The 121,896-nt window shown below is 42.4% G+C and overlaps 2 protein-coding genes and 1 long non-coding RNA gene across 3 annotated transcripts; 1 reads left to right on the forward strand and 2 right to left on the reverse strand.

The window, feature by feature from the left end:
- The first annotated feature begins 23,108 nt into the window (after positions 1-23,108).
- LOC122473322 lies at positions 23,109-28,091 on the forward strand. The gene is made up of 3 exons (XR_006294647.1): positions 23,109-23,382; positions 23,807-23,956; positions 27,084-28,091. It is a non-coding gene; the product is annotated as an uncharacterized LOC122473322 (long non-coding RNA).
- Positions 28,092-48,284: 20,193 nt separating this feature from the next.
- Positions 48,285-91,241, reverse strand: RPAP3 (RNA polymerase II associated protein 3). The gene is made up of 17 exons (XM_043563719.1): positions 91,129-91,241; positions 88,310-88,493; positions 87,163-87,303; positions 83,138-83,260; positions 82,195-82,322; positions 72,809-72,930; positions 72,023-72,093; positions 70,765-70,890; positions 69,461-69,588; positions 65,452-65,573; positions 63,969-64,039; positions 63,750-63,851; positions 57,221-57,441; positions 55,775-55,961; positions 54,853-54,950; positions 54,033-54,133; positions 48,285-51,444 (listed from the first exon to the last, which is right to left on the reverse strand). Exons 2-17 carry the CDS (start codon positions 88,460-88,462, stop codon positions 51,359-51,361), a joined length of 1,980 nt encoding a protein of 659 aa, XP_043419654.1. The 5' UTR covers positions 88,463-88,493; positions 91,129-91,241; the 3' UTR covers positions 48,285-51,358.
- Positions 91,242-102,377: 11,136 nt separating this feature from the next.
- Positions 102,378-120,432, reverse strand: ENDOU (endonuclease, poly(U) specific). The gene is made up of 10 exons (XM_043563720.1): positions 118,982-120,432; positions 113,638-113,760; positions 111,262-111,330; positions 110,584-110,718; positions 109,938-110,109; positions 109,339-109,538; positions 106,252-106,365; positions 105,538-105,644; positions 104,655-104,797; positions 102,378-103,508 (listed from the first exon to the last, which is right to left on the reverse strand). The coding sequence occupies exons 1-10, from the start codon at positions 119,034-119,036 to the stop codon at positions 103,388-103,390; spliced, it is 1,239 nt and encodes a 412-aa protein (XP_043419655.1). The 5' UTR covers positions 119,037-120,432; the 3' UTR covers positions 102,378-103,387.
- Positions 120,433-121,896: the final 1,464 nt, after the last annotated feature.

Below are 121,896 nucleotides of genomic sequence, written 5' to 3' on the forward strand. Positions count from 1 at the left end.
GTTCAGTTTCAATCTCTTGCAATTAAAGAGAGGCACTCAGGCCTGTAAATCAAAAGAAGGTTTAATTTTAATCAGCATAAGGGTGGATGAGGCATATTTAAAAGATTTGAACTTCAGAATGGAAACAAAGGGCCCTCTGGCACGCAGCTAACCAGAGAGATCACGTAATCTCGATAGCCTTGTCAGCCCAATAATGCAAGCGAGTTAGGATTTATTTTTGTTTATAGTAGAGCCAATTTTATTTTTATTGATAATAAGAAGGACCACATAGTGAACGTTATCACATGCTTTGGTATATTGTATAAATTATTTAATCCCCGTGACAACTCCGTGTATTAGTTTCCTAGGGCTGTCGTAACAAAGTATCACAGACTAGGGGGTACTTAATAGAGATTTATTTTCCCACGGTTCTGGAAGCTGGAAGTCTGGAATCAAGGTGTCCACAGGGGTGGTTCCTTCTGAGGGCTGTGAGGGGAGGCGCTGCTCCAGGCCTCTCTCCTCGGCTGTAAATGGTCATTTTCTCTCCATTTCTTCACATCATCTTCCCTCTCTATGTGTCTGGGTCCAAATTCCTTCTTCTTCCAGTCCTATTGGCCTAGGGCCCACCCTAATGAGCTCATTTGAACTTGATCGTCGCTTTAAAGCCTGTCTCCAAATATGGTCACCTTCTGGAGACCCTGTCTCCAAATACAGTGCTGGAAGTTAGGACCTCAATATATGAATTTAGGAGTTCAAGAATTTGCGAGTTCAAGCCCCAAGTTAGGACCTCAATATATGAATTTAGGAGGAGGACACGATTCAGCCAACAACAGATCTCTATTCCCCATTTTACAGCTGAGAAGATAGGCTCAGAAAGATTCCTATTTGTTCAAAGGGTCCAGCTAGTGGTAGCAGAATGGAGACAAACTCACATTTGAATTCTAAAGCCTAGCTGTTAACTATGTCACTACACTACTGCCCTTAACAAGAGTCATATGGGGGGCGCCTGGGTGGCTCAGTCGGTTAAGCGTCCGACTTCAGCTCGGGTCATGATCTCACAATTTGCGAGTTCAAGCCCCATGTCGAGGTCCGTGCTGACAGCTCGGAACCTGGAGCCTGCTTCGATCTCTGTTTCCTTCTCTCTCTGTCCCTTCCCCGCTCATACGCTGTCTCTCTCTCTCAAATATAAATAAATATTAACAAAATTTAAAAAAAAATAGTAGTCAGATGGATCTTTTTCTCATCTGTGTCCCCCACCCAATTTCGGGCTCCCATACCTCCAGGGGCTCGATTACCTTACACCAACTGCACCTCCCACACTAGCCTCCAGTTGTCCCCATTCTTACCTCCTCCAGGTCCTGTTGAGTGCTCTAGCCGGGACTTCCCCCCAAGACGGTCCCCGAGTGGCTCCCCTCCTTCCCAGCCTCCACCACCTCTGCTTCCATCCCACCATCTCCACCTTCCAAGTACTATCAAGTGAGACACCCCCAGCTTTCTTTGAATCATATTTACACCTTATCTCATGAAGACTCCCTGGGCCTTCTAAGGCCCCATAAATTCAACCAAGGTAATGAAGTCAGGAGAGCGTTTAAGAGGTGCTTACTGCACACACGTGCCCGTCTCCTAACGTGTCTGTGTCACAAGCCTTTCCCGACTCTCACCCCCTTCCCCGGCGGACGGGCTTACCCATCCCTTACGCCCCATGGGGCCAGAAAACCTTTTATCAGACACCAGCAATGCCTTATCGTGACTATTTTCATATCTGCCTTTCCACCAGACTGTGAGATAGAAAGTGTGTCTATTTATCTCTGAATCCTCAGGGCTTAGCATTTTGCCTGGTGTTTGGTGACTAAATGAATGAACGAAGTCTCTACCTTATATACATCAATGTACTTCTTCGCCCAGCCAAATGATGCATAAAATTATAATACTAGATATGGTGAGATTTTCTTCTTTGGGTTTAAGCATTTGTATCTTGTTCAAGGAGGAACACTTTTCGGTGGTCTAAGCCTCGGTGTGAGTGATTTCCTTATGGGAAGGTGTCTGGGGTTATTGGGAGAAATGATGGCTTGAGGCGCCTAATAAGAGGCTGAAGAAAGGAGAAGCTACAGGAGGATAATCAGAAGACTAGAGAAGCTTTTCCTCTTTAACAGCTTTTCTGAGGAGCAGCTCTGGTTGCCGTAGCAACAGCAGCACTTTGTGGTACTTCCTCCCGGCTTCCTACCTGCCAGTGAGGAGGAACTGAAAGCCACAACCTGTTAACCCAGCAGGACATTCTCCTGGCATCTCTCGAGAGGGGAGCTGGGGGGAAGGGGAGAGAGCAGCCTGCGCTAAACCGGCAAGGGTGGTGAAGGAAAGCAGCTAAGGGGAGCAGGACCACAGTGCTGCCAGGAGGTGAAGGCTAATGCGTGGGCACCAGTGACACGGGGGTAGGACGTAAGCTGCCACGGTCGCCAAATAATCGCAGCTGGGGCAACAGTTCTCGGGGCTGATTACCCAGGGATCCTCTGACTTAATTGATTTTACACGACCTCCTGACTGCAAAATTGGGAGCCTCAAACAATAAAGGCAATTTTCAAAGGACAGCTGCTTGCTCAAATGGACACCCCACCCAGAATTGTTTGCTGGAGCTTCTAATGACTTATTCTTCTCAACGCGGCCAGAAAATGTTTTTCTAAACACCAAATGGGGAAAATGCCAGATCTATGAATAGAAGATTGTGCATGAGGGTGTTGCTACCGTGTGTAATTAGTAGTCTTCCTAATCAAATCAGCAGCTTTATTGTAAGATTCGCCCATTTCTCCAGCAGAAATATGATTTGAAAATGCTAACAAAACGTGTTTCCAGGTTCGTCCTTTTGCTCATTCTAAGTTTCGAGCATAACTCAAATCAGCAGTAGTTTTTGCTTTGTTTTGTTTTGTTTTGCAAGGTATGAGGAGAGGGGAGAATTAGAGGTAATCATAAATTACATTTGATACATTTATTAATCAGTTTAATTCATTTATTGCTGTGTAACCAACAACCCAAAATGAAGACATAAGGAAATTGTGAATTCAGAAAAAAAAAAAAATCTGAAGCTCATCAAAGTTTTCCTTTAGAGAGAATTTTCTTTTCTCTCAACACCGCAGGGAAAACTTATCCAAACAATTCCTAGAGTTGATCACGGTTCATTGAGGAACAAAACGGCAGAAACATATAATTTCATGGCAACTCCCACCAAATGCAGCCTCTCATTACCAGCAACAAGCCAAATAATTTACTTAGCAACCCTTCTGCTGGCATTTAGCCTTTGTCTTTCTTACATCTGGTGCTCCAAGTATGATGCACTTAATAAACATGTTGATTGGGGCGCCTGGGTGGCGCAGTCGGTTAAGCATCCGACTTCAGCCAGGTCACGATCTCGTGGTCCGTGAGTTCGAGCCCCCGTCAGGCTCTGGGCTGATGGCTCAGAGCCTGGAGCCTGTTTCCGATTCTGTGTCTCCCTCTCTCTCTGCCCCTCCCCCGTTCATGCTCTGTCTCTCTCTGTCCCAAAAATAAATAAAAAAAGTTGAAAAAAAAATTTTTTTTAAATAAAAAAAAAAACATGTTGATAAGCCGATAATTTATTTCTGGCACTCGTTTTGCTTCTTTTTACACCAAACTTCATTCACGGGGTGGAAACATCTTGATTGTCTCATTGTTCAGTGACCTTTCTTACTACGTTGATATGAGATTGTACAAAGCAGGCGAATGAGCCCAGTCTTAGAAATCAAGCCTTGCCTCAGCCGTAGGTTGACATTTTGTCCCACAGCCCGAGGTAAAGTGGCAAGCCAAGGTGCAGTGCGGGGGAAGCTCCACCTCAGAGCATTCCCAGAAGGCATCTCAGAGTCAAAACAACATCAGGAATTGATGCATTCCGTGACCTCTAGATGACAATGCACAGTTTTATTTTATGGCTACATGTTAAGCAGGAAAATCAAATAGAGCTAATGTGATTTGGTTTATGCAATTTTGATGTAAAAAACAGGCAGATGGAGATACCAGACAGTTACAGAGCAACGAAAGACTGTTTGATATGTCTTCTAAGACAGAGATTCATTCTGCAAAATCTAAATGGCTCTTCTTTGCATGAGGATGTCACCTATGCATCCATGTGGCCGCCATTGACTCTAGGAGGGGATAGAAAGCAGCAGCGGTTACCCTTCAGAGGACAGGAGCTCAGATCCTCAAGGGGAAGGCAGGTAGATAGATTCGGAAGTATCCTATGACAGAGAAACACCTAGACCAGGAATAAGAAGCAGCCTGAATCGACTCCTGGGTCTGCCACCAACAATCACGTAATCTAAATCTCTGAGCCTCTGTATCAATTAGCTATTGCCACATAGCAAACCACCCCAGAACGTAATGGCTAAAACCAACAACCCCTTATGATTTCTCACAGGTCTATGACTAGGTGGTTCTGCTGATCTGGGAGAGGCTCAAGGGAGCTCAACTGGGGTCCCTGGACAGATGGAGGGGGCTGGCGGTTCTAGGATGGCTTCAGCTGGGACAAATTGGTTCTGCTTCATGAAGTTTATCTCAGTTTCCATCAAGCTAGCCCAGGACTGTTCTTACAGTGGTAGGGGGATGAGGGAGAAACAGGGGAAGAGAGGAGAGAAGAAGGAGAGAGGAGAGGAGAGAAGGGAAGGGAAAAGAGAAAGAGTGAGGAAGAGGGGGAAAGAGAGTGCATAAGAGAGAGACAGAGAGAGAAAAAGAGACAAAGAGACAGAGAGAGAACATGGTCTCTTGAGACGTAGGCTTGGAACTGGCTCTCCCCACCCTGTGGTTCTCTGGGTATCTTGGGGGAAAAGTGAAAGTTCCCTAAGCAAAGAGTTGACACATTTTTTTGTTGTTGTTCACTTTCACCAAATGGCCACACGTTGGAGTTCAGATGTGTCTCAGGGGATGTACGGCATGTAGGATCTGATTTCAACTAAACTACCTTTCACAAAATGGAGAGAATTAAAGATAAATCCCCCCAAAAATAAGAAGAAGCAAAAAAAGAGAGAAAGAAAAGAAAAGAAAAGAAAAGAAAAGAAAAGAAAAGAAAAGAAAAGAAAAGAAAAGAAAAGAAAAGAAAATGGCATAGCATGTATGGCTCTGAATCTTAGAACATGCCAGCTTTTTTATCAGCCACATTATGAGGTAAAGCAAGGTTCTGATCTATCTGACCAAAAGCCAACCCCCAAATTTAAACTCAGTAGAAAGCCTACTTAAAATATGGATTTACCTCCCGTCTCACTTGTTATGAACCTTGCCTTGAGTTTGTGTTGTGCCTGTTATTATTAGCTAATGGGAGCATGAAGTCATCAGGATCGGCAAGGCATTTTTAAAAGGAAGCAGCTAGAGCATTCATCATCATAATTGAGTGATACTGTTCTAGTAATGAATAAAATAAGAAAAAAGTCACTTATTGTTATCTTTATGTCATCCTTTTCAATTGCTCTTTTATGCATACCTTGTAATATAGGAACATATTGATATAGTGGCATGGGTATATAATTTATAAATAAATCCATACGGATTGGGAGAGCATGCTGATACACTTTTTTGTTAATGAGGAAGGTCATTAAAACAGTCGGGATATTGCTGCTTTAATTGAAAAATTAACTGGTTGGATGGAATTATTAAAGTTAGAATCACTACATTTGGAACACATTCACATAACAATTATTGTCATTGTAAAATAGTTGATGGAAGACTAGTCTGGCCTGGCATCGACCCAGCGTGGGTGATGGCCACTGCTTTCCTTGCGTCCACGTTGGCCACTCAGCTACTCCCGGCCAGGGGGGCTGCTGTAAACATTGGGGTGCATGTGCCCCTTCAAATCAGTATTTTTGTATCTTTGGGGTAAATACCTAGTCGTGTAATCCTTATCAAAATACCAGCAGCATTTTCCACAGAGCTAAAACAAACAACCCTAAAATTTGTATGGAACCACAAAAGACCCCAAATACCCAAAAGAATCTTGAAAAGAAAAGCAAAGCTGAGGCATCACAATTCCAGACCTCAAGGTATATTACAAAGCTGTAGTCATTAAGACAGAATGGCACTGGCACAAAAACAGACACATAAATCAATGGAACAGAATAGAAAACCCAAAAGTGGACCTACAGCTCTATGGTCAACTAATCTTCAACAGAGCAGGAAAAAATATCCAAAAAAGATAGTCTCTTAATTAAATGGTTCTGGGAAAACTAGACAGCAATATGAAGAAGAATGAAACTGGACCACTTTCTTACATGGTATACAAAAATTCAAACTCCACGGAAGACCTAAATGTGAGAAAGGAAACCACCAAAAGCCTAGAGGAGAACACAGACAGCACCGTCTTTGACCTTGGCAACATCAACTTCTTACTAGACATGTCACTGAAGGCAAGGGAAACAAAAGCAAAAATGAACTATTGGGAGTTCATCAAGATAAAAAGTTCTGCCCAGTGAAGGAAACAATCAACAAAACTAAAAGGCGGACTACAGAATGGGAGAAGATATTGGCAAATGGCATACCTGATAAAGGATTAGTATCCAAAACCTATAAGAAACTCATCAAACTCAACACCCAAAAAACAAATAATCTAGGTAAGAAATGGGAAGTAGACATGAATAGACACGTTTCCAAAGAAGACATCCAGACGGCTCACAGACACACGAGAAGATGCTCAACAAAACCACAATGAGATACCACCTCACACCTGTCAGAATGACTACAACTAACAACACAGGAAACAACCAATGTTGGCAAGGGCGTGGAGAAGAGGAAACCCTCTTGCGCTGTTGGTGGGAATACAAACTGTTGCAGCCACTGTGGAAAACAGTATGGAGGTTCCTCAAAAAGTTAACAATAAACTACTCTATGACCCAGCAATTGCACTACTAGGTATTTACCCAAAGGATATAAGAAAGAAGAACTCTTAAAAACAATGAGTAGAATAGTGGTTACCGGGAACTGGAGGTAAGGGAATAGGAGAGATGCTGTTTAATGGCACAAACTTGCAACTAATAGATAAATAAGCCCTGGAGATTTAATGCACACTGTGGTAATTATAGACAACAGTACCGCGTTATGAACATCAAACTCGCTAAGAGACCAGATCTTAATTTTTCCCACCACAAAAAAAGAAATGATAACTATGTGATATGATAGAAGTGCGAACAGTCACTACAATGGTAAACATGACTTAAATGAGTATCAATAACTTTGAATCCACATGGAACACATTCACCCTGAGCCAAAGCAAGCTATTGTCTTATAGTCGCATATTGAGGAAAGGTTAGTAAAATCTTGAAGGATGCACAATGGCCATGAATGGACAAGCCAAGGTGAAGCTCATTTGCTCCTCATACAAAATGTTGGCCTGGAAACCCAGAACTACGGGATAGAGAGAAGATAGCTGTAACAATGAGGTGAAATGCCTCCAGTCCATTAAATGGTTGTCATTTAAAAAATGTGGTCCCATGTTCTTTGACTCTAACCAGATAGGACTGTGTCTATTGCTATGAATGTTTGTGCCCCTAAAACTCATATGTTGAATCCTTACCCCCAAAGGGGGTAAGCATTAGGAGATGGGGTCTTCGGGGTGATTAAGTCATTAACCAACCAGGAACCCCTCTTTCTTCCCTTTTTTAAAAATTAGCAAAGCAGCCAATATCTACCAAAGAACACAATGTCTTTTTAAGCGTCAGAGTCTGGAGCACCTCAGGGTGGAAGCCATGTGTGATGTGCGTTGAAGCCTCGGTCTAATACAGAATCAGCCATAGAGTACACACTCCATAAATGGCTGTTGAATTATGAATGACATAAGGGCTAATATGTAGAATTTTTTAAGTTTGTTAATTTCAGACACTAACTTCCTTTACTCTTGTATTTAAAAAAGGAAAGTAAACAAAGAATTAGCAGCAGCATTTTTCAGATGTGCAGTTCCTGGTGACTGACTCTGACATTTTTCAGTCTGAGCTTCTAATAACCAGCCCTGCCTGGCTTCTACAGAATAATGGCTGTTCTATTCTTAATAATGAGCCTACAGCTCTGCAAAACTCTGAATCACTACAGGAACACAAATTATCTCCAGTAGAATCTTAGAGCCGCACGTTGCATTGTACCCAGCATATACTGGCAGTGATTGTAACGCCTCACTGGAAATATCGAACCAAAGACTGAATGATGATTATAGGTGGGTAGAAGGGACTCTTAAAATTATAAGGGGAAGGGAAAGGCAGGCTGTATGGTGTTGTGATCTGCAAACAGCATATGCCATGGTTATGATGTATAATTTTTAAAAATTGGCAATAGAATACAGCAAGGTTTATATCAATAGGACACTGGTTAAATATATTCTGTTCTACTTACTGGAAAACTGCACAAGGAAGAAGATAGGGTTGTATATACTGACATGGAAAGAAGCCCATGATCTATTTTCTTGAAATATATTATGAAATCGATCATGATGACTTTTTAAAAAATTTGTTATGAAAAAGCAAATAACAGGGGTGCCTGGGTGGCTCAGTTAAGCGTCCGACTCTTGATTTTGGCTCGGGGTTTGTGAGATCGAGCCCCTGTGCTGACAGTGCAGAGCCTATTTGGGATTCTCGGTCTCTCCCTACCTCTCTCTCTCTGCCCCTCCTCCACTTGCACGCTCTCTCAAAATAAATAAATAAACATTAAAAAAAGAAAACAACAACAACAGAAGATTAGGTATATATAAACAATTTAATTTTAATTTAAAAAGTAAATTTTGTGTGTTTTGGGGAACAGAGAAGAGTTTTAAATGTGCATAGAAAAATCTGGATGGCTATAGACCAAGCTATTGGTGATGAGTTCTGGGAAGTGAGACCAGAAGGGACCAGGAAGAGGTGGGCTTTCATTCTTAGATACTTAATACGTATTCAGATTGTTTGAAATTTTTACAACTATGTACCATTATAAAAATATATATAACCAGTCACCCACGTGTGGGTAACTTACCACTCATGCGTGGCAACTTTCCATTAATCAGTATGCGAAGATCCTGTTTCTTACACAGGCGAGCTCACCACATTTGGAACAGAAACAATAGCCCTGTCAGAGTCAGGAGACCATATCTATTCTGCCTCTGCCCCAACCAGCTGTGTGTCCTTAGACAAGTCACTTCACCTTTTCGACCTCTATCAAGAGGATGGAACCATATTTCTTCACTTCTCCCTAAGCTCAAAATTCTTAAAGAGGAAAGAAACTTTACATAAGGGCCCACTTCAAAACTCGATTCAGCGGCAACTACCTAAATATAGTTTCTTCGCGAATCAAGTAGTTCAAAACTTTGAAGAAAAAGGATGTGGTGGCAAGTTTAAAAAAAAAAAAAAATCTGTTGGACTTTTACCCCGAGTGCTGATTCTCCAATAAATAACCATACTCATTTGCCCATAAGACAACTCTTCCCCATTCTCTGATGCTGTGCATGGTCGCCCCAAAGTTACCAAGAGCTGCAAATTGCTTTTTCCCACAGCCTCCTGCCCCATGAATATTTATAACTTCTATCTTCTTTTGGAGAAAAAAATATATGGAGTTATAAAAGAGTTTGCTATGGGGATATCTAACCAAGCCATTAAGCCAAACAAACTTCATGCCAAAGAGTTACAAAGAAAGACAAAATGATTTATTTTGAGCCTAACTAAACATTCGCATATTAGAGTGGATAATATATCAATACCATGAGATTTCATGTAAACCCAAGAAACCAGGAAATTGGTTATATTTCAGCAATGTTTTAATAATAAATACATTTTGGTACCAGCCAGTCTAACAGATTGTGTTTATCAGTCAGACAGAGCGTAACTAATAATAGGCCTAAATAAATGTCTTTTTAAATGATTTGACAACTGCATGAAGAAATATGGCCTGGAGCGTAAATACATTAAATTGTCAACAGTAATGTTAACACAGGATTGCCATGAGTATCCATAAAGGCGGTGGGTACAGTTCATCACAGAATGTTTGTGGATATTGGGACAGCTGGGCTGGGCTTGCACACAGCTGTGCCCAGCCAAGACCACCTTGCTTGAGGGGAGCCCAGTTTTGATGGCCCCACTAGCAAAGTCTAGTCAAGAGTTGTGTTCCACAATCCCTGGCAGTTCTGAGCTCCGAAGTAAGAGAAGACGGGTTTAACTTTTTTTTTTTTAATGTTTATTTATTTTTGAGAGACAGAGAGAGAAATAGAGCATGAACAGGGGAGGAGCAGAGAGAGGAAGACAGAATCCGAAGCAGGCTCCAGTCTCCTAGCTGTCAGCACAGAGCCCAACGTGGGGCTTGAACTCACACACCACGAGATCATGGCCCAGGCCAAAGTCAGACGCTAACCAACTGAGCCAACCAGGTGCCCCGAGAAGACTGGCTTAAATCCACCTCCACCTCTTAGCCACATAACCTTCCTGAGAGCGGGGATAATTCATACATAAAAACAAAGGAAGGCGGTCACCCACCATGAAAGAATACAGGTAAAATGGCTGATCACTGGTGCCCTGGTGGCTCAATAAATACTACTTTCCTTCCATCCAAGCAAAGATTCTCTTTCTAAAACCACTAGACCCCAGAGTGAACTCAGGACCTACTTTATACTCTTGGTCTGATGATTTTGCTGAGCCCAAATTGACCACTATGTGTCAAGTAAGCTGCGTAAGCCTCCAATCTATTTTCTCATCTGTAAGATTGGAGCAACGTCTCTTGGCCAGCCTGCTGCGTAGGGATGCCATGAAGCCATGAGACCGTTCTATTTCTATAAGCAATGGAGTGTTCGTGCAAGTGTAAGCGGTAACATCCTCATCACCATCCCTTTAGATGAAATTGCAGGTACCGCTTAAAACTCTCAGGTGAGAAAGAACGTTATAGAATGTGTAACCTCTCCCCTGGATTTTGCCATTGGAACAGAACACCTCCGGGCAGCCCCTCAACAGCGGGACTTTCTGGGGATAATGGCCAGTGACAGAACTTTGGGCCAGCAGGCAAAGAAGATATTCAGGAGAGATGACGGTCCCCAGAGCACACATCCCGCATTCAAAGGAGCACCAGGAAGAGATATAAAATGTAGGCAATAAACAACTTGAGAATATAGCCCAATGGCAAGGGCCTGGTACAGCAGGCCCTTTAAGACTTTCATCCTCCTTCTGTGAGAAGCCGCACTTCCCAGGGCCTCCGGGGGGGCCTCGGGGGCCAGGAAGCTCACTCTTTGACACCTCAGAGCTTATTGCTGGCATTTTGTTCCAATCTGACTGTTTTTATTTAATGTCCAGCCCAAGACTGACAACATGATACACTTTTGTTTTTGTTTCCAGAAAGCCAACAAATATAAGGCTTTGCACAAGGGGGGGAAAAAAAGGAGCCTAATGTGGCTATTATTCCTCATTAAAACTTAAAGTGTCAAGCTCTAAACCCCAAGGAAGTTGCTGAGAGGCACTAGCTGGGAGACATTTATTGACTAGAGAGAGGCAGTGATAGATAGAAAGAGAAAGGTAATAGGATTGTGTCTTCCCAATCTCTCTCCGATGTGTTCCAGGTCTTGCCATGGGAAGCCTGGCCCCGAGCAGGAGTTCCTGTCGCATACCGCAAGCCACATTCGTCACCCTGTAGCCCCAGCTGCCGCTTCCACGACCAGGGTTTAGGCTTCATATCAAGAGGGGTGACATGGGGGTCCTCTCCCCACACGGGCAGCTGGGCCCCGGGCTCAAGGCTTTGTGAAATGTTCCTGACTCACCACTCATAAAAACAAAAACCCATTCTCTCATCTAATCCTCACTGCAGCCCAGTGGGGAGGTACTCTTCTTATCTTCATTTTATACGTGAGGAAATTAAGGTTTCGAGAGAGTAAGTAATTTGAAAGAGATTAAAACTCTCTTAAATGAGGACTCAGGATGCAACTGAGATGCCTCCTCTCCGAGAGGGTAGCAGTCGATATGGCAAATGCCACCTTTTAAAAATACAGGGGCGCCTGGGTGGCTCGGTCGGTTAAGCGTCAGACTTCAGCTCAGGTCATGATCTCGCGGTCTGTGAGTTCGAGCCCCGCGTCGGGCTCTGGGCTGATGGCTCAGAGCCTGGAGCCTGCTTCCGATTCTGTGTCCCTCTCTCTCTGCCCTTCCCCCGTTCATGCTCTGTCTCTCTCTGTCTCAAAAATAAATAAACGTTAAAAAATTAAAAAAAAAAAATACATAGCTTCCTACGTTTTCTAGTGACTCATGAGTAACATGGGGAGGGTAGAAACATGGAGAAAAATACATGAGGCAGCAGGTGTGAGGGGGCACAGTGGGCCACAGTAAGCACTAAGTCATGGTAGGTGTCCCCCTTAAAACTCACAGCATCCCAAACTGGAGCAGCCACTCTGGAAAACAGTATGGAGGGTCCTCAAAAAAATTAAAAATAGAACTACCCTACAACCTAGCAATTGCACTTCTAGGTATTTATCCAAGGGATACAAGTGTGCTGTTTTGGAGGGACACATGCGGTCCCCCATGTTTATAGCACATTATCAACTATAGCCAAAGTATGGAAAGACCCCAACTGTCCATCGATGGATGAATGGATAAAGAAGATGTGGTATACACACACACACACAGTGAAGTATTACTCGGCAATCAAAAAGAATGAAATCTTGGGGCGCCTGGGTGGCGCAGTCGGTTAAGCGTCCGACTTCAGCCAGGTCACGATCTCGCGGTCCATGAGTTCGAGCCCCGCGTCAGGCTCTGGGCTGATGGCTCAGAGCCTGGAGCCTGCTTCCAATTCTGTGTCTCCCTCTCTCTCTGCCCCTCCCCCGTTCATGCTCTGTCTCTCTCTGTCCCAAAAATAAAAAATAAACGTTGAAAAAAAAAATTAAAAAAAAAAAAAAAAGAATGAAATCTTGCCATTTGCAACTACATGGATGGAACCGGAGGGTATTATGCTAAGTGAAATTGGTGAGTCAGAGAAAGCCAAATATCCTATGAATTCACTCATCTAAAAGACTTTAAGACACAGAACAGATGAACACAAGGGAAGGGAAGCAAAAAATAATATAAAAACAGGGAGGGGGACAAAACAGAAGAGACTCTTAAATACGGAGAACAAACAGTATTACCGAAGGGGTTGTGGGAGGGGGATGGGCTAAATGGGTCAATCTTTGTTGCACTATATGCCAACTCGGATGTAAATTTTAAAAAATAATAAAATAAGATAAAATAATTAAAAACATAAAAAAAAAAAACCAACTCACCATCCCTGTGAGAAATCTGCCCATACTTACCCATGACGAGACTGAGGCTTCACCATGGATAGATGGGCCCACAGCCATGCTGGTAGGAAATGGAGTTGCTGGGAGGGGAACCCAGCTCCCACCCAGTCTGGAACCCTTCCCCTCCACCCCAGCTGCCCCCCAAATTCTTCCTGGACTCCTGGGGGGTACCCCGAGCTGCACCACGTGCTTATTTTATCCAGTGCACACAACAGCCTGGTGAAGATGGTACGTTATCGTGCATTTAAAATTACCTAGTATGGGGCACCTGGGTGGCTCAGTGGGTTAAGCATCTGACTCTTGATTTTGGTTCAGGTGAGTTCGAACTCCTCGCCCCCCACCCCACACCCCACACCCCACACTGTCAGCACAGAGCCTGCTTGGGATTCTCTCCCTTGCTCTTTGCCCCTCCCTCACCAAAATAAATAAATAAGCTTTTAAAAAAATGAAAAAATAAAGCCCCCTAGCATGAGAGCTTTGAAACTTCCAAATGAAAGGCACGTATCTTTCCTTTTCAATCCTCGTGTTGTTACCAAGATTCGCGCATTCCGAGAACAGTCGGGCAGGGAACACATCACCCATCTTTATGATATTTCAGGTCTGAAACTGAAAGACTTAAATTAGAAAAGGAAAAAAAAATTCAAATAAAATGTGGAGAAGATTAAAGTTCTCTGATTTTTTTTTTTTTTTTTAAAGAGAAAACCTTATTTCTCATTTGATTCAGCCAGCCCAGGTAACGAGCAATGCCTCAGGTCACCTTCTAACATCACTGCAACATAATAACACTGCAGACAGTCTCTTGAGACCATAACTTCATTCATTAGAAGCTGGCGCTGAGGTTATTTGAAATAACATTTTAATTTCTTCATCCCACCGTGATAGAATTATGCTTTGCATCTGAAGATCCTTCATGACATTATGTTCTCAGAATTAGCTGTGACTCAGGAGTGAGTCTGCCCCAGAGCTGCTCCATTTACTTGATAAGATAAAGTGAAAATCACCTGCCTAATAATGCATGTCTGAATTTTATTGTTTGCTAAAACTTTGAGATTAACATCTTTTGAACCAAAGGAAAAGATGCAAAACCTCACTTTGGAGGAGTAGAGGATATCCAGAAGAATTCTAAGGGCAAGGTTCTGAACTTTGCCTTTAATCCTTATAATCTAACTTGCCTTTAATCCTTATAATCGCCTTCTAAAACCTACCCTTCTGAAAAGGAAGAGGGTTGTGACTTGGGGGTTGGGGGCGTGAAAGAGTCTGGGTGGCTGGCAGGGTCCTGCATCAGGCAGGGGTGGTACTCTCCAACAAGTCATTAAGCGGCCCGTCTGTTTTCTGTGTTTGTGTTGTATTTAACAACTTTTAAAAGTTTGTTTGTTTTAAAGAGTTCCACTATGGAGAAGGCAAGACACTAAGCTCCATGGGTTTAAGATCCCTCGTTTCTGTTTTGCTCACTGCGGAATCTTTAGGACCTATAAAAGTACGTGGCCTTCAGTAGGGACCTGATCAGTATTTGTTGAAGATTACACAAGTGAAAAGGACATTTGTTCATCCATTCCCTCACTGAGATAGCATATTTGATCAAATGAGATGCCAACTAGGGTTTAGCCTCATTCAGTAGGTCTGGATTGGAAACTAGGAATCAGAATTATTTTTAACTTTTTATTATGGATATTTTCAAGCATATAGAAAAATAGAGTATAATCACTCCCATATAGCTATTATTTAGACTCAGAGTTGTTCACATTGTTATATTTGACTCATCAATTTTTACTAAAGGATTTTAAATAAATGATAAGAACATTTTTCTTGTCAAAGTCAACACCATTATATAGCTTTTAAAAACCATGATAATTCTTTATTATCATCTAATATCTAATCCCTATTCAAATTTTATTAATTGCTCCAAAAATGTATGTTACACCCAGCTTAGAACTACAAAGATCCAATCTATGCTATATTTGGTTTTTATATCCCTTACGTCGTTTGTAACTGAAAACAATGCTCCCCTTGCCCCTTTCTTTGGCATGACATTAACTTGGTAGAGAGACCAGGCCAGATGTCCCTCAGAATGGCCCAATTTCTGGATCTGTAGTGTCATGTAACTTATTCCTCTCATGCATGCATTCCCTGTAAACTAGAGTTTGGATCTGGAGGCTGGATAACATTCAGGTTAAACATTTTAGGCGAGATATCATTATTTATGCTGTTTGATATTGCAACACATCACGAAGTGTATCATATCTAATTGAACCATTATTCGTAAGCCAGAGATAGCTTCATCCCTCCATTGTGAAGTTCCATTTTCTTTTTAAACCATCAGATCATCTGTAGAGTAATACTTCAGCTTCACTAAAGTATCCAATTCTCCATCAATATATTGCCTAATGACTTGATCACTCACTGATGATTGTTACCCTAATCAATTCCTTCATTAGGGGTTGAAAACATGTGATTTTTTTTTCTGTTTCTATCATTCATTCTATATTTATTAGCTGGCTATCTTTATGAGAGAGAGAGAGAGAGAGAAGAGAAAGAGATTTATTTCATCACCTGCTCCTCCTGGAAACGCAAGGTAAATAACTATTTATCTTGAATTATCACTTTTCAGAGTAAGGAGTAGGTAACAAATGGTGTTTTGTTTGTTTCATTCTGTCTTCGATTTTCTCTTTTCTGAGTATCATTTTATAGACTTACAGATTCATATGGTCAGCATGTTTCATTCCATTGCAGTCACTCTTTTTGAAGCTCAAATTATTCCATTTTTGTCCTGTAAGCCCCCTCTTCAAATTGGCTCCTTTTCTAGCAAGCAAGGTATTCCAGGCTCCCTTGCTCACCCAGGCCCAGAATCAACCATTTCTCTAAAGAGTCCTGGTTCCTTTCAGTGGGAATGGATAGTTAGAAACCAAAATCTGGGTGTTAGGGGTACCCACTGCCATTGGATCATCAATGCTTTCAGGCCCTTCTATTGATAAAGGCAGGGGGAAATATACATATGTATATTTTTAAATCATATGTTCATATGGAAATTTCCAATTCAAAGTTAACAATACAGAGCTTTTACTTTAAGCAGATAGGAGATGGAAGATTAGTCACGTACAGGTGGATTGGGCAAATAAATGACTCTATTAAGGAAAATGGCAACCAAAGTTTCTCAGTGTCAGAGAAGGGAGTAACAAACAATAGAAAGGGAGAAAAGTAGAATGAATCCTGTGATATTAACTAGAAACTGGAGCTATCAAGCTGACCTCAGTTTTTAAAATATATTCATAGACATAGAAATAAATATAGATGTAAATTTATACATACAAACATATATATGTATGTATATATATATATATATATTCATTTGTCCACTGATTTGTCCTGAGAGCAGACACCCCAATAATAACAAGTACAGCTAGCACATAAATCTTAGTTTGTAAATCTCCAACATTCTCCAGTAAAATGAACCAGGTATCCCTGGAGAAGTGGCTGATTCCAGGGCTGGGCAGGAAAAATCCAACATCAGAATACCATGTGCCAAAAAGCAAAGAAGTACTCCAAGAATAATGAAACCATCTCAAAAGGACCCAGAAGCCATCTTAAAGAGGCTCCTACTCATCGAATTTGGCACAGTTTGAGCCTCAAAATAATGATAGTAACAAATAATAATCCATGAATAAAATAGGAAACCATGATACAAATTAATCAATCAAAAGTTTGTTGAGGAACAGGATATTTACACACTTTCAAAGTCCCTGCCTACCCACTACACATTAATCACAAAGGGAAAAAGAGTAACGATAGTGGATCCCCTCAATCAAATGATCCAAGTTGACATCATCAGTCATGAGACAGCTCAAATTTATGTAACAAGAACACACATCATTTTTGTGATGAATGCACACCCTTGAACCTAATCATGAGGAAACATCAGACAACCCAAATCAAGGGATATTCTTCGACATAATGAGTATGCAATATTCAAAATCTTCAGAGGGTCTTGAAGTAAAGACTGAGGAACTGTTCCAGACTTTAAGAGACTAACGAACCTGACACTAAACATAGCATGTGATTCTCAGCAGGGATTCTTTGTTCTAAAGGACACTCAGAGACTGAATGGGGTCTAGGGATCCACACGTACATGTTTCTGTTTTAATGTCCTGATTTAATGATTGTACTATATTTCAGGGAAATGCACACTAAATTTTGGAGGGTGAAGGAAGCACTATTTCAGCAATGTACTCTAAATGATTATGAAAAAAACTTATTTGCACCAGACTTGCAACTTTACTTTAACTTTGAGATTATTTTTGAAATAAAGAAGACTTTTCAAAAGTTTTAGATAGGTTACCATTGTTATTAGTTTTCTGATTTAAACTTCCAATGGTTTGTGGAAAAAAAATTAAGAAAAAAACCACGTAGGGGCGCCTGGGTGGCTCAGTCGGTTAAGAATCCGACTTTGGCTCAAGTCATGATCTTGTGGTTTGTGGGTTCGAGCCCCACGTCGGGCTCTGTGCTGACAGCTCAGAGCCTGGAGCCTGCTTCCGATTCTGTGTCTCCCTCTCTCTCTGCCCCTCCCCTGCTCATGCTCTGTCTCAAAAATAAATAAAACATTTTAAAAAAAGAAAAAAATACATAAATTCTTATATCCTCCCTTCTTGAGCAAAAGTAGCATGGCACACAACGGGTCCTCATTCTGCTTTTTGTTTTTGACACTGAAAGTATTCTGGGTGGCACTTCACATCAGTAACATGAAGATCTTCCTCATTCCTTTCATGGCTGCATAGTGCTCCACTGAGTAGCCATATTATGACCTATCCTCCAGCCCTCTATTGATGCTCATTTGAGTTATCTCCAATACTTTTAACTTATAGGAAGGAAGGAAGGAAGGAAGGAAGGAAGAGAAAGAAAGAAAGAAAGAAAGAAAGAAAGAAAGAAAGAAAGAAAGAGAGAAAGAAAGAAAGAAAGAAAGAAAGAAAGAAAGAAAGAAAGAAAGAAAGAAAGAAAGAAAATCATGATGAATACCTTTTGCACATGTGTTATTTTGTACTTACGCAGGCATATGTTTAGGATACATTTTTAGGAGTGAAATTTCTGGACCAAAGAATAAATTCTTCTTTAATTTATTATTCTATAATGTATTGTCATCTTCCTCTGCTAAGTACCAGATTGCATTCCCACCACCAACACATGAAAGGATCTGTTTCCCCCGTAAGTCTCACAAGCAAAATGGGTCTTATAGATTTTTACCAATCTGACAAATAATTTGCATTTATCTTATGGTGAGGGTGGTTGAAAGTCTTTTCATATGTTTAAACATCACAGAAATTTGGTTAAACTCCACAGGTGAATCTGATGGGCGCCAGGTTTGGAAACCACTTTCTTGTCCTTTTGTGATTTGGGTAGCTGAGAAGAAGCACTGAATTAGTAAATCTCTTCATGTTTATTGACTTTCACTGGAGTTTAGACAGACACGGGAAGATAAGTTTTATCTACTCAAATATCGTAGCCTCTATGAAAACTTCCCCAACTTCACTGAGCTGGTCTTAGCACTGTTTCCCCTGGCGTTTTATATACACCTCTATTAGCACTTATCTTACCAAATTAAACCTGTATGTTTAAATGACTTCCTGCTGGGCTTTTGAGCCTCGGAAGGTAAAACACTATACCTTATTCATCTTTAGATCCTTAGGATCAAATCTACTTTCTGGCACCTGGTAGACACTCAATAAGTGTGGTTTTGAATAAATAAATAAGCAACCAATAACACTAGTGTTAAATTCATAATCATATCTAGCACATAGTTTCTCAGTAAAAACACACAACAGAAAGGAAATGAGTTTTCTTTCTTGGACACCTTGAACTTTGAAGGACTGTTTGTTTCAAGCTTCTGATCTCTGCCTAGCTTCACTAAGAAAACAAGTCAGTCTCCAAAGTTCCTGCTTCCTTTCCTTTGCCAACACGCAGGTGTAGGAGCCCAACTCCTTTCACAGTGACATCTTCTGGTGCTGCCCAGAGGGAATGCTCCACAACCTGAACCCCTGCCTTAGCAGCAATATCTGTCACATTTCCAGAACATTTGGCATGAGTACAGTTGTCATGGGATGCCCTTCTGATGCCTTTCCTCCCTCTCTCCATGCTCCAAGGAGTTGCACTTCTGGCAACTCATTTCATCTGTGAAACTTCACTACACTAAGGTTAGAGCCCAATCATTTGAATCCAGAAGATGACAAGCATAATGTTCTGCCTTGACTACTGTGGTTCCATTTTTCTACCTAAGGGGGGGAAAGTCTTAAACATAAAACAACTGCTACTAATGATATACCTTAGGAGATGGAACTCTCTTTCTAGCAGTCTTATTCCTAGTTAATGCTCATATTTATTCTGAGAAATATTTTAAATCTCTTTTAGAAGACAGCCATGTTCCTATTGCAAAGCATTACTATAACATTGCATGCGAAAAATGCCAGGACCCACGGCCGCGCACAACGTTGTAATCAGAGAATAGGCACATTTAATCACCTCATTTGTAAGTTAATTTAAAAACATACGAAGATTGAAGCTCTGGTCTTTAGGAAAGCTGTTCTGTGTAATCATAATTGCATTTGTTACTTCAATACTCTTTTTCTTTCCTAGCCCCCAAATATATCTGTACACTTCTATTAGAATGGCAAATCAGTTCTAAACCACCCATTGATATTTATTTATTTTCTTAATTTTAGTTCAAAACCAAAGATGTTAGCTGGGATTCCGTGTTGGCCATGAAGAATGTTGGACCATATCATTTGAAGGATGAAAGAAAGTGAAATGTGAAGAGGTGAAGAGAAAGGAACACCCCAGGAGGGTGTTTCTGGCTCCAGCCTGGCTCAGAGATCCTGGGGAAGAAGGCTTTCCCTCTGCTAGTTCCCTGGTCAGGCGACTTTAAAGGCCACCTCCATCCAGGACAGGTGGAAGAAATGGAAATAGTTAAGCCAACTAACTGAAATGTATACATCAAATAACATTAAGTTAATAATGTGTACCCACAACTATCTAATAAAAGAAAACAGGCAGGGTAGAAATTTTATTTTATTTTTTTGGATTTTTTTTTCTGTGATGTTGTATAAATACATTAAAAAAAAATAAGAGTGTGCACAAACTAGAATGACTGGACCAAACTGTTTTCTGCCTGAGACCTGGGAGGGAGGGGAGAGGAGTCGAGGGGTCGTCCTGGAGCCCTCCCTCTCTTTAGTCCCCATGATGTGACAACCTGGTCCTATCCCTGTACCTCTGGCACGGCTCTCATTTCCATCCTCCCCACCTCGGCCTCATCACCTCACACTTACATCATGCCAGCAGCCTCACGATCAGCCTCGTTGCAGCCACACCTGAAGTCCATCCGCAGGCAGGTGGACTCTCCACAATTCAAAGCTGAGCCCAGCTCCTCTTCCTGATGCTCCTTCGTGCATGAAAGGCCCTTTTCTGGCTGGCCTTTCCTATCTCCTCCGGTCTCATCATTTCTCACGTCCTGCACCACCACCTTCAACATGCACCCTTAGCTCTAGTCCTACTTAAGAACATGCAGTTCTCCCCCAAGTAACATGCTACTTGAGTTTTTGAGTTGTGGCCTTTTTGCTGGTTTGCTGATGGCTTGTCTCCCTTCACTAGAGTATCGGGTAACGAGGGGGAAAAACTTGTCTATCTTATGTATGCATTCCCAGCATTTGGAAGGATTCCAGGCACCTTAAAGGCACTTTTATAAAGATTTGTTGGCTAGATGAATACCCCAGTGCCTTTGCACACGCTGCATCTACTATTTAAACTGTCCCTTCCCCCTGCCCTTCTGACTTAAATCTTATTTCTCTCTAAAACTCAGCTTAAATATCAATTCTTCTGGAAAGCCATCCATTGCTATAATTTCCCTTCCCTCTCTGACCACACACATGGACAGACACACATACACACACACACACACACACACACACACACAGTTGGCTTTATTTCTCTTCTGAGCTCCCATTACACATTCATCCTCAGTGTTTAAGTCCCAAAAACAGTTGGCTGTTTGCCAAAGACAAATACTCCCTTTCCCCTTCCATCATGTAGAATTGTTTCCAGAAAGTGGCTGTCCAGCCATGGCATTATGTGGAGGCAATGTGACTAAGGTCTGACAAATGGCCTGTGGTCACCACTTTCAAGCCTAGCCCAAAAATATCTTCCTGTGCAACACTCCAGTTTGCTCTTCCTTCCATCTGTTGACTGGATGCTGAGGACCCAGAAGAGAAACTCCAAGGCCATCGAGACTGTTGGAGCCATATGATGACTGCTTTTCAACCACTTGCATGACTCCGTAATACAAGAGGGAAATAAACACCTACCGAGCTGAGTCATGGGCTGGGGGGTGTTTGTTACAGCAGCTAGCCCATCATAACCTTCCCAGCATGCCAGTACCATAGTGCAGAGTCCTGTTGTTGCCCATGTGTCTGTCTCCTTCTCTGTAGTCTACACACTTTGTGCCACATTACCATGTTACCAGGGTCTAGTTCAGGGTCTGGCACCTGCATGAGGTTAATACTTCTGGCAGCTAGTTCACGACTCTAGAAAGAAACCAAACTGCGCCAACCCTTGGTTTTCTCCCTAACAAACTTCCCATGAATCCCTCTGCCTTGTCCACTATAGAGAATTTCTCATATATATGTTTTGCCTTAAGCAGTACTTGGCCCCTCCTCTCTGCTAAGACACCTCACCCATCTAGAAGACCTCTGACCTCTGGGCTTTGTTACCAAAGTGTTCAGCTCTTGCCTCTACCCAAAGAGTTCAGCGAGGAGAATTTCTTTTGAAAAAGCGATCTATGCCTGTGATTAATTCCACCCTTCTGGGAATGTTCATTTGTTTTGTTTTTGTTTTAAATAGAACTTTTTTTCCTTTTAAAAAATGAAATAAAATGTGCCTAATTTCTCTTCTCCTTTCCAATCCAAGCTGATCATTACCGCTTCTGACTTTGGTGAACTCATTCTTGTGAATCTTACATTTAATTGAGGTCCTAAAACACCACGGTGGGAGTTAATTCCATTTCTAACACGAAACATAAAATCTAAATGGATTCCAGAGTGTGAAACAGACTTTTCTGTTCCAAGCTCATGTATGGACTTACCACATCAAGTAAATCACTTAGAGTAGGTGGGAGCATCATTTCAAATCATCGTTAATAACGACAAAAGGTACCATCTCGAGGCTCTATGCAGCAGACACCATAGTAGATGCTTAAAATGCCATCCTTGGGGCGCCTGGGTGGCGCAGTCGGTTAAGCGTCCGACTTCAGCCAGGTCACGATCTCGTGGTCCGGGAGTTCGAGCCCCGCGTCAGGCTCTGGGCTGATGGCTCAGAGCCTGGAGCCTGTTTCCGATTCTGTGTCTCCCTCTCTCTCTGCCCCTCCCCCGTTCACGCTCTGTCTCTCTCTGTCCCAAAAATAAATAAATGTTGAAAAAAAAATTTTTTTAAAAATAAAATGCCATCCTTACCACAACAACAGGAAGTAAGAATTACTCCCTTTTGTAGGGTCACCATAGAATCTGCTCAGGACGCTTGAGATGTTGAATGGAGACGCTATGCATAAGTGTGCCAGGACACAAAGCATAAGCCAAGATTGGCCCTGGCAAAGTGGGGCATATGGCACCCTCCTCGTGTTTCAGCTAAAGAAACCCTGCCCCGGAGTACCAAGTGCCTTACCAGGTCCCACAGCTTACGAGGTGACAGGACGCAAAGGCAGGTCTGTGTGACTCCAAAATCCATGCTCTTTCTAGTGCCTTTGTCTTAAGTACCGGGCACAGTGGGAGGAGGTGGGAGGGCAGAGGGTAGAAGCGGAGGGCGTGAGGGTGTGACTGATCTGGTTACATCCACCTGCTTAACCAGGTCAGCCTCACTTCCACAGGCTGCCACCTTCACTGCTTATCCTGCAACTCCCCAAACTCCAGACCACACAGAGCCCATGATGGGACACAGTCAGCCTGTGCTCTCTAATGATGGACCTTTCATGTAAGCTTTCGGGGGGGAAAGAAAGAGAAAATAAGAAAAGAGCAAACTGAAAGACGCTTGGGGATAACAAGGGAGTCTAAAGAGAGTCACCAGAGAAACCAGACTAATGAACGCAGGAGGCTTCCCAGAGGACCCTGGGTTTTGCTGTCCAGGAGCCACAAGTAAGAAAGGGGGGAAATACATACTTTTAGCAGAAAGCATGATGTATTTTTCAACCTGTGAGACGATTTCATAACCCAACCAACGGTTTCAAGGAATTATTCACCACTGCATATGCAGATGAATTTACATAATAAGGCTTCTCCATAGGCAAGTATTTACCATAAGATACGAAAATACATCTGACTTCCACAGGCTATGTTGTCTGAAAGCAGTTGTTTTTTTAAAGAAATGTTTGACTCATGCATTTTCACTAACATGCCTTGATTGCATCTAAAGAAATATGAAATGAAATGACAAGTACTTCAACTGAAAAAAAAAAAAAAAACAAGCAAAAAAGCAGTCACTCCCAAGGGGCATCTTATATGTCAGCTCAGACTATGCAGCTTGTGATTGATGTAAATGTGTTCTTCACCCCATAAACAGATATTCACTTCACTCGACTCCATGGCCCAGCACCTCCATTCCGTGAGAGACATGATTATTTCAGCAATGAAACCTACCAAATGTTAAAAATGACTCACAAGGCAGCGAGCGGCACGGAGATTGGATTGTGAGAGCTTCGGGATGGAAAAGGTCGGTAAAGAAAACACTAGAAAGATTGGGAGAAAGGAGAGCGGCTGCAGAAACCTGCAGGTGGAGTCCGGGTGGGCTCAGGGCTTCGGAAAAGGGACTGGGGAGGAAGTGGTTTTCTGTTTGTCTGCCGGCTGCAGGTTCTGACGGTTAGGCACCTGCTTATCTGTCCCCTTCTCCAGTAAGTCTCTGAGGTCCCTGAAAAGCCAACACTGAGAGTGAAGAGGCAGCTACACAAATACTCCCAGTTTTTAAACAAGCTCAAAACTATTTAAAATCTGATGCTTCTGTTGCCACTACTCCCTAGCTTTTATTTCTACCTTTTCGTGTGGTTACATCTTCATGTTTTCTTCTTTTGAAAGGTATCCGAGCCTCTCTCGAAACTGCTCTGATGAGCTCTGTTTGATGCATTTCTCTTCTCCCTCTGTGCTCAGGGAGGTAGAGCACCAGGCAAGGCTGGCTCGCCATTCGCTAATGCTGTGACCCAGATTGCGTCTGTTTGGTTTAATAAACAGGGAGAGCTTTAGCCTCGGGGTGGTGATACATCTAAGGCTACATCGAACCCCCAGTTTGTTTATGAGGGATGTTTTTGCCTGCGGTAAAATGTAGGCATCAGCTTTTGATTTCTTTGGAGTTTATTGAATGGACCAAGATTCAGGAAAATTTTTTAGACTCTTCAAAAATATTCACAAAGGTGTTATCTCTGTCTCTTAACATACTTAGGAAGAGGTGTAAATTGCTTCCCCTTTTAAACTTGCCAACTTCTGTCCCCTTCTGATGACTAACTGGAAGGAAAAGACAGTGCCCAGCAGCACTTAGTGCAGAGAGAGCACTCAGCAAGCCTTCCTGATTTAGCCTGATAATGTTGCAGCATATTTACGCACCTGCAGTAGTAACTAAGTATTATTTATTGAGCACTTACAACGTACCACGCTCAGAGCTGAGCACTTCACATTCATTAACTCATTTAAACTTCATAAGTACACTATGAGATAGATATCACTATCTATGATGGATATCCAAGAACACACATCTATTAAGTAGAATGAAAACTTGCATCTGCCCTACTCCACACAGACCAGAGTTATTCTAGGAGTGCATAAGACTATAGATTCTCGATCACTTTAACTATTGGAATGATGGGGTTCCAGACATGCTACCCTAAAATGTGGCACCTTGGCATATCCAACATTTTAAGCTGAAGGAGTTTGAGCAGGAAGGCCACCATGATCTTCCTTCCATCCTTCTGGAAACAGGTCATAAAACCCTCTTGTGGGAGGTGCCCTCCCCTGTCACTGGAGGCAAGGAGCACCCTTATCTCTGAAGAAGGGACCTGGAGAGAAATCCTAACAAGCAAGCCTCCCTAGGTTTTCCCAGCTTCCTACACTTACCTCCTACACCTCACTCTAACATAGTCCTCCATGGCTGTTCACTCTTCATCACATCTAATGTAAAAATACTCAGATCTAGCCGATTCTTTGGGCCTTCCTCTCCTTACGAAGTCTCCCATGTCACGTGAGAGTTATCTTCAATAAATTTGTATGATTTTCCCCTTGTCAGTTCAAGTTTTGGACCCAGCCAGGGACCCTAAGAAGGCGGAGAAAAACTTCCCCCCTGCTGCAGGGATCAGCACAGCACCGTGAAGCAAAGCACTCTCTATCTTTCAGACAAAGAAACCGAAGCTCCAAGAGTTTAAATGACTTGCCCTAAGTAAGGGGGCCAGACATAAGGGGAGAAAAACACGGGATACCTAGTTCAATTTATTCCAGGTAATAACAAATAATGTTTTAGTATAAGTATGTCCCCAACATTATTCATTATCTGAAATTCACATTTTTAAAATATTGTTTTAATGTGTATTTATTTTTGAGAGAGAGATAGAGACAGAGACAGAATGTGAGAAGGGGAAGAGCAGAGAGAGAGGGAGACACAGAATCCAAAGCAGCTCCAGGCTCTGAGCTGAGAGCAGAGCCCGACATGGGGCTCGAACCCACAAGCCATGAGATCATGACCTGAGCCGAAGTCAGACGCTTAACTGACTGAGCCACTCAGGTGCCCCTGAAATTCACATTTAATGGAGTGTCCTGTATTTTTGTGGCAATCTTAGCCTACAGATGTGGTACTGATGTGAGGCAGTGTTGGACCATAAGAGCCCCTAAGCCCAGGGCTCTTTCCATCACCCTGAGGAAAAGGGCTTAAAATCCCTACCAGATTTGCAAATCATCCTAGCAAACTGCCTCTATCAGCTACTCAAACAGCCATGTAAACTACTATCTGTCACGATAGCTAAATTGACCTTGTATTAGGTATGAACCTCAGCCTATATACCCTGGTGTCAAAAATTATAACTTTATTTTTTATAACTCAACTTAGTTTCTATTTTATTTATTTTTTATTTTGTTTAATGTTTATTTATTTTTGGGAGAGAGAGACAGAGAGTGAGCAGGGGAGGGGCAGAGAGAGTGAGACACAGACTCTGAAGCAGGCCCCAGGCTCTGAGCCATCAGCACAGAGCCTGACCGGGGCTCAAACCCACGAACCATGAGATCCTGACCTGAGCTGAATTTGGATGCTCAACCGGCTAAGCCACCCAGGCGCCCCACTTGGTTTCTGTTTTAAATCCTCCTTCTCCTGGGAAAGTGGAAGCACTCCTTCTTGATGCTTTCCCTGGGGTGTGCCGCTGTGAGATAATAGAAAATAGAAAATATTGGCCTCTGCCCCTGTTCTTGGCACAGAGCTCCTAAAACCCTCGTGGATACCTGAGTGATAAAAGCACTTTTGTTCTAATCGTTGGTCTCTGACCCCAGTTCCTAACACAGATGTCCTAAATTCCATGAAATTTTCTGAGTAATAGTGTCTTTTGTTCTAAACAGGTGACTTTTTTTTTCTTTTTTTTTTTTTTTAATTAATTTTTTTTTCAACGTTTTATTTATTTTTGGGACAGAGAGAGACAGAGCATGAACGGGGGAGGGGCAGAGAGAGAGGGAGACACAGAATCGGAAACAGGCTCCAGGCTCTGAGCCATCAGCCCAGAGCCTGACGCGGGGCTCGAACTCACGGACCGCGAGATCGTGACCTGGCTGAAGTCGGACGCTTAACCGACTGCGCCACCCAGGTGCCCCATAAACAGGTGACTTTTGGTGGACTCCTCGATGGCTCCTGGATGGGTCCAGTCCCCAGAAAGACCAAGCCATGATGAGAAGCTCGGAATTTTCAGCCCTCTCCCACCACCACCGCCCCCCCCCCATTTTCCAGAAAGGGGAGAGGGGCTGGATATGCAGTTAATAATTGATCGTGCCTACGCCCCAAGGTATGGAGTTAGGAGAGCTTCTAGGTGGGTGGACACATCCACGTCACATACTAGGAGGGTGACACAGCCCAATCCACAGGAACAGAAGTTTCTACGCTCAGGATTCTGCCAGACCTCACCCTAGGTGCCTCTTCATCTGGCTGTTCATCTGTGTCCTTTAGCACATCCATTATTATATAGTAAACAGGTAAACATAAGTGTTTTCTGGAGTGCTGTGAGCTGTTCTAGGAAACAATCAAATCCAAGGCGGAGGACGTCATGGGAACCTCTGATGTGTCCAAGTCAGACAGAAGGTGTGGGTCACCCGGAGACCTACTACGTGCAGTGCTGTCTGAAGTAGGGGCAGTCTCAGGCAACTGAGCCCTCAGCCCGTGAGATAGGGTGCTACCTGGAGGTAGATGGTGTCGGAGAATTGCTTGGTGCAGAAACCTGGCCGCACCTGGTGTCAGAAGTACTGTGAGTGTGACAGTCGCGTGAGAGAGGAGGAGACACGCGGGAGGACAAGTGCAGGCTTCCTGCTCGGCCACAGCTCTGGAATCTCACAGTGCCAGGCTGCCGTGGGACAGGGTTTCCTCTGGTTGTGACCGAGTTGTCTGCTCGCAACGGGGCGCTGCCTACAAGACCCTTCGAGTCCCGTGGCCCTGGTGCTGCAGTGACATGGGGCGCAGGCCTTTGGGACCAACTAATTGCCTAAATGTGGAAGAGTCAGAAGTGAATTCCAGGAGAAAAAACACACATATATCCATTAGCATCTTACAATATTCCCCCACCTTACATTACAACATAATGTCCGAGCTATGCTTTTGCAAATAAACTATTTACACGTTATGAATTCCTCATTCGATACACTGCTGTCTACAACTCTGTCATTAAAATTAATATAATCGGCTTAACACATTGCAGCCAGACCGATTTCCTGAAGGCGGGTTCATCAGATTAGTTCAGAGCTCAGATCCCTCCAAAGGCTCCCCTTTGTCTCTGGAACGTAGTCCAGGCTCCTGGGTTTGGCGCCGGAGAACGTTCACAACCTATTCCCTTCTGTTTTCATCTCTGGCTTCCACAACCTGACACGGCCGGTCACAAGCCCATCAGAGCACCACCCCCTGAAGTGTTGCCCTGCCCCCCTGCTGCCTCTTCACACCTGTCAAGCATAACTCTTGGGTTCATACCCTGAAAGGGCGGACATATGCCGGCCGACTCCATCTTGTTCTGTGTCCTCCACCTCGAGTGACTATGTCCCCGACATGCCCTCTTTCCGGGAAAATGGCAGAAACCTCAAACCACGCCTCCTCCCCTTGAGTAACCTCCTGCTCACCCGTTCAAACTTCCCGATCAAAACATGCCCAGAGACCTGCGGACCGGGACTCCAACCCTTCCCCAGCCAATTGGCTGAGGCCATGACCCTTCCCCAGCCAATCAGCTGAGGCCACGACCCTTCCCCAGCCAATCAGCTGAGGCCACAGCCATTACCTCACCAACTGCCCCTAGACTCCTATAAAACCTTTGTGCTTTTGAAACTTGCTCTCTGGGGCGCCTGGGTGGCTCAGTCGGTTAAGCGTCCGACTTCAGCTCAGGTCAACTCGCTCTCTCTCCCCGGCATCTCACCACTGTGTCGGTGCAGGTAGGAGATTGAGCTCAAGCTAGCTGGAACAAAGGTTCTTTTTGCTTTTGCATCGGACTCGGCTCCCTGGTGGTCTTTGGGGATCACTAATTCTGGGCATAACAACCCCACTACCCACAATGACGCCAGCCTGTGCCGACTCATTGTGGCCCACATCAACCAGCTCTCCCTTCAGCCACCTCACTTGGTGTCCCCTTTAAAACCTCTGAGAAGGTCACCTTGGCGGAGGGGGGCCAGGGATCACATGTGCGGGCACACAGAGTTGTCAACTAACACATCCAAGTTTCCTTGCTTTGCACCACCTCAAGATAGTAAGGTGATGTCATAAATGTGAATGGCTGACCAAGTCCTGGATCAAGAAAAATTGAGACCATATGTTTTCACTCATGTGGATCCTGAGAAACTTAACAGAAGACCAGGGGGGAGGGAAAGGGGCGGGGGAAGTTACAGAGAGGGAAGGAGGCAAACCATAAGAGACTCTTAAATACTGAGAACAAACTGAGAGTTGATGGGGGATGGGAGGGAGGGGAAAGTGGGTGATGGGCATGGAGGAGGGCACCTGTTGGGATGAGCACTGGGTGTTGTATGGAAACCAATTTGACAATAAATTATATAAAAAATAACAAAAATTAAAAAGACTGTCTTTTCTTCATTGCAAAAAACAAAAAAAAGAAAAGAAAAAGAAAAAGTGAGAAAGCAAGGTTTGGTAGAAAAGGCTAGGAAAAGAAGAGATTCACTGAGATATAACAGGCACTGGGAAGACCGTCCCACCCGTCCAACACACCCTTCATCTCACAGTTGAGGAAATACCTTCTGCCAGCCCCTGCCCCCCAGAGACAAGATTCTTCCTGCCCCATGACAGGTGGAAAACCCACCTGCTGAGAAGCTTACCAAAACTCATGGGCATAATTGCTGACAATCCAGAAACGTACTAAATGTGTGAATGGAGGACCCCAAAACAGACACTTTGGGAAAGGCATTGAGGAAGAGAGAGAGTCTGCCCAACTCTGGAAGGAAGTTTGTCCTTCCAGGCCTTCACTCTTCAGATCTCCCAGTGGAGCACCGTTTATCAGTGACTTCCTCCACAAAGCTGTAAGTGGGTAGCTCTTGAACGAACACTTTTAGTTATTGTTTCCTCCTTTGGACATGTCAAGAACAAAACTGCTTTTTCTAAGCAGAGGTTTCACCTGAAACGCACCATCTTCCCAGGTGGCTGGAGAAAGACCCATTTTTGGACAAGAACCCAAAACTCAGTGGGAAGTCCCTACTGGACAGGCAGCATTAGCATTTTCCCTTGGCCTTGAACTTGAAGAACTGAAAGTGGCAAGGAGGCTAGGTACTTACATCTGGGAAAACAGATTGTGGCATCAGAGAAGAAGGCAGGTGCCCTCTGCATGGAGGCAGTCCGGCTGCTGGGACTAGGGGACTCCAGAAGGGACAGCAGAGTGCTGCAGGCTACCCAGATGTCACGACCCCCAGACTGTGCAAGCTGAACTTTGTCTGCCTCCAATATATGCTTCATTTGTGTTCTATGTTTGCTCTTAGAATTTGGCAAAGTCAGGGGCGCCTGGGTGGCTCAGTCAGTTAAGTGGCCGACTTCGGTTCAGGTCATGATCTCGTGGTCCGTGAGTTCAAGCCCCGCGTCGGGTTCTGTGCTGACAGCTCAGAGCCTGGAGCCTGTTTCAGATTCTGTGTCTCCCTCTCTCTGACCCTCCCCCATTCACGCTCTGTCTCTCTCTGTCTCAAAAATAAATAAACGCTAAAAAAAAAAAAAAAAAAAAAAGAATTTGGTAAAGTCCTCTTGAAAATGTCAAGATCTGCTGAAGGGAACCGAGATCTGCTGAAGGGAACCGAAGAAAGAAGTTTCTATCTGTTTGTGGACCTGAATTTTCAAGCGTAATCGCCCAACCCTGGGAGCCAGGCCCAGGGGTGGCCGTGGCCATCCTGGACAAGTACTCCAAGGGAAAACCAAGTCACAGGCCCTTGGTCCTGCCACACGCCCCCATCTGGCAGTTCCCTTCAGCCCTGTGAGGGAGACCTCCGCATACCTGGCTACAGGAGCATCGCCCAGCCCCTAGCTCTACCCACAGGGGTTACTGAAAATAGCAACAGAGCTCAGCACTGTTAACAGCTGGCCTTCGGCAAAATTCTCAATCCAGTATGTAAATCTTTCAACACCCATTTCTTCCCCCTTACCCCTACAGATCTCTCGCTTGCTATTTATTACATGTCACTCTTTGTTGAGAGTCTATCTACTCATGCAAAAAAAAAAAAAAAGAGCCAGATGAGCATGAAAGGCAGAACTTCAGGGCTGTCCTTGGGACTCTGGCTTCAGAGCCTGTTGGGGACAGGGCCTGGAATTACTGGTGGACCAGTGCTTAGTTTCAAGACACCACTGGTGTCACCAGCTGAACAATAAATATCCCCGTGGCAAGAAAACGAGAAAGACTAACCCTCAGACATGCAGAGCCTGGGGGAGCCCAGACCACAGCAGGAGCCCGAGAGCCTCCTTTTCTGGAGGAGTCTTCACTACTATTCCAAAAATAGGAGCCAGAAGCCAGAGGGCTCCCTAGCGGAGTGGAGATTTAATTTAGATAGCGCATGCAGAAGGAAGCATGAAATCGGAATTGACGGTAGATAAAGGGCTAGTATGTTTCTTCCTATACGTGACCCAGACTCTAAATGAGAGAAGGTGATCTCAGCCACATCAGATTTTTAAAGCCACTCACTGGCATCGCTAACCACCGTGAGCTTGCTGCTAGAGGGCTGCTGCCTCCCCTCTAAGAAGGAACAGGATTCCCGAGCTGCGGGGAAGTTAGACAACAGGCTACTGGGGGCAAGGTGAACCCGAGTAAGGTCCTTCTGTTACCATGATGCCCGTGAGGACCGTCATCACGGATGCCTCTCCTTCCAATTGGTCTGCTGATTTGGGTCAGGGGCATCATCGGCCGGATAGAGCTCCCCTGTCTGAAACAGGTCCCACACTAGACGTCATTGAGGCAGCCTGCCCTCCACCTCCGCCTCAGCCCGCACGTTTTATTACCTTCTCATTAGATTCACTCCCGGTAATAATAAAATACAACACTTGTCACTAAGTTGCAAACCCAATGCCGAGCACTTCAGATGACCCCCAAGATGAGGCGGGAAGAGAGTTCCAGGCAAGGGCCTCAGGCATGTCTGAGCAACAGAAAGGAGGCTCAAGCGGCTGGAGTGAAACGAACAAGGAGATCCTACCCGATGCTGAAAGTCAAAGTTTATCGTCAGTGTAAGAAGGAGCCAACAACAACATCTCCTTGGCCACGTAGTCTACAGCACTGATGTGTTCAAGGTACATGTCACTGGAACTGAATAAAATGCTCGCTCCTTGAAGTAGTGAAAAGGGGGACGGGACCTAGCTTCCGGTTCTTAGGAAGACGTCACAACACGGTGTATCCAGAAGTGGACTGATGGCTGACACTGACCCAAGGTGCAGAGTCCTCTACCTCCCAGCCCCGCTGCATGCTGGGAGAGCCCAGCTGGGTGGGGCAGGCTAGACTCCCCAGAGGCACTGCAGCATCACAGCTCACTCGCGTGTATACAATACAAGAAGGGGGAGATGGGCATGCACCCTGGAGGTGTGTGTGTGCGGGCACATGTGTGCGCATGTGTGCGCGCGCATGTGCGTGTGGCGCCCCTACCCACAAGCTGCACAATGGCTTCTTCATGTGGCGGCGCGGCACAATCTCCTTTAATCTCGGGACAACGAACGTGCGTAGCACCCCCAGGAGGCCATTTCCCTGTGGACTAGAGTCCTCGTCTCCGGGTGACAGATCCTGAACACTCCTGCTTCATGCTTTCAAGGGATGAGTAAGTTCAAGGGAACTTGGCAGAGAATCACACCGGCCTTCCCAAGGACGAGGGACAACGGGTTTAAGCCCGCCTGTACCTAACACTGTTTGCCTGATTCACACGTTGCCTTCCTTCACACTGTTCTTCTCATCTGTGATATGACATCTGATGGAAAAGGTTTTCTGATTATCTCCAAGCCGCAGATACACTGTAGGAAGCAAGCACGTGGGCCGCTTTCAAGAGTTATCTGGTACAGTTTTATTTTGCCAAGAATTTTATCGGCTTATCCAGATAACGGCTCTGTCCCTCCAACTTCTCTAGATAGGTGGCACATCAGTGAGGTCAAAGAGACAACTCCTGGACTGGAGAGACAGTGCTATCCTTCCTCAGGGTCAGCCCAAAGTGTGACGGTGAACTGAGTGACCTTTGGCCTCCCGCTCTATGTCTTGGCCATTTTTTTTCCCACCATGCTCACTGTCACCACCCCACCCCCGCCGTGTGACCACACGCTACCTACTATAGAAGGCAGGTGCCGAGAGGCAATCCAGCTTTGGAAACAGACCTGGTTTTGAATTCCAGTTTTGTTACTGTTAGAAGTATGACCTCAGTCGAGCTACTCAACTTCCACGTGCCCCAGTGACCCAATCTATAAAATTAGAACAGCGTTGAGGAACTTAAAATGCCAAAAGCACCAGAGCACCCAGCTCTGTGTATTTCTGGCATATATTTGGTATATTCTCCTTCTCGTCTTCCCTCTACAACCAAGTGCCCATTCCCTCGGTTCCCAAAGGACACTGGCTAGCACGGAAGGAAGAGGCTCACGGTTCACTCTCAGGACAATGTTAACGTTCATAACGGTTTTCTGTATTTCTCTTCCCAGTGATATTTGCATTCCGCCCAGCAAGACTGAATCCACAGCCAAGAGTTCCTAGTTCGGGGATTTCATGCTATGTGGTCACACCAGCAGAGGGTAAGAAAGCCTTCCCTAACTACGGTCCACCACACCATGCCAAGCCTGTGGAAAAAGCAAGCGAGGGCGTTTGTGAATTTACCATGATCCTATCCCCACTTCCACGTGGTGCAACGACAGTTCATTCAAACAGAAGAGGCTGATCGAGGGAAAACCACAAACAACTTTGGAAGTAAAATCTTAGACAAAGCAAACGTTCATTGACTCTTGGAGACAGATCAAATATTTATTAACTCAGAAAAGAATTAAAGTCTATTCATGCAGTTCTTGGGCCAGATTCACTTTAATGCTGACTTTAATAAGTGTTGTGAAAGTCCAGCCTGCTCTCAAACAGCTCACTGGCCCCTCTGCTTCCACATCTCCTCTCCTCTTCTGTCTGGAAAGCTCTTATCACCCCTTCTGCACCTGGCAAAATCCTATTCATCTTTGAAGGCCTAGCTCAAATGGCGTGTTCTCTGTAAAGCGTTTCAAAATCTTCATCCAACCGTCCAGCAAAATTAGTCACACAATTTCTTTATCTCTTAGTGTTTTGTTCCTACCTTGAGAATAAGGTTTACCACAGTTTATTCACACATCGCATTGTAGTATTGTTAGTGCTTTCTGCTCTGTCTCCCACACCAGACTGTGAGAAATTAGAGGGTAAGAGCCCTGCTTTGTTCATGTTTGTGTTCCTGGAGCCACGTATGTGTCTGGCATATAGTGGGCCCTCGGTAAATGACGGTAGAACTGAATTCACTAATGTTGGGAAAAGTGCTGAGTCTCCTCAAGCCTCAGTTTCCAGCTTTATAAAAGATGACCAAGATATCTACAACAAAAGGCCAGTGGTCAGATTCTGTATGTCCAATATGAAAAATTATCTTATACCCAACATAGACCTCTGTACATAACTAGCTCGCTAGGAGTTGATTGAATTCATCCAATTAGTAAAAATTATTTAGAGACTGTGTCTCCAGTGCATCTCAGAAAACAAGATAGGCAATAACCCTGATCTCATGGAGTTTATATCTCATAGGGAGAAGAGAACTGATGGCTAGGAAACAAATATACCAGAAAACATTAGGGATAGATAGATAGGGAAATTAAATAGGGCGTTGATACAGAAAGTTACTTAGGTAAGAGAGGGGGTAAGGAAAGCTTCTCCCAGAAGATGATGTTTTAGACAGAATCCACATATGCAAAAGAACCCTGTGAAGATCTGGGAAAAGAGCATTCTGGGCTCTGTAATAGCCCTGAGGCAAAGGCCCTGAGGCAGGTCCTAGAGAGAAGTACCAGGCAGGAAAAATGAGGTAAGTAAGATGGGATCATTTTGACTTAAAGGAGGGGTAGAAGAGATACAGATAGAGATGTAGGCAAGGGGTAGATCATTTGGAGACTTAACAAAGTAGGATAAGGAGTTCGCATACTATTCAAAATGCAATAAAAAACCATTTAGAGGTACTGAATCAGGGTAGTGGCATGAAGTGGTTTATATTTTTTAAAGTTTACTGTAATAATTGTAAGAGAATAGGTTTAGGGGCAAGAATGGAAGCAGGGAAACCAGACTACTACTATCCGTAGTGGTCTAGGAAGGAGATCCTGACTTGACCTTGGCTAATGGAAGTGAACATGGAGAGAAGAGGATCTGAATATGTTTCAGAGATACAGCCAAGAGGACTTACCAATGGAAAATGAGGGAAAGTGAGGAACCAAACATGATTCAGAGATTCTGACTTAAGCTTCTGGAGGAGATTAAGTCTAAAAGTACAAAAAATATTTTAAAACTATTAGTAATAGGTGTACCTTTCCCTAGTTCTCCTGCTAAATACAAATAAAATCCCTGGACATTACTTATAAATCAAATATACAAAGATTGAAAAGTAGAATGAGACAGATCAACTAGGGACTTTGGGACCCAAAGAAAACAGTAGTGAATACCCTGAGTTTTCTTTTTGCCTCACACATCCCAAACATGTTGCTGAAAAGATCAGCAATCCAGAAACACCAACGGGCACGGATCAAAATAAGGCCCCCAAAAGTTTGCCAAGGACCAGGAAAGGAGCAGCCGAACAAAGCACCGACTTTTAGGTAACAGAGCTCTGCTCCAGACAAACACCACAGAAAAATCTGTGGCTCCACTCTCATCCATACCAGAAAAAGCCAAGTAGGGAGCCTAGGCTCACACCCTCACCAGACTCTAATGAGGAGCTCCAACACCCAAGAGGGCTAGTAGGAGAGAAGGACAAGTAGGGGGCCAGGAATTTTATCCCCACTGGCCAGTAACAAGCATGCCAACCCCTCATGGTATCAAATGGAGACCACTGGGCAACTGGACTTCAACCCCCACCCAGCAATAAGGAGGTGCCCACGCCCACTCCCCTTCCCAGATGGGATGGTGTCAGAGGAGGCCTAATGGAGTATCAGGACTTTGACCACCACTCAGCAATCAGGAGACTGCCCCATCACAGTGTCAGTGGAGACCACATGAGGAAATGACACTGCCATATCCACCCATCAGTATGAAGAATCCCCATCCTCATACAGAGGCTGAATGGGGAACCCAGAATTCTACTTCCACCTGATAGTAACAGGGTGGTGGTGCCCCCACCCACATCTCTGCCAGAGAAGTGTCAAATTAAATCAGTTTAAAAAAGAAGGTTTAAGTAAGATCCAGATTTTCATACATGATATGAATATGCCCAGGTTTCAATTAAAAATCACTGGTTATACAAAGAAATAGGAAGTCCTCAAACTGAAAAGGACAACAAACTTCAACAAACAATTACAAACATGCTTAAAACAAATAAAAAATGGGAAACAGAAGATGTAAAGAACCAAGTGGAAATTTGAGAACTGAAAAATACAATGACTGGAATAAAAATCTCAGTGGATGGGCTCAACAGCAGGAGGAAACATAGGAGAGAAACAATGAACTGAAAGAACATTAGAAATTACAGAATAAATGAATTAATAGATTAGAAATATTGAAAGCAGCCAGAGAATAATGACAACTTAACTATAGGAAAATTACAGTGACATTGGATTTCTCATCATAAACCACAGAGACCAAAAAGAACAGGCACAGTACTTTTCAGTGCTGAAAGAAGAGAACTATCAACCAAGAATCTAATAGGTTCACCAGATTCTAGTGAAGACATCTTTCAAGAATGATGTGGATATCAAAAAATTCTCACATGAAGGAAAACTAAGCTCTTATCAGGAGACCTGTCCAAAAAGATTGATTAAAGAAAATTCTCTAAACAGAAAGAAAACAATAAAAGAAGAAACCCTGGGATATTAAAAACTAAATAAATACAACAGGCTTTCCTACATTATTTTCTTACATTTTTCCTATATAACATTATTTCCTACAATAGGCTTTCTGAATTATATTTGAGGGTTGAAGCAGGAATTATAACATTGTCTTCTATGGTTCTAAATATATGTAGAAAAAATATACAAGACTGTTATGCTATAAATAGGGGAGTATGAAGAGACATAAAGAGAGGTAAGATTTCTATACTTCACTCAAATTGGTAACATGACAATACAAGTAGACTACAATAAATTATGTGTATATATAATGCAGTACCTAAAGCAACCAATAAAATGCTTTATTAAAACATAAACTTTAAAAACGTACAGAAATAATCAAAATGGAATTTTAGAATATGTTCCAATAACACACAAGAAGGCAATAAAAAGAGAACAGAAATGAAAAACAATAAGAATAAATGGAAAACAAAAAATAAAATGCCAAACTTATATCCTAATATATCAATAATTACATTAAATATAAATGATCTAAACAGACAAATTTAAAGATAGGGATCAACAGATTGGATTACAAAACATGACCTAACCAAATTCTGATCACAAGAAACTCACTTCATAATGATATAAGAAATTTGAAAGTAAAAGGACAGAAGAAGGTATATCATGTAAACATTAATCAAAGGAAAGCAATCAAAGGAGTGCCTATATTAAGAAGACTTCAGAACAAAGAAAACCACTAGAAACAAGGAATGAGATTACTTAATGACAAAAGGATCAATCCACAAAGAAGACATAGCCATCTGAAATGTGTATGTACCAAACAGGACAGCTGCAAAGTATGTGAAGCAAGAACTAATAGAATTGAAATAAGAAATAGACAAATCCACCATTATAGTTGGAGATTTCAACACTCCTCTCTCAACAGTTGTTGAGGACTAGATAAAAAATCAGCAAGATATGGAAGAACTCAACACTGTCTACCAACAGGTTGGGAATTTATAAAATACTCCACCCAACAACAGCAGAATCCATAGCTTTTTCAAGTGCCCACAAATCATATACTATATCCTGGGCCATAAAACAAACCTTAAGAAATTTAACATAATCGAAATTACTTCAAGGATAATAAGAGAATACTATAAAAAACTCTATACATACAAATCTGACAACTGACAAGAAATGAATCAAAACACAAACCACCGTTATCATTCAATATGAAATACTTTAGACTTATAGTATTAAGGAAATTTAATTTGTCATTTAAAAATCCCCCCAAAACAAATCTCCAGGCCCAGATTGTTTCGCTGGAAAATCTGATCTAATGTTTGAGGAAGAATTAGCACCAATTCTACATAATCCCTTCCTAAAAATATAAGAGGAGAAAACATTTCTCTATTTGTTTTATAAAACTACTATTACCTTAGTTCCAAAACCAGACAAAGACAATACAAAGACAGAAACCAATAACCCTCATGAATATGAATGTAAAAAAAAAAAGTCCTTAACACAATACTAGCAAATGGAATTCAACATGATACAAAAAGAATTCTATACCATGAATGGGCTTTATTCCAGGGATGCGAGACCAGTTCAATATTCAAAAAATAATCAATGTAATCCACTATATAAAAAGGCTAATGTAAAAAAAAACCTGAATGATCTTATCAATCAATAGAGAAAAAGCATTCAAAAAAATTTAACACCGCTTGTTGATTTTTTAAAAAACTTACAGAAATACAAATAGAAGATACAGGGGACTTTCCTCAGCTTAATAGAGTATTTACATTAAAAAAAAAACTGCATCTAGCATTATACTTAATGATGAAAGGCTGAATGCTTCCCCTCTAAAATCAGGATCAAGGCAGAATGTTCCCTCTTACCAGTCTTATACAGCATAATGCTGGAAGATCTGGTCTGTGCAATCAGCCAGTGAAATTTTCACAAAAACTTACCCGAGATGGATCATAGACCTAAATGTCCAACATAAAACTTCTAAAACTGAAATGCAAAGAGAAAAAAGAGTGAAAAAGACAAAATAGAATATTTAAGAAACATGGGACAATTACAAAAGGTGTAATATACACATAACAGGAATACCAGAAAGACAAGAAAGAAGCAGAAGAAATATTTGAAGCAATGGTGACTAAGAATTTCCCAAATTTAATGAAAGACACCTACCCTACCCTTTCCCTGTTTCAGAGTCTCTCAAGCATTCTGGAATGTATTCTGATTAGTTTGCTAGGGCTGCCATAACAAAGTACCACAGATAATGTGGCTCAAACAGCAGAAATTCATTTTCTCACAATTCCGGAGGCTAGAGGTCCAAGGTCAAAGTGTCAGTAGGGTTGGTTTCTTCCGAAGGACTGACTCTCTCCTTGGCTTGTAGAGAGCTGTTTCTTCCATGTGTCTCCACGTGGTTGTCCTTCTTCCTGTGTGCCTTAATCTTTTCTTTATAAGGACAACAATCACACTGGATTAAAATGACCACATTTTAACTTAGTTGCCTCTTTAAAGACCCTATCTCCAAAGACAGTCACATTGGGAGGTACTGGGGGCTAGGACTTCATCATATTCAGCCACAACACCTTCCATATGCTCCTTCATGCAAATTCTTTCTCTAACACCCTGCGCCTTCATCTTTCCAAAATTTGTTGATATCTCATTTCCTAACCCCCAATTGCTTTTCTTTTTGCTGTTTATGATTTATTCATTTGTAATTATTTACTACTATTTTTGTAAGATCTGAGGAGAGAGAGGAAGAAAACTAAATGTGCTTGAGACACCAGCTTTATCCAAAAGTCCCGACCCATCCCTTTAATTACCACCTCTGAAAAGTCTTGCTGAGGTCAGGCCACAGCAATCTCTCCTTCCTCTTAACTCCTAATTCATTTAATACATAACTATCTTCTGTTTTACTATTATTAGCCTTGTGACTCCACATCTAAGTTTTAAGGCTCTTAGTGCAATGATAGCTTTTGATATTTCTACTCTACCTGCTGAAAATCCGGCACAGGATTAAGCATGGACTATTTGCTTGATAAAAAAACAAAACAAAACAAAACAAAACAAAAACCCAAAAACCCACCACATTAATTTTATGAATTTAAAATATAATCCCAGTCCTATAACTCAGACTCAATGTTGTGTTATTGTTTTAATGTAGTGAACCAATGAACACATTACATCGTGGATTTCACAATGCCCCGCCCTATTATCCATTTCAGTTCATGGGAAAAAAGGAGGTAGAAGATTTCACATCCAAGTCGCAACACAAAAAGCACACTGCCATCTCCTGGGTCAAAGTTAATAATGCAGTCCTTTAAAAAATGATAATCATACAGCTCCAGCTTAGAAAAGCAGATCTACAAAAAGTAATTATACGTGCAAATGAGACTCTGCTTTCCTTCTAACAAATGTTAAGGACAATGTCATTAACATCAATATTGATCACAATAGTAATGAAAATCTTAATCCTGAATTCAGGTCATTTACAAGCCAGTCAATTTGGCCTATTAACATGAGCTTCCAAGTTCATCTAAGGACCCTCATTCCCCTGGATGCTTTATTCTTTTTCTGAATCTCTACCAGGTCCGGATTCACAGTTCTCTGGCGGTTAATGATGTTGTGCGTTCAGTTAGTGACAGCTTTGTTCTGCTTTGCTCTACCGAAAGCAATGACAAAATCAAGTGTGGCGCTGCAGCCTGACTTAGAAACATTTCAGACGGCAAAGGCTAAAGTTTGACAGACTATACACTCAGTTTGAACATTCTGACTTACTCTGATGACCCAAATCAGGCTTTCTTGGGTGGAAAAGAAGATGAAAAGGATGAGTAAAAAGGGCTAAGTCAAATCCCAGGTACCCAATGTAAGACACAAGGCTAAAATAAATAAATAAATAAATTAATTAATTAATTAAAGCCAACATTTGGGGAATCACAAGCATTCTCTGCGCATTCTGTATTAACTGGACTTTGTTTTTCTCTTGGGAAGTTTTTCCTATTGCTCTGAGAAAGACAAGTTGCGTTTTGGTCAAGCAGATCTAAGGCTAAGTGCCTACCCACTCATCTTTCTGAGAAGTCCTGAAGATGGGAGTAATCCAGGGCCGGGAGCAGAGGCTACAGAATGAGAGGCCGAGCCTTCAAATGTAAAAGCTACCTTCACAAAATAACCCTCTGCACAGACTGTTAGAGGAAGGCACCTGGGTTTTGCTTTATCTGGCTTGGGCCAGCTGGGAGAGGAGAATTCTGGACTTGAGGAGGGGCACCATGCAAGGAAGCAGTGGACTCCAAGAGCGGGGATGCCTGGTTTCAAGTTCTCTTTCTGGCCTGTAATGTTCTGATGGCATCCTCAAATGTTGGATGAAGTCTTGTTAAGCTTCGCCTTCTAGTATCCCCTGTGTTTGGGAGGCTAACAGAGAGGTCTGTGCCCACGCTTTGGGTTGAGCAGGCTTTGGGAGGTGCAGAAGCCAGAAGAAGTTGTCACAGGGTGGCCATGGCCAGAAAGTCTGCCTCAGCTGTCCATAGAAGCTGCTGACAAGGAGCAGTCAGGAGGGATTTGTGCACGTGTAAACACTCCAGGGTGGGTGTTTCTGGGACCCAACGGAAGATGATGTCTTCCAGGGACACAAGTAGGAGGCTCAGGCTATGTCTGGGGAAAACCAAAGAAATGGATGACCCACTAGAGCTGGAGCCCTTGAAGTTCTCCTGGTGAGTTACAGAAATCTATTTGAATCTGGATTCTGCCGTGTGAGGGCTTCAGATGGCCTTGCTATTTGGTTTGCAATAGGGCTGAAGGTAGATGGGAGCCACTTACAGCATCCTACTGAATCTTCCCTCCCACCACCTTGCTCTAGTGTTTGCTGGAGTAACAATAACCAGAGTACCTAACACTGAACTGACCCAGGAGAACACTCACCCTGGAGACCCATGGATACTTACATCAAGGCTGTGAGCCTAGGACCTCAGTGTCTCCAGGCCCCACTCAGGCAAAAACTTTGAGCCTGTGGAAGGTAGACAGGGTCCATTTGCCTTCCTGTTCTCCTTCTCCAGTTGCCCTAGTTAGGTCACTCCCTACACTTCTGGATTACTTGGAATCTCACCCTGGCTTTGGCCTCCCAAGTCTGCCTTTGGATCCTTTTAGCATCATCCTCTCCAAGACCTGAGGGTGGTATGGATTTTATGAGATAAAATCATCTCTGTTAATGGGCCAATTAGCTCTTTCAAATTATAATGCCCGGGCCAAGGTAAAACTGTTTGTCTCCAAGAGGTCTGGAATAGGTTTTTCAGGCACTGCAGCAAGCCAGTGGGGAGATGTACTTGGCAAGGGGCCCTCTGGCACTTCTCGGTGGCCGCCTAATCCAGGCCCAGGGCTGAGGACACGACTGAGCCTATAACCGAGCGGAGTTTCTACCACTGTTAGACTCTAGAGATAATACTGCCCTGGGCCTCAAATTACAGGCTTTTAGGGCTAAAATCAGGTCAGTAGCAACTTCAGCTGGAGAAACAGCCTGGCACATCACTTTATTGCTAGGCAGTAAATGGATGAGTCCTTCCCTTTGGTCCTTTTGCCATCCTAATAAGCTAATTTCTGCCCAATGAGCAGTGACCAATCACAGAGAATTCAAGGATGTTTAAGCACTCACAAAAGGCTTGGTTCAAGGAGTAGAAAAGAGGACTGAACATGGCATAATCTTCAGGATATCGAACCAATGACCACAAAACTATGACAACATCTTGTTCCCAACTTGGCTCTTTGCCATGACAAATGCACCAGTTTACCATAATCCTGGATCTGCCTTGACTTCATAGTTATCATAGTTTTTGCTCTGATGTTATGGGAACATGCACATTGAAATTATCCCAGTGAGAAACACCCAAATCACCATATTTTATTACTTAAATGGACTCCGTAAAGCAAAAATCAAAACAATTTCTTGATGATGGAAAATGGGAAGCAAAGAAAGTAGAAGAGAAACAGATGGCCAGTAACTAAAACAGACCTGAATATCATATACAGACCCTTAGCCATTTCCCACCGCACATACACATGCACACACACGCTCCTCTCTCCTCTGTCCCAAAGAAGGACAGACCATTTCTACACACTCATTTCTAACTGCATTTTGTGACCTCTTCAAAGTCCAGTCTATTTTTATTTTAGATCCCGGTCCCAGGTACTAAAGTACTGAAGGGAGGAAGAATACCCCCACGCACACCCTCCTAGTCCCTAGAAAGATCTTGTGACGCTGTGGAAAAAGGGATTCTGCTTGGCGTGGAAAGATGGAGCCTCTGATGTAGCCACAGCTGGGCACTGACTTTGATGTGTGCTCCCTGGCTGGACATTTGCCCAGTGACCTCACAGCCTCCCTGTGTGAACACATCCAGGGATGTCAGATGACTTTGGCCAAGACAGAGTGAATCCAATGGCTCATAACGGGGCTCAAACAAACACTAACAATACCCTTTCCCGTGTGCCAGCTCCCGAAGCCAACCACCCTGATGCCCGGCACAGAGGAGGTCTGCAGGACCTGTTAGTCAACAAGATGAACTGAAGAACTCACGCAGGACCAGACTTAACAAACTCTTGGCCACACTCTGTCCCTTCCCCATATCCTCCTCCCAGGTTTCAATACGGAACAACACCATCAAAGGTTAGACCTTCGCGTTTGCTAAAAGTGCGAGGAGATTTCTACAGACGCTGAAGAGCCAACATCTTGCTGAGAAATTAAAATTCACTCTCATTTGGATTCCTATCAGCATGCTGTCTGTCATGCATGCGCTATTTTCTGAAGATGCAGTGGGTGGCAGTGATACCAAAGAAATGCCAGCTGCCAGCCTGTGTCTCCAGTCACCCTACTTCTGTGTTATTGGGGAGAGAGCTTGGCAGTGACTAAAGTGTGGAAGGAAGAGTATGAGTGTCTTAAGTCAGACTAACCTCTGTTCAACTCCCAGCTTCCCAGAACAACTTCTTTCTGAGCCTGTTCCTAGGACGGAGATAGTATGTGCAAAGCCCCGGGTACAGTGCTACCGCACACACAACAGAATGCATATAAATGGCTGGTAACATTATCACTAAGCCTTTTGAATTGTTATGACCAATAAGAGAGTTCCACATGAGAATCAAACTTCCTATTCCCTTTCCGCATTCATTTAAAATTCAAAGAACATTGGGGGAGGGGTGAAGTTCTCTGAACACAATCCTGCGAAACAGAATTAAAATAAGCCTCATTGATGATGAAAGGTCTTTAGTGTTCAGGCAAGTGCTTTGAGCCAATTAAAAGGCTATTCGCCTGGAAGCTTCATCTTATTCCATAGCGCTTCATTCATTCATTCAGTTATTCAGCAAATATTAACTTCATTTTATGTGCCAAGTAAGGTGCTTTGGAAACCATCCCTTGAAAGAAATCACATTACATGTCTATAATCCCACTGATATGCAGACTAACTCTAGTTCCCACTGAGCCACCACTCAATGGTTTGTGGTGCTACAAGTTGAGTCATAAGATCATTACTGGATTCCATGAGTGGGGACCTGATTGAAGTTTCTAGAACCACCACAGAGTTTTGAGTTATGTCGCAATTCACACGACTTTGGGCAAGTAATTTAACCTAACAGCTGCCCTATATATCTCACTGGATAGTTTCAAGGGTCACAAAGGAGCAACTGAATGCCATGCAGCACCAGAGCACGTATGATACAAACTCTACCTTCAGGGCGCCTGGGTGGCTCAGTTAAGCGTCCGACTTCAGCTCATCATGATCTCACAGGGCATGAGTTCGAGCCCCACTATGTTGACAGCGCAGAGCCTGGAGTCGGCTTTGGATTCTGTGTCTCCCTCTCTCTGCCTCTCCCTTGCTCGCACTCTAACATACATTAAAAAAACAAATAAATAAAATAAATAAATAACCCACTTTCTACTATGGCCCTGATTCTTTGAGACAGAGTTCCAGATGTATTCTGAATGGTACTGCAAATTCCATTCTGGTACCTGATCAATAGAATGACTGAGTCATCTGCCCTTGTGTGTTTCCACTACTCTGGCTATAGAATGGCTGCTTTTAAAATTCTCCTTTTGTAAGATCAAATTAATTTACAATTGCTTCCGCCTGGTGTTGGTGGACAGGACTCAGCGACAACTGTCTTGAGCTTTACTCACCTTTCAATCAGTGAAGTGTTCATCGAGTGCCTACTCTGCTCTGCTCTATGCAAGTCAGTCTCCATGCTGAGGGAGGAAGCAAGCTTGTGTGGTGAGAGACTCATTACTAAAAGAGAGGCAGACCAGGTCAGAAAAGCATTTGACAGATTTCAGTAACTTACTAGCAACTGAGAATCTTCTATTATTGATGACATCTTTACATATTTTTCAATATTTCTTCCTGTCTCTACCCAATCTCTATTAATCTCATTTTATCCTGTTCTTCGGTCCCACATCTCCCAAAGGATGCCCTAGTTTTATGAAACTACTGTTCTCCCGACTCTCAGCCTCAGCGTCATCTTCAATGTGTTCATTCGCTTTGGTGATTTTAAATGTCAGTCGGCAAGGCAAGCAGTAAAGTAGATTGAAACAGAACTCAGACAGGACTTCCTCATTTATGCTATTCCCTGAAGAGATGATAAACCAAAAGAAGGATCCTAATGAGGCCTAAATTTGTAGTTCCATCCGCGTGGATTGTATGACTGTTTCCTTTGATTTTTTTTCTCTGACCCCTCCGGCTGGTATTTGAAAAGTGTGAAGTTTAAATGCTACAATGTCATGTGAAAATACAAGAGCCTCCAGGAGACGCACCAGAGGACAACTCTACTACTCACGGTTCTCCCCCAAGGGATCTCCTGAGGGAACAGGACTGGGCTTTGCTGCCCCATTCAGAAACTGTCACAGTGGTTTCCATGCTGCCACTTTGTTGTCCATCCGTAACCCCTGGCAGCTAGGGTCACCTCTCTTCTAGCGAACCAGATCCTCTATGCCCTTCCAGGCACTCGGACTTCCTCACACAGCCTTCCCTGCCTATCCCCGTTATCTCCAGCTCCAGAATCACCAGTCAAGTCCCTCCACTGCTGAGTCTTTCATGACACACAGTCCTGCTTGCTTTGCCGCCATCAACACAGCACCAGTCGCTGTAAAGGCACAGTACTGATTCCATAAATCGATGGTGTCCTACCTCCCACGTTGGACTGGCTGGTTGCAGTCAGACAGATCAACAAAAACTCAAAGAGTATCTTCTTAGATCTGCTACCCACAGCCCCGTGTCCCGGGACAGGGAGGGCCCAGAGGCACCCAGACCAAGCCCACCCCACCCCCCAACACCACCACCACCCCGCACTGCTACCCATGGTCCCCTCCAGAGTGGAAGTTCAGTGTGGCACCAGGGAAGGGCTGTGTACACACACAAGCTGTGTTTCTGTTGATGGCAGGGTGTGTGTGTACGTCTTGTCTTTCTGTTATTAGATATGGATATTCTAAGAGAAATATAGATGAACATTTATTGGATAAAATTACCCAGAGATCTTTTTTACTTAATTTCAAATGCCACTGTAAGCATCAGCCAATGAAGGATTATTTCCAGATACTTGAGGTGCTCCGACTTCAGGAGCAGCTGTTTTCAGAAGAGAGATGTAGAATTCGGCCCCTCACGAACAGGTTAGAATCAGCAGTGCACATGGCCTGCTATATAAAACAAATGATCCATCTCGTTAGAAAGGCTGCTCTTAGGGCTAATGTAGACAGACGCTTTCCATCCTCACTTGAGAGGGAAATAATTGAATTTTCAAACCTTTATAGAATTCAAAACAATCATGTTAAAAAGAATTGCTAATCAAGTCCTATTGTTGCCCCAAATTATTTGACAAAACATAATCAAAGTGATTTTGAAATAACCTGTACCATGTATAGCTTCACTCTTCTCCCTTTCAAGTAACTATTCTGGAAAAAGTTGTGAATAGTGTGATTCTCCAGTGAATTAGAAATTTTGCTTTATTTTTTAATTTTCTTTTTAACATTTATTTTTGAGAGACAGAGCGTGAGCAAGGAAGGGGCAGAGAGGGAGACACAGAATCCAAAGCAGGCTCCAGGCTCTGAGCTGTCAGCACAGAGCCCGATGCAGGGCTCTAACTCACGAACCATGAGATCATGACCTGAGCCGAAGTCAGATGCTTAACCAACAGCCACCCGGGTGCCCCAAAATTTTGCCTTACTTTTTAATGTGACCTGCTTCATAACTTACTTCAGAAGAAACTGAATCTCTCACACCTTTTTCAAAAGCAGACGCTCCTGAAGTCTACTTTCCATACCATTTCGGATTTTTAAAAGCATGAAAACAAGATTTCACTACCTCTGTAAAAACGAGCCGTCACAAAATACCTGCCATCCGCGCCACATCAAGTCGCAGCCCCAGAAGAAAGGAGACGTAGCACCGTACTGTTAACTGCCAGTTTTTTGGACTCCCTAGCTACACTGAGAGTCACCTGAGGGTAGAAGCTGTGTCTGGTTTTCCCCAGTGCTTAGTCCCCTCCATTCCTGTGTCACCCTCTGTGGTCTCTATTTCTGCGAATGAAACCACCACTCTCTGGGGGGAAAACTGGGCATGGTCCTCAATGCTTCCTTCTGCTTCTCGACCTCTCACCCCAATACTCGTTCCACAACAGGATCAGAAGGCTGCACCGACAGGAAGCATTCACAGTACGTCCAGGGGTGCCATTCCCTAGGCAGTCGGTGCGAACGGGCGCTCGCTGGAGTGACGCGCTTCATGTGGAGGCCCTGGATCCAGAGCCAGGTCTCATCTATTCTACTTCCTAAATATTTCTCCATTCTTACCACTTCTCTCTCTCCTTATGGCTAGTACTCACCATCTCTTACCTTCATCACCCAAAAAGTCTGACAAGTTGCCCTGACTCCAGAGTTCCCATGCAACTGTGCTTCCCACAGCAGCCAAAGGAAACTTTGTAAGATACAAACCTGACGGCCACTCCTCTACATGAATCCTCCCTGGTTTCCCAGTTCGCTCACGGGAAAGTCCACGTCTCTTATGATCTTGGCCCGGCTTTCTTCTCCCGCTTCATTTCTTACCGCTGTCTAGCTCCCACTCCATGCTCCAAATTGAAGTTTGTCAAACAGGGCTCGTATTTTGCATCTGTTCCTGCTGTTTCCCATGACCCCCTCGTATAACCTGTCATAACAGCTGTCATACTGTTTATTTTATCCCCCACACCCTTTTAAGCTTTGTGAAGGCAAAACCCATTTTTAGTTTGTTCATTTTGTATTTCCAGTGCCTACTAGCGCCTGGCATTAGATGTGTACTCAATAAATACTTGTTGAATGAATGAATGAATGAATGAATCAGTCAAACAATAGTTCAATTAACATTAAATATTTTAATGTTAAACAGAATTCTGACAAATATCAAACATTAAGAAATTATAAAAAGGTAAACTGAGCTTTGGTATTGTATTCAGAAATGCTTTCTCTTGACACAAATAATAGATTTGTAGGTTGGGAGTAAAATCTTTCTCAAACGCATTAACATAAATTATTGAAATGGTAGGGACTTGGGTACACTGTACCCATTTGTTGAAATTAATGCAAATAAAAAGACTGGGAGGAAGTCAATAAATGGTAGGCGTGGTATTTCTGTCAATAATGCAAGATTATGATTTAAATGTTGCTATCAAGTAAGGAGATATTATTAACAGTGAAGAACTAGATTTTTAGAAAGAAATCACTTGGGAAGTTCTGCTTTTGTGTTTTAATGTCAATTAGTGATATTACTATTATTAACAAAAATAACTAAGCACTATATGACAGGCACTGTATTAAATGCTTATATGTATCAGCACATTTATCTTTCCAAGAATCTTTGAAGGAGGCACTTACTATTTTTCTAATTTTATGTAAGGAGAAACTGAGGCTTAGGAAGGTTGAGCAATGTGTCTGAAGTCACAAGCAATTTAAGTGCAAATAGGATGTACACTCGGAATACAAAATGACTCTCTTTACCACTGTGCTATTTTGCAGTAAGGCAACAATAAGACATTCCCTAAAGACTATACTTTATTCCAACAACTTTCAGGAAATGAGGGTAACTATAATAATAATAACAATAGTAACCTAAAGTGCTTGCTATATATCTGGACTCCGTTCCAAACACAAATGTGTCCACTCCTTTAATCCTCACGGTCACCCAATGAGGTAGAAACTACTAGTATGTCCATTCCACAGCTCAGGAAACCAAAGCAAAGCAAAGTGATTGGTCCAAGGCCCTAAAGCCAGAAGAATGAAGCCAGAATACAAATATGAGAAGTCTGATTCCAAACCTTTGTCTTAACCACTACATGAAATCTTCTCTGGGGAAAAACAGGCTAACATTAAAACTAATACAAACTCTAAAGTAAATTTTGGGATCCATACTTCAGTCAGTCCACAGTCTGTACAGAAGTAATGCAAAATAAATATTCCAGGTTGGACTAGTTCAAATAGCTGTAGGTTACAAATAGAAGACACTATATTCTGAACCTGTTCTGCTATTTTTTAGCTCTGAAATCATGGAACCATTTACCCTGTAAATCTCCTTTTCTTGTGTTAAAAATGGCAATCACCTATCGATAGATGAATGGATAGAGAAGATGTGGTGTATATATAAAATAGAGTATTATTCAGCCATAAAAAAAGAATGAAATCTTGCCATTTGCAACAACATGGATGGAGCTAGGGAGTATAATGCTAAGTGAAGTCAGTCAGAGAAAGGTAAGTACCATATAATCTCACTCATAGGTGGAACTTAAACTAAATGAGCAAAGGAAAATGAGAGAGACAAACCAAGAAACAGACTCTTAACTATAGAGAACAAATTGATGATTATCAGAGGAAAAGTGGATGGAGGGATGGGTGAAATAGGGAATGGGGATTAAGGATGACACTTGTGATAAGCACAGGGTGATGTATGGAAGTGCTGACTCACTGTTCTATACCTGAAACTAATAGAACACTATACTATGTTATACAGTATGTTAAACAGTATGTTAACTACGTTGTAATTAAAATTAAAAACCTAAGAAAAAAGGCAATCACACTACCTGCCCTAACTAGTTTGTAAGCCTTTTCTAAGGATCACTCAAGAAAATAAAGAACATTTTTGCCTTTGGAATGCACTTCTGTACATCAAAATCATTAAAGTCATTCAAAATTCAATACTTGTAGCTTATGTGTAAGCTATACATAAAAGGCTCAATTTCATTGCCTTTCCATAGGCCAAAATAGAATACACTTAGCAATGCGTAACACTAACGAGCTCTATCCTAAGTGTATTGTAAAATACGGAAACTACACAAATTATGATCATTTTAATAATGCATACCATGAACTGGGAAATTATCTTTGTAAACACAGTACGATTATTACTCAAGCAATTTTAAGCATATGTACGATGTAACAAAATAACCAACAGTATAAAATAAAAGTCCTAAATTTGTCTTACTGATGCTGATAACAGCTACAGAATGGTGACCTAATATTTTAACAACCTGATGGCCTCTAAAATTAACTTAGTTTTAACATTTACAGTATGCCCAAAATTTGCTAGGGTGCTATTTTAAACATTTACTAAAGTTGATTCCTATGGTAAAACTGAATTAAATTGTGTAAATACCAATTGAGTGCTTTATTATGTGCAAAGGACTGTGCCAGGTAGTATGTAAAACAAGGATGAGTAGAATACCAGCCTTGCTTTCAGAAGCTTTACAGACACCACACTTACACGCAAACACACACGCAAGCTCCATGCTAATTACAACTTTAAACATTCTTAGTTTTTAAAATTCTTACACTTTACTTTAGATAACTGTCTGCCTTTAGAAGACATAAATGTGGGTATCAGGAGGAAAAAAACCTGCAGCATGAAAACTGAAGGATGCTGTGACTCTTTGATTAACCTGTTCAAAGAGTCTGGTTAACAGTGTCCTTTCAACATAAATACTAAAATTATACACCCTGCAATTAAATAATTTTATATTACTTAACTAGCATAATGATATTAAAACTATAGAAACTGTTTATCTACTTAACCTCTATACCAATATAACTTTGTTCATATGCTAACGAAGCAACCTTGTCACATGGCTACAAAAACATGAAAATATAAAAATACTGTTTAATTATGGGGTACTGAAGAATGTAGATTTAAAATTTTTAATGACGTAAAATATTGATCTTCATAAGTATACATTGTATTTTTATTTCTGGAAAATGACTTATAAATAGTTCACTTGAGGACATTTCTCATTACTTAAGTCACAGTTCACTGTATAATTAACTTACGTCTACAGATAGTCCTTTCCTGTATGATTTCATTTTCTTCAAAAGCAAAATACTTTATTTTCAGTAAAAAAAATTTACATATGAAAGTCAAAGACAATAATTTCAGTAAACAATGGAAATCAGCCACCATATCTTTTCTTAAGTTCTTCAACAGACTTATCCTTCAATCCTGATTTGTCTATGTGATTGAACAACACACGTGCAACTGAAAAAAAGAGAAAAGAATCATTTTAATCTCCATTTTTTAAAAACTAAGTGAAACAAAAATTAAAGGCAATAACCTGATTTGCCAAGTAAAACTCTTCATATTTTAAAGCAATAATCATTAGGATTATTTATAAATTCTAATTCAGATATTTAAAAAGGTTATCTGAGAAAAAAACACAGGAAACTAATGACATTTCTTACCAGAATATTCTGTAAAAAAAATTCCCTTACTTTCTCAATAACATTAAACTTGCAGATTAAACTTAACCGATTCTGTACTACCTTAAACACTTTTGCCTGTGTAATAAGTATACTTTTAGTTACTTAATATTTCAATTAACTGTTTTTCAAACTGAAACCATTTTATTTTAAAAGAAAATTCTGTATCACTACTGTAAATTAAAACTTCCTAATAACATCACAAAATCATGTGAGTGATACATTTTTATAATATCTCATAAAATATGTAACCCTTAAAAGTTAAAACAGGGCGATTGGGTGGCTCAGTCTGTTAAGCGTCTAACTCTTGATGTCAGCTCAGGCCATGATCTCATGGTTTGTGGGTTCTAGCCCTAAGTCAGGCTCTATGCTGACACTATGGAGACTGCTTGGGATTCTCTTTCCCTCTCTCTCTCTCTGCCCCTCCCCTGCTTGTGTGCTCTCTCACTCTCAAAATAAAAAAATAAACTTAAAAAAATAAAACAGAATTTGCCTATAAATCATATAAAATCACCTTTCATACCACTGAATGGCCCACATTCAACACTTTGGAAAACTTCGTTATAGTTCATGTATTTCTCAACATTAAAACCAGCTACTGGTTGTTAATGATACAACAGATAACAACAGCTAAATATTAATTAAATCCTTAGTTACATGCCAGGAGCCATTCCAGGTGCTCCGCGGATGCTCCCCTGGTGCTCCCCTTGGCTGGCAATGGTGACCCAACCAAGACAGTACTATTGGTAGGCCAGTCTAAGGAACCAACTCACATTCTTTGAATACACTTGAACTTCCCACATGACAGTAGCAAGAAACTCCTTTATTCAATGCATTTATACTGACAGGCTGTTATGCACTAAGCACGGTTCTACGCCCTGAGGCCTAGAGAACAAGGTACACAAAGATCCTGTTCTCAGGGAGCTTTCATTCTAACAGGGAGAGAAAAATAATAAACAAATACAGGAAATATTTTCAGCTAGTTACATACTATGAAGAAAAGCGAAGCAGGGTAAGAAGCCAGAGGTGATGAGGGAGGGCACGGGAGCAGTTATTCTGAGTAGGTCTATTGAGGAAAGGTGCCTCTGAGGTGGCAATTCTCACGTGAAAACTGAATGAAGTGAAGAAGTAGGCAAGGGGAAGACATTCTAGGCTGAGGCAATGGCCAAACGCAGAGCGCCGAAGGCCAAAATAAGTTTACTAGCTTGATATATCTAAAGATATAAAGTCAGTATAGTGGAGCAGGAAAAAAAGTAGTACAAAAGATTAGAACAGTAATTAAGAGAAGCCAATATTTTTTAAGGAATTTCAGGGGCTATTTTTGACTTAAAACAGAAACGTCTTTTACTTTTTAAACTCTACCCAAAAAGTTCATGTAAAATTACATGTCCACTTCTCTAAGTACAATGTAAAATGTATTTTTCTTAGTGATTCAGACTCAACGTTGCTGCGAGAAACATAAACAAGAAAAGGAGCCCAAAGTACATTTAGTCCAGGAGGTATATGAAAATGGTACACAGTTTTTGCTATTTTTAAAACTAAACAACCGGTACTCTTGTATTCTAATACCTTTCTCTTTTTCCTAAAACTTAAGTAAAGTCCCAAACTCTAAGTAATTGAAGTTCCCACACAGTTCGATTTTAGTCAGGTTTCCCTAAGCTGACACCTCATGGTAAAGACCAAGATGTAGAAATAAATAAGGAATACAATTCTGCAGGCTCATCACCTGCCAATTTCCCCCCCCATAATCCAGCTACACTGTACTGTTTTAGTTTCTGAATTCAGTCTGCTCTCTCCTGCCTCAGAACTTCTGCATACGTCACTCCCTGGGTCAAAACTCTTCCCACCCTCTTCATTAATCAACTCCTGTGCTTCTTTGAGGATTCAGCTGAAATCAAACACAAGAAAATCACTCTCATAGTATGAGTCCCACCTCCTTGCACTCATGCCCAGTTACCTGCTCCTGTGGTAGGTACCCTTTACGTGGTCCACGACAGCAGGCTCGCCACCGTTATGCTCGGATGCATTTTCAAGAAGAGTCCAGACTATAAAGCCAGACTGCCTAAGGTTGAATCCTGGGTCTGACTTCCTACCTAGGTGACCTTGGTCAAGTTCCTTACCTCTCTATGCCTCAGTTTCCACCTTTGTAAAAGGGAACTGATAATCACACCTACAACTCATAACGCTGTTGTCAGGATTAAAAGATTTTATTTCACTTAATTCAATTTAACTTAATTGTGATTAAATTTAAATGTATGCGCCTTATACATAGTAAATATTCAATACATGTTCCCTATTGTTTGTTGAAAACATAAAGGAACATGTCAGAATAAAGAGATCTGGAAAAGCTTTCTTCACAGAACTTACTTTTTTTCTCAGGTTCTGACATAAACATCACTGCCATATCAAACCTTTTTAGTTCAGAAAGTCTCTGTAAGATTTCAAAGATGAGTGATGGCTCTTCTTTCCTGAAATAACCCAAATATAAAACAAATGATTAAAAGTAGCTCATTTAATTCTGTTTTTTTTCTAACACAGTATTTCTAATTATATAGAAATAAGACCTCCATTAATCTTTCTCCCTGGATACAGTCTATATTTTAAGTGCCCGAAGGAAGAGATTTATCGTCAACTGAAGAAATTACAATATTTCTAAATGTGAAGCTTAGCACAGACTTTATTAACTTGCTATCACATCTGTCACTTCTACACCTTCCTTTCTTTAAAAAAAGTTTTTTTAAGGGGCGCCTGGGTGGCTCAGGCAGTTAAGTGTCCGACTTCGACTCAGGTCATGATCTCACGGTTTGTGAGTTCGAGCCCCACATCCGGCTCTGTGCTGACAGCTCAGAGCCTGGAGCATGCTTCATGCTTCAGATTCTGTCTCCTCCTCTCTCTGCCCCTCCCGTGCTCATGCTCTGTCTCTCTCTGTCTCTCAAAAACAAATAAACGCTAAAAAAAAATTTAAAAAAAATGTTTAAGTCCTTTTTCCTCCTACCTAGTCATTTTTCTTTTTATTGCTTGCACTTCTCACCTTTTTACAACTTCTGTAATGCTGAAATTTACTAGAAAGCTGATTTAGTTATACAGAAGGTAGTAATAATGAAATCCAAGAGAATGACTTTCCCAAATCACTAGAAACAGCATAACATTACAATACGCAAGTATAAGGGAAAAAAATTCAACTTACTCAATGTAAAAGTCATGCAGAATTTTAATGATTTGGTTGAATACATCTGGATCTAGATTCTTCTGAAACAACTTAGGATACATGGATGGTTCAATTTTCTTGGAAGTGATATAAAGAGTTAAAAACTACATTATGGCAACATTCACATATCACAAATTATGTATATAACAATTGCTTAGGTGAATATGGTAAAGAATAACTATTATGCATTAGTCCTTACTGAGTAATAATGAGGTCACAGTGAAATGTAACTGTGATAGAACAAAAGTTAGAGGCACTGTAAGATAATCACTCTGCTCAAGGCAGAGAAAAATCTCATGAACAGAGAGATGGAGATGTACACCCCCTTAAGAGAGACAGGAAACTTGAGAGTGCTCTCAAGGAGCAATAAAAATAACCAGACAGTTTAAAAAATAGAATTACATGAGACAATGTATTTAGAAGTAATTGCGTTCTGGAAAATTGCAAGGGATTATTACTGTAATCACACTTGAGAAAGACAATGCTAAAATCCATTGTTTGGTCAATTTCATAAGATTTGTTCTTTTTCTGGGAGTAAATAAGAGCTCATTTTCAGGAGAATGATTGCCTAAATATTGCAAGCAGTTGCTTGGGGCACATGGAAGGCACTCAATGTATTTTAACTTCTTAAAGAAGTTAAAGAAGAATGAAGAATTAAGTTTAGGTTATGGTTTTTCAAATTAGATTAAGTTATTTTAGACCACAGAATTTAACACAGAACCTATTTCCAAAGGCTTCCTGGTTGCAAATATTTAAAATAGTCTGGCCAGGGTAATATATGCATTCAGCAAGTGCTCTACAACCCTCTTATACAAGAGCAAATACAGTACTCTTATTATATAGTGACAAAAGCAGCTCTGACCTTTCACTTAACTAGAACTGCTAGCTTCCTCTTTCTTACCTTCACATACCGATACAACAGATCTGGGGAATTTTTAAGTTGTCTGAAATCAGATTCAAGCTGAAACGAGTTTGCAGGAACAGGAGGAAGAACAGTAGTGATAAACTGAGCAGGTGCTCTGTCTATCTGTATAGAAGTCTTCTCACTGAAAGACTGACATACATCCTGTTTCAGGTTGACTTGGGGTCTGAAATATTTCAGAGGCATCAAACAATTAGAAAAGAACCACAAATCGTCAAAGCTTATATAAGGAGACATCAACAGAGATTTTTTAATTTCTGACTTTACTAATATATTATTGTAACTATTTATATTCTGCACATAGCAAATTCTTTTAGCTGTCAATATCTGTATTTTTGGTAAGACAGATTATACTTTTGCAAATTTTCACATACTGGCTATATAACAACTATTCTCATCTACAGGGCTAATATAACCTGGTCACCTTTTAAAGCACACCATTTCTACATACGACATTACTACATCACATACACTCACAACTCAGCCTTTCCGAAATCTGAATTAGCACGTGTCAAGAAAGATACTCCAAGACACTAAGTGCTTCCTCCTTTAAAAAAAATATCTGCCTACTTAGTGTTTTCCTCAAATCACTTATCACTATCACTTTAAATAAAACCACTGAAATTCAACATTAAAAAAAAACTTTTAATAGGATTGCTGAGTGGCAATACAAGAATGGATGAATAAAGCTTCAACATCCCAAAATAAACCTAATTAATCTATATCTTTTATGTTCTTACCATTAAGCATACATATGACTATTTTAAAATTCCAAGCATAATTTAAGGAGCCCACAAATAATCTTATGTATTAATGACTAGAATAACGATGACTAAATTCTACACTTTTTATGAAGCTTCCTTTTAAAAAATTAAAGATTTTTAGGAGTGCCGGGTGGCTCAGTCAGTTAAGTGTCCGACTTCGGCTCAGGTCATGATCTCACAGTTCGTGAATTCGAGCCTCACATCGGGCTCTGTGCTGACAGCTCAGAGCCTGGAACCTGCTTCATACTCTGTGTCTCCCTCTCTCTCTGCCCCTCCCCCACTTGTGTGCACTCTCAGTCTCTCTCTCTCTCAAAAATAAACATTAAAAATTTTCATAAAAAAGAAACTAAAGATTTTTCTAAATTAAAAAGTGAAATACATACACTGAAGTTCTAGAACAAAAATGCACAGAATCAATTTGCTCAAGATACTTTCTTATTTCTAACTCTCCCACTATAGTATAGGAATAGTGATCACACATTAAACGAACCCTCTCTTACAGTTAAGTACAAATGAAAAAGAAAAACTAGAATGTGAAGTTGGGCAGTTCAAAGAATTCTGGTGATGAGCACAAACCAGAAGTCTCATCAGTAATATCAACTTTCTAGTGAATTATAACCATTCCAGATGAGTATAAAATAAGAGTATTTCTTCTACTCACGGCCGGACTGAAGTATCACTGATTTCTTCTATTTTCAGTACTTTTGCTTTTGGAATATCACTTGTGGGCAAAAGGTCATCTTGGCTTGAATTTTTCTTACTTGTAGCGCCTGCACTTGCTATCCCATTTGCCAGAGTAATGTTATTAGCAGCAGTATCTGGCACATCAATAGTCTGTATCAAATTACCAGTTTCTTCAATAATAACCTTCTTGAGTGGTTTCTAAAACAATTAAAATCAATTCTTTAAATCAACATATTAGGGTTTTCTATTTTAGGATCACAAATTAAAAGGTTGCAGTGTTCTTACAGCTGATACTGTCTACGTATTTTGAGAAGGTACTTGGATTTTAATTTCCCAGACTAACAATTTGATGGTTAGACACACAGGAGTCATACTCTCAGAATATAAAGAATAAAAAGATGCACAGTCCCTACCATATGGAAGTCTAAATGGGAGAAAGAAGAGATGCTCCTATACATAATTACAAGACAATGGGATGCATGTTATAAAAGGTGAAGTACAAAATGCTAAGAGAACAAGGGAGGCTTCACAGAAAAAGGACACATGAACGGCAATGTGGAAGGGCACTGCGTGGTCAGTGGAAATATGAGAAGTCCAATGGGGCTGGTGCAAGGGGAGGAGTGGTGGTATGGACAAAGCCTGAAAGGCTCCTTAAAGGCAGTTTATAAAGGAATTATGCGTCATGTCAAGGAGTTTGGACTTCATCCTACAGGCAACAAAGCCAAGAAAAATGATAGCCAAACCTACAGTGGGCTAACTGAAGACACGCAGAAAAAGGTCAGGCAGTTAATTAGTATTCTGTATGAAACAGACTAACATTAAAATCGAAGTCGATTTTCTAATATGTAGCAGCTGGATAAAACCAGCGAAGGATTAAAGATCTGCCAAATATATTCACGAAGTTGGTCAGACTTGACCATATGGTTTTTAATTTAATAAAATAAATAGGGTTCACTCTTTCAGTCACTGTGTCAAACATGTTCAATTTCTTCTTAAGTTTACATAAAATACTCTGTTAGTAATAAAAAATTTTTCTTCAATATAATCTAAGTGTTCATTCCAACTGTATGGTTGAACTTTAAATCAAAACGTTGTAGATATAAAAACTTTTGGGGGGTGCCTGGGTGGCTCAGTCAGTTGGTTGAGCATCCAACTTTGGCTCAGGTCATGATCTCATGGTTTGTGAGTTCAAGCCCTGCGTCAGGCTCTGGGCTGAAGCTCAGAGCCTGGAGCCTGCTTTGGATTCGGTGTCTCCCTCTCTCTCTGCCCCTCCCCTGCTCATGCTCTGTCTCTCTGTCAAAAATAAACAAAGATTTAAAAAAAAAAAACTTTTTTGACACATATACTGAACTCAATGACATACAAACTCAATGTTAAATGCAGACATTCTATTAACACAGCTAAGACTAACAGTTAACAACCAAATGTTACTGGATGAATATAACTTTTAAAAGCCATTAGCAAATTTGTTAACAGAATCACAGTAGCAGTTCTATTTAAAGTGCAATTACGTTAAGCTAAGGCCTTCGCTTTGCTGAGAAAAATCAACAGCAACAGTTTTCTACGAAGATATTAACCAAGAATGGGCATGTGTTAGTGCTGCAAAATAAACTGTCATTTCTGACAGGCAATAATCATTGAACTAAATCAATATAGTCCCATTTAAAGCCAAATACTTTCACTGACAACAGATGTGTCAACATGATCCCAATTTTAAAATTTCCTAATCGGTGGTCTCTATTAAGTGTAGGCAGCTCCCACTGGGAGCTGCTGAGGGCTACTGATGGTTAGGGGGGCAGGGGGAATGACAGTATACTGGTTAACAGGAGTCAAACACAAAAGATAGCACTACAGAAAGATGTAAGAATATATGAAAGCTTCAATTAACCATTTTTTAAAATTCAATTTAGATGCATGACATTTTACTTAGCTCTATATGAATATGGCCATTTCAAGAAAAGGAAGAGAAAAATAATAAACAGAAAGGGAGAAAGAGATGGGAAGTACCAGGTAGAAAGGTGAAGTTTTGCTACAGGAAAACAGAGAAATGAAAATAAAGTATTTCAGCAGAGGCTATGAGATCAGGAAACGCTTCATTTACTACCACCCATTAGGGATGCAGATAATCTACATCACTGCTCTTTTACATTCTCTCCAGAGATTTGCCAGAAGTGCTCTCAGGCTGTCAGCCCTTGAAACAGAGACTTCCCTGGCCTAGGCTCTCACTTGACTAAAATCATCCTAGGACTCTCTCCACGTCCTGGGCTTTCCTCTCTTTCCTGACCACTTTTCCCGTGATCGGGTTCCTGAAAAGGAAATTAATATTCATTTCACCTAAAACTGCCTTAGCGTTAATCGGTATTATTTCCTTTGATCTAAACTAACCTGTGAGTTATTCTCAAGGAGAAAAAGTAAGGATCACACAGGGATTTGGTAACTGGCCCAAGACTTCAAAGTTTATGAAGGGGGACTAAAATCAACTCTTAAAAACATTACATCAAACTGCATCTTTGATTTGTTAAGTAACACCCACTTTTTTACTATAGAGACCTATTATAAAAATAAACAGCAATTTTCCCTTCCCCGCTAGGATACTGATTTTGTTTGGGATCATTTACAGAATGGTTTACCTCAGATGTTTCATTTCATAGAGGTGTTTTGTTTTGTTTTGAGGTCTTCCCACAAAAGATTTAAATACATGTTGCGTTTTCAAACTATCAACATAAACTGATTTTTAAAGTGAGGGAGAAGAGAACCTAACAAATATAAGCTCCTCAGGGCACACTGGCCATGGTACATCACATACACAGATATTTGGTTTACTACGTGTCAATGTTTTTATAATTATGGACAACGAAGTCTGACAAAAGCTTTTTAAACCTTGTGAATTAATTTTTGTGAAAACATCTTACAAAGATGTAAAAGTTTAAACCACTTTTAATTAAACATCTGATCACCTTTACTGAAAAGAACAGAATAGCAGCACATTAACATAATGTATGAAAATGAATACAATGTATAAAAGCTACTAGGTTTATGCCTGGCATATGAACAAGTAGTCTCAGAATAAAGTCACAGTAAGAACACTGGGGGCGCCTGGCTGTCTCAATCAGTAGAGCATGCAACTCTTGATCTAAGGGTCCTGAGTTCAAGTCCCACGTTGGGTGTGGAATTAAAAACAACACTGGAAAAGCATTAAACTAAGAAATTCTGTTACTAACCTGAAATATGAACTTGACAAACTTTCTTTGCCTTTCTTCCTTTGTAAAAGGAAGACAAAGTATCTGTTTTGACTTCCTTACAAAATTATTTCTCTCAAAGTATCTGCCATGCGTAACAGTTACTTCCAGGAGGCAGGGAGAGAATCACGAGCAGTGAGGGGCACACAGGGAGATTTTGGGGGCTGACACCTTTCAATTTTTGACCTAGCTGATTTCATGGGTGTTCACTTTATAATTATTTTTTAAATCTTAATTTGTCTTGTGTACTCTTCTGTATATGTGAATGTTAGAAATTACCATAGAGTCATATCATATATATATATATATATATATACTTATATATATATATTTGCCCTAAATGAGTAACTTTAAAGATCCAGCACAGAACAAATTGCTAAATTCACACCAGCTATTCCTTCTAATATTGCAGGGGGAAAAACTGGCTTTGTTGGACTTAATGAAAAATACTACAGTATACCAAAAACAATGTGCAATGGTATATTTTTAAGGACGATTTGCATATACTACAGTTTTGCCGTAGGTGCTGATATTTTTTTTTTTTTAAGGTGTAGATATAGTACTGAGGGCTTTGCAATGTTAGGGTAATAAACCTGACTGAGGACATTTTAACGATCCTCAGGTTTCTCAGGACATACATGCGATGGGCTGTGCCATTTCCCCACACAGAGCTGGGAGCAGGTGTCTCTCAGAGAGAATGAGGCTGTTTACAGCAAGGTGGACATACCACTTGTGCAAATGTGCATTGTACAAAGACCATGTGCTGGATTCTTCGAGCCACGAGGCACACCTCTAACTTTATTTCCAGCTGACTGAGCCCCAGGCTGTCCACAGTTGTTTGATGAGTTATGAAAACACCCGAACCAGGGCCCTGTGGTGTCTTCACTAAGTAAAAGGGACAGGTCTCCCCCTTATCCTTGGGGGTCACCTGAACATGTGAAAAACTCTCTGCTTCTGATCAGGGACCTGAGAGTAGAGAGTTTAAGATGGTGAAGGAATAAATGGGGGGTTGTTTTAATTCTGCACAATCTATGCAAATCACAATAGGCCTCCAGTCCTCCTAGGGCCTTTATCAGATCCAGAAGCTGGTGCTGCTCCCATGAGGAACAGCAGCTCTGTCTCTACCAAGGGTACAGAGGACAAGAGAAACGCTGCAGTCATTTTCAGTTGTGACTCTTCCGGGAAACCTTCATCTTTTTGGACAGCACCCTCTCCTGGCCTTACCTCTGTTTTGTGTGTTGTGTGGTGTGTCTGCTGCGTTACTTATTTTCAAAGTCCAAACTCTTAGCTCAGGAGCCTCCAGGCTTCTCTGTTTTCAGCTTGTTGTCTTGGTTGTGCCTCCAGAAGCCAAAAGCACTTAAAGGCTCAGGACCTTAGGGCTTTTACCGCGCATTTCTGGGAATAACAACGAGGATGGCACCACACTCCATACTGAAGTCTCACGGCCTGGCTGACTCCCAAGAACTCCTCTATGTGAGATCGTTGTTGTTTCCTCCTTTCCTGTCTCCAGTGAGACAATTAACCTGTTCAGAATGTCTGCGGTAATCCTCACAACTGGAAAATGTGAAACCTCATCCCTCCAACTTTACATTGTGTGCTTTGTGCCATTTTGAATGGTCTTAGGTAAATTTCCTAACTCATCACTGCTCCCTCTCTGGTGGCAGATGCGCTACACGGAATCCCTCCAGTTGTACCCTGGGTAAAAATATGCTTAATTATCAGAAGCCACGTATTTGTGCTAGAAAACGTACACTGGAAATGGAAGTTATGAAGAAAGAAAATCAGTTAAAACTGCAGGGCCAGTTCCCCACAAAGTCCTTCAGTTGCGTTCACATGAGCACGTTCTGTTGTGTCCTGAGTCACTGTTAGAACGGATACCACCCCTCGTGATACATCATGGGAGTTTTATACTAGAAGCTGAAACACATCTGTGTTGACCCTATCATTTAGAATTTTTGTCTTTTTCCATAGAATATAATCACTGTGTCTCACAGTGTACTTAAAAATCAGAATTGACAAAATAACATAAATATAACTGAGCTTAGTTAACATTTACAAGTAACACGTTCCTCTCAGAAAACACGTTCTCAGTTCCCCTGTAAGACTCCAGACATCCCTATCCAACCAGAGGTCTGAGGCCATTGACAGAACTTCCAGAGAAGACTACTTTGTCTTGGAGGGACACAGAGGGAGGTCAGGGCTGACAGGCAGAACTTTTCCATGGGAGTGGCTATGATTCCACGTGCAGAGTATGGGCTTTTGATTCCCATTCGTTCTCTTCTCAATATACAAATAACAACCTTCTGTGGCCACGGAGAGGGAGGGATGCGAATGCCTGTCTGAAATGCTACTTTATTAGTCTGTAATTACTTGTGTTCATCCTCTAGGATGCGACCCCTTGCTGTTCTACATTCGCAAACATGAGCAGTGACGGGTGGTGACAGTCGTTTAACCTCCTGGCATCTATTCCCCCAAGCTGTAGGTGACACCCAGTGGGAAGGGTAGCGTTTTCTGGCATGATGCTGCTCTCTTGCAACCTGGTGGTAGGAAAGGTGGCAGGTGCTGACACCTGCTTTTTTGGGTTTCAGCTGCTGCTGGTATTGGTTCTTCTGTCATATCAACATAGCTTTCACTTCTGTTCTGCAGGTCAATATGGATGCAAGAGAACTTCCTCCCTTACCAGGACCATCCTGCACGTCCTACTCCATGCCCCCCCCTCATCACCATTCATGCACTACAAGCCACCTCTACCTCCCACATCTTGGTGGCCCTGGGGAGTGCACCTACCACCTCCACCTGCAGAGGATGTGAACAGTAGGAGTTGACATGCAAAGCACATTCACCTTATTTCTGTTGTGGTTGAACTCAGGTGCTGATTTTAGATCAAACCCCACACAAGATGCAAAGCTCTATAATAAAATCATAATCTCGAACAAGAATGGTACTAGCAATTAAAAATATTTAATTATTACAAAATGTAAAACGACTTCAAATATCTTTAATATCAGAAAACATATGGAAATATTTAAATTTATACCGCTAAATTAAGTCACTGAAAAAGTTATACCAGAATTCTAAATAGCTGAATTTTCTCCAGTTTTATTATGTCAATAATCCTAAGAAGTGTTTTTTAAAGATTCTAAAAATGGTCCTAAGAACTTTCAACATTTCAGAGTTTATTAATTCAACAGTTTGTTTCCAACTCTTATTAATACAACACTGATACTTAAAATGGAAAAAAACGAAAGAAAAGTGCTTTTCACTTACAGTTGACCCAAGATGAGATGGATTATCAACAGGTTTTATCACATTTTGCCTTTGTGCAGAATCGAGAAAAACATCATCCCAGTGTCCTTTCTCAATTAAGTCCTTGAAAATAAATTTGTAAGCATGACTATCAAAATATCCTCAAGTTATTTATGTTAACAGATAATGTGTTTCTGTTTCAGAAAATGAGACCGTATTTTGGTGAAAAGAACACATTACCTTTTTAATTTTGGAAAGTTCAGTTACTGCTTGCTTATTCCCAGGTTCCAGAAGTAAAACAGTTTCAAAATCTAAAGTGAATTTTTAAGAACTACAATAAATTAGTGAAAATACTTTATGGAGTTCAAGACATGATACATTTAGTTAATAACCATGTTTATCTCAAGAAGTTTTACTCAGGATGCTAGAAACAGGGGAGCAACAGTAAGAGCTAAGCATTTACTAAGTGCTATTCTAGTTACTTTATGTGAATTCTCATGTAACCCTCATCACAACGCCACTTTACAGACGATACAAATAAGACCTAGAGGTCATCTAACTCACCAAAGCTCACACACACTATTAAAGAATGACAGGGTCACTCAGCAAATGTAAGATAGAATCTAAGAGACCATATAATGGAATATTGTTCAGCCTTAAACCTTGAAGACATTATGCTAAGTGAAATAAGCCAGACACACTCCCTCTCTCTCTACCCCTCCCCCATTCATGCTCTCTCTCTGTCTCAAAAATAAATAAACGTTAAAAAAATAAAAAAAAAAAGAAATAAGCCAGACACAAAATGACAAATATTGCATGATTCGACTTATATAAATAACGTATGTAGAATAGTCAAATTCATAGATAGAAAGTAGAATGGTGGTTTACCAAGGGCTGGAAGGCGGGGGGGGGGGGGGGGGGGGGCCAAGAAGTTCTTATTTAATGGGGAGATTTTCAGGATTAGATGATGAAAAAGTTCTCAAGATGTCTGGTAGTGATGCTTGCACAACAGTGTGAACGTACTTAATGCTACTGAACTGTACACTTAAAAAGGGTTAAGATGGTAAATTTCGTTCACGTTATGTATATTTTACTACCATTTTTTAAATGCATGAGCTACAGCTAAAGCCAGGCTTAGAGAGAAACTGTCATATTTAAATGCACATATGAGAAAAGGCGGCTGAAAATCTAAGTACTGATGTCAAAGTATTAGAATACACGCAAATTAAACCTAAACAAAGCTGAAGAAAGAGCAGAAATAAAATGAAACAGAAAACACACACAATAAAACCAAGTTGGTTCTTTAAAGAAACTAACAGAATGAATACTTAAAATCTGACAGATCCTGGAAAAATAATTAGTACCAAGAATAAAAAGGCGCATCACTCCAGATTCTACATTATCCTCTAACCCTGAACAGCTGATCCCCTTCCCTTTTCTTTCTGCCTTTTCCTTTTAAATGATAATTCAAATTATTCATTAATTTCCACTGGCAGTTAGCCAGATTAGACTATATGCTATTAAAGTAAAAGATAATCAGGTCCACTACGGAAGCCATATTCCTCCAAATATGCAAACTATGAATGATCTAAACTGTGAAAGAAAATTTACTTCTCTAAGTTCTGTATTCTTGAACCCTGGAAAAGCTACATGAATCTCTGCTTCTGTAATTTGGCAGTCTCATCAGGACAAGTGAGTGACAGTTGTCATAAAACAGTCGTACCTTGTTTGGCATCATTTAACTTTCCCAAAAATGTTCTTGCCGTTCCTCTCCTGGCAAAAGCTTTAGAGTATGAGCCGTCTAATAAAATAGCTTGTGTGCAGTCTTTTTCAGCTTCTTCGTATCTATTAAACACGACAAAATTACCAACTGGAAAATGCAGCTTATAGAAAAACTTCACATAAACTGGAGTTTCTAATGTAAAAAGCAGGCATATTATTTCAACTAAAAACTCCCAAATCTGTCTTTGAAGGAAGACCATTTCTTTTTTATTCTTCATTCTCACCAAAACTTGGGACCATCTGGTGAGGAGGGAAAAGGTACCAGATTAAAAGAAAGCCAGAAAAAAGTGTGCTGGAAGGATGCAATAGAATGATGGTAAAGCACAAGCAGAGCAGACGAAAGAATCCCACTGCTGGCAGCCTACCTCCCCTCTAACTTTACGTGCAGTACACATAAGTACTACACAAACAATTAGAACTGGCACTAATTTTCAAATACAGCTTCATGAAGATTTACCCACAATAGACACCACCTAAGGAAAACAAGACCATGGGACTTAGGACTCCTTATATCATCTAACGCTTTTCATAAATTCTACTCAACCATGCAACCAGCTATCAATTCAGTCAGACTGGGTAGTGCTCTATAAAAACAAAAAGCTAAGGAGACCTTAAAAAAAAACCCAAAAACTTAAGACCCTCCTATATTTCAAAATGACATTAATGAATTACTGTAAATTTATTTGGCATGATAATGGTATTGTGGTTATGTACAAAAAATCCTTTAGGGATCAGATGTCATAATACCTATGATTTGCTTTACAATAATTCAGAGGGAAAAAAGCTAAACGTAACAAAAAAAAGTACGGCTTGTTAAAACTAGATGATTTGGTACATGAAGTTTATTATATTACTTTCATGAAAGCTGAAAAAATTTCATAATAAAAATATTCTAAAACAGGAGAATCTCCTGTGATTACATTCTCCCCAAGGCCTACATGACTGCTATCCTACCCTTGAAACAAGACCTCCTAAGAACAAAATAAAATTTCTAATGAACTTAAACATCCCTTAATCCTTTAATTCGCTTTTCAATGAAAGAAAGAGTATGTCTGTATATGTGCAAATGTGTGTGCCCATGCCTCTACCAATATATTTTCTACTTTGCTGATTAGGTCATTCTCCCATTCAAGACATGAGCATGGCCCCCTCACTTTTCAGGGTACAGTACTTTAAAGAGCACAAAGCCAAGGGCTTGTCTGGCTCTCCAGCCTTATCTCTATCACTGGACCCTGCATAACAGTCATAATACGAACCACTTGCCCTTTCAGAAGTTACATGAACTTTTCCACTCTTGTGCCTTTATACCTGAACTGGGACACTCAACCTATTTTTCACCTCTCAACCTATTATTCACTCTCACTGATCAAAATAATATATCTCTAGTTGTGTCTATTTTTTTAATTTTTAATATCTATTCATTCTTGAAAGAGAGAGAGAGAGAGAGAGAGAGAGAGAGAGAAGAGAGAGAGAGAGAGAGAGAAGAGAGAGGGAGAGCGGGCAAGGGGCAGAGAGAGACGGAGACACAGAATTCGAAGCAGGCGCCAGGCTCCGAGCTGTCAGCACAGAGCCCAACACAGGACTCGAACCCACAAACCATGAGATCATGACCTGAACCAAAGTTAGATGCTTAATCGACTGAGCCACCTAGGCACCCCATGTTTGTCTGTTAGTTTAAATGAGGATATATATAAACAAAATTTACTTATATGACAGGAGTTCCTAACCTGAGGTCCTTTGAGAGATGTGAAAAGCTGAATGGAAAAAATACTACATGCTTATTTTCAGTTACTTACTTTAAATGGGATTTAGCTTTTCTTTCCATTATAACTGCAGACAATAAACCATGGTAGCAAAAGCAGTAGGTGATTTTACACTAATAAGTATCACTGATATTTTCATATCACATTACAACTGTTACAAACATCTCAAAATACTATTTATGCTCACCACTATTTCAGAATTACAGTAGTAATTTAACCTGCTGTTTGTTTGTATGTGATCACAGAATCCCTGTTTATAAATGCTCCTATGACCTAACTGGCCAACTATCGGGCAACTCTGTCCCTAGCAGTCATTCAGATGCCAAAGAGTAAGGTCATGTGTTATCACACTGGGAACACAATCATCTGTGCACCTTTTTGGGTATTTCCTATCCACACTTATCAGTTCATCAGTATGTGGAAGAAGATGTCACAGATCACCCCAAACCTAAAGTTTCACATTATGTCTTTAAAAAAAATTTTTAGCTTTAAATTTACCTGTATTTTTTTTTAAAGTAGGCTCCATGTCCAGCATAGAACCTGAACTCACAGACCTGAGATCAAGATCTGAGCTGAGATCAAGAAGTCAGACGCTTCACCAACTGAGCCACCCCAGCACCCCGAATTCGCCTATATTTTAAATGTAGTTTCTCATTTTGTTGTGGTATGTATATCACTGTATCACAAATTTTTAAAAACTGTTTCAATAAAATTGATTTCCTTTGTACTCTCAAATATATAATTATACATGGAAAAATACTATTCTGAAGAAGGTTCCCCATGCAGCCAAAGGGGTCCATGGCACCAAGGTAACTACGAATCCCTATTTTAAGTATTTACATGGTTTTTTCTTAAATTCTGTCACTAGTGTATAAAATATTATTACAACAGATATAAAGAACCATGAGACACAGTTTCTGCTGTCAGATATTATCCTGATTGTCCAACTTGGAACCCCTGAGTACATCCCGAACAGTTGTTTAGTACCATAGGACCAAGTTTCAGCTGTATATATATAATCAATCAGCTTATCTCAATGGCAACAATTCTCTTTTGTGATGTATGGATATGCATATATAAAACACTTCCAGATAAAAATGTGCCCAAAAGGTTCTGAGGTTAAAATAATTTTTAGGGACACCTGGGTGGCTCAGTCAGTTAAGCATCCGACTTCGGCTCAGGTCACGATATCACAGCTTATGAGTTTGAGCCCTACATCGGGCTCTGTTACTGACAGCTCAGAACCTGAAGCCTGTGTCTCCCTCTCTCCCTGCCCCTCCCCACTCAAGCTGTCTCTCTCTCAATAAACATTAAAAAGATTTTTTTTAATAATTTTTAAATCATTAATTCAGAATAACACGCATGAAACAATTAATGTTAAATTGTGTAATGGCAGACTATTAAAAGTGGGAAAAGGGGCGCCTGGGTGGCTCAGTCGGTTAAGCATCCGACTTCAGCTCAGGTCACGATCTCGCAGTCCGTGAGTTCGAGCCCCACGTCGGGCTCTGGGCTGATGGCTCAGAGCCTGGAGCCTGCTTCCATTCTGTGTCTCCCCCTCTCTCTGCCCCTCCCCCGTTCATGCTCTGTCTCTCTCTGTCTCAAAAATAAATAAAACGTTAAAAAAAAAATTTTTTTTTAAATAAATAAAGCGGGAAAATAGGGGCACCTGGGTGGCTCAGTTGGTTGAGCATCCGACTTTGGCTCAGGTCATGATCTCACAGCTCATGAGTTTGAGCCCCGCATCGGGCTCTGTGCTGACAGCTCAGAGCCTGAAGCCTGCTTGGGATGCTGTGTCTCCCTCTCTCTCTGCCCCTAACCCACTCACATTCTGTCTCTGTTTCTCTCAAAAATAAACAAACATTAAAAAAAACAAAAATAGTGGGAAAATAATAACAAGAGCTAATATTTACCGAATACATACTGATATTCAGTCTCTCTCTCTCTCTCATTTAAATTTAATGCTCAGCTGCTTCTGATTCTGTGTGTGTCTCTCTCTCTGCCCCTACCCCACTTATGCTCTCTCTCTCTGTGAAAAATAAACATTAAAAAAAATTTTTAATAAAAAATAAAAAATTTAATGCTCAGGAGTAAATAAATTATATTTTATTTAATTGTCTATCTAATAAGCCAATTTATGGTAAATTTCATTTTCACCCTGAAAAGCTATTAAGTACATCCAACACTTACTTCTGAATCTTCAGATAGGCCATTGCTCTGTTAGCCGGAAGAAGGGCATTAGTGCCATCTGCTGCTATTCCCCGAGTGTAGCATTCAATTGCCCTTTCGTATTTCCCCTCTTTGAAAAATCCATTCCCCTATCATTTTGGAGAGAAATATAAAGAAGAACGAAAAAAAAATGCCAAAAACTTAGTTGAATTCAAATCTTAAGTAAACACTACGAGAATACTCAATATTAAACCAGTAATTAAAGTATATTTTAATGTTAAAAATCTAGTCCATGATATATGCTTTAGAATGTTAGTTTAGGTGGTTTTTTGTAATGGCATTCTTCTCTTTTCAGAACTAAAAAGAAACATACACTACTATACTACTTTGCAGCATTAACCATTATTCTACTAATTAAATGTTAAAGCTTAAATTTAAAAACACATTGTAATATAGGCTCAAATATTATACTCTAGTTACACCAAAGGTTGCACAATAGAATTTCATAACCCAAGTAATTTTTGTGAAAGGACAGAGTACCAAAATTGTACAGTTCATTCTTTGGTAACATTAACATGTCTAAACACAGGATAAATTAAACCATATTAGAATGTGCATACCAGATTACCCTGTAACATTCATTTATAGGCTTATCACAATCAATAATCATTCCATAAGTATTTATTAAAAATCTTCTGTGGATCCATGAAAAACTATAGATATATTAAATTAAGTCTCAACTCACGATTTCTAAACGAATTTATCAGAAACAGTCTAGTGTGAATTAGTGGAAAAATAATTATATATAAGAATGAACTGTAACTTATTTCTATGCTAAATTTACATCTATATTGGGGCGCCTGGGTGGCTCAGTCGGTTAAGCGGCCGACTTCGGCTCAGGTCATGATCTCATGGTCCATGAGTTCAAGCCCCGCGTCGGGCTCTGTGCTGACAGCTCAGAGCCTGGAGCCCGCTTCGGATTCTGTGTCTCCCTCTCTCTCTGCCCCTCCCCCGTTCATGCTCTGTCTCTCTCTGTCTCAAAAATAAAATAAACGTTAAAAAAAAAAAAAAAATTTAAATTTACATCTATATGTAAATATGTTAAAATAATCAGAGTAATTTGCTCCCTAAACTATGTTTTTTTTTTTTAATTATGTGCCAAGTCATCAATTACTCAAGTTTTGAATTATAAGCTCCAGAGGTTTTTAGTGTAATTTGCAACTCCTACTGAAGAATTTAAATATTAGAGAAGACAGAAACAGATGAACAAGAAACAAAGAGCAAATTCAACAAAACATATGTATGTTGAAATCCCTCTGGATTACCAGATCTTTCTGTGAAATGGCCTGCTGCTTATTCTGTTGCTGTTCAATTTGCTTTTTCTCTTCTTCAGTTGTCTTAATCATCGTATCAGCTCCCTTTGGGGATGAATTTTCTTTGGATGCTAAAGCCTAGGAGACACAGTAGTCCACTAAAATAAAACAAGTAATACAAGATGCATACATATTTCATTGTGAAATACTAAATTACTCAAATATATTAGAATTTCTACATTTCAAATTAATACTGAAATAATATCTTTTACTCTAATTCAAAATCTAATTCAAATTAAAAAACAAAACAAATACATAATAAATTTAATACACATCTTATTCCAATTAAAATCACTAATGGTAGTTGTTCATTTATTTATCCAACAAATATTTACTGAAATTCTACACAGGCCAGGCACCATCCTAGAAACTATTTTCAAAAATAAACGGATAATCAAGACATCACCAAATTTCTCAAACTTCATATTCACAGTCATTACTTGACCTCAGTCAAAATACAAAAATATATAACACAGTTCACAATTATAAGACAGTTGATATATTTATCAACAGATTTTATGTGCTATAAGTAATGGCAATATTTAAAAGCAGATTTTCCCCAATCATTGTCACTTTTTTCTCAAAGTTTCAATGCACAGCACAATAATTATAACTCTGATTCAACAGCAAAGTGAAAGGAATATGTAACTGTACACTATAATTTGACAAAAACCTTTTTAAGTATTTTCTTCCTGTTAAAAAATTAGTATTGTTTTTGCTAAGATATAAACTATAAAGACAGAACAACTTAAAACTAACAAAATCAAAGAAATATGCAAAAACTTAGTACAGAAATAACAGCACAAGCCGAAAAGAAAAATTATGGGGATAAAGAAAAATAATTGTCATCTGGGAAAAAATAAAGCAGCAGGAGTTGAAAAACCTCCAGTGATTTTTTTTTGAAGATTTTAAGTAATCTCTACACCAACAGTGAGGCTCAAACTCACAACCCCAAAATCAAGAGTCTTATACTCTATACCAAGTGGGCCAGTCAGGTGTCTCTCAGATGACTTTTTTAAATGATGATTCCTACGGATCCTGAACTATTCTACTTCCTCTAGCTTGCAAATTTGTTTAGTAAAACTGTACAGTACAAAGAATTAAAATTAAAAAAAGTCTATATTAAGTAATCTATGGTACAAAGACTATGCAAAAACCTTTACTTCATCAAATAAACGTTAAGTAATGCACTTACATAACTATGTTTTACCTGATTAATTTTCCTGAGTTCATTCGTTGCTTCAAAGTTATTTGGTTCTAGTTCTAATACTTTTTCATAATCTAAGTAAATTTGAAGATAAAGAATATGTGAAAGACAAGATATTAAAAAATTCCATAGAACAATCATTTGCTACATGTGACAAACAGGCATGCATCCTGCAGCAAAATTACGAGGAACCAAGAAATACTAACCAACAGGAGGTTACTGGACTATCTCCATTCTCCACCAAGACAAACAAAATCCTAACAGAATCCCTTGCAAATCACCCTCTTCCACCAGCCCAGGAAGGACACTTACTATCATTAAGTTGTACATCTTAAAACCAGAAACAGCAGAATCCTATTAGATTATCAACTTTATTCAGATTTTATGATTTATAGTACACAAACTTATTTTATGGAGTAACAAAAGGCTTAGACTTTACAAATGAACAAAAACATGTCAAGGACTCTATGTGCCATGCCTCTCTGCCTCACGATATCCAACAAGATGCTTTAATCCCTATTTTACGGCTGAAAAACTGAAAATCATTGGGGACCCACAACCTTCCCCTTGGTCACATAGCTAATACACAGTGGAGTAAGAATTTGAACCAAAGTCTGATTGGTGGCAAATAATGCATTCCTTCCCAAAGTAGCAAAAATGAGATTTCTTCAAATAAGAAAGCTCTCTGAGGGTAGTAACTGTGATTACCTTAGTAATCTTTGTATAGCATCTGTTAAATTAAACTATTAAAGAATGTTTTAGATAATAATAAGATGAAAATATTAATACCTTTTTTGGCATCCTCTAACTTTTGCAAAGCAAATCGAGCAGCACCTCGTCTTGTATAAGCCTTGGTGTAACTTCTATTCAAGGCAATTGCTAAATTACAATCAGACTCAGCAACAGCAAATCTGCAATTTAAAAAAGTTGAAGTTAATAATATTCATTTGTCAAACCAAAACTTCAAAATTTGTTTCTGAAATACCATCTTCTTTTATTTACTTAAGGCTACTGAAAAGCATTAATTCATGATGGTGAGACGTAAGTAACATTCCCTCTAAAGGAAAAAGAATGCCCACTACCACTGCTTTCTGTCAGTATTATATTAGAGGTCCTGGCTAATGCAGTTTCACAAGAAAGAAATATACAGCCAAAAGACTGGAGAGGAACAAAACTCAGATGATGTGATGGTCTACCTAAAAAACTCAAAACAATCTGGAGACACTGTTAGTAACAATGAAAGTTTGCAAGGTGACTGCTTTACTAAAGATAAGCAACAACAACAACAATAAAACCAGAAATAAATCTAGCAAAAGATATGTAAGACCCATATGCAGAACATTTGAAGACTGTCTTCAAAAACATTAAAGACTTAAGTGAAGATGTATCATATTCATGATTTATACTAAGTCACAAAACCATAGCAATATAATTCTCTCCAAACTGATCTATAAATCCAAAGCAATTAGAATCAAAATACCTACAGAATTTTTCAAGGAGTTTGACAAGATGATTCCGGTATTTACACTGATAAGCGAAAGTCCAAGAATACCCAAGACATTCCCAAAAAATAATAAGGTAAGAATACATGTCCTATGCCAAATATGGAGACTTATTATAATGCTATAGCAATTAAAGGTAGTATGGAATGAGTTATACGGATAGGCAACAGATCAACTGGAGAACAGAATGATGAAAAAAGAGATCCATGTGGGACACCTAGGTGGCTCAGTGGGTTGAGCTCAGTGGATTTCGGTTCATGGTCTCATGGTTTATGAGACTGAACTCGACATCAGGCTCTGTGCTGACAGTGCGGAGTCTGCTTGGCATTCTCTCTCTCCCTGCCCCTCCCTTGCCCTATCAAAATAAGTAAATAAACATAAAAAAAAAAAAAAAAAAGAAAAAGAGATCCATGCAAACTAAGCATACGACAAGGTGGCACTGCAGATCCATGGGGAAAGTGTGGATGTTCAATAAATAAGACTGACATGAGTGAAATAGTCATATGAAAAGATATGAAATTAGACTTCTACCTTCAGCATACATACAGACTTAAACATGAAAATTAAAACTTAAAAACTTTTAGAAGAAAATATAGAAGACTATTATGAGCTCAGCATGGGAAACTACTGTTGTAACAAATTATATATTTTAAAGTGCTAACCTCTAAAAAAAAATCAATAAATTGAAATATATTAAAATTAAGAATTTCTGCTCATTGATACTTCACAGAGAAAGAAAAAAAGCAAAGCTGCAGATTGGGGGAAAATAATTATTATAAACAAAACACTGAAGGATTAGTATCCCGAAAGAATTCTTAAAAATCAATAGAAAAACAGACTTACAGAAAAATGCCCAAAAGACAAAACAGGCATTTCACAGGGAAACAAAGGAATACAGGTGGCAAATAAATATATAAGATGTTCAACCTCATTAGCAGTTGTGGAAATGCAAATTAAGACCAAGGTGAATTACCATTTTGCACCCACTTGACTGAAAACAATTAAGAAGCCCGATTCTACCAGTGTTGGTAAAGACACGGAGCAAGCATCCACACATACTCCTAATGAGAACATAAACTTATACAACTACCTTTGCATTACTTGTACAACTGGTCATCACCATGTAAGTAGAACATATATATACATCCTGGGACCCAACCCCAAGAAACCTACAAAACTGTCAACATTATCACTGCTTTAAGGAAGGGAGAAAAGGGTGGTAGGGAGGGAGAGAAGGGGGGAAAGAGGGAGAAGAAAAGGAAAGAGTGAAAGAAAGGAGGCAACCAACAATCCAGCACCAGGAAAATGGATATAGGGAGGAAGCCCTGGTGGTGAAGAAAGATAACAGAGAGGAGAGCACACCGGGAAACGCACGGGGAGAACACTTCCCCAAAGCCACTGGTTTGGAAAACAAGGGACTAATTTTCTAGTTTCTGCAACCAGCAGGGCTCAAAGCCAGGAGTTTTAGAGGTCATAGGGCAGGGCTGGGATAGAGCCCTGAAGGGCACTGCCCTACTCCTGGAGGGCAGGCAGGCAAACAACCCTGGGGCAGACAGTACAGTGATCTGAGGATCCCTAAAATTGTTCCCTCTTCTTGGAGCATATCTATGAGAGGTGGCTTTCAAAAAGGGGCCTCTCCGGGGATGAAAGAACCATTTCCATCCCCCCACACCTCTCAGCGTAGGCACAGAGACACTGACTGAGGGCAGCTAACCCAGACACTGGCTATTTAACCTGCTTTGCTCCAAATCCCATGACCCTGAGCTACAGCGATTGCCCTTCTTGGTCAAAACTGCATCCATCCCGGCACAGTGAGACCCTCCTCCAGAAGACCAGCGAGGGTCCCCACCAGACCAGGTCCCTAAAGTCTGGAGTTTTAAAAGTCAGCAGCCTTGGCTACAACAGAGCCCAAAGTGCACTGCACTGTTCCAGGCAGGCAACATGGAAAGAGCATGAAACCAGCAATCTGAAAACCACCTGGGATGCACAAGGGAAAATTATTTGCTCTTCTGGAATGCTTCCCTGAGAGCACAGAGACCCTCTCTGAGGACAAAGGAGCTGGCTGACACCAGTTCCCTCCCCTACCACCCAGCATAAACCAACTTCAGTAAACAACACGGTGCCAACACTGGCTGCCCTACCTGCTCACACCAAGTCACACCCACCTGTGCTCCACCGGCACTGCTTTTCTCAGGCAAGAGTGCCTAAGTCGCAGAGCAGCGGGCCCCTTCCTCAGAAAGCCAGCAGAAACCTCTGCATGCACCACATCTACTGGCCATAGAGTTCTGCAAAGCTCTGGTTCTAGTGGAAGTAGACTTAGGTCTCATTTAATAAGTGGACCAAAGCACACCTAGTTAAAACTCCCCATACTCTGGCTAATGCAAACACTGCCCACTGCAGGCAAGGAGAGCCTCTGCAGATGACTGACCTGAAAGACAGAGCAGCCAAAACCCAGCAGCAGAGTGCATGCAGCACACACCAGAGACACTTCCCGAAGCTCCAGGCCTTGGACACTTATATGACCTCTTCTTCACAAAGCCATGACTCTCAGGAGCAGGAAACATAACAGGCTTTTCTAACACAGAGGAGAAGACAGAGACTCAGACAAAATACCAACATGGAGGAATTCATCCCAATAGAAAGAACAAGAAAAGATCCTGAACAGAGATCTAATGGAAAAAAAGCATAAGTAATATGCCTGATGGAAAATTTAAAGCAACACTTAAAAGGATACTTGGTGGTCTTGAGAAAAGCATGAAAGACATCAGGGACAGCCGTACCACAGAGAAAAAAGAGCTAAAAAACAGTCAGAAATGAGAAATGCAAGAACTGAGATTTGACTGCATGTAATGACCACAACGATGGAAGAAGCAGAGGAACAAATAAATGATACAGAAGATAGAATAATGGAAAATAATAAAGCTGAACAAAAGAGAAGAATTATGGATCACGAGAATACTAGGGAACTCAGTGATTCCATCAAATGTAGTAATATTTGTATCATAGGAGTCCCAGAAAGAAAGACAGAAAAGGGTGCAGAAGGTTTATTTGAGGAAATAATAATTGAAAACTTCCCTAATCTGGGAAAGGAAATAAACATCCAAATCCAGGAGGCACAGAGAACTCCAATCAAAATCAACAGAAGCAGGCCAACACCAGACATATTGTAATTAAACTTGCAAAATACTGTGATAAAAAAAAAAAAATCCTAAAAGCAGCAAGACAAAAGAAGTCCCTAACCTACAAAGACCCATAAGGCCAAGCTGCAGATCTCTCCACAAAAACTTGGCAAGCCAGAAGGGCGTAGCATGATACATTCAACACACTAAATGGGAAAAATATGCAGCCAAGAATACTCTATCCAGCAAGGCTGTCATTCAGAATAGGAGAGATAAAGAGTTTCCCAGACAAACAAAAACTAAAGGAGTTCGTGACCACTAAACCAGCCCCGCAAGAAATATTAAGGGGGACTTTTTGAGTGGGAAAAGACCAAAAGCAACAAAGACTAGAAATGGATAGAGAAAATCTCCAGAAACAACAATAAAATAACACTAAATTCATATCTATCAAGAATTACTCTAAATGTAAGTGGACCAAATGCTCCAATCAAAAGACGGTGTCAGAATGGATTAAAAAAATAAGACCCATGTATATGCTATCTATAAGAGACTCAGCTGCAGACTGAAAATGAGGGGATGGAAAACCATCTATCATGCAAATGGAAGTCAAAAGAAAGCCAGAGTAGCAGTATCAGACAAACTAGATTTTGCTTATTTTTTTTAAGTTTATTTATTCAAAAGAGAAAATGCACGCATGTGTGCAACCGGGCAAGGGACAGAGACAGAGAGGATTCCCAGGATCCCACGCAGGCTTTGTGTAGCCAGAACTCACAAACCATGAGATCATAACCTGAGCCCAAATCAAGAATTGGGACACTTAACTGACTGAGCCACACAGGCGCCCCAGACAAACTAGATTTTAAACCGAAGACAAGAGAGGAAGAAGGACACCATATCATAATAAGGGGACTATCCAACAAGATGATCTTAACAATTATAAATATTTATGCCCCCATATGAGAGCACCAGATATGTACAACAATTAATATCAAACCTAAAGAAACTCATTGATAATAATACAATAACAGTAGGGGACTTTAACACCCCACTTACAGCAATGGGAAGATTATCTAAGCAGAAAACCAGTAAGGAAACAATAGCTTTGAATGACACACTGGACCAGACAGACTTAACAAGTATATTCAGAATATTTCATTGCAAAGCAGAATACACATCGTTTTCAAATGCACATGAGACATTCTCCAGAAGAGATCACATACCAGGTCACAAATAAGGCCTCAACAAGCACAAAAAGAGAGACATCATACCATGCATATTCTCTGACCACAATGCTATGAAACTTGAAGTCGACCACAAGAAAAAATTTGGAAAGACCACAAATACATGGAGTTAAACATGCTACTAAAGAATGAATGGGTCAACCAGGAAATCAGAGAAGAAATAAAAGAATACATGGAAACAAATGAAAATGAAAACACAACGGTCCAAAACCTCTGGGATGGAGCAAAAGCAGTCATAAGAGGGAAGTATATAGCAATACAGGCCTATCTCAAGAAACAAGAAAAAACTCAAATAAACAACCAACCTTACACCTAAAGCAACAAGAAAAAGAACAAATGAAGCCCAAAGCCAGCAGAAAAAGGGAAATAATAAAGATTACAGCAGAAATAAAGGATACAGAAACTAAAAAACCACCAGAACAGGTCAATGAAACCAGAAGCTGATTCTGTGAAAAAATTAGTAAAATTGATAAACTCCTAGCCAGACTTATCAAACAGAAAAGAGAAAGAACCAAAATAAATGAAATCACAAATGAGAGAGGAGAAATAACTAACACCACAGAAATGCTAACAATTATAAGAAAAAAACTATGAAAAATTATATGCCAACAAACTGAAAGACTGGAAGAAATCGAAAAATGTCTGGAAACATATAAACTACCAAAACTGAAACAGGAAGAAATAGAAAACTTGAACACACCAATAACCAGCAAAGAATCAATAATCAAAAATCTCCCATAAACAAAAGTTCAGGGCCAGATCAACTTCCCAGGGGAATTCTACCAAACACTGAAAGAAGAATTAATACCTATTATTCTCAAACTAGTGCAAAAAAATAAAAATGGAATGAAAACTTCCAAATTCATTTTATGAGGCCAGCATTCCCAATTCCAAAACCAGACAAAGACTGCTAAAAAAGAGAACTAAGCTCCAATATCCCTCATGAACATGGATGCAAAAATTCTCAACAGAATACTAGCAAATCAAATCCAACAATACATTAAAAAAATCATTCACCACGATCGAGTGGGATTTACTACTGGGCTGCAAAGGTGGTTGCAAATCAATTAACGTGATACACCACATTAATACAAGAAAGCAAAAGAACCGTATGATCCTTTCAATAAATGCAGAAAAAGCATTTGACAAAGTACAACATCCATCCATGATAAAAAAAATCCTCAAAAAAGCAGGGATAGAGGGAACATATCTCTACATCACAAAGGACCTATACAAAAAAACCCACAGCTAATACCATCCTCAATGGGGAAAACTGAGAGCTTGTCCTCTTCCAGTCAGGAACAAGTCAGGGATGTCCACTCTTACCACTGTCATTTAACACAGCACTGGAAGCCCTAGCCTCAGCAATCGGACAACAAAAAGAAATAAAAGTCATCCAAATTGGCAGAGATCAAACTTTCATTATTTGTAGATAACATGATACTCCATACAGAAAACCCAAAAGATTCCACCAAAAAATTGCTAGAACTGATATACAATTCAGTAAAGTCGCAGGATACACAATCAACATAGAGAAATCTGTTGCATGTCTATACACCAATAATGAAGCAGCAGAAAAGAGTAATCAAGGAATCCTTTTTACATCTGCACCAAAAATCGTAAGATACCTAGAAATAAACCTAACCAAAGATGTAAAAGATCTGTACTCTGAAAACTATAAAACACTGATGAAAGAAATTGAAGACAACACAAAGTGGAAAAACATTCAATGCCCCTGGATTAGAAGAGCAAATACTGTTAAAATGTCTATACTACCCAAAGCAATCTACACATTTAATGCAATCCCTATCAAAATACTACCGGCATTTTTCACAGAGCTAGAACAAACAAGACTAGTATTTATATGGAACCAGAAAAGACCCCAAATAACCAAAGCAATCTTGAAAAAGAAAGCAACACTGAAGGCATCAGAATTCCAGACTTCAAGTTATATTACAAAGCTGTGGTCATCAAGACAGTATGGTACTGGCACAAAAACAGACACATAGATAACCCAGAAATGGACCCACAAATATATGGCCAACTAATCTTTGACAAAGCAGGAAAGAATATCCAATGGAAAAAAGACAGCCTCTTCTGGGCACCTGGGTGGCTCAGTTGGTTAAGCATCTGACTTCGGCTCAAGTCATGATCTCATGTATCGTGGGTTCGAGCCCCAACTGTGCTCTGTGCTGACAGCTCAGAGCCTGGAGTCTGCTTCGGATTCTGTGTCCCCTCTCTCTCCCATGCTCATACTCCCAAGCTCATCCTCTGTCTCTCTCCTATGTCTCAAAAATAAATAAACATTAAAAAAAAAAAATTTTAAGCCTCTTTAACAAATGGTGTTGGGAAAACTGGATAGCAACATGCGGAATGAAACTGGACTACTTTCTTACACTATACACAAAAATAAATAAATTCAAAATGGATGAAAGACCTAAATGTGAGACAGGAAACCATTAAAATTCTAGAAGAGAACACAGGTAGCAACCTCTCTGACCTAAACCATAGCAACTTCTTACTACGCATGTCTCCTGAGGCAAGAGAAGCAAAAGCAAAAAAGAACTACTGGGACTTCATCAATATAAAAAGTTTCTGGGGGCGCCTAGGTAGCTCAGTTAGTTAAGCATCTGGCTATTGATTTTGGCTCAGGTCGTGATCTGGTGGTCATGGGATTGAGCCCTGTGATGAGCTCTGCACTGATAGGGCACAGTCTGCTTGGCATTCTCTCTCTCCTTCTCTCTCCGCCCCTCCTCCACTTGTGCTCTCTCTCAAAATAAATACATAAACATTTAAAAAAATAGCTTCTTCACAGCAAAGGAAATAATCAATAAAACTAAAAGGCAATCTTCAGAATGGGAGAAGATATCTGTAAATGACATATCTGATAAAGGTTTAGTTACCAAAATCTATACAGAACTGATCAAACTTAACACCCAAAACAACAAATAATCCAGTGAAGAAGTGGGCAGAAGACATGCATAGTCATTTCTCCAAAGACGTACAGACGGCTAACAGACACATGAAAAGATGCTCAACATCACTCATCATCAGGTAAATACAAATCAAAACTGCAATGAGATATCACCTCACACCGGTCAGAATGGCTACAATTAACAACGCAGGAAACAACAGATGTTGGTAAGGATGTGGAGAACAGGGAACCCTTTTACCCTGCTGATGGGAAGGCAAACTGGTACAGCCACTGTGGAAAACAGATGGAGGTTCTTCAAAAAGTTAAAAAGAGGACTACCCTAAATTCCAGCAATTGCACTACTAGAAATTTACCCAAAGGATTAAAAAATACTAAATACATGCACCCTGATGTTTATATCAACATTATCATAGCCAAATTATGGAAAGAGCCCAAATGTCCATCAACTGATAAATGGATAAAGAAGATACGGTATCTATACACAACGGAATATTACTTAGTCATCAAAAAGAATGAAAGCTTGCCATTTGCGTCAACACAGATGGAGCCAGAGAGTATTATGCTAAATGAAATAAGTCAGTCAGAGAAAGACAAATACCATATAATTTCACTCATATGTGGAATTTAGAAAACAAATCAAATGAACTGGGGTGGGAGAGAGAGAGACAAAGCAAGAAACAGACTCTTAACTTTCGTGAACAAACTGAGGGTTGCTGGATGGGAGGTGGGTTAGGCTGGGGTGGGGAGATAGGTTAAGCAGATGATGGATATTAAGGAGTGCACTTGTAATGAGCATCAGGTGTTGTATGTAAGTGACGAATCACTACACTCTATACCTGAAGCTAACATTACACTGTATGTTAACTGGAATTTCAATAAAAACTTGGAAGAAAAAAAAAAAAATGAAGACCCCATCCCCACTTTCAAGGGAAGATGACAGTTATCTTTTTATGATGTATGGTTCCCAAATGCTACTCTGCATGCAAATGCCAAAATTTGGGACAAATTTTTACCACTTTACGTTGAAAATCTGGAAAAGAAAGGCCATGTGGGAAATTTTTATAAAGCCAAATTGATTTCATTTAAAAGACTGCTCTAAGATTATGTCCTTAATACTGCCAAATGCTCTTTTGTTCAAGAAATTATAATGAAAGCAAATGATTGTAGGTTTGTTTTACTATGCTTAGTAATGAGAATAAAAAGTCAGTAACACTATTAAAAAAAAAAAAAGAAGAAATATGTGTCTGGAGTTTCTCTACAACTTTTCAAGGCTTATCTCTGAATATTATGTCATTGCCTGAGTGTATGAAAGATTCTTTTCTTAAATCAGTGTCGATACACACATAAAATATTCACAAACATTATGGAAATGCCTTACTTTTTCAACCTAAAGTATGCTGACGCTCTGTTTGTTGGCAACACAGGATTATACGGATCAGCATCCATGCCTTTGGTGTAGCATTCAATTGCTTCATCATATTTTCCTTGTTTGAAGTATTTATTGCCCTGAAAAAGCATATGAGTCAGATACATACTGGCACAGAATTCCAGAGACATTTGCTTTCAATATTATGCATAGCTTTCTAACTCATTAGCTCTGTAATCAAGGTTAACAGTAAAGAAAAGAGAATTAAGCAAAACGGTCTTTCAACAAATGCTGGTAATTCACTATATAGTCATAGTATGGGCACAATCCAAAAGCCCTGGTAGAAAAATGAGTAACACACCTAGCACTATACACTTTTTACTGACAATAACCCACAGAAATGTAACAAAAGAAAGGCATCAAGATGAAGTTTAATCTGAAAAGAGTTCCATCTTTTTGAAAAGCATTATTAGTTTTATAACAAGGCTTTTCCAAAGAGGGATGTTTAACATTCCAAAAAGTAACCAAAGATGGCCTGTGATACGGAGGAGTGGAATTTAATACTCATGTCACGCTGATTTTAAGTTACTTTTGTCTACTACAAAAAATCCTAAAACGACTCTCTGTACAGTCCATGCACTTTACATATAATAATTCCCTTAATATTCATAATAACCCATTGAAATTTACTAATAATATTAATCTGATATTTACAGTTAAGAAAACTGAGTTACAAGCAATTTAAAGAACTTGTCACAGGATCTGAACCCATGTAATCTGGTTTCAGAGCATACATTCCTAATCAACAAGCTCTACTCTCTCTTGATATGGGTACAGCCAATAAAAACTTAAAATTTGAATACCCCCCAAACTATGTTGAAGAAATACTGGGAACCATGTAATTTTCTACATATCCTGCTTACATGAAGGAAACTAATGCTAACCTAAAGAATACCTTTTCTTTTAGAGTAAGAGCCTTTTGTGAATCTACATGAATCCCATCTTCTTCTGACTCTGATTCCTGAGACACAGAATCATGGGTACTCTCTTCTTTATCAAGCTCATCAAGGATGCTGTCCTGAAATTGTAAGTAGGAAAACTTAGTGTTCATAACTACATGACCATTAAAATAAAGAAGACATAAAAAAAGAAAAAAAAAAAAAAAAGACACTCAATAGAACTTAGCTTGTTATCACCTAAAGACCTAAAGGTCTAAGGTTGCTTTCAACCCAAATAACCCCTCCTGGTTAGGATTATATCCAGAGAAAAATGTACCCTAGAAAACCAAGATCCAAACCACTTAAAGAATCTACCTTTGGGGCGCCTGGGTGGCGCAGTCGGTTAAGCGTCCGACTTCAGCCAGGTCACGATCTCGCGGTCCGTGAGTTTGAGCCCCGCGTCGGGCTCTGGGCTGATGGCTCAGAGCCTGGAGCCTGTTTCCGATACTGTGTCTCCCTCTCTCTCTGCCCCTCCCCCGTTCATGCTCTGTCTCTCTCTGTCCCAAAAATAAATAAACGTTGAAAAAAAAAAATTAAAAAAAAAAAAAAAGAATCTACCTTTGAACACATAAAGTAAGCTAAGTCAATAGGGTCCACAAAACACCCCTAAGTCACAAACTATTAGTAGTGAGGTATTAGCTTGACATAACCAAAGTTTGCAAATAACCCCAAATTAATATAATAAACAACCAATAGCCAAGAGAGTGTTTTTTACTAAAACGCTTTTTCCTTCCTTAATCTTAAAACATTAAAAACTGCTTGCAGAACACAGTAACTCCTAATCGTCAAAAAACCTATGAGGTAAGTATAGTTACCCATTTTCCACTGCAAGGAACCAAAACACAGAAGTTTGTTAACTCAAAATCACTCAGCTAATAAGTGGTCAAGTCAGGATTTGAACCCAGGCAAATCTGACTCCTCTGTCCGCGGCTGTTATATTGTTTCTCAGCGAATTCCAAAAATATAGCAGACTATCAAAGAAAATATGTATTATGCTAGTCCCGCAATTCCCAATCTCTTTGGGATCACACTTTCCTTTCATGGTAATAAATCATCTCATGAACCCCATCAATATATTTTAAATATATATGATAAAAGAATGGTTTTTACAAAGAGATTTTAAACTAGTAAGCATTAAAGAGTTCGCTAAAGCTCATTTAAATATTTTTTAAAGTTTTTATTTATTTTGGGGAGAGAGAGGCAGAGTGTGAGTGGGGGAGGGCAGAAAGAGAGAGAGGGAGAATCCAAAGCAGGCTCCAGCCTCTGAGCTGTCAGCGCAGAGCCTGACACAGGGCTCCAACTCATGAATGGTGAGATCATGACCTGAGCCGAAGTCAGATGCTTAACCGACTAAGCCACCCAAGCACCCCCACTAAAGCTCATTTAAACAAAAACTTCAATTATGTAAACAAAATCGTTTTTGCATTTAACAAACAGCATACTATTTTATATTAAAAAAAAGTATTGACAAATTAAAAAATAAAATCTATGCTTAGTTACACTGAATGAACATTAAGAGATAGACTGAAGCTTAGCTGTGTGTTAGCATGAAGATTCCACAAATACCACCACCCTACCAACATTAACGAGACAAGATTATCCATTCCTGCTATGTTTATATGTGTATAACACCACCAGCAGCAGGACACTAAAGCACGATGCTCAGATCTCAAAACAGGAGCTCAATCAGTATCTGTGAATGAACAAACGTTTGTGTAGAAAGCACCTCTCTAGGTAATGATCTGAGATGATGCTTTTCAAGAAAAAGCATTATAAGATACCACCTTATGAAAAGGAAAAGGCTACATAATGAGGGGTAAGGTCACAAAAAATGAAAAGTGGACTATATAATACTCAGCAGAGTAAAAGTCATGTTCAGAAAGTATCATTTCCCACAGTAATAAATCCAAGACCTAAAACCATACTTCTCTTACATCAGGACAATACTGAAACAGATAGCAAACTATTTAATTAATAGTGCCAGCTCCATCTTGAGTCAATTAGCCTTGGTTTCATTAAGAAAAATACAACTAATTTGGAAAACCACTAAGCAGTATCTTCTAAACCTAAATGTGTATATAAAGTATGACCTGGCAAATTCCCCCTGGGTGCTTATATCCATCAAAAGACACATACAATAATGTTCATAACAGGTTTGTTCATAATAGCAACCCAAATGTATGTCAACAGAAGAACGGATACACAAATTGTGATATACTCTCACAATGGAATTCTGATCAGCAATGAAAAAAATTACTGCTACTGACAATACAGATCAATGTCAGATAATGCTAGCAACCAAAGCTAAACAAAAAGAGTGCATACTATATGATACATTTATATGAAATTCCATAACCGGCAAAACTCATCTAAAATATTAGAGATCACAACAGCAGCTACCTTTGGGGGGCAATCAACTGAAAAGGGAGGTTTCTGAGATGCTGGAAATGTCTTATATCTTGATGTGGATGGTGGTTTCTCAAGTATATATATGAGCAAAAATTCAGATTTTTTCATTTACTGTATGTATAACCTCAAATAAAAATGTTAAACAGTAAAGTGCAAATAAAATAACAAACACAAAAATCACAAGAGTGGTTATCTATGGAAGTAGAGGGGGAGAAAAGAAGATGGGGTAGGAAAGGAGCACACTGGTAGCTTCAACAGGACTGAAAAATTCTCTGTAAGTTATATGGTGGGCTCACATATTCATTTTATTATTATGCTTTAGACCATATATCTTCACTTACTCTTTTGTATAAATCGACTATTACATTAACACTTTCAGAAAGACTAAAAAGGAATATATATTTCAGATCAATCAAACCAAATCAACCCTTAAGGTAGGTGAGAGTCTAGAATAAGGCTGACCAACAGATTGCCTTTCACAGGCTGACCTAATGATGGCTGCTTGAAGCACTACGTAGAGGGTTCAGAGGCAGAGTACTGGTAGTAATTTTCCAGTTACACCATGTGTTACGTGTGGGAGATGGGAGGCAAACAGATTTACCCTCATCTAGAAGGGTGAAGCCCATTCTCTGGGGATCAAGATAGGCCTACTTTTGGGGCGCCTGGGTGGCTCAGTTGGTTAAGTGCCCGACTTCAGCTCAGGTCAGGATCTCGCAGTCCGCGAGTTCGAGCCCCACGTCGGGCTCTGAGCTGATGGCTCAGAGCCTGGAGCTTGCTTCCGATTCTGTGTCTCCCTCTCTCTCTGCCCCTCCCCCGTTCATGCTGTGTCTCTCTCTGTCTCAAAAATAAATAAACGTTAAAAAAAAAAATTAAAAAAAAAAAAAAAAAAAAAGATAGGCCTACTTTTATTGTTCCATAGCCACAGCCCCAAGACTAGACACTAAGACATTCCCTCTCAGCCAGTATTAGGTCCTTCAGTCTATAAAAACATATAGCAGAGTCCTTCTTTTCTGGGAGTTATTACTATCTTAGAATTCTGGCTGTCTAGGGATTAGAGACGGCGGGGAGGAGGGATGTGGGTGCAAGTATTAACAGACAGCACAAGAGAGATCTTTGTGGCGATGCAATATTTTTGAGTTCTAAATGCCATGGTGGTTACCTAAGTGTTCATGGGATAAAATGGCACAGAACTATATACATTGTACCATATCGATTTCCTGGTTTTGATACTGCACTGTAGTTAAGGAAGATATAACCACTGGGGTAAACTGGAAGAAGAGTACACTGGACCTCTACATATTATTTTTGCAAAAAGAGAAAAAAGGAAGAAAAAATAGGAAAAAAAGAAAAGAACACTGGCTATTTTAGCCACTATACACTGAAAGAGGGCTGCAGGAGAAAAAAATAACGTAGCAAATTGAAGAGCACTATGAATGAATTTGTATCCACATAAAACAATCCAAATGACAAAAACAGGCATAAGAACTTTATTTTTCATTTAACCCATGACTCTTAGCTAACTCTAAGATAACTTTATTCAAATACTAAGAAGCACAAGAGTAGATTAACTTACCACATCAAGTTTTGCCCACGCTTCATAATCATAAGATTTTATCCTGTTTTTTGTGTTTTCATCTTTGGTTTTTTTAGAAGACTCTTTAGGTTTGCCTTTCTTCTTTTTCCTAAAATTCCCATTTCGAATAGGAGGTAAATTCTAGGGACAGGGGAAAAAAAACACACACAACGTTTTAAGCCCTGCTCTATTAATTACATTTTTGTGTAACCAGCAATGTTTATAATTCGCACTAAATTATACCTTCAAGTAGGAAGTACTTTTTATTTTTTAAGTATGTAAAAACATCAATTTACCATCTTCACTTATAATAATTCATGCCTGAAATGTTAAATTCATTCTCTGACAAATGTTGAACATTGTTTAGTCACAAGAAAAGTTAGTATCTAGAAAGTTTCATTATACATTTAATTTGCAATCCTAAATGCACACTTCCAAACCTGCCTGATCTTCAGCCTTACTATAATGAATTAGCAGTAGTACAACAGCAAACTGAACTGCCTCCACATCATTAGTATGAAAAAGCTATCCATATTTAAATGCATACTCTTAAGAAAAACGTTTGGTTGTACCATCTACATTTTACGCTAATGGTGTATGTTAACATATCATGAAGTATATAATTATATACGATCTGTATAATATATATATACACACTAAATATTGTATGATGTTACTCATTTACCTTAAGAATTATCACATGGCCTTCCTTTCAGGAATTATTCGCTAAGTCTTAAAACGTCTTCATGTAATTAATATAAATAATTACAAAGACTTTAAAAAGCAGAATTTTTCAGAATGCCGACAGGCAGCAAATCACTTCAAATTCAGTATTTTCACAAAACATTTTAAAAAGTTGTGCTCTGGGGCACCTAGGTGCCTCAGTCAGTTCAGCATCAGACTTCGGCTCAGGTCATGATCTCATGCTTCATGGGTTCAAGCCTCGTGTCAGGCTCTGTGCTGACAGCTCAGAGCCTGGAGCCTGCTTCGGATTGTGTGTCTCCCGCTCTATCTGTCCCTCCTCTGCTTGTGCTCTGTCTCTCTCTCTCAAGAATAAACAAACATTAAAAAAAAATTTTTAATGGCTCTGCTTCTCTTTAAACTAGTTATGCTGGAGGCTAAAGTAGGATTTAATTAAGAAATTTACCTCTTCAGGAACACCATTCTGTCTTCTTAGTTCCATATCCTTCTGCTTAATATCCTTTTCCCAGTTTTCTAAATCTCTCATAAAGTCTTGTAATTCTTCTGCATTTTGTTTCACTTGTAGTTGTAATTCAATTGCTTTATTTGTCGAAGTCATTATGGCCTGCAGAGTTTTAACCAACCAATCTCTGACGAGAATTAAACAAAAATATTTGGTTTATTTTTTTGAAGCTTAGCTAATTATTTTTTACCACTTCATAAATGGTCAAAAAACACAGAGGAGAGCCTAAAGTGATGCTGAAGAAAGAAAACATCAGTATATTATTTTTTAGATGAATCAATGTTTGCTGAATGAACAAATGAAAGACAGACAAGTCTGGGAGTTGCTGCAATCAATGTAAATGAAAGGCAATGAGGAAATCACTGAAATTAGCAAGTAGCCCATGGTAGCAGACTGTCTGCCCATCTCTAACTTATAAATTAATCCTAATTATCTCCTTTACTCCTTTTCAAAATTTATTGAACTTCTGCTATGTGACAGGCCCTGTAAAAACAAGACAAGGTCTTACGTCTAGTGGAGAAGGAAGCAAAATAATCGAGTATTGAGCAACAAAATATTAGGCTAGGCAGGGTTTCTTAACCTTAGGGCTATCAATATTTTGGGACAGATTATTCTTTGTGGTAGGAGATGTGTCCTACGCATTGTAAGATGGTTGGCAACATCTCTGGCCTCTTCCAACTAGGTAGCGGTATTCCCCCTCCCCTCCAGACTGTGACAAAGTGCTCCAGACATTGTTAAATGTCACCTGGGAGGCATAATTAACTCCTGGTTGAGAGCAACTGTGCTAAATAGAGGTACACAGAGATGCTGTGGGACTGACAACAAAGGACAGGCATAAATCAGATGGTGGGTAGGGTGGTGGGTTCAAGAGTCCCCAAAGTTGCAGTAACTAGCCAAGCTTCAAATAGGCCAGCCAAGTGATTAACCATGGAGAAGTGGGCAGGCAGACTGAAGGACTAAGAGAATGATGAGAGAGAAGGCCAAGGTGGCTATGGGACAGGTCTTGAAATGCCATGCCATGAGGTCTGAAAGCTATGTGAAAAATATTATAGTGGGAAAATAAAAGATACTTGATGACTGATTCACATAAGGAGTGGGGGAGCAGAGGACTTAACCAGTGTCTTAGCTTTCTGGCTTGGGAGCCTCGTTAAATGAGTAGTGCCATTTTGAGTCTGGATCACAATTTTAAAAGGAAAAAAAGGGGGCACCTAGCTGGCTCAGTTGGTGGAGCATGTGACTCTTGATTTTGGGGTTATGAGTTCAAGCCCCACATTGGGTGTAGAGATTACTTAAAAAATTTTTCTTTAGACCTTTAAAAAAAAAAAAGAAAGAAAGAAAAGGAAAAAGCTTCAGGATTGGAGGACAAGAGGAAAGGCAAATATCTCAGTTTGAGATATGCTGAACTGGGTGCTTATGGAAGATCAGGATAGAACCAGTAGGTACTTATAGGTAGTCACACAGGGCTAGAGATACAAATTTGAGTGTCGCTAGCATAAAGGTGGAAATTGCAATCATGGATTTGGACATGCTTAATCACTGTAACTACAGGTTTAGGTGGGGAAGGACTGGAACCTGGAAAACACTATCATTTGGGGAACAAGCAGAGGAAGAGATGCCAACACACATAGGAAAAACTAGGCAGCAACAACTACAGAGTTGGTAGGAAAACTTGGGCGAGTAATTTCACCGAATAGAATTCTTAAGAGTTCAAGGTGACAGAGGTTAGCAGTGCCAAATGACACAAAGATCATCTAAGAGGAATGAAAGTGCATTATATTTGGTCATGTAAAGATTTATTAAGAATTTTATTGAGATTTAAAGAAAAAGTGGAAGTAAAATGAGATGCTGAGTAAATGAGATTATATTGGGATTAGCGTGATTCTGTAATAATCTAAGATTGCTCAGGAGTATAGTCTGGTGAAGAGAAACAAGATAAAATCTAGGAAAAAGGGTGAGTGATGAGATAAAGTTCCCAAAAAGGTGGGTGGGGACTCAAAGCTTAAGAGGAGTGGGGGAGTAGAAAGGGAGAGAGAGAAATTAGAAAAATTAGTTTTCTAACGGTTGCAAATGCAGATAGGTCTTCTGACCCCTAGCCTGGCCCTAGAACCTAAACTAAGTTTAAGATTCTTTTCAGGCAGTGCCCATGTTTGATCACATATGTAGATCTCATTTGAAAAAGTAAAATAAAGCGAAACCAGTATAGTGCTTTGCTGGGGGCTCAAAAATAGGAATAAAGCCGCAGCAAGCCACTGTGATGCTGCAAAGCGTCGAAACCCTTTTCCATTTCCATTCATCACCTCTGCTGCTCCCGCAGGCGCAATGGCTGCCAACGGTACCTGCGACGAGGCTCGAGTCCGAGCAAGCACCCAGAAACTTCCAGCGCGGGGCGTATCGCTTTCACACTCAATATCCGAGCGAACACTGCACACCGACGCCGACAGGGGGCGTGCCCCACCGCAGTTCTCTCGGGAGAGTGTCTGCGGTCCGACCACCGCAAACCCGCCCAGTACCCCGGGCAGCCGGGGTGGAGGGACGGTCAGCAGAGCAGGCCGTCCAGACCCGGGCGCGCGGAGCAAGCCCCTTCCGGAACGCTCACCCGGCACGCCGCTACCCTGGACACCGCCGCGCCCTCGCCGCCCACCCTCACGCCCTCACGCCCTCCGCCTCACCCGGGACCCACGGCCGCGCGCCCCCTTCGAGCCACGCGACCCCAAAAGCCCCGTCGGCTGCCAAAGCCGGCGATAACGACAAGGCCGACTCACCTCACTAGGCCGTTACTGCCCGCAAGGCCAGCATCCCAGGCTCGCAGCAACTCACGCCGAGCCCCGCCTTCCTGAGCTTTCCCACAAGTCCCCGCGTGCCGTCGCCCCGCCCCCTGGCGTCCAGGCGGAGCATGCGCAGAAGGTCAGATACAGTGCGCGGTTCTTCTCAGGGTACAATTAGAGAATTGACAGGTGCGTTAAAGCCGAATCAGACGCCTTGCCTGCTTCCACTATAACTAAACTTCACGGAGATAACCCCAAAACTGCAGTCACCCTGACTTGTTCCGATTGCCAAAATAATAACTCCTTGACTATTTCCTTGGACTCCCCTCAAGATGATTTCATCCTGAATATTTGCCCTGCGGGTGTCTATAGGTCACGACCTTTGTAAGTACGATAATCATCTGAGAAAGTTACTGTTTCTCTATCTGAACAAACTGTGTAATCTTGTAACTCTGACAAATGTGCAAGGTTGTTTTGTTTTGCTTCCTGTAAGTACTTGTATTTGACAAACCAATTCTTCAGTCTGCCTCTCTTCACCTTTGCGAGTAAACTCTGCTTTTCTAAGTGTATCTGACTCTGAGTCTTTCTTGGTCGTGTGTCAGTACTAAGGTTTCTCTTTAGAGTGCCCTGGCTTACAAAGAAGAAAGAATGTGAACCTTTTAACATTTCTTGCGTCTGCTTCCTGTATGAGTGAGCTTTCTTTAATTTTTCAGGACAACTCTAAAATTGTAAAACAAAAATAATTTCAAAAGTCCATGAAAACAAACGGAAGCAAAGAAACCTGTCAGTTCGAAACAACTCAGTGATCTCAGACATTAGCCTCAAAATCCAGTTCAGTGGCTCTCAGGCTTGACTGAACTTTGAAATCATCTATGGAGCATTTAAAAAAAAAAAAAATCTTATTTCTAGATTTTGTCCCCAGAGATTCCGATTTAATTCCCAGTGCAGCCTGGGAATCCTGATTTTTTAAAGCACAGGATACAATTGTTCATTTAAGACTGGGAGCCACTAATCCAGATAATCATCAATGAAAACCCACCCTGGGGTCCTCTCTTACAAGGGCAGATCATTAGCTCATCTTTCCCACTGTATATTTATATAGTATCTTTGTATTTTCACATCATAATAGTCAAATCATCGAGTGTATCATCAACATATTTACTAATGAAATGATCCTTTTGGTTTTGTGTTTTCAATTATAATAAATCATTTTAAAACAGATATTGATTTGTGGATGTTCTTAACAAAAGCAATCTATTTTTTTAAATGAATTCTACCAGAGTCAATTGAGATGAGAGGGATGGGGGCTGCTGGCTCCTTTAGTAAAACCTCATAGACCCTTGAGTGAATCCTCCCTCCTATTTTTCTTCCTCTCAAGTCACATAATAGACAATTTCTTAGTGAGTACAGAAGCAAAGTGAAAGGAGTTAAATCAAATGGTCTTGATGGCCTTTGTTACCTAATTCTGAGGCTCACATTATTCTACCAAAAACAGCTATGCCTGTAATGACCGCCTTCTCTCTTGTGAGCCCAGACATGGGCCATTGTAAGTTCTTTTCTAGAGTGCAGACTTCCCCACTTCTGTTGACATGTCTTCAAATAGTTTTCAACAAGGTTGGTAAATTATGCTTTTATGTCTCATTAATTAATTTCTTTTTAGGGAAAACAAACCCCAGTCATCTCAATTGCACTTATTGTTAATATCTGAATAGTCACTTTCAAAAAGGTGTCTCTATGTGTTCTATATGTTGAATTTCTAATAGTGGAAGTATATATAAATGTTTATTATTGCAAGAGTAAAATGCTGCAATTAATGATTATGAATGGTGTTAATTTTGTCAATGGTGTTAATGTCTGAAAAAAATATTGACATCTTCAAAATAGCTAAATAAGGAAACACTCTGAAAGTTAATACGAATCTTAAGAAAAGGAATACTAGAGGCTCCTGGGTGGCTCAGTTGGTTAAGCGTCCAACTCTTGATTTCAGCTCAGGTCATGATCTCACAGTTCATGAAGTAGAACCCCACATCGGGCTCTGAGCTGACAGTGTGGAGCCTGCTTGAGATTCTCTCCCTTGCTCTGTCCCTTGTGTGCTCTCTCTCTCTCTAAAAAAAATAAATAAAGCAATTTATGTATGGGGTTTAATTGCATGTGAGATAAAGCCCAGTATAAGAGTAGCTTAAACATGAGAGAATATTTCTCTCTCAAATAAAAGAAGACTGAATATGAGCAATCCAGGGTTGGTATTTGTCACAGACTTTGAGTCTGGAGTTCTCTCTTGTCCAGCAAGAGAGTGGATGCAGAATTGAATATGAAAGAGGCTAATGTCAGGGAGGAGACAAGAACCCCCCACAGAGGTTTCATCTCCATATTTTTTGAGCTCTCAAGATCTTACATACATGGTGAATGTGAAGAAAACTATCAGATAGTAATCATTAACTCGTATAAGAAGCAAAGGGCCTGGGGGCAAGTGGAGTTTGTGATCAGGTACATTGGTGTCAGATGGAAAGGAATTTCACTCATGATCCCATTACAGTATCTCGCTACCTAGCCTCGGGTGCTTTCGCCCCATGGTGGTGGCTTTCTGCCCGAAGCTTTTTCCTAACCCATTTATGTAAGTAGATCCTATTTCTCCACAGGTATGATAATTTCAGTGTCAGACCCAGGCACCTTCAACCTTATGGCTCCATCATCTTCAGCATATGGCTTCCCTGGTGGCTCAAGATGGATGCTTAAGCTCCAGCCATCGTATCTGCAATCCAGACAGCAGGAAGGGGCAGAGTGGGAATAGTGGCCTTTAGGAACACTCCTTTTTCCATGCCACTGGCCAGGACTTAGACACGTGGCCACTCCTGGCTGCAAGAGAAGTTTTTACTCTTGGAAGTTATGTTGCTCATCTAAAAACAATTCAGGAAAAACAAGAGGAGAGCAGATATTGAAGGGAAATTAGTAACCTCTCTCATAGGCCTTCGTAAGTATTCTTTGAAAGAATGACAAACACATAAATGAGTCAATACTGCTCGAAATCCAAGCTCACTCTAGCCAGAGGAAAGGGGTTAAATTTTGTAACCCTGTTCTGCTACTTACTGAGAATGTGGCTTAACCTAAGCCTTAGTTGCCTAGGTAAAATTAAAATGGTAAAGATAGAAATAACTAATAGACTGAGCAAAATGTATGTAAAAACCCAACCTAGCACAGTCTGGGACAGCTTGCGATCTTAAATATTAATTCCTGCCCCTCCCTCCTTAGCAAAGCTAAGATCCAGACTCTGGGATGTGATTACTCCTACATTTCTGACTCTGTCTCCCACTTGACTGCCTGGAATACCTCTGAAGAGGTCTGTAAGGAGGATGAGTACTAGGCACCAGTAGATGAATGTTAAGGTTAATCACAGGGAACATGAGCTACCTCTCTTCATGAAAAATGAAATCTGTGTAATAAGCGAGACAGGTAAGCATTATCGTAAGTAATAAGCGTATTATACTTTTTACCTCACAACGTGATGGTAATATTATCCCCATCATACCAGTGAGGAAACTGATCTGAATAATTAAGAAATTTGCCTAGACAGCCAGCAAATGACAGGGTTTGGTGAGGTACCTGGCCATTCTGACTTCAGAGCCAGCACCTCTGGCCACCGTGTTCTACTGACTCACTGTCTTGTTCATTTGACTGTTAGCTCCCCTGAGGAAGGACAAGATGAGGCCCTGTTTCATCCATCTGAATTTTAACTTGCCTGAGGTATTCCTTCATACCTGGCATTTTCCTAGCATCTGTGACCTACATCATCTGTTTACAGGTAAGAACTCTCTTTTTATCTCTCTTTATCTCCTCCTCCTCCCTCACTTCGGTCAACTCCCACAACCACAGAAGCTACATCCAGAAGCGTCCTTACGTTCCTTGTGGATGTGGTCAAGGGGGCTGGTTACAAGAGCTGGGGATCACCAGTCACCATTTACCGGACCCCATAATCTATGTGCAATGCTCCTTCCAATCTTTGTTTTTAGACCTTATTTTTTTTTATAGAGGCTTTAGGGTTCCAATAAGCTGAGAGGAAGGTACCGAAATTTCCCATATACCTCCTGCCCACACATACCTAGCCTCTCTCATTATCAATATCAGTCATTAGAATAGTGCCATTTTTTACCAAAGATGAACTTAACATTGACACATCACAGGCACCCAGAGTCTTAACTTAGTTTAACTAAGACCCAGAGTCTAACTTTAGTTTAACTAAAGGTTCACTCTTAGTACTGCACAATGGGTTTGGAAAAATTTATAACAACAATACATCCATCATTGTATCATACGGAATATTTTCACTGTCCTAAAAATCCTCTGTGATATGTCTATTCATCCCTCCCCATTACCTGCAACTCCGGGAACGACTGATCTTTTTTATTGTCTCCATAGTTTTCCTTTTTCCAGAATGTCGTATACTTGGAATCATACAGATGTAGCCTTCTTATATTGGCTTGTTTTCACTCAGTATAATGAATTTTAGGTTCCTCCATGTTTTTTCATGGCTTGATAGTTCATTTCTTTCTAGCGCTGAATTATTTCTACTGTCTGGATGGACCACAGTTTATCCATTCACCTACTGAAGAGCATCCTGTTTGCTTCCAAGTTTTGGTAATTATGAATGCAGCTGCTATAAACATTCACATGCATGTTATTGTGTGGACATAAGTTTTCAGATCCTTTGGGTAGATACCAAGAAGAATAATTGCTGGATCATATGGTAAGAGTATGTTTCGTTTTGCGAGAAATTGCCAGACTGTCTTCCAATGTAATTGTCCATTTTGCGTTCCCACCAGTAATGAGTGAGAGTTCCTGTTGGTTCACATAAGTACCAGCGTTTGGTGTTGTCAGTGTTCCAGATTTTGGCCATCAAATAGGTCTATAGTGGTGTCATGTTGTTTTAATCTGCATTTCCCTGATGACATTTGATGTGGAGCATCTTTTCGTATGCTTATTTGCCATCTGTATATCTTCTTTGGGGCGGTGTTTGTTATGGTCCCATTTTTTAATTGAGTTGTTTTCTTATTGTTGAGTTTTAAGAGTTCTTTGTATACTTTACAAAGAACACAGTCTATTATCAGATGTGTATCTTGCAAATATTTTTTCCTAGTCTGTAACTTCTCCACCAATGTTCTTGCTACTGTTTTTCACAGACCAGACGTTTTTAATTTTAATGAAGTATAACTTATCAACTTGTCTTTCATGAATCATGTCTTTGGTATTGTATCTAAAAAGGCATCACCATACCCAAAGCCATCTAGGTTTTCTCGTATGTTATCTTCTGGGAGGTTTATGGTTTTGTGTTTTACATTTAGATCTATGATCCATTTAGAGTTAACTTTTGTGAAGGGTATGAGACCTTTGTTTAGACTGATGTTTTTTACATGTAGATGTCTGGTTGTTCCAGAATCTTGTTGAAAATATCTTAACTCCATTCTATTACCTTGGCTCCTTTATAAAAATCATTGGCAATATTTATGCGAGGCTATTTCTGGGCTCCCTATTCTGTTCCATCGAACTACTTGTCTTTTGTTTCACCAAACACCACACTGTCTTGATTACTGTAGCTGTATAGTAAGGCTTGAAGTCAGGTAGCATAGTCCTTCAACTTTGTTCTTCGCTTCCAATATTGTGTTGGCTCTTCTGTGTCTTTTGCCCGTCCATATAAAGTTTAGAATTGATTTGTCAATACCTATAAAATAATTTGCTGGGATTTTGATTGGGATTCCATTGAATCTATAGATCAAGTTGGGAAGAATTGACATCTTGACAATATTGAATCTTCCTATCTGAACATGGAATATCTATCCCTTTACTTATTTTTACATCTTATTCATCAAAATGTTTTAATTTTCTTCATAAAGGTCTTATATTTTGTCAGGTTTATACTTATTTCATTTTGGGGGATGCTAATGTAAATGGTATTTTGTTTTTCATTTCAAATTCTACTTATTCATTGCTGGTATATAGGAAACCAACTTACTTTTATATATTAACCTTGTATCCTTTAACCTTGCTATAAGCACTTATTAATTCCAAGAGGGTTTTTGTTGAGTCTTTCAGACTTTCTACATAGATGATCATGTCATCTGTGAATAAAGATAGTTTTATGTCTTCTTTTCCCAATAAGCATACCTTTTACTTCCTTTTCTTGCCATATTGCATTAAAAAGATTATTGTGTTGAAAAAGGGTAGTGAGAGGGGACATTTTTGCCTTGTACCTGATTTTAGTGGGAAACTTTCAAGTTTCTCAGTATTAAGTGTGATGTTAGCTGTAAGTTTTTTGTATATTTTTTAAATCAAGTTGAGAAAGTTTCCTCTTTTTCCTAGTTTACTGTGAGCTTTTATTGTGAGTGGGCATTGGATTTTGTCAAATGCTTTTTTTGCACCTATTAATATGATCATGTGATTTCTCTTTTTTAGTCTGTTGATGTGCTAGATTATATTAATTGATTTTTGAATGTTGAACCAGCCTTGCATACCTGGAATAAATTCTACTTGGTCACAAGTATAAATCACAAGATTTATATAATTCTTTTTATACTTTTTTTTGGATTCTATTTACTAATTTTTTTTGAGGATTTTTACATCTATGTTCATGAGATATATTGGTCTGTAGTTTTCTTTTCTTGTAATGTCTTTGTCTGGTTTTAGTATCAGCATAATGCTGACCTCATAGAATTACTTAGGAAGCATTCCCTCTTTTTCTATCCTCTGAAAGAGATTGTAGAAAATTGGTTAAATTTCTTCCTTACCTATTTGACAAAATTCACCAGGAAACCCATCTGGGCCTGGTTCTTTCTCTTTTGGAAGGCTATTAATATTATTACTTCTTTAATAGATATAGGCCTATTCACATCATCTGTTATTTCTTGCATCTTTCAAGGAAGTCATTCATTTCATCTAGGATCGAATTTATGAGCATAGAGTTGTTCATAGTATTCCTTTATTATCCTTTTAATTTCCATAGAATCTGTGGTGTTGTTCTTCTTTCATTTTGATATTAATAATTTGTGTCCTCTCCTTTTTTCTTGGTTAGCCCAGCTAGAGGCGTGTCAACTTTTTTGATCTTTTCAAAGAACTTTTAGTTTCATTGATTTTCTCTATTGGTTTCCTGTTTTCAATTTAATTGATTTCTGCTCTAATTCTTATTATTTATTTTCTTCTACTTATGTTTTACTTAATTTTCTCTTCTTTTTCTAGTTTCCTAAGGTGGAAACTTAGATGATTTATTTTAGATCTCTTTCCTTTTCTAATATATGCATTAAATGCTATAATTTTTTTCCTCTAAGCACTGCATCTCACAAATTCTGGTAAGTTGTATTGTCATTTTCATTTAGTTCAAAATATTTTAAATTTTGTCTTGAGATTTTTTTTTCCTTGACTCGTGTTATTTAGAAGTGTGTTATTTAATGTCCGTGTATTTTAGGGTTTTCCAGTTATCTTTTGTTATCTTTTGAGAGCAGACATTGTAGGATTCTATTCTTCTGAATTTGTTAAAGAGTATTTTGTGGGCCAGAATGTGGTCTATCTTGGTGAATGACCCATATGAATATGAATGTTGGATGGAATAGTTTATGGATGTCAATGATATTCAGTGTTTATTGATGGACAGTTTAACTGTCCTTAGTGATTTTCTGCCTACCAGGTCTGTCTGCTTCTGAGAACAAGATATTCGCATCTCCAACTATGATACTGGACTCATCTGTTTCTTCTATTTTATCAGATTTTGCCTCTTGGAATTTCATGCTCTGTTGTTATATGCATACACATTAAGAATTGTTACATCTTCCAGGTGCCTAGGTGGCTCAGTAGGTTAAGTGCCTTGACTCTTGATTTCAGTTCAGGTCATGATCTCATGGTTTGTGGGATTGAGCCCCACTGCCCAGGATTCTCTCTCTCTCCCTCTCTCTCTGCCCCTCCCCCACTCATGCATGCTCTTTCTCTCTCTCTCTCTCTCTCTCTCTCTCTCTCTCTCTCTCAAAATAAATAAACATTTTAAAAAATACAAAGAATTGTTATATCTCCTTGGAGAGTCGACTCCTTTATCGTTATGTAATGCCCTTTTTTTTCCCCTGATAACTTTCCTTACTTGAAGTCTACTCTGTCTGAAATTAACATAGTGATGCCTGCTTTCTTTTGATTAGTGCTAGCATGGTATTTTTTTCTCTATCCATTTACTTTATATCTATGTGTGTCTTTATATTTGAAGTTGGTTTCTTGTAGACAACATATAATTGATTCTTGTGGGGTTTTTTTAACGTTTTATTTATTTTTGAGGGTGGGAGGGGCAGAGAGAAAGGGACAGAGGATCCAAAGAGGGCTCCATGCTGCCAGTGCAGAACCAGATGCAAGGATCAAACTCACTAAGCATGAGATCATGACCTGAGCTGAAGTCAGAAGCTTAACCGACTGAGCCACCCCCCTTTGATCCACTATGACAATCTCTTTTATATGTTGCACTTAGACCACTGACATTCAAAGTGACTATTGATATAGTTGAATTAATATGTACCATATTCAATACTGTTTTCTATTTGTTGTCCTAGGTCTTTGTTCCTATTTTTGTTTCCCATTCTTTTTCTGGCTTTTATGCTCTTTTTAAAAAAAAATTTTTTTTTACATTTATTTATTTTTGAGAGACAGAGTGCCAAAAGGGGAGAGGCAGAGAGAGAAGGAGACATAGAATCTGAAGCAGGCTCCAGGCTCTGAGCCTGGCTTTTATATTCTTAATTGAGCTTTTCATGTGATTCCATTTTTTCTCCTTTCTTAGTAGATCCATTATATTTCTTTTTTTTTTTTTTACTTTTTAAAATCATTATCCTAGATTTTGCAATATACATTTACAATATTAATCCATATCCACTTTCAAATAACACTATGCCACATCATGGGCAATTGGAGTACCTTATACTAACAAAATAACTCTAATCCCTTCCTCTCATCCCTTGTACCTGTTATTAATTTCATGTATATGTAAGGATAAATATATACATATATATCCATAATACATATATGTATACAAGTATACATAAGTATGTGTGTGTGTGTGTATATATATGCATAATATATGTGATAGAACACATTGCTGTCGTTATTTTGTATATGTGCAGCCGAAGTGAGCACTTGCTACTGTTATTCTGAACAAACTGTTGTCTTTTAGAGAAATTAATAATAAGAGAAATAAAAGTTTTTACTTTATCTTCACGTTTCACTTCTTCTTTTCCTTCTCTCCAAAGAACTTCTTTTAAAAAAATTTGTTTAATTAAGAAAGTCTTTGGGGCACCTGTCTGGCTCAGTCAGAAGAGCATGTGACTCTGATCTCAGGGTTGTAAGTTCGAGCCCTACATTGGGTACAGATGTCACTTAAAAATAAAGTCTTCAAAAAAAAAAAAAAAGACAGTCTTTATCTCTCCTTCCATTTTGAAGAATAATTTTTCAGCGTCCAGAATTCTAGGCTGGTGGGTTTTTTCCTGCCAACATTTTAAATATTTCACATCATTCTCTTCTGGATTGCATGGTTTCTGAGGGGAAATCAGATGTAATTCTTATCTTTGTTCCTCTGTAGGTAAGATTCCCCCCACCCCCGGCTTCTTTCACAATATTTCTTTATGTTTGATTTTCTATAATTTGAATATGATATGTCAAAGTAGAGTAGGGTTTTTTTGACATTTATTCTGCTTGGTGTTTTCTGAAATTTCTGGATCTCTGGTGATGTCTGTCATTAATTGGGGGAAATTCTCAGTCATTATTGTTTCAAATATTTCTTTTGTTCCTTTCTCCCTTTCTTCTCCTTCTGGTATTCTCATTATGTGTATGTTACACCTTTTGCAGTTGTCCTACGGGCCTTGGATATTTGTCTTGGATGTTTTTCAGCCTTTGTTCTCTTGCATTTTGGTTTGGGGGATTCTTTTGAGCTATCCTCAAGCTCAGAGAGTCTCTCCTCAAATGTGTCCAGTCTGCTAAATAAGCCCATCAAAGGTTTTCTTCATTTCCGTTACAGTGTTTTCATCTCTAGAATTTCTTTTTGGTTCTTTCTTAGGCTTTCCATTTCTCTGCTTACATTTTGCCCATCAGTTCTTGCATGCTGTCTACTTTATTTATTATAGCCCTTAACATATTAATCAGTTGCTTTAAATTCCTTATCTGATGATTCCAACATCCCTGCCATGTCTGTTTCTGATGTTTGCCCTATAGCCTCAAATTATGTTACTTTGCCTTTTGGTATGCTTTGCTGATTGCCAGGCTTGGTAAATAGGCCTTTAGTAATGTGGTGGTGAGGTGTGGGGAGAGGGGAAACGTCCTACAATGATTGTGGCTGAGTCTTTTAGTGAGCCTGTGCCTCTGGATTGAGAATTTCATGAGTGTTTCTCAGAAGGTTTTTTTCTCCCCCTTTGTGTGTGAGAGGATGGCTAAAGTGGGTTGATTTGGGTATTTCCCTTCCCCAGATCAGTTAGGCTCTAATAATATTTCAGCAGGTTAGCCTCTGGCTAACAAGTTTCCCCCAAAGGCAGGCTTTGTTAAGGACAGAGTGCTCTAGTTATTTCAAAATGATTCCACCTCTCCTCCCTATGCCAGAAGCCCAAGGGGGTTTCTCTCTGATACACTCTATGGGACCTGGCGGAACTCCAAGAGGTAAATCTCACAATACTGTGGCATCCCCCTGTGACTGGGTTCCTGGAGTTTTTGACTCTCAGATTAGTCTGTACCGCCTCTCCATCAGGCAATTCATCAGCTGCAGTTCAGATTTTCCTGTCTTGTCACTGCCTTCTGCAATGGTTTCTGCCTGAGAGTCTCCGCCCCAGTAAGCTGTCTTTCCAAACTTATTCCAATCTTTATTTGCCTGACTTTCCAGTCCTAAGGACATCTGTTTGCCTGTGTCCTCTCCTCTCTTCCAGATCCAAGAAGAGTTGTTGCTATTTCAGTCTGTTCAGCGTTGTATTTGTTGGTAGGATGGAGTAGTAACTTCCAGGCTCCCTATATGTGGAACCAGAAGCCATAAGTACACTCCTTCCAGTCTTCCCGTTACAAATCCACCAGGAAGAACTCCCTTCCCCTGTTGGCTAGGGAGACTTGGTGAGTCCTCAAGGACTTCGAGATACCGCATTCCCACACCATCCTGAAGAGACACTGAAGCCAGCAGCATCGCTCCCAGCCCTGCTCCAGGGAAAAGGCAGGGAGGGAGACAGACACCTGGGTGGGGTCACATACAAAGAAGGGACAGATTTCAGGTTTTCTTAATGACTTTAATTGGAGACTCGAACGCTGTAAACCACCATTCAAACCTAGTTCCCTGAGACAGTATCTGGTTCTCCCTGAGGTCAGGGAGAAATGCGTAACTGAGGTTGGAAGAGGGAGTCCCACTCTCCCTGGTCTTTAATTCCAGAGTAAAATGATGGCTGCTGGATAAGCCCTTAAAATAACTGTTAATGCCACCAAGCTGTGAATTCCTTTGTTCTGATGCAAAATCTTCTTCCCATTTGGGGGACTCTTTCACAAAATATGTGGGGTCAAAATACACCTCTGCACCTGCACTAAACAAGTAGAATGCTTCTTGATGCAGGCACTGAGCTGGCTGCAAAAACACCCAGGCCCGGAGAAGTTCACTCCCTCCCAGGTTCACTCCCAGTGCCAACCCATTATCCTCTCCATCAGGCATCAGCGTTCTCCCAGACCCTGTTCTGAGAGGATATAACCCTAGAAAAGACCAAACGGCCACTGCTTAATTTCCATGACCAGAGTCCTTTGAGGCCCTGAGATAGGGCTGAACTTCAGTTTGCAAAGCTGTGTACGATAACAGCCGTTATAGTGACCTTAAATTTTTATCTGCTGTTCTTCTTAAGAACAATTGAAAACACCTTCATGGTAACGATACCGTCAGGTTTGCCCTCTCACCAACCTACCCAAAAAGGAAAGGGGGAAAACTCCTTCCCTTTACATTCAAAGGAAACATGAGGCCTAGAGACGTCAAGGACTTGTATCCATCAGGGCAAAGGGCTGTGGAGGGCTCCCATCTTCTCTGTCTGGACTCTATTTCCAAAATGCTACAGCACAAAGATTTGACAGTTTCTCTGCATTTTTCTTACTTGTTTCTTTTCCCTCTTTCCCATAAGGGCATTTTTAGACTTGGGAATCCCCCCTCCAGTCTTCCCCATCCTCCTCCAGCCCAGAGCAGATAGCACCTGAGTCTTGCAAGAGCTCCCACTGTCCTCATGCCCCTGTCTGCCTCCAAGCTCTATTGGGTGGAAGATACCACATAGGCTGTGGCGATGTATTTCTTGCCATTTCCATAGGTGGACTTGTCCCACGTATAGGTCTGGATGGCCAAGGGGTATCCACCCAGGCTTAACTGGCACCTGTGGGGAAAGACGGCCAAGTCAGAGGGGCCCATCACATCTCTCCGCACCCATCCCCTGCCTAGGAAGATCAAGCCCGACCCATGCAGAAGGGCTCCACCCGGACTTGAACAGCCTTTAAGAGACCTGCCACAGCTTTATTTCAGCCACTACCTCCAGCACAAGCAGCCCTTCAAAATCTGTGCCTTATTTTCTATCTTCTTAAAGAACACTGCTCCTCATCTCCTCCAGAACAGTATTATTCTAAAATCTCAGACTCTAGGGCTGAACCCCCCAGAAATGAAATGTCTTGTTAGGGTTTTAGAAGTAGTAGGACCCCAAATCCTCAAATGTTGGAATGCATGGGGCCCCGTGGTTTCTAGCTATACTCTCTGGGATGTCAGGTTCCCACTAGGAGCCTTGGGGGCCAAAGAGAGAGGCTCAGGGTGCCAGGGCAGCTCCATTTTCTCACTGTTTTATTTTTTTTAATGTTTATTTTTGAGAGAAAGAGAGAGAGAGAGAGCAGAGGAGGGGCAGACAGAGAGGGAGACAACGACTCCAAAGCAGGCTCCAGGCTCCGAGCTGTCAGCACAGAGCCCGACACAGGGCCCTAATCCACAAGCCTTGAGATCCTGACCTGAGCCAAAGTCAGACACCTAACCGACTGAGCCACCCAGGCGCCCCTCACTGTTTTATATAGGAAGGTTCTGCATAAGATTTCACAGGTGGTTCTGCTGCTAAGGTAAAGTTTGGCAACCACCAGTCTTTTTTTTTTTTTTTATGTTGATTTATTTATTTTGAGAGAGAGCACGCATGTGCATTAGCAGGTAGGGGCAGAGAGAGAGAGAGAGAGAGAGAGAGAGAGAATCCTAAGCAGGCTGCTCACTGTCAGTGCAGAGCCTAATGTGGGGCTCAGTCCCACGAACCGTGAGATCATGACCTGAGCTGAAATCAGGAATCAGACGCTTAACCGACTGAGCCACTCAGGTGTCCCTGGCAACCACCAGTCCTATCTAACAACTCCATTTCACAAGTGAGAAAACCGAGGTCCAGAAGGGTGATTTGTCCGAGCCACGGAGTCACAGAACCCAGCTCTCCCGACGGTCCTGGCTGAGGATGACGTGTGGCCCCAGCCTGCTCCCCGGGCCTGGCCGGCCCAGTACTTACACTTTGCCGGGCCTGGCAATGAAGCACAGGGAGTAGAGCGCAAACTCAAACTCAGGGCTGCTGCCGATGAAGGCTGAGCCCACTTCCTTGTAGTAGCCGTCCCAGTTGAACTGCATGGCTAACACGTCGGGGTAAGAATCCCACTGTGGAGAGAAGCAGAGAGGGCCTGGTGAATACCACAGAGTGGGGTCTGACAGAGACGTGGCAAACGATTAGCAGCCGGCCAAGATTTGGCAATGGCCCGTCTGAGTTTTCTGGGGAGGCTGGCTTCTTCACGTCGACCAAAGAGACAGTCTGGCCCGCTAAGGTGTCGGCACCCTCCGTCTGGAGCTGCCAGTGTGCATCTCCCAGGGAGGCCAGAGCCAACATTCCTGTGACTGACAGCCAGAGCTCTGTTTCTTGTGGCCATTACGTGTGGAGGAGGAGGACAATGTATTGCCCCCAAATTATTTCCTGGCACAGGGCAGCAAAGATTTCTTTTTTATAAAATGTAAGGGGTTGAACTCAGACTAGCCAGGCTGAAACTTCAAGCCAAGGCCACCTTCTAAGGAAATTCAGGCAAGGGGGTAATGGCACATCTTTGAGAGCGGTCTTCCCCGCCCTGAGACTCCTCCCCTCCCCTCAGCCTCGCATCCAGAGATGGCGCTGTCTGCCTCCTGCCCTCTGCAGTCTGGAGCCTTCAGTGTTTAGAAGGGGATCTCGGGGTCCCAGCTGCCTACGTGCTCTCCAGCAGATAAGGAAGTCATATTCACAATCCCCACTAGGTGGCCAATGAGAGTCATGGTGAGAGGCAAGTCTGGCTATTTGGAGTGCAGAGTGAGGGCAGGAAGTCTGACTACTCATAAGGCTTCTTCAGCTCTTGGGGTCATCACTCAGTACTCACAGGGCCGTCATAGATGTGACTGTAATAGTCAACCAGGCCCTCCTTCTCTTGCATGTAGAAGCGGATCCAGTTATGGAAGCCAGTGACTTTGCCTTTTTTGACTTCACCTATAATAAAGAGTTCAAGGTGGGTGATCTGGGCCTCCCCTCCAACCCCTACGGCCCCTCCCATGCTGAGGCTGTCCCCCTTCTTCAGGCTTTGGCTTGTAGCATGCACACCTGCTCAGTCCCTTGCCCTGACTTCCCAGCATCCCACACATCCCTAACTCTCACCTAGGAAAGCCTCCCCCCCAACCCTTTCAGCTCAAGCTCTTGGGAGGATTCCTCCTCCTGGCTGGCCCTGGTGATCAATCTGGATACTCCTCTCAGCCATTTCCCCAGGAGCAAGCCAAACCTGGTGGGAGCTTCATGGGGTGGGACAGTCAGGAGAAAGCCCATGGCCCTCTTGGAAAGCAGAGGACCATCCAGAGGTAGACGGGCATACCCCCCAAACACATCTCCCTTCCTATGTGTGCCCTTGGGGAGCCCCAGTATCTGGTCTCCTTTCCTCTCCAGATACTCCAGAAGAGACCGTTCTTCAAAAACAGCTCCTCAGACGTGTCCCTCCCCGTTAGCTGGCTTGGCTGCCGATTCATCGGTGCCCAATGCCGTCCTGCTCCTGAGGGAAGCTCCCTTCATTCCTCCAACTCTTTCTTTCCAAGCAGAATAGTCTCACCTGAGAAGACATGTTCAAAGCCACTTGAGTCTTCCTCTCCGTTGCCTCTTGAATAGAGCCCAAACCACATGTTCTTCAAGTCACTGACAAACTCTTGTTCCGAGCCGTAGCGGTCTGCGGAGAGGAACACGGAGGGCTTAGGAGAGGAGAAGGTGGGACCAGGTCCTGGGAAGCAGGGAAGGGTCGCCTGCTCCAGCACATCAAGAGACACATGGGTTCAACCATCAAATATGTATTCAGTTGTGTATTCAATAACTATGCACAGTGCTTCTGTTCTGTGCCAAGCCAGATAAAGGCTGAGGATCCAGCAGGGAAAGGCAAGGACAAGATCCTTGCCTTCATGGTTTCCATTCCAGTGAAGAGACAAATATTAAACAACATGATTGAAAATAAGTGCCATAGGGGTGCCTGGGTGGCTCAGTCGGTTAAGCAGTCGACTTCGGCTCAGGTCATGATCTCGTGGTTTGTGAGTTCGAGCCCCGTGTCGGGCTCTGTGCTGACAGCTCAGAGCCTGGAGCCTGTTTCGGATTCTGTGTCTCCCTCTCTCTGACCCTCCCCCGTTCATGCTCTGTCTCTCTGTCTCAAAAATAAATAAACATTTTTAAAAATTTTTTTTAAAAAGTGCCATAAAGAAAATAAAGCAGAGCATCCCATGATGACTGGAGGTGGGGTGGGGGTAGGGGGCTCTTCTAGAAAAGAAGAGCAGAAAGGCTTCTCAGAGAAGGTAGCACTAATCAGAGACCTGAAGGAGTCAGCCATGTGAAACCAGGGGGAAATATTCTTCCACGTAGAGGGAGCGGCAGGTACAAGGCTCTAAGATGACTTGGGCTTCGTGTTCAGAGCGAAGAAAAAGTCAGTGTGGCCAGAGCATAGTGGGCTGCAGGGGAGAGTGGTAGGAGAGGCGGTCTGAGAGGTAGGCAGCGGCCCCCCACACAAGCCATGGCAAGAAAGCTGGGTGTCAGCCAAAAAGTAATCATACAAAAATATTTTAGACGTACCGAGTGCGTTCTATGTGCCTGAAATGTTTTAAGTGCTTTCAGTCCGCACACTGACGGTTCACATAAGGTTGATACTAATTATCCCCAATTTAGAAATGAGGAAATCGAGGCAGATCTAGGCTATGTAACTCACACAAGATCACACAGTTAATGACTGGTAAACATGGCCCGTGAGCCCACGTGATCGTTACCTACGCAACTGGTCTCTCGACTCTTTTATAGCTTCTGAGAGGACAAAGAGCCACCAAAAGGTTTTAAGCAGGGAAATTATGCTATAGCTTTGTTTTCAAAGGCTCACTCTGGCAGTATATGTAAAAAGCCAGCAGGGACACCAGTTTTGAGGCTAACGCCTTGTCCAGGTCTGAAACCGCGGTGACAGCCATGGAGGAAGGGTGAGAAGCAGGGAGATTGATCCTGAAGGAGGATGTGCTGGACATTACTGATGGGGCAGTTGGAGGTGAGGAGCTGTGAAGTAAAGAGAAGAACTGAATATAATTCCCGGGGTTTGGGCCTGAGCATTGGGATAAGCTGTGGTGTCACTGATGGGATGGCGCAGCCCGAGGAAGGAGGTCTGGAAGAAGAGGTGGGACGCGTGAGTTCTCTCCCCACTAAGTTCTGAGTAGATGCCGTGAGAGCCACGTGAGACGTCAGAGAGGCAGCGGGGAAAAGTTGGGGCTGGAGTTCTAATTTAGGGAGCCATCAGATATCGACTGCCTGCCGCCCAGAATTGTGTGCTGGAGGCTACCAAAGAGGTACCAGACTTCTTCTGTCCTTTCAAGGACTTAAAGCACAGCCGGAAAACAAGAAAGAATACACATGAAATAAGACAATGGTTTCACCACCTGAAGGGCTACCACTTACCCGGTGCTCGGCTTTCCCCTCGGTGCTTTACATGCATTAATCTGCCGAGACCCCATTTCACAGATAAGGCTCAAACAGGGAAGATCATTTGCCCAACAAGTGGCACGGTCTCTCCGGCCCAAGGCGATTTGGGGCTACCCCAACCCCCCCCCCCCACCGCAAACCCTTGACCTCTGAGGAGATGCTGAAAGCCAGCAGTGAGCTGGGGCAGGTGCAGCTTCAGCAATGTGGGATGTGAGCTAGACCTGGAAGGACGGTCTGGATTTGGACAGGGAGAGAGGTGAGGACAGGGTAAGTAGTGGAACAGCCTGGCCCCAGTATCGAATCCCTGGGTCCCAGAGAACTCGCAACTTCCCTCATGGTCTCAGATAGGTCACCTAGCCTGTGTGAGCCTCCGCTTCTCTCCTCTGACAAGCAGGAAGGCTGCCTTGACCTCCAAGACTCTCTCCTGTGTTTACTGCAGAGGAGCACCAGGGGGCGGTGCCGGCTCGCGCCCTCTTCACAGGGATTACTTGTGTGTCACCGGCTTTACCTGAAAATGCGTGTCACTCACTCTTAAGGGAAGGTGGGTGGGTGGAATGCAGAGGCTCTGAGGCAGGGGAAAGACCTGGACAGAGCTGCCCACGAGGCAGAGCCCAGCTGCCTGGAGTTCACGAGAGGCATCTGCACGACCCTAACAAACACAACCCCATGCCAAAAAGTCCTGCGGCTCAAACCTTTTTTTTTGGTCTGATTCAAATGTGTCCCTGCCTGGAGCCGCTCCAAACAGAACCCCTCCCGGGAGAACGTCCCTCTCTGAACTTTTGGTGATTTTCTGTTGGTATTTCCCCAGAAAAAGGAGAGAGGAGAATCAGGGACCCTATGTGCCCAGAAAGTGGCGCTGCCCCTGGGAGCGGCTGTGGTGGGGTGGAGTGGGGTGACTCCCCATCCTGCAGAGACCCTGAGACTGAAGCAGTGAGTGGCGGGGATTAATGAGGCAGCTAAAGGTAGATCAAAAAGAGAGGCGACCTCCAAGCCAGACAGAGGCCTTCTTCAGCCCCCCAGGGCCACGGTCTGTCCTGGGCTCCTCGCTGGCCCTTCCCTGCCCCTCGCAGGCATCCACTGGCCACTACATGGTCCCCACCTGTTCTCTTTGCCTCCCCACCATGGAGCCCCAGGGCTGGCAGGCTCTCCTGCAGACACCCGCGTCCTCAGCACCGCCTCCTGGGGCCTGGGGAGGCTCACTCACTCTGGTGATGGAGGAAGGCATAGAGTTCCTTCATTACTGCCGTCTTCATGACCTCTCTGAGGAAGGCATCCTGCTCGGCCAGCTGCTGGGCACTGAAGTGCTCCCCACGGCCCGTGGCCCGCTGGTAGTTGTTGAGGAGGTTGATGAAGGCGGCGTAGGTTGGCTTGGAAAACAGCCTCTCGTTGACATATGTGAAGAGCCTGGGGAAGGCAGAGGGAGGCCCAGTGAGAGGCCGAACATGGAGCAAACCACCCCCCATGGGAGCTGCCAGACAGGCCAGGGCAGGCAGGGGAGGGGTGGGTTGGGGAGAAGAGCGGGGACTCCAGACGCTCTCCAAGGGTGTACGTGAGGTCACTCTTTTCTTCCCCTTCAGCTCTTGGAAGGTCAGTTCTATTATCGGCCCAATCACAGCAACCCTCCCAATGGGACACCCACAGTCCCTCAAGACAACTTTATTTGTCTCTGGAGACCTTTTTTTTTCCCTCAACCTTTGATCCTTCCCGCCTTGAGGAGAGAAGAACGGGGGCAGGGAAGAAAGCAAAGCCGGGGTGGGAGCGGGTAGGGGGAACTTTGCTGGAAGAGGAGTGACGAGAACTCACGGCTCTGGGCAGCAGTCCACTTGGTCTCTGGTCTCCGAGGGCGAGATGCGGTTTTGGCTGTTAATAATGACATCTTCCTTCTGGGCTTTGTTGGTGTCTGCCCTGTAGATCTTCTCAGAGATGCTCTGCAGTTCCTCATTGGTTATGGCGTCACTGCTGTAGGAGAAGCCCTCTAGAAGGAATTCGGGAGGGGTATCTCAGCCCAAGGCAGGCCCAGCGGGGGAGGCAGCGATCTGCGTGCCCCCTCTCTTGGGCAACTTCCAGAAGCCGGCAGCCAGGGAGACAGGCCGCATGGGTCACCCTCGTGGTTGGAGGGCAGGGGCCTGGGGCCCAAAGGATACTTAAAATCAGCACGTGGCCTTGCCCACAGAATGTCCACACAGTGTCCACACCGCCCCCTCCTCTGGGGAGGTTCTCAAACTTGGGCATGCACCAGAATCCCCTGGAAGGCTTGCTAAAACAGGTCAGGGGGCCCCACCCCCAGAGTTTCTGACAGTGGGTCCGGGGGAAGCCCCAGAGTTTGCATTTCTAATAAATCCTCAGGTGTTCCTGCTGCTGCAGGGTCCAGGGACCACCCCCTGGACAACCACTGCTCTGGAGAGTTCCTCCGTCTCTGGGGCTGTGCTAAAGGGAGCAGGAGACTGACCGTGGCCACACAGGCTCTCAAAATCCTTGCAGCAGTTCCCAAACTCTGGGCAGCGGGCATCACAGTGGCATGGTTGGTGCCTGTCGAAGGCCTCCTGGCAGCGGTCCCGGCAGGAGCTGGGCGCCGAGTACAAGTCTGAGAAAACAGGGGAGGGCGGGTGTGTGTGTGTGTGTGTGTGTGTGTGTGTGTGTGTGTGTATCTGTGCGTGCGCGCGTATCCGCGGTTGACCACTAGAGGGCGCCCCTCCATCCGACGGCCAGTTCGCCCTCTCCAACCCCCGAGCCTCGCCCTCGCCCTTGTGCACTCCTATTCCAGATCTCCAGGGAAGGAAAACAAACAAGCTAAGTTGGTGCACACCCTTCGCAGTCCGGAAGCCCTTTCAGAGAGGCCGAACTCTACTTTCTGGCCTGTTGTTTTTATAATCTTCCCACTCTAAAAATAAAATCTCTTCCCCCTTCCCTCTGTAGGCCTCAGACTCCCTTCCTGCCTTCAGCCCAGGCTGCAGAGGCCAGCCCTCTCACCACCTCCAGGTGCTGGGTTCGGGGCGGGGGTGGGGGGGGGTGTCCATCTGGCTTAGGCCTGGGCCTGTGGCCACCGGGATGGCTGACCCCTCCTTGTCACCCTTTCATGTCCCCCCTCCTCTGGCCTGAGGGCTCCGCTTTAGGAAGGCCAACTTACGGCTCGCTGGGGCCTCTGTCTCTTCCTCCAGCTCCAGGAATGGCTCTGGCTCGTTGGGGTCCTCTTCCACTATAGGTCAGAGAAAGAAAGTCGCCAACCACCCCCGTGGGGTCCCTTCCCTTTATCTCGGTTCTCAGATCCCCCAACCTCAGGGACAAGAAGTGCAGCGGCAGAGAATACAAAACAGGGGCTGAGGCGCAGGGGGTAAGGCCCACATGAAGAAGGAGACAGACTGAAAATGGCTGCAGACTGTATAAAAAGCGAAAGGAATCTCCGCAGGGGACAACTCTTGCTTGCCACGTTAGCATTCAGGTATTCGGTGGGATCGGCTGAAGCGGGAGATCTATTTGTATTTGCTCATCTGTGTAAAGGGGAGGGGTGGCAGAGGTGGTGCCTTCTGGGCTGAAAACTCTGATTTTCGTATGACTTTTCTTTAGTCTAAGTTGGTAGATGGACAGGCTTGACATTCTCCAAATGACAAGGCCCTCACTCACTTAGAACATCCCTTACCTATAACAACTCCCCGTCAGAGTCAAGGGTGAACTCCACCCAGGCCCTCCAGGACGGAGAACTGTTTGCTGAGATACCAACTTCCCTTCTTTCTTTACAACACTTGGCAGTGGCCGCAGAGACTGTCTAGGGGGAGGGCGTGTGCAGAAACGCACGTTCTTAATGCTGCCCTATTCCCTGGCCTGCAGGCTGTGTGACTGCAGCCCAGCTCTGGGCAGAGCAGGGTGGGTGGAGTGCGGGGTGGGGAGGAGGAGGAAGGCTACTCCTGGGGACTCTGAGCTCTCCCAGGCGCTAATTTGGCGCTAATTTGCCCCAAAGAAGCAACACTATTACAAAGTACTTCAGAATCTGTTAGTGAGCTTTCTGGAAAGTGTTGTGTTATTACCATCAGAACCGTGGGTCGGCTGATTGATTCAGCCAACCGATATCTTCTGATCACTTACTTCACGCCAGGCTGCGTGTTCTAAGTGCTGGCAATCCGCAGGGTTCTTGACGCAGCCAATGTTATGCTAAATGGACTTTCAAGGGCTGATTTAGAGTCTGGAGCGTGAGCATCGTCTATATTTTTTTTTCTGTGGGGAAAGGATTCTGCGTTGCAAATCAGAGACATGGAGATGGACTGGCTCCAAAGCCAAGTATTGTCTCTGCTGTGAAATGCCAGCCCGATGGTCCAAGGTGAACGGGCTCTCCTGTGTCTCCTGAATAGGGCACAAGGTAGGGGAAAAGGGCAGGCTCTGATTCTGGCAGTGAGCTCCGGACCTGGGTTTCCCTACCTGGGCCTGATCAGCAGAACTTCTGCTGGTGGTGTTTTTGTGTAAATTGAACAAGGGTTCCTTCAGGGTGGAAGCAGCTCGGTGAACACATGGCCAGGTCAGCAGATACCAGAATTTACTTCGGGAAAATTAGGAAAAGGTACTCCTTCCTCTCGGCAGACCGAGCTCTTCATCAGGGCACATGGCTCAGCAAGAAGGGTATCGATTCAATTTTGGTCCAGCTTGCCTTCTCAGCCAGGTGGCCTTGTGCAGTGCACAACCTGCACAACCGTATGCGGTGGTCTTGCTGGCCATTACCTACCGTTGGCTTCAGTGATCACGTTTACCAAACTGAGAAGCAGGGCACATGGTTTGGCAGTGAACTTAGCAAGGCTTTGTGTCACAAAGCAGAAGACCATTTATCTGGTGCTCTACAACATTGGAGGCACCCAAGCGGGGGAATTATTCAAAATTCTTTTTTCAAACGATTCCTTTAAAACTATGTTGTTAGCATAGCAGACAAACAATTGGCTTTTGAGGGTGGTGCGTGTCCCGTTCAATCGCTAGGCAGGGAATGACAGATTGGAGATGTTGCAGCCACTGGGTCCACTTATTATAGGACAAGTAGAGTGAGTCACAACAGTACTGTGACGCGCGCAGTCTTCCCGGTGGCTTGAGCATCGGAAAGTTCGATGCCGTTATTACACTTCTGCGATTTAACGTGTTGAATAACAATCGGTAACGTAATTCACACTATATTAACGTTTGCTGTCATTTTGCTGTTGGGGGAATTACTTAAACTTCCCAGATAGGACTGTTAATCCTGACAGTTCAGACATATACTCCAGGTAAATGCTATCTATTTTCCTTTACGTTGGGGTTTTGCAATGGGGACGTCCTAAAATACCTGGGACGAATAGTGGCCAAATCCCTGACCCTTGCTCTGTGCCTCAGTGTCCCCATTCGGGCCCTCTGAGCCCTGTCATCAGTCTTGAACCCCGCGATGAACCGCTGGATGCCCAAGCCAGCGTCCCTTCAGGCAGGCTGGGCATGCGCCTGGACTTGGCCTGGCGTGCTGTGCCTCCCAGAGCCCTCACTCCTCAAGGAGCCTCACCGGTACACAGCTGGTCATAGTCTTCACAGCAGTCCCCGTGCCGGGGACACCGGCGGTCACACTGGCAAGCAGCATCCCGGTTAAATTTCTCATTACAGCGAGACGCACATGACTCCATTTTTCCTGTGGACAGTGAAGGTCACAAACTCAGTGCTGTGAGGCTCCTATTCTCCTCATCCAGGTGCCCCCTGCAGTAGGGTTTGCAGACGGGGAAGCAGGGAAGATCATTGCTATCTGCAAGGGAGAGATACACGCGTAGCCTCCCGAGCATGACATAAGCCTCGTCCTCACCGCCTTCCACCCACTGTGTATTGCAGGGCTCGTAACACAGATGAGGCTCACAAACTCAAGTGCCTATTGAGACCAGACCGCTAGTAGAAGCAGGTAAAGAAGCAGGGGTGGGGCGGGCGGCAGGAAGAGGTGGGGACCCTGACACACTTGGCAGGGATGCTCTGCCTGAAATCGGCAGCCACTCTCAGCTCCAGTCACTTGCTGCCATGTCGGGACGCAGGCTCGGTGTTGCCAGAGCCTCTAGTTTTTCAAGAGAAGCCTTCATTTTTAGGTGAAATTTCCCGATTTAAAAAAAAAAAAGAAAAGAAAAAAGTCAGGCAGACCAAAGAAAGAGGTCCATGGGCTGGTCGTAACTCACAGGCCACGCTTCACCCGTCGAAGGCGAGTCACTGCCGCCCCAGGGATCCCACCTGCCCTCTCCCCTCTGCCACCCCCTTCCTCTCATCCTGCCCCTTTTATGTCTTCTGCTGCTTTGTTCTTTGCTCCCCTTCGTCCGGTCTTCCCCACACCCTGTTTCCCCCTGGGTCCCAGCTTTCTGTTTCTGCTAGCCTTTGGAATGCGTTTGAATTAGTTCATGCTGGGGGTGGGGGGGTTACGAGGAGGGTACGGGTGAGATCTGGGTTCTGGAATAGGCTCTGTGATGGAACCACAGGCCACATCCCTAGCTCCGGCCAGATGACTTTTGCAGAAGCAAATTTTCAGTCACGAAGGGCGTGAGACAAAAAAGTCTTGAAAGCAATGGCACAAACCCACTACCACTCCTAAAGACGCAAGCCCCACCAGGGTGACAGCTGGCCTTGGGGGCCCCTTCCTTCCACTTTGAGCTTTAAGGGTAATTACAGAGTCTCTGTTTCCACTTGAGGTTCCTGAGGTTTGGATTTAGCGAAGGCTGGGCTTGGGTGCCAGGCTGTGGGCTACGGAGGAGGTCAAGATCAGAGTCAGAGTGACTATTAGCATCGGAATTTGAATGAACTCGGAAACGGAAACCTCACTTGGGCCAGAATTGGGATTAGGCTAGGTTGAGACGAAGAGCTACGAACGGGATTTGGGCTGGAGTTACATTTGTTGATAAAAGTAACAATTTTGTCTCCACGTTTGGATGAGGAATGTGGGGGTCGGGTTTAAGACCGCTTCAGGGTCGACGAATGTGTCAGGATCAGGAGAAGGGAAATTATCCCAGTTTTGCCTCAGATTAAATGTGGGGTTTGGGTCCGGTTGTGACTGCACACAGGTACGGTGTCTCAACTTAAGCCTGGAGTGGGTGGGAGGTGGGAGGTGAATATTAGGGATATGGATTCAGTTACTGGTTTGGGGTCCGGGAGGCGGGTTTATCCTGTGCTAATGAGGGGGGAATGGCAGGGAGGTTGAGAAACCGGACCCGGTGCCCCAAGGGCAGGGAGCTGGAATTCTGGTTCTTTGGCTTTCCAGCTACAAGATCTTGGGCAAGTTATTTGACCATCTGTGCCTCAGTTTCCCTATCTGTGAAGGGGTCATAACGATGGAGACCATCTCATAGAATATTTGTAAGAATGAAATGGGTGGATACCGGTAAAGCACTAGACAGCACATGACACGTAGTGGCCGCGTGTGTTCGATAAATGCACATTGACAATATTCCATGCCCACCTTCAACGTGGCAAGTGTTCAGACAGGCTGAAGCAGTCTTCCCTGTCGACATACGTAATCTAGCTGACTCCCTCCCCGCGTTTCAGCTGGGCCATCCCTTGGGCTGGGGTGTTGGTGCATTTATGTTGCTGATGGTGATGTCATTGCTGTGAGCCTGTATTCTTTACCTCAAAGAGGTGTCAGGTCAAGGTTAACCAGATCCTGAGGCAGCCTCAAGTTGCGCACAGGGCCTCCAATGTGGCCAGGAAGGTAGGCCTTTGATCCGATGGACTGTCCTTAAAAACAACCAGGCCCGGGGCGCCTGGGTGGCTCAGTCAGTTGAGCGGCCGACTTTGGCTCAGGTCATGATCTTGCGGTCCGTGAGTTCGAGCCCTGCATCGGGCTCTGTGCTGACGGCTCGGAGCCTGGAGCCTGTTTCAGATTCTGTGTCTCCCTCTCTCTCTGACCCTCCCCCGTTCATGCTCTGTCTCTCTCTGTCTCAAAAATAAATAAACGTTAAAAAAAAATTTAAAAAAAACAACCAGGCCCAAGGCCACTGGTCCCTTGGGGCTCAGGGGAAGTCCTCTTGAATCTAAATGATGCTCCCTTGGAGCCCCAATGCAGAGATCTTAAGGAGAAATTTTCAGGCCAGGAGGAAGGCTTGGTCAGCTGCCCGCTCGGTCAGCCTGGCAGTACACCCAGAATCCAAAGGGAGAAAATCCAGACAAATCAGGGCAACATTTACAATGGGCCAGATCAGCAGAGTCCAAGGAGAGAATTCACTTCTTTCCAGCAGCTGGCACCAGTTGAGAAGGTCCCAAGTGAATGGTCTGTTCTGGGGAGCTCAGAACACCCCCCACTGGCCCTGGCTGCGGGGACTTTTTCATCTCTGTTCAAGAACTTTGTCCCCAGTAAGAACCCCCTTCCAGGGGTTCCCTGTAAACTTGGTCTTCTTCCAGATGACCTGGGGATTTGAGGGGGGATGGGGGGGAGGTAGGAGGAACTTTTCCTCGTAGGTGCCTTGCTATGCTGTCCTGGGGACACTCGGTGGACTAGTCACCCTGACTCCTCACTCCAGCATCCCCGCCCTGTGCCTCCAGGCCACACAAGGCTCTTTGTGTGCCTCACCCACTGGTCAGGTGCAGTCACTGCTTCAGCAACCTTCTGTCCCTTGCCCTTCTGCCTCATCTCTCTGAGCCTCTGCCTTTCTTCATTTTAGCCTTTTCTATCTCAGGTTTTCCCTCCATCCCCCTCTCCTCCTCTCCCATGAAATGTTAAATTTCTCTGCACTCTTCAAGACTTCCATATGCCAGAATGCCCCCTCCCTATCCATGCTGCCCACCAAGAGAGTCTGGTCCCAAGCCTGAATGTCCCTATTATATTAGGCCCTCTGATGATTGGGGCATCCTACATCCATGCCTGTCCAGGAGCCCCAGACGCTGTTTCCCTGGAGACCTAGTCAACCAAGAAGATTCATTTCTAGGACCAGCTTCCTGCCTCAGTTCACTTGAAACAACCAAGGTCCTGAGGCCGGCAGTGACTCCTTCATCTGATTCACATTCTTGAATCTCAGTTCTGAGATGTTGGAACGAGGAGAGACAAGAGCAGAGCCTCTTCCCTCCCACCTTAGGAAAGAAGGCATCGCCCACTGGCCCCTCCTCACCTCCCCATCCACTCCACGGCCAGATCAGATCACCATCCCAGACTCAGGGGTCCACCTGCACTTCAGAAGCCACTGTTGCCTCTGCCCTCAGGGGTGTCCGCCCGGGGACCAAATGTCTCAAGCCGCTCTCCTCTCCTGAGACTGGGATGTGCCAACCCAGCGGCCACTCCTTCACGCTAAGCTAAAAGGTCTCATGCCCTCCCTTATTGGCTGTCCACCACCCAGGGCCCAGACAGAGCTGACTCCCAGCTGTTCTGCTGTGGGTGCCAGAGTAGAGGCGGTCCGTCCCGGTGCAGGGAGCCTGGGAATAGCTTTCTCCTCCAAACCTTTTCCATTTGGGCATCCCGCTAGGGGTCTCCTTAGACATAACCTGACTGGAAAGGACTCCAAGAGGGAGTTTTGCCCAGGAATATTTATAAGCATAATCATAACCAAAACCCCAGTTCATTGGAGGCACCTGGGTGGCTCAGCCAGTTCAGCCACCGACTTCGGCTCGGGTCATGATCTCACGGTTCGTGAATTCCAGCCCCAGCATCGGGCTCTGTGCTGACAGCTCGGAGCCTGGAGCCTGCTTTGGATTCTGTGTCTCCCTCCCTCTCTGCCCCTCCCCTGCTCTCTCTTTCTCTCTCTCTAAAATAAATAAACATTAAAATTTTCTTTAAAACCCAGTTCATTGAGGGGCGCCTGGGTGGCGCAGTCGGTTAAGCGTCCGACTTCAGCCAGGTCACGATCTCGCGGTCCGTGAGTTCGAGCCCCGCGTCGGGCTCTGGTCTGATGGCTCAGAGCCTGGAGCCTGTTTCCGATTCTGTGTCTCCCTCTCTCTCTGCCCCTCCCCCGTTCATGCTCTGTCTCTCTCTGTCCCAAAAATAAATAAATGTTGAAAAAAAATTAAAAAAAAAACAAAAACAAAAAAAAACCCAGTTCATTGAGATCTCACTCCGAGTAAGGTACTTCTTATACATTATCTTAATCCTTACAACAACCCTATATAGGAACAACCTGGGTTGGGTGGGATGGCTATCAAGCTCTGATTCTTTCTCCTCCGGCAGGGGAGAATTCCCCACACACCTCTCAGCTCGGCCCCCTCCCTTGGCACCCGTTCCTACTCACCCATTAACCGTCAATTAACACATCGGCATCAGCATTTTGCACAGCTACCAGGCAGGAAGCCGCTGGTCCCACCCTCAGCACCGCTTAGTAACTACAGGCGGGACCCTTCTCTGTGCTCTGGTCCCTCTGACACTGGGTCAAAGAGCCATTCCTCTGACCACTTGTACAGCTGGGAGAGCACATGGCCCACCTCCTGGTCAGGGGCTTTTCCAGTCGCCGCCCCCCGCCCCCCTGCTCCCAGACAACCTCACCCAACCCCAGGCAGTGGAGCCAGTGACCAAAGGCAACCAGGCCACTCAAACCCAGCAGGCCCCAGCCCCAGCCCCAGCCTTATACCACATAGTGAGCCTGCAGACAAAACCTTGGTGAGATCACAAGTCAGGTTGGACTAAGAGATGTTTGGAGCTGGTCTTCCAAAGAGTCAAGAAGTGACAAGTCATGAGTGACAAGAGTCAAGTCATGACATTAGTCCATCAGCCCTGCAGCCCCCTTTACACAGTCCCCTTCACCCTAGAGATCACTCCTATACTCCAACAGGGACAGGTCTAAGATGCTCCTTGGCTGTAGAACAGAGCTGACCCTCTCTTGTCCCACTACCCTCACTTTCTACCAAGTTCCCTACCTCTCTGCTTCTCTAGGCAGGACGCTTTTCACCCCCACCAGATAACGACTTACCAGCCCAGGCCAGGCTGCAGAGCATGGCCACTATCAAGGGCACGCAGGCCCTCATGGTGCCCGGTTGGAGGCCAAAAGGGGACTGGCTGTTGGACTTTCACTAGAGTCAAGGTGAACGTCACAGCTCTCAAATGAGCCTTATTTCCCAGGCTGATCCTTTTAAAGGCATCGGAACTTGTGGATCTGGTACCTCCAGATCCTTCCAGGAAGAAAAGAGGGAGGGAGGGACCCTAGATGGACAGGAGGTGGAGAGGGGGTGGGGCCCTGCAGCTGTTTGAAGCCAGAGGGAAGGTGACTAAGCAGGCAGGTAATTCCAGATGTTTAGAACAGGTAATGCTAGCTGTTTGTAGCCAGAAAAATAGGTCATGCAAACAGTCACAGCAAGATGGATCTAGTTTGGGGGGGGGGTGTCCTCTGTCCAAATTGGGAGCACTGATGGGCTTATCTTTGGGTGATGCCCTCCAAACACCGACCCACCTGCAAGCCACAGGCCTGACTTTCCAAGGAGCTACAGCCTCGCTTTATCTTTAAGTTCCTGGGGCTTAATATGAGGAACATAGAAAGGTGGTCATTACAGGTCTGAAAAACAGTAAGTGCTCAGGCAAGCGTGGGGGCCAGCGGAAGGAGAGATATAGGAGGTGTGGGTCCGGAAGAGGGGCTGCCCTTGTTAACATCAAGCCACACAGAGCTCAGCCACCCCAGCAATAGTGTGCAAATGGTCTCTAACTCTTGCTGAGTCAGCAGCCCAGGTTTTACATGTTCCAGGTTCTCACAGCTTCCCGATTTACGGTCATCCAGGCCAGGGATGGGCAAGAGGCCTTAGAGGGAGCCAGAGGGCCCACCCTTCCTCTCCTGGGGGCCCAGCAGCCTGCTCCCTGCATCCCTTACTTACACTCGTCTTCCCAAGGACCCTCCCCAGAGAGATGAGGCTTCTCAGCATCCTTGCTCCCCAAGTCCAAGAGCAGAAGTGCAGGAACTTGGGGCTGCCACATTTTCCCTCCTACTGAAGGTAAAATCTGCTAAAACGCCCTGTTCCAGAAAGAACGCAGCATGGAGATTCTGCCCTCTCAATAGAAGAAAACTCTCGAATGAAAAGGCACAATTGATGAACGATTGAGACTATAGTGACTTTTTGCCAGGGGTGAAGTAGGAGGGCGTGTCCCCCTCAGCCAGTGTGCTTGAAATGTGAGACACTTCCCCTCTCTGACCTCAGTCTCCCGTCTCTGAAATGACAGGGTTGGACCTGACAATCCCTTCCAAGTTCATTTCGGGGCTTCCCGCCCCGGCCCAGGGTTTGGGACGGTCCTCCACCTGCGCCGTGTGGAGAAGAGGCCACAGGTGGGGTCTCCGGGGTGCAGGGGACAGCCTGCGGCAAGCCACCTCGCGAGGGACTCACAGCGGAAGCACAGCTGACGAGTCCGCCTGGCCCTTTCCTTGGAGGGGGGAGGCCAGTGGAAGGAGTAGGAGCAGAAAGGCTGCTCGGCCTGCCTGAGTTTCGTCTGCACAAGCCGAGAGCAGGCAGCGACCCCCGCCAGCCAGAACCCGCGGCCTCTGGGGGTGGGCAGCACAGGATCAGATCTCAGACTCTAGTTAGTTTAGGGAATAAAGGAGACTGTCACTGGCTGGGCCAGAAGAATGACGCCTCGGAATTCGGGGTGGACGGTGCCTTCAAGGGCCCGGCCTGGTGAACCCTGGCTAAGGCCAGGCTGTCGAGCCCGGCCGGTGTGGCCCTACTGTCCAGCTGACCTGCCTGTGGGACAGAGCTTCTGGGGCAGGAGCGCCTCCCTCCAACAGGGGAAGTGTAGGCCAGGAGCAAGGCTGGGAGCCAGGGACGGTTGAGACTGACCCCATAGAGCCAGAGGGCACATCAGAGGACCCGGCTCTCTCAGACCCAGGTCCCCCAGCAAGAACTACCAACGCCAACGTTGAGGACAGCTGTTAACACCGATGAAGCATGTGTCACGTGTCACACACGAAGCCCCCTGTGCACCCTCTCCTTTACTCTCCCTGCAACCCTTAACGGTACCGTTGTTATCCTCACTCACCGATGAGGAAACTGAGGCCCAGAATGGTTGGGAGACACAGTCGGGAGCACGTCGGTGAGCTATGCAGTGGGGCTTCCCACCAGAGGCCATCCTAAGGGGCACTGACGTCCCGTTGTCTCGCAAAACGCATCAACCACTTAATCGTGTCTGGGTTGCTATGCAAGGGGGTCTGCACTCAGACTCAGTGGCAACTAAAGTATGGTGTTGCAAGCCCTTACGCGATCCTGAGAGGCTATCCCGCCTCCACCTGAATGCCTCTGTGCCTCTCGGGGCTGCTCATCCCCACTCCCCGGATCGGATCCCCAAACCCCAGGACTCTACAACCCAAGACGCGCTGACATGGCCACAAGTATAGGACAGGAGGAAAAAAGTCCACCCACCAATGTATGAACACACATCTGTACGTTCACACGAAGATGCCTCCTAGATAAACTTAGATGCACGTACGTGTGTACATAGAGATGAACGCATTAAATGGTATTGCAGACAGCAGCTGGTCTAGACAGAAACCTCTGCTGTTCCTCTTTCTGAGTTCTCTCACCGGCTGGGTCTTCATGTGGGCTTTCCACCCTTGATCAAAAGCTCTTGCCGTGGGGCCAGCCAGCAAGGTGGGAGGCCCAGGAGGCTGCATTCTGGTGACAGAGGGCAGGGAGGGGGTGGGGAGAGGTGCGCGGGAGATGGTGCGCCCGTGATAAGAGCACCAACGGGGGGGGGGGGGGGGGGCGGGCCTCCTCTCCATCAGGAAGTGAGGATTGCGTGCCGCTGTGGAGGTTTAGAGGACGAAGCTACCTGGGCAAGGATCAGGAGGCAGGCGGGCTGTCAGCAGTGTGAGCAATGAGCATTCCATCAGCAAGTATTTACTGAGCGCTC

Source organism: Prionailurus bengalensis, chromosome B4 (genome assembly GCF_016509475.1).
Source record: "Prionailurus bengalensis isolate Pbe53 chromosome B4, Fcat_Pben_1.1_paternal_pri, whole genome shotgun sequence".
NCBI lineage: Eukaryota > Metazoa > Chordata > Mammalia > Carnivora > Felidae > Prionailurus > Prionailurus bengalensis.

Excerpts from the sequence above, each read along its gene's own strand:
- RPAP3 (XM_043563719.1), bottom strand. The coding sequence starts at position 88,462 with ATGACTTCGACAAATAAAGCAATTGAATTACAACTACAAGTGAAACAA. Across the intron at positions 83,261-87,162 it reads CGTGGGCAAAACTTGATGTG|GACAGCATCCTTGATGAGCT; the intron begins GTAAGTTAATCT and ends TTACAATTTCAG. Across the intron at positions 54,951-55,774 it reads TGTTGTATCGGTATGTGAAG|AAAATTGAACCATCCATGTA; the intron begins GTAAGAAAGAGG and ends ATCACTTCCAAG.
- ENDOU (XM_043563720.1), bottom strand. The coding sequence starts at position 119,036 with ATGAGGGCCTGCGTGCCCTTGATAGTGGCCATGCTCTGCAGCCTGGCC. Across the intron at positions 111,331-113,637 it reads CTATGACCAGCTGTGTACCG|TGGAAGAGGACCCCAACGAG; the intron begins GTGAGGCTCCTT and ends TCTGACCTATAG. Across the intron at positions 109,539-109,937 it reads GTGGACTGCTGCCCAGAGCC|GCTCTTCACATATGTCAACG; the intron begins GTGAGTTCTCGT and ends TGCCTTCCCCAG.